The sequence below is a fragment of the Perna viridis genome, chromosome 10 (genome assembly GCF_037379345.1).
Source record: "Perna viridis isolate PV_CMFRI_1.1 ecotype Kerala chromosome 10, ASM3737934v1, whole genome shotgun sequence".
NCBI classification, from domain to species: Eukaryota; Metazoa; Mollusca; class Bivalvia; order Mytilida; family Mytilidae; genus Perna; species Perna viridis.
This window is the reverse complement of record NC_142454.1, coordinates 770931-892826: the sequence shown is the minus strand read 5'-3', so window position 1 is coordinate 892826 and position 121896 is coordinate 770931. Positions and strand designations below refer to the sequence as shown.

Below are 121896 nucleotides of genomic sequence, written 5' to 3'. Positions count from 1 at the left end.
AAAAACTTATCCAAAACGCAATCATGAATACATAACAAAATGTCTTGTTATGCGTTTGAAGATGATCTTTTCCGAGATACAGACCAGGGTCATGACCCACGACTAATGAAACTAAGGTTTCAGACTAGCTATGGATCTTCGGACCATTTAATAAGCATATGACTATTCTGACTATCGAGCGGTCTATATTTGAATCATTACGCAATCTTTAAAAAATCTAGTTAAATACTGGTCTTTGTAGGAACCATGCAGTAGTTGAAACAAGGGAAAAAATAACAATTTGACAAATATATAATTGCACAATCGGTGTTTGTTTGTTTGTTTGTTTTGTTTTGTTTGTCTCTTTTGTTCTTAAAATAAGATATAATGCCAAAGAACCAATAAAATGGATTCGGGAATAGATAAAACGCCAAAAATGCCAATTTCACTACATTATCTATGGGTTAGTATTAGTACAGAGGAGTGAGGAGACTGTGGTCATGTTTGTATCTGTACTTCATTGTCTGCAATTGTCAATGCCTTAACTGGTCGTTCACTTGTTAAAATATTATTTAAAACAGTGACATAAGGCTATGACATTTCTTATGATGTAGTCAGCTAGAAGTTCGACGACCAAACTTTAAAACGTGAATGTCAATAGATACAAAAGAAAACACCAAAAATAAATTTTCATTGAAAAATCAATAATTTTACTTGCGTTATTTTATCACAGATAACATATTTTTAATATGACATTCAGAAAATCTCTAAAACAGAAGTAGAGCAAAATTAGCAAGAAACATAGCAATAAATCCATAATACCTAGCAATAAATCCTTTTCACAGTTGATCAAGCTAACACCAAAGGCCCTGAATATAGTACCTTGTATGGAGAAAAATATGGTATCAAATAAAGAGAAACGATGGACAAAGCAATCAACAAGGTCATGTTTACATAAAAATCGTGTTTAAATGAGGGCAGGAAGAGTTGGGGGTATTGAGATATTTGAGTTCCTGGAGGATTGCATGAGGTATTGTATATTAGGAAACAAAGTTAAGTATACAGTTAAAAAATATGCTGAGACAATCTAAATAATAGCAATTGTATCAACATACTGAAAACCACCCTCTCAATTAAAATGTAATAAAACTAAACTTAAAAGGGATAAAAGCAATGACACACCTACACATGGAGTGGGAAATGACTAGAAATGGAACAGACAAGGAACATGAAATTGAAAAGAAATATCTAGGAAAATAAATAACATTTATAAAAAAAAATCCCTCCTAATGATACAATGTAGTTATACAACGATAGGTGTAAAGTAAAATGACATTGAAATAATAAAGTAAACATTAACTTCAATGACAGGGGACAATAGTTAATACATGTATAGACATAATGTACAGTAGGTACTGGGGACAATAGTTAATACATGTATAGTAACTTCTATAACATACATGTTAGATGCTATTATGCTATGTTAAATATATTAAGACCTTTTTAATTCACAAGTACATGAAGGATATAGGCTTTATTCTAATACTGGTGGTGGGTTTGGGCATACCTTATATTCTAATACTGGAGGTGGGTTTGGGCATACCTTGTATTCTAATACTGGAGGTGGGTTTGGGCATACCTTGTATTCTAATACTGGAGGTGGGTTTGGGCATATCTTGTATTTTGTAATATACTTGTTTTCCTTTTTCTTGAGGAAAAAAACCAGGGAACCTTTAAAATTAAAAACTAGTCTAAACAATAGAAAATCGATAAAAATATATAAATGATGGTGCTTGGATCTCATTGGACAATAATGTTTCACAGATGAGCAAAAAGCTAGTAGCACTTTTTATACCATACATAGACAATATAAGTAAGTTAATTTATACAACTTAAACTGTTTCTAGGTGAACACAAAAATAAACACAAACTACCATAGTACATAAAACATCAACATAAAAATATAATTAGAATATTCACTTGAATCATGTGAGTAAAACTGGGTCAAAGAGAATAACTTACAGTTAAAATGCATTATATCTATACTTCAACAAGAGCTTGTACTTAAATGTATTTAAAACATGAGGTAAATAGCCACATTAATAGAACTTGTGCTATATAAGCTTCTGTTTTTAGACAGTAGTATAATATATAGATGATTTTAAGTTAATTTTTAATTGTAGGCCTAATTTTCTGTAATATTGTAATTTTAGAAATATGACCAAGTGACAAAATTGTTAAAAGATTGGAAAAAAGAAATTGTACTTCATCTGACTCTGGCAGTGCATTATTTAGCAACAACCAGTTGTATAATCTTCTCTTTTTAACCTTAAATATGGGACCTACATGTAGGTAAACATTTAAAAAAACGAAATATTAAGGTTAAAAGTTCAAGATTTTATCATGGCAACAATAAGTGTTTTAACAAAGCTGTGTATTTTACATAGTATTGTATTGCTGTGCTATAATTACAGTTTGTTTTAAGTTGACTATTTATATGTAGAACAGGTGTGGAATATTTCCTTAACAATATAATATTTTAATCAATAACATAATTCAAATAAGTGGTTGCTATTGAAATCAAAGAATTTTTCAGCACTGTGTCAAGACAGACTATAAAAGTAACCATTCAGAAAAGCCTTTAATGGTGAAAAATTCTTAGAATACTTTCTTGCTATAATGTAAAGTTTATTTCCTTAGACTGCAGATGGTCATGGAAATAAAAATATAAAGCCAACAAAAAAATAACAAAATAAATAACATTTAAAAAATAATAAAAGGAAGTATGTGGCTATAGTGTCACACATTTATTACTCTTTATTACACATTTTATTAGTCAAATTACTTTAGCAACAGTGTCAAAACAAGTTTATGGGGCTTTTTAAAAAATCAGAACTGTTTTAACTCCAAGGTAAAAAAAAGTGCATATCTATTATATTATTTTGCTGGTTCATAATATTCAATCCTATAGCATTCAGTACACTTGTGGATTATTTTAGTCTCTAATATGTCAAATGGTAAGAAATAATTAACTGGAAAACAAGCAATATATATCCCTTTCCTGTAGATGACTAATCTGGAGAAATTGAAGCTAAACTAACACTGGGCCCTCATAATCAGATACTCTGTCTAATTTACTGACTGGATATATAGGTGGGAATTTGATGCCACCATTAGCTGGTGACCTCTGGGTCATTCTCAGCTTTGGTGCTGGTTCACTGTAATAGTTGCCATACTCATCATCTCCAACATTCTGAGAAACTATTTCTGAAAGAGGGCAACAAAAATACATTTTTTATTCTCCATTTATTTTGCACTTTTTGCTTTCATAAAATGTTGCTCTTTTTGTAACTTTGCTGTTTGGTTTGTTCCTTCTTTTTTTTGTACATATACAATTTTTTTTTCACAAAATACATGCATCATTCTTTATAATTCACTACAAAATATTTCCAAGTATTATAATTTTGCTTGCATTATTCTTTTAATTTAAAAATTCAGTAAAATAATCTGGTTTTACTTCATAAAATAATGTTAATTCATAATTAAATTATAAAACATTGTACCTGAAACACTATGTTTGTCTAACCCTGTCACCTTGTAAAAATTGATTTTTTACCACATTCAAAATAAATAAGCACATTGTAAAAAATAAACCAAACTGTAATTACTTTACCATATTGTTTATATTAGTCACATTAATGTAGTTCTGAAAATTAGCTAATTGTGCACAAAATGAATTAAAATAGACAACAAAACAATACAATAACATGCTTTAAGAGTGTTAGAACTCTGAGACATATACACATACCAATCATAATCAACTACTATTTTTAGCCACTATTAAGAATAAGCCTTCTTGTATAAAAGCAAAATGCAAGTAAAACAAATATAATCAATAACAAATTATGACTAGTCCTTTAATATCAAATCAAGATAGAAAATTTGGAGGGGTGAAAGGTGCCGATACAGGGGTCTGTGGAATTGGCACTTGCATTGGAAACCCAACTTGAACTGGAACTGTATATTCAGTTGTAACATGTTCAAAGTCTGTTATTGGAGTAGCGGCTATCCGAGAGCCTGGTTTTCTTGCAGGTGTTGGTGTCCTATATTTTACTGACCCTCTATCAGAAAGTTTAATAGAAACACTATTGTTTTTATCAGACATGGGAGTACTCGGAGGATTTGATCGGTGTGACATCTGTAAAGAAGGGCGAGCGGAAGGGGGAGCAGGTACATGAACTGGTTTTGTTGCAGCTGGTTCCCCACTTTGGTAAGCATCCAGCATTCGCCTTATTGTATCCTTGTCTGGAAGGAAAGAAAAACAAAGCAAAGATGTAAAAAATCCACACAAATATTACATGCAGAAACAAAATATATGGGAAAAAACATGCAAAGGATATAGTTAGTTTTAAATCTGTTATAACAATGGACAGACGAAAACATCCTCTGATATTCTAATTTTGATGAAAAAGAAGAAAAGATATTTTAAGTACTTGATAAAAATAACAAATGGGAAATATGAATGATCTCCCTTTGCATGGTTTAAGCCATATCCACATCTAGACTTGTTGAAAGTTGTAAAAAATTGTGACAGTAATAAAAAGCCTGTGATTTTTTTCCTACTACCTACTTTTATTTAAAATTTGTCAAAATATTTATTTCCTATGAATTTCAACAAGACTAGAAAACTATTAAACAGATGCACCAATTTAGATCTAAACAATATGTCATTAAATGCCAACAAAAATAAAACAATGTCAGACAATAGAACTGTAGGTTTTCTGTTTAATAGTCAATGGAATAAATTAGTAAGAAAACAATAGACATATATTACTTGTTAACACAGGTCCCTAGTTGTTAAATAAAAATGTGAATACTGTGTACTTGCTACTGAACTTTTATCAACATAATTTTTTGGCACTATTTAGTTAATGACTTTCTATCATAAAAGACATTTATTCAAGTTCGTTGAGAAAAATACACATTTGTGTCATTTTATTGTATTAATGATTGTATTCCTGAGTTGATGGGATCCCCAGGTTTGGATATTTAAAGATATTTAGAAATTCAAATAACTTTTATCATTAATTGTGATTTTTTTTAAAATTTAGTTTGTAACCATACAAAATTAAATACCTCTAAAAAAGGTATTTGTGGTCTTGTGGTCATTTGTCTATTGGAAATAAAAGATTATATAAATGTTGATGACAGATGATAACATTCGCTAGTATTTTACTGCAAGCAAAAACCAGTGCCATTTTTAAAAAGTGCTCAAAACAAGGCAATGTGTAATTATCAAACTTACCCCCTTTCACCTAAAACAAGCTAGCAATACAGACAGACAGACAGACATAAAGTGTAACTCTTACCTTCTACTGCAGCTTTATCATAATATTTTTTCAGAGCTTCAGCCTCCAATCTGCGACTAACATCTTTAATTTGTTGTACAACAGGAGCTGAGTTATCATTGTAATGTCTATCATAGGTTGTTCTCTGTTTTATATGGTTGTATCTAGAGGATGCTGTAGGTACTGAAAAACAACAACAAATTATTCATGAAATAATGATCAACTCACTGAAAATCTGCATGTCATGCATATCTTCATTTACCAATTAATTGTGAAATTAAAACAATTAAAGAGTACAACTTAAATCAAATTTTAGCTGTCAAAGTAAAAAAAGATTTGAGCAGACACTACTCTTGTCAAACTATTCATAAAACACAAACTAAGACCAATGACTTTATTGAGAAAAACATCAATGAGGGAATATAACCTCCACTTACTTGTGCCATCTACAGCTAAATGTTTCTTTTTATTACTGCCATATCTATCAACTGGTAATTTAAGTTCCTCTTGTTGTGTAGGATTCTGGTAGGAATATCTAGCTACACTGTCTAAAGTATATGGTATATCAGCTTTCCAGTCAGGGGGGAGAGTGTAGGCACTCTTTAATTGAAAACCTAAAAGTATCAAATAAATACACTCTCTATAGAATATTCCATGAGCTATTCATTCTTGTAGTACAGTTAAGTACTATAAGTTAATTATTAGAAACCTGAGGAAATGCCTGCATGATTGTTATTCCCATCCTTCTCAACTTTACTTGTTTCTACACTTGAAAATGTTTTTAGGGATAAAAAATCAGTTTAAAACTAGGATTTGCAAAGATGTTGAAAGGGGTTCATAATATCTTTTCCCAACCCAAAATCTATCCTTACTACCTTTTAATTTTCAAAATATACTTGAGGTTTAGTATGAAAGGCTACTTAAAATGTAGATCAAGTGAGAAGTTTATGGACTTGGTTCATCATGCTTATCATATACACCAAACCTAAACACCTACCTTATTCAACATTTCACATATTTATCTTGAGGCATTCTAAAATTAAATCTGTTTGATGAATGTATTGACAGAATGGCTTTTGGACATGGCAAATAATTTCTTTAGTATATACTAATCCGACCCCCCTTTTCTACCTATCACTTCCTTACCTTGAGGTATTCCTAAATAATCTGTTTGATATGTAGATTGACAGAGGCGTTTATGGACTTGGTTCATCATGTCATCAGTGGCTGCCTCTGACCAAGGACTGGGATGCTGCTCTGCTTTAGCTTTAGAGGGGAACCTCCACACCATGAAGGCCTAAAAATAGATAATAAAACAAAATTTAAATAGAACAGATTTTTAAATAAAGAAACCCAATGGATTGTTTTCATTCCAGTGTAGTGAGTTACTTCCCTTCCTTTCATATTTTATTTCTGTTGTAAGATTATTAGCAGAATCAATGCAATAGTTCTGTTTTATTTTGAGCTAATTCATAAATATACTATTTAATAATCTACATTATTACAGCAGAAACATGAAGAAGTGAGACTTGAAGGCTTCCTCTGTTAACCTCAATAATGAAAATATGGAACCCCTTCACCTCGTAAAAGAATTACTGTATTTACCTCTAAAGGATGTGGTTTATTGTTTCTGTTCCCTGAGGAAGACCCACTCCTGACGGGAGAAGCTGGTCTGTTTGGTTTCTCTCGGTATTCTTCCCCATAAGTTGTTTTGCCTATTTTCCCAGGTCTAAAGCCATGTGAGGTCATAGGCCTGTAACAGATATTTCATAATCAAGATCTGACTGTCAGTATTTTGTCCATTTTGGTGAAAGTAGAATATGTTAGCATTTATTTTCTGGCATTAATTGAATGTTGCAAACCTGGCAATGTAAGATTAAAAATTTTTATTTTTCAAGTACCAAATCCATTAAATCTAGATAAAAATGACAAAGTACAACTGGTTGTTTGATCTTTAAATGTTTCTGAATAAGAAACAACAAGTGAATTTGGTGGGTTTTTGACATGCATGAATCACCTCCTGTGTGATTTTATAAGACTGTTACTAAAGGATATGCAAGTCTCATCATGAACCCTAATCACATGGGTCCCATTTAAAAACTCGGGATGCGGTTGTTTAAAGAGTAACAATAATAATTCACTTATGCATTAATACAATGATACAAAATATAAAAATATGCCATCTAATGAGACATTAATTGATAATCCCTATGTTGTGTTGTATTTTAATATCCATGAACACATGCTTAATTACAAATCATCACATAGGAATAACAAAATCATACTCAAAATCAAATGCTTATCCATACTCCATAATCTCAGAACTTATTTCACATTTTTTTTTAGCATTCTAAGAAAGATAAGTAAATAATCGAGAAACAAATTTCATCTATTCATATTCTATAAAAGAAAAGCCAAACTCATCAAAAATAAAATTTGGCAAGGAAAAACAGAACTGAAAATGAAATATGAACTTTATCTAAACTTCATAATACCTCAAAAATCTGTATTTTATGATTCTCAATGTTATTATACAAAGTTTAAAGTCTAAAATTATCACCTGGAAACTATTGGAAGACTGAACGACAGAGGACACACAACTTTTCATAGGGTATTACACAATACCTAACTACTTCATGTGGGGGGAGTATAAAAAATATACAGCTGAAGTATTTTAACTATATTAATTTGGAATTAACTAAAATAGAAAGTACACAGAAGTGTCAAACTAAATACCAATCGATCTTAATCTTTCAATGCATTCAACATTAGAAATTTTGTATCAAAATGAGACTTACAAGCCTTATGAAAGATTGAAAATTTTGACATTTCATCAAATGACACAAACAGCCACATAGGGTAATGTTTCGCAAATAAATTTCTCTCTCCACCGGTAGAATTCTATACATGTACTAACCTTGTAGCCCCAGTGAATGGCTGTTCTTTGATGGGATAATCCCTCTGATATGAAGTGGTGTAAGGGTTGGAATGATAATGACCTGTAAAAGAGATAAATAGTAATGAGTAATCAGGCCAAGTAATTTCAATTTACATTACTTTTTGTATGTCTGTATTTTAAAGATATAAATTAAAGTACACATGTACATGTATGTACATAACAAGACCAACTGAAAGATATTAAATGACTAAGGAAGAAAGTTTTTTGTATAATACTGTCAGAAAATCTGTTGACAATAAACTGTAATAACTTTAATATTTTTTAATATTCTCCAATCTTGGTTATTTCAAGTCCCAACAGAAGAAGTTATACATTTGTACAACATAGAAGGGGTGGTTATGTTTTCCAATGGAATTAATATTGGAAAAAAAGTCTGAACATAGTAGCAAAAACTGATACTTTGTCACAAATATTAACATAATACCTTGTTAAAGATTAGTGAAATGTCAGCTGAAATTAATAACATATAATCCAGAAATTCTTTCATAAATTCTTCACTAGACAATTTTACCATCTACTTATGAAATGCTTTAATGCCCAGGTACACTTCAGTCTTCTAGTTCAACAGTGGATTGTCTCAATAAACAGAGACATCCAACAATAACATCTTATCAAAATGATAAAAGAGATCATTAAAATTTGAAAATTTCAATTTTAGATTTATGAGCTTTCACTATAGTGACATTGTTTAGAAGTTTGAGATACAGTGTAATCGTCAGTTTAAATTAAAATTTCTAAAAATGTTTTTTACAGTAAGATGCATTTACAAAAGGTATATATAGAGGTATAAGCACTCAACAGCACATGCAGTTCGGTTTTTCGGAAACTTTTAAGAATTCATATAAAATGAAGTCATCCAAGATTTATTGTCAATAGTGTCAATTCTTTTGTCCATGGTCAAAAGTGTCAGTTCTTTTGTCCATGGTCCATAGTGTCAATTCTTTTGTCCATGGTCAAAAGTGTCAGTTCTTTTGTGCATGGTCAATAGTGTCAATTCTTTTGTTCATGTAAGAATCAGGCACAGCTGAAACAGATCTAAAATTTTCTTAATGTTTCTTTCCCCAAGCTATAATTTGCTCATTTGAACCTAAATTTTGCTCAAAATTTCCAAAAATAGGCAGGGTTCCAATCTGCCACTAGATCCACTACTGAGGCAGATTTTCTTAATTATAATCGACCATTAGCTAGGAAACATTCCTAGTACAAAGAGTAGTGCTAAAATAGCATGGTGAAATTTTAGACAGGTTGTACTGGTATGACATTGAATATGGTGGTAAATTTGAAAAATGCATGGCAGTCAATAAAAAATGAATACCAGTAATATCATTCTTGTCCATCCTAACATATGCACAACAAAGTGAATGGATGTATCTGAGGGTTATAATGAAAATTACAGCAACTAAAAGTTCTCCAAAGTTTTATATAACAGGTACTACTTGGTTCTTACATGGGTCTGTACTATACAGATTTATCCTGGCAACAACAAAGTTATGACTATAAACCCATCAATTCTGATGTATAGGGTCTAAATTAGGTCCATATTGTGTTATACCTGTCCCTGAATAATTTCATACAGGTAGAAGGATGAGAGCCTTCAATAAGAACTAGAAATTAGTTTAATGTATCATTCACAGTTCATCAAATTTTTAAGCTTTAATTGCTTCTATTAAATTCACTAAATATAGAAGCAGGGAATGAACTCTTGACATCGGGATTTAAGTCTAATAATGGCACTTGAAAAAAAGTATCTGATGTCTCAATTAATATTGAGCAATCATGAAGTGACTAGTCATAGAATCAATGGAGGGTTAAGATATTGGGGGGGGGGACATTAAAAAGACTGTCATTAATTCTTTAAATGCTTACTAACATCCAACAAATTCCCTCATCCATGCCAAAAAAAAAAACAAATAAACAATCAAAACACACCAAAACATAATAAGTAAGTCATAAAAAGGATTCAGATGTTAATATCAATAATATCACTTATTTTATGAAGTTTTCTTTTCCCTCTAATATAGTGCATTTTTCAAAGTATATGTACATTTGTTGAACTGGAGCCCCAGTGATGTTCTGACAATCTGAATAACTTCATTTGACAAAGGCATCAACAATGTGGACTAAAAGCTTGTCAAAAATTTTCAATGTAAATCTCTATATTAGCTCCATATAATGAATGCAAAAATATGGAGATTTATAAATGTCTAAAATGGAGTTTATCATTTATATGTCAGTGAATTGAGATAGAACTTAATCTACCTTTTGTGATGTAAGTTTACCTTTATCCAATATTTACTTAGCAGTACAAAGAAAGCTATTTTATTTAAACATTAATCCATTCAGTGGAAACCAATAGTTCCTATACGTGTTGAGTATCTGAATACTTTGAACTGTACTGTCTGTAGGAATATACAATGGGTTGAAATGAATTTGGAGCCTTATTGTGTAGTTTCAGGATCTTCATTTCATTACAAAGAAATTTGCAAAAAATACTGAAGTTTCAATAATAGGACAATTCAGATACATTATAATTCAAGTACATGGCCTAATGTGAAAAACTTTGGTACTGTGCACAGTGGATGAAAAAACTTAATAACCAAGTTAGATTCATGTTTATCAGTCCACAATCAGAGACATAAAATTCATCAAAATATAATTGAGTAATCTTTTTCACCTCAGAATTTCTACCCTATCTAAATGACAAACTTAATGGATGAATGATTCGGTATCATATAATGACAAAGTAATTATATCTTGTAATTAAATGTGCCTAAAGTGTGAAGGTGATTTAATTCTCACTACATGATAGTATGTCAAAATCACCGCCCCATTAAACAGTTAAATGAAGGGTTTGTAATTGGAAATACACTTTTATAATTTAAATACCAAAACTGGTCACTTATCATTACCTTAAAGGTTCATTTCATTAAATCAGCATGAAGTATTTCACATTCAAACATCATCTATAGCTCATAATCAATTTATTTCACAATTCAATTCTCTACATAGCTACCACAGTGTGAAGAACTCGGGGTTGAAATAGAAATTAATGTAACATGAAAAGCTCGTCAAGGCAATCACCTTCTCTCTTGTAATAACATAAAATTATTTGGTTATTTTTCATTTCTGAATTTAAGTGTTGTGGATTCAATAAGATATATTGTGCTAATGATAATTACAGTCGTTTGAAAATGCAGTCTGAACAGTGCTATCATAAACAAATACCTAGACATGATAGAATCCATGAAAAAATTTCCTTGAAAATGAAGTGGAAAAACGTTTTGATAATAGAAACAAAACGAATTTTAATTGATTAAAAATTGTGAAAAGAGGCTGGGTTGCTATCTATTATATAAAGTTGACATAAAAAAAGAACAATATAATATTAAACTATGATAACACTATTGATAACACCAACATAAAGTTTTTTTCACCCAAATTAAAGCATTGTCATAAAATACAGACATTAAACATAGGTTTTAAAGAGGAATGGGACGAATTGACCTTACCGACAGAAGGCATCGCAGTTTGTGGACGTTGGATGGGATCGTTTCTTCCTTCGTTCCCGACCCGAAGAGACGTCAATAGTTCTAACGCCTTAGCTTTGTCCTCTGCTGAATCTGTTTTATTATAATATGCCTCTAAATCTCTAGATAGGCCCTGGGTTACAACTTCGTCCCCAATCTAAAATTGGAAATTTGACAAGTAAGTTCATCAACCTGTGGGATTATATTTTAAATAAATAAACAAGATTTAATCGATTTCTTACCCTAGTGTCTCTATTTAGGTACCCCATCAATGAATTGTTTGGGGCATACATCCCACCGTAATCCACAGCAGTAGCCATTTTTCACCCTATTATCGCCGAAATCGTTAACGAAGACGTTGATTGGTTATGAAGAACACGTGTCCCGTTTAATCTGCGTTGTTGTTACGGAGTTAGCGTTGCGTTGCTAAGACCAGGCCATGTGCACAACAGTCTTTTGATCGCTGATATTTTTAATTTCCTCTTAACTCTACGTACTATATCCGGCTTAATTGAATACACAAACTTTCATTATTAGCTTTAATAAAAAGAAAACGCTTATGTCTAAGTTGTAGGAACATTTCAAAATTAATCTTCCTTTGTAGATTATTTTGATAAACTAAGTAAGGCAGTGCATTCAACTTCTATAAACTAATTGAAAATGATTAAACAGGCTAAAAGTCTGGATTAAGTCCACTTTGGGGGTTGATTGTAAAAGTTACCATAAACTGAATCAGTATTCCAAAATCGAATCGCATATTATATTTCCGAAATGAAATTGCATGACGATTTCCCCCAAAAAATTTATAGACAAACAAGAAGAACCAGCAACAATTCCTATATATCTATTTTTGATAAGTATTAAATATGTGCTTTTAGTTCTAAATTTTAATGAAACAAGGACAGCGCGTTAAGCCACCACCTCGCCATTTCTTAAAAAATTTATTCATTTCAAACTTTGGGCTACGATCAAGGCCCACTGTTGCATTTTTTTTTATATAACAGTATTGTCACGTTACATGAATTACTTGTACCTTTATCTTAAAGCTAAACAGAACTTACGCGTATCACAGAATTTTTCAGTTTCCAAAATGCGTGCTGAGATTTTCGTACACTCACTCAAGATTATATTTTTCCACTAAGCAATACACTTAAATAATGCATGTGATTAACCAATAAATTTTGTCATTTAATTTGTTGTTCAAATACGTCGTACATTCCCAATAAAAATGGCACTTCACGAGCATTTAAGATGTTTAAAGTACAATTACATGTATTTTCACTACGATGAGTGCTTCTCATATATATAAAAGTAACACTTTTATGTAGAAAGAGCGTTTTAATCATGGGAGATGGATAGGGACTAAGTAATCACTTTGAAGAGATAAAAGAAGACGAGAATTCTGAGCTCAGAAAATCTGGCAAATGCATGGAAGTTAAAAGATTTTTTTAAGAATGAAAGATTAAAATATAGATAATAGATAACTATATTAACTTACCAAACTACGATAGAAACTTACTTTAATGTGCGACAATGTGAATCTTAAACTACTGAATATGTCTTACCTGGGACAATGTTACCTTGTCAATGTTTTGTTTAACATGAAAGTTTACAATGTATATTTATAAATTATTCAACTAAAGCCATCGGAATACTTTCTCTTCATTATTAATAGGTTGCTAAGAGAAGTCACTTCGGTATTAATAAAACCAATATCGCCAAACAAAGAAATTTTCTGCCACGAGATTACTATAATTGGCCCAGATAAGGAGTATACTTTACAAAAACTAATTTTGCATGGATTTTCGTTTAGTGTCATTTGTGCACAGTGTTATCAAACTCTTAATCTGCTCAAATTAAACCATCGTATATGAGGAGCGTGTTGTTCGTAGACTTGAGTAGGAGCGACTAATTTTAGACCAATCATTTTGTTTACCGAAAGGGTACACAAACTGTTAATATGAAATGTCATGAAATGATGCAGTTGAAGATGAAAATTAGAATAGCTATCAGATAATAATGTTTCTTAACAAGTGGGACTAGAATATGAAATAATGTAATATTTGCCATTTTTATGTTTTTAAAATTATAATGAAAGAATGAATGTAATAAGATGTCACAGTTGTAATATTAAAATTCACAAAACAAGGAAATACAGGGTCCAGGGCCAGATCCAGGATTTCGGGTTAGGGACAATAGGCAACACAAGCTTTAGAGGCGGAATTCGTGAAAAATCAATATTTTATGCATATAGTTTCTCCCAATTTTAGGAAGGGTGTGTACCGGGTGCGCCCGCCTGAATCCGTGCCTGGAGTCACAGAAATGCTAGTTCCGTTGAAAACCAACGCTAAAATACACAAACATGACAATGTGTAGATTTCAATCAGGCATGCATTGCATTATATAGTAAACAATGAAGATCTTGCTCTTATATATACTATCGGATTATGCATGTGTACAAATCAAAACTCACCTTATGGTACCCTAATCGCGCGGTTGAACCTAACAAAGTATTTCCTTGAAGGCTTGCCCTACATTGTTCTGAACAGAGCGACGTCGACGTCGTTAAGTGTATCGAATGGCGCTTTATGACGTTCGCCTTAAATACGCTAATTAAACGTTGTTTTGTTCAACTGACGACATGCAACGTTGTTGTCGAGTATAAATTGCATCTCATAATTATATGGTATAAATTTAAAATATACATATTAAATAATCAGTAAGCAGAAGGTAATGTTGATCAAGTTATAACATATCTGATCGTAGTTTCATAGCTCGAAATATAAATTTACCCAAATTACAAAGTTCTTTAACATGACAAGAATTCATTAATTGAACATATTTAAACATAGGTGGGTTCTTCTAGTAATAAGGTTTAATAAAACACGACCTGAAACCACGGTAGAGAGGACATTTTAACACAAAATGCATCTCATCCTCGATGTCATCTTTACAAAATAAACAAAGTCTTTTGTATCTAGAGATTGCGGAAAAACGACCGCACTCAATAGCTAAATTATGACTAAAAACGACCGCACTCAATAGCTAAATTATGACTAAAAACGACCGCACTCAACAGCTAAATTATAACTAAAAACGACCGCACTCAATAGCTAAATTATAACTAAAAACGACCGCACTCAATAGCTAAATTATGACTGCTAAATCTTAACTTAGTAATACATTTTTATATACATCTGGTATAGATTTACATAAATAATACTGAAGGCAAAAACTCTGAAGCATGTATTGATAACTAATACATATACTTGAACTTCTCAAGAGACTATCAAACTCTTGTTTCTGACAATCATATAAGCGTTGCTTGATCAAAAATAAAAAAAAAAGAATTGCAGACCTTTGTGTCTGTGAAAGACTCCCAGTTAAATCAAATATCACCAAGACCTATCCTGGAAAGCTCATTCGTGATAATAAGTACTATTTCTAGGACATTTCAACAACTGTTCATCTAAAACTATATAACATTTTTTTCAATTTGAAGTACATAATAATTAGAACCAATATTTGAAAATTCTGCACTTTCTAATATACAACAACGGAATTTTGCCTAGCTCATAGTAAACCATGACATTATTCGTAGAGCCTTTTACTTTCAAAATAGTTTCACAATATTTCAAATGTATTCTCTCTATAGCTGGAGCCTTTTAAGCGCTCCATATTTCACAACCAGAACTCAGTACACTATTAATATAAGTGTCAAAAAGTGACAATAAAGATACATGATTCATATCGTTGGTAGTTCTTATGTATATAGTTTAGCAATATACCTATTTCACTGTATACGAACTTAAACCAGTAGCACAGTACAGTGCATGTCTGGCATGCCACGTTGAACTTTGAATATCAATATACCTATTGGTTAAGTTTACCCTAAGCACTAGGTAGCAACTGTTCCGGAGCATCCATTTTATTGGGATTCATGCTGCTCGAAATCACGTGTAATTATGTTTTATGTTGTATATTACCTGTTTTGTATGTTGTCTGATTTCCCTGACTGTTTTGTTCAAGAGGGCCTCTTAAATATTCTTACTTTTTTCACTATGTAACCTTGTCAGAAACCAGAGCCCCAAACTCACCTTATTTCACGAAAAAGCAATTCAATTTCCATCTTAAGATAGAAACACGTGCGAGTTCTCCTTCTCAGATCAATAATTCAGTGAATGGTATTTCAATAGTTTTGGTTTTGAGTATTTCTTCTATACAATTACTTTTTGATTTAGATTTGTTTACATATTTGATTCTAATGCTATTGAGGAAACTTTACTCCTTTAACGCATGTACAGCATATAAAAATTAGTAGTATCAATGTGATCGGTATTTTTGTATTTGATTATGTATGCATTATATTTTATATACATTTTTGGAACCAAATCAATATCAAGAATAATCTTGTTTTTGCGTGATTAAGGATATGGTAGGATTTCAACACAACTCGTCTGCTTCAGGTATACTCAAAATATATCTGTCTTCTTGATTCTCTATGGAAAGCTTTGAATATTAGGATCTTTGTTTTTACTGCTGGAATGTGAGCTTTAACATGACATAAAGGAAAATGTTTCACTACACAGTTTGATATGACCCCCGAGGTCAAACCAAAAACAGTTGGGGCTAGTACAGAATCAATGGCCTCCTTTTAGTCCCTTATTCATAAAAGAACCCCAAAGTTCAATCCCAGCCCATTTGTGGTATGGCACCTTCCTGTATAATTCCATAAAGATTGTTTGTATGTCATGAAAATGCTTGTTATGGCCCTTCTTACCACAACAAATTCCAGCCTTTCTTTTGTAGTAGAGCACCGTGTTGTATCCATACATTTATGCATACTAAACACTTAAGGATGAGGATGAAAGCATGATACCATTGTATGACCACAAGTTTCTTGCAGTTGTATAAAAATGAAGTATTTAACATCTAAAATTTGTCTGTTTTTTTTCCATGTCATCCTTTGTTTCAGCACACAGTTTATTTATCTCAATCAATACATTCAAATAAACAGAGGAAGTACTTCAAAAACTTTATTTATTAAATGTTATAAATCTTCAAAAAAGAGACAAGACACAAGTTCATTGTTTAATATATATGTGCAATTTTGATGTTTAGAACACTTTTCAAACTAGGGCTAGATGACTGGCTTCCAGAGATACAAATAAACACATGGTCACTTCATTAAAAGTCTACTTAAAAATTACAATGTGTAAGATCAAATAACATGTTTATATTTGATTTAATTTTTAGGAAAACTTTAGCTCTGACTTCAAACAAGACAATACCACTGATGATCTGAAAAGAACATCTAGAAGTTCCAACACATTTCACATGCATTCATTCTATTCCTTAAATACATGTACATTTTGTATAATATTAAAATTCCATAATACAAACTAATTATCTATTTTGTCCTGTATTTTCTAAAGTTAAGTTTTTATTAAAGCAGAAACATATTTTTGTTCTTCAAAGTTAACATGTTTACTTCATTTCTAAATACAAAAAAGCAATATGATTAGTATAAGAACCTCTTCAGAAGAAACACCATTACAACCAAAACTAAACAAAAACTAAATCCTTTGTCTGCTTATATAAAAACAGTTGTCTCAGATCTGTACATTCAGAATTCAGTATAACATTGAAATTCCTAAATACCACTGATTTTAGCAAATTGTTTAAATTTTGAGAAAAAAAGCAATAGGTGCAATCATAACTGAAAAGTTAGAATTTCTATCATCTACATCAACAAATATGTACACATAATTTTGTCATCTAAAACAATGCCAATAACTGTTTAAAAAAATGATGATTATTTAACCAGGACCTTTCTTTTTAGTAAGATTTTGTTAGTTAAACGTCTATTAAAAAGATAACACTAAAAGAGTCGCTCAATAATTCAGAAAGTATTGCATGCATATATAATTGAAGTACAATCTATTGATATTTTGGAAACAAAAAAAACCAATATAAATCTAATATTGAAAACTCCCATTCAATGTAAAAATAAAAGATCTCAATCTTTTGTTTAAATCATTACAGCTATTCAAAATGATAAGAAAAGTGCCATTACAGAATTACAGAAGACATAACTATATTAAAGAAATAAAAACAACCAAACTAAGTGTAAGCTTATCAATCTTAAATAAACTCTAATATTGAGTACATGTACAAAAAAGCAGCAAAAAAGGTACAACCAGCCAAAGCAGAATAAAATGCTTCACTCAGATCATAAAGTAAATCAACCAGTGGTTACCATAGTATTATGTGGTGTAGATATGGACTAATACTTAAGGTAATACCCCAAACTTTTTTCTGTGGTTATCATGCAGATTTCAAATTTTTCTAAGGGCTTTCTCTGTGTAAACAAGAATGGACATGTTGAAACATAACAAATGCAGCAGCATATAACCTAAATACAAAACAGTGTATATATTCAGATATCACAAAAAGGTCTTAACAAGTGTAAACACACCTTAAAGTAAGTTCCGATGGAACCCGACAACAAAAATAATAAGATCCACAATAACAAAATGATGACAATTCTTGAAAATCAAATGAAAAAGTAATACAACAACACCAAGACAAATTAATAACCTCAACAATCTACGTACAATTTGTGTTAAGATTTATCAAAAATTTATATACAAATTTTTGCAATTATTCTTGATAAACTTGTAGAACAAAACCATTAAACTGTTCAGTTAACATTGTATTTCTGACACGTTCCACCTCTCATCAATGTAAGTCACAATATAATACTGTTCAGGTTGGAGTCATGACAAATAAAATGTAAGAATCATGTGGGTTTTGTGAATAAAAAATATGCCATTTCATTCTTGTTCAACATATCACTGTTGTATAAATACATACTTTGTAGAACAACCATAAACTTTATCACATATATCATGAACACCAACAGTCCTTTCCTTCAAAATTCTCAATGGCTAAGCAGAATAATAAAGGACTGTATAGGACTCAACTAGCCCAAAATAGAAATGTACACATCATTTCACTAGCCCGAAACAATTTTTACTAGCCCTGGGCTTCAGGCTAGTGGCTAAAGGCGAGCACTGCACCAACTCAGCTAAGCAATGTACAAACTTACTAAAGTTTTAAAACAATAACAAAATTTCTGTGGGAGATAATTGTAATTAAACAATCAATTAAAATATCTAAACAATTAATTAACAACATCAGTGAATAAGAAAGAGAACAGAGATTTATAAGGAGGGCAATTTTTTTCTCAAGAAAAAAATAGAAAAAAATATGTATTATATTCAATTGTGTATGTAATATAAAAACTAAGAAACATTTGTATTAATTGTTTATCAAACTGTATTGTTTTTGAAGTTTTTCATTATTTTAACATGAAAAAAATATTTTTGCATTTAAATTAATTTCAATTTCATGAGGAGGATCAAAGTCATTCAGCAACACCACCTGGATCTGCCTATGATGCTTTATCACATTTATGTGCAGTGATTTTTGAATGAACTAGACATTAAAAAAAAACATGCAGCACCCCTCCCAAACTTAATTGAACTTTTAACATGATAAATCTATGAGTTGGATTATCTCCGGGTAAGTCTCAGACAATAATCATTCTAAATATGATGCCTAATCTTCCTGTAAAGTTTCAGCAAAATGCATAGGGCAGTATAAAAAAAAACAGATGATCAGACAGGTTATTTCCTATTACCTCATTCTAAAACTATGTTGCTGGGGTAAAACTAACATAAAAAACTATCTATTCTCTGGAACATTAATACAGCCACTATTTTTAACTTTGATTTTCCAACAACTTGCCTCATCCCACATAATATTTCTGTTTATAAAGCAAGTCTGAATAGACATATTCTACTGTAAACAGTGCATGTGCATGTATTACAATGTTTCTACCATTTATCTCACTTTAACTAATGAGAGCAGGCATGAGGGGGAAAATATGACATGAACAAACACAAACTAAAACAAACAGGAAGATCTGATGAGAATCTCTCCTCCATACCTAGCAACAAGCAAGCAAAGTAGAGGTCACAAAGGTTGCAGACAGCAGAGTAGAGGTCAAAAGGCCAAGCCTATTTCATATCTTTGTAATCTCTCAAGGTATAAAGTATTTAGGTGTATCCATGTGAAATCGATGATTTTTAACATTTGCATGACCAGATCTGTATTTTCCAAATCTGAAAAAATATACAAACATTTAGTTAATCCTTTTTATCAATAAACTTTTGTAAGTGTTCAAACCCCCATGCCTACATATGCATTAGAATATTTGAACTTTGAAACATTATAATTGCAAGTTCTTGTTTTTTTTACGCTGTTTACACAGAAAAATAAAAAAAATAAATTCAAACAATTATATGTATTTTATTCATCTTATTGTTCTTTACCTTTTACTAAAATGAACACTTTCATCAATTGAAGAGGGATCTGTTCTCATCTTATTGTTATCTTTGTAATTCTTTGGATCCAGGGGAATTTCAAACTTTCCTAACTGGACTTCTGTATCACTTAGTCCTCCATGGGATATTCTTGCATAACCTAACCTTTAATGTACAGAGGGATAAATAATATTGAAAGATATAATAACAATGGCTATAGCATTCAATTGACCTCATGTCCTTGAACTCTTTACCTTGAAAATCTTGAATTAAAGTTAACAAGAAGTAAATTGAAAAATGTTTTAATTGTTCACAATGAGGTTATATAAGAATGGTCTTACTTTGTAGGTCAGTGAATAATAAAATACAAGAGCACACTCTCTACATTTTATTTTAGAGTCATAATAAACAACAATCCATACAACTGTCCTATATCCCACACACATACAACTGTCCTATATCCCACACACATACAACTGTCCTATATCCCACACACATACTATTTCTGTTCTCCAGTAGAATTACTGTACTTCCACAGAACTTAAAATAATGTGTCCTAATTCCTGTCCTATTCTTCTCCTCCCAGTCATACATCCATTTATATCCTCCTAATTTTTTCTTGACATTACAACATATCATTGTTTCTACCCCTCTGCCATCAAACATCCCTATTGAGGACCCCCTTGTATTTCCCTACCCATAACCATTTGCAGCCTACCTGATAAGGCCCCTGTACATCAGGTATTCACACCACCTATCATAGTCTGTATCATCAATATCTTTAACATTTCCATTCTTGGTGAGTTCCATGTAATCTCGACTCTTTGGAGAGGATGTCACATAACCCATAAATACAACAGGGTTCTCACTGTGTACAATGAAAACAGTTTATGTTTAGTAGTGCTTGAGTATAAAATTTAAATACACTGTATATGGATTTAAAAAGAGAACATATTATGATTTTTATTCAGAATAATTATGTAATATATACATAAAGTATCACTTATTACTGAGCTAGTACATTTGCCAGGAACTGAGCCATAAAGTAACCACTGAGCTCATTCTTTTGCCAGAAACTGAGCCTTTCTTAACCTACCACTGAGCTAGTTCTCTTGCCAGGAACTGAGCCTTTAACTTACCACTGAGCTAGTTGTTTTGCCAGGAACTGAGCCTTTAACTTTCCACTGAGCTAGTTGGTTTGACAGGTACTGAGCCTTCAACTTTCCACTGAGCTAGTTGTTTTGCCAGGTACTAAGCCTTTAACTTTCCACTGAGCTAGTTGTTTTGACAGGAACTGAGCCTTTAATCTACTGAGCTAGTTATTTTGCCAGAAACTGAGCCTTTCTTAACATACCACTGAGCTAGTTGTTTTGCCAGGTACTGAGCCTTTAACTTTCCACTGAGCTAGTTGTTTTGACAGGAACTGAGCCTTTAATCTACTGAGCTAGTTATTTTGCCAGAAACTGAGCCTTTCTTAACCTACCACTGAGCTAGTTGTTTTGCCAGGTACTGAGTCTTTAAATTTCCACTGAGCTAGTTGTTTTGCCAGGAACTGAGCCTTTAACTTACCACTGAGCTAGTTGTTTTGACAGGAACTGAGCCTTTAACCTACCGAGCTAGTTGTTTTGCCAGGTACTGAGCCTTTAACTTACCACTGAGCTAGTTGTTTTGCCAGGAACTGAGCCTTTAACTTTCCACTGAGCTCTTTCTTTTGCCAGGAACTGAGCCTTTAACCTACCGAGCTAGTTGTTTTGCCAGGAACTGAGCCTTTAACTTTCCACTGAGCTAGTTGTTTTGCCAGGAACTGAGCCTTTAACTTTCCACTGAGCTAGTTGTTTTGCCAGGAACTGAGTCTTCAACTTACCACTGAGCTAGTTGTTTTGCCAGGAACTGAGTCTTCAACTTACCACTGAGCTAGTTGTTTTGCCAGGAACTGAGCCTTTAACCTACCGAGCTAGTTGTTTTGCCAGGAACTGAGCCTTTAACTTACCACTGAGCTAGTTGTTTTGCCAGGAACTGAGCCTTCAACTTACCACTGAGCTAGTTCTTTTGCTAGGAACTGAGCCTGAAGTTTTCTGTCAAGTTTGTCTCTATCATTGCCCATATGTGTGACAACAAAATCTACCAAACCACCAGACATGTTTACTGTAGCTGTTATAGCAGGGGCAAGTTCTCCTACAAATACAAATTATACAATGGATATGAATGAAAATAAGCTGAAATTTCAAGGGAGTATTTTCTAATAAAAGAAAATATAAATTTTATCTAACAATTCAGTGCGATATTGATCATAAAAGAGAAATAAGTTGTGACTTACAGTTTTAATCCACTTACCATGAGGTGAAGGCAACAAATGATGTGTTGATTTGACTATAGGATACTTGGATAGAATCAGATTTCTACAATAAATACACATGTTACAATGAATTTAGACATTTACACATTCAAAACTTTAAATGTCTATTTTCATCAAAAATTGACAATATGATATTTTTTGAGATCTTAACAAAAACAGAAAGTGAGTTACTAGTTTATTAAATCTTTATAAATTAAATTTGAAGTTCAATAAATAGCTTGGTGGAGTGGAGCATGATACAACTGCATTGGTCAAACCCTATACAGTTGAGGGAAATGTGGACACAACGTTAGTTTTTGACACACTTAAACATTGGGACTTATAGTTCGCTATGGAAACAACAACTGGTTTGGACACAATATAGCACAAATTTGAAAATTAATTAAATATTTTCAAAATTTCCCCTCCAAAAATATTTTAAAAGTCTATTTTTTGGGGTGTGGCACCTTTGACCTCCTTTTTACTCGAAAACAGTAAGAGATATCTTATATCTGATTGGAAAATGCAGGCAGGAATTTTCCAAAGGAATACAATAGTAAAAATTGAAAATGAAAAAAGTTGATTTTTTTGGGATTGGCCCAATTTCAAAACATCTAATTTCAAAAGAAATATATAATCAAGGCAATCAAACCAACAACAAGCAATGATAACTCCTTTGTTCCTCCTTTTACCCACTTCTTTCCAAAAAGGCTTGGCATGTTCCTAGGGACAATGTTTTAAAATTTCAAAAAGATTGGATAAGTTTGACTCAAGTTTTCACCCCCATGTAGGTCTGGGTGTTAAAAGAATAGGCCTGCAGCAGCGCCAAGCTTGTCGTAAAAGGCGACTAAATAGTGCTGAGAAACCTAGCTGAAGGCTTGGCGCTCTGCCCACAGAGCAACTGGGATGTGTGCCCCAGGTGGCGGAATGGGGTACCCCTGGCATGTTACATGTTGGGGTTGTCAGGCTATAATATGGAAAACCTGACTGCAAACCATAGTGGTACACCGTGTTGGGAAAGATGCCATGTTCCTTGCACATTTAAGAACCATGCTGTGGTATTCGATAGGAGTAGGAACCTTTGCGCTCCGCCACAAGAGGCTAAATTGCCCAACTTTACCCATCCCTCCCTTTTCCTAGTGGCAATCTAAATTTGTCAACCCTATTGTCCTTGCTTCCCATCCCTTTTTTTCATTTCATCATCATTCATGTTCATTGTCTGAATATAGCTGAAATGTTGCTGCTCAGACATTAAACCCCAACAATCAATCAATAAATCAATCTCAAGTTTTCATAAATAAACTAAAGTAAAAGCCAACTACAACAACAACGCTGAAGGGTGAGACCAGTATACAATCAAACCACAACAATGCTGAAGGGTGAGACCAGTATTCAACCAAACTACTATAACAACGCTGAAGGGTGAGACTAGTATACAACCAAACTACAACAACAATTCTGAAGGGTGAGACCAGTATACAACCAAACTACTATAACAACACTGAAGGGTGAGACCAGTATACAACCAAACTACAACAACAACGCTGAAGGGTGAGACCAGTATACAACTTAACTACTATAACAACACTGAAGGGTGAGACCAGTATACAACCAAACTACAACAACAACGCTGAAGGGTGAGACCAGTATACAACCAAACCACAACAACAACAGTGAAGGATGAGACCAGTATACAACCAAACTACTATAACATTGAAGGGTGAGACCAGTATACAACCAAACTACTATAACAACGCTGAAGGGTGAGACCAGTATACAACCAAACTACAACAACAATGCTGAAGGGTAAGACCAGTATACAACCAAACTACAACAACAATACTGAAGGGTGAGACCAGTATACAACCAAACTACTATAACAACACTGAAGGGTGAGACCAGTATACAACCAAACTACTATAACAATACTGAAGGGTGAGACCAGTATACAACCAAACTACAACAACACTGAAGGGTGAGACCAGTATACAACCAAACTACTATAACAACACTGAAGGGTGAGACCAGTATACAACCAAACTACTATAACAACGCTAAAGGGTGAGACCAGTATATTACCAAACTTTAACAACAACGCTGAAGGGTGAGACCAGTATACAACCAAACTACAACAACACTGAAGGATGAGACCAGTATACAACCAAACTACTATAACAACCCTGAAGGGTGAGACCAGTATACAACCAAACTACTATAACAACACTGAAGGGTGAGACCAGTATACAACCAAACTACAACAACAACGCTGAAGGGTGAGACCAGTATACAACCAAACTACTATAACAACACTGAAGGGTGAGACCAGTATACAACCAAAACATTTTTTTGCAGTCATATAAATACAATGACATTAATGACACAAACAAAAGACATAAACCAAAATTTTACATTAGGTGTTCAAACACTACAACCAGCACACACTCCTCCCATAGTAATAAATAGGGGGAATAACATTATCATAATAGTACTTACCCCCATGTGTGATCCTTAGTAGCAGGACCAAAGTCTACATACATTCCTAACTTTTCACCAAACCACATACCCAGATCATTGTTACCAAGGAATGGTTTAGAAGCATCACTCTCTAACAGCGTTATCACATCAGCTCCTAAAATAGACAGATGATGTTTCAAGATTTTTTTGTCAATTTAGTGGATATAATTCTTAATGATAAATTAGTGGTACGCAGGGAAATAAAAAGCTCCACCAACCACAGCCAGTTGAACTCTGATAACTTGAGGCAAGTGTGGACATAATATTAGTTTTTTGACACACTAAACATAGGGATTTATGATTCATTATGGACACAATATTGCACAATATTTTGAAATTCAGTTTAAGTATAAAGGTCTGCTTCTGGGTGCATTCATGGATCAATTTGTACCTCATTACCTCAAAAACAGTAAATGATAGGGTTAATTTGGTACGTATACTTCTTAAAGCTCTTGTATTTAGACTGGGATTTTCATACAGAATCCAATAAAAAAAATCAAAATCAGCTATGGTCAAGAAATCAGAAAAAAACTTGTTTCTGGCCACTTTGTGGCCCCTTATTCTTGGCTCAAGTCACAACCCAAAAAGCAATCCAAGTCTTCCTTTTGTGGTGTGGCACCTTGTAATAGAATTTCAGAAAGATTCATTCACTAATAGTCAAGTTATTGTCTGGACATCAGGAAAATCATCCTTTTTTGCCCCTAATTTCTAGAAAGTTCAAGTCTTCCCCAAAAATCAATCCAAGTCTGACCATTGTGGTATAGAATGTTGTGGAACAACAAGATAGACATACCTATGTTTTTATCTGAGTTATATGGTTAAATTCAAAGAAATGCTTGTTTTAGGCCCCTTTTGGTCCCTAATTCTAAAACAGTTGAGGCCATAATCCCCAAAATCAATACCAACTTATAAAGATCAACAAACTAATACTCAAGTTATCACACGAAAACCAAGTGTCTACAGACTACGACAGTGCCATACCAATATACGATCTCAAAATTTTTTACGGTGGTATAAAAATGCACAATACATTTCATATGATTTAATTTGATTTGTAACAAGCTTTCTGATTGGTCGGTTCTCTTTGAGCAAACCAAGTTATTTTGTATAACTAGCTTTGTTACTGTGACATCATTAATGTTGATCAGTCTGCAATCAAATGATCCCAAACAATATAACATTTTGATAACGAACATATTCTTAACATTTTAATTGAATCCATTAAAATCTAAATTGTAAGGAAAGTTTCTAATTTTTGAACAGATTATATGAAAAAAAAAACAGGTTTATAAGTGTAAACTGCCATAAACCATGTTATTTCATGTGTTCATACAAAAACTATACTTTTTTGCTGTATGAAGACATGGATAACATTCTATTACCAAATTATTTTGTTTAAATGTTTCGTTTTTCATATCTTTGTCATAGTGGTCCAAAACTTTTGAATAACACAAGTTGCAATTTTCCAGCCTTAAAATTTATAAAGAAATATTATGTTGGGTTTATAGTATAAACACAGAGATTCTCTAGATTATTGTAGAAACTACTCGTACAACAGATTATAAATACTTTTACTTGTACTCATAATAACTCAACTGATTTTAAGCATACAAAACCTGTTTAATCTCAACTACTGATACATCTGTTATTTTCAACATATCTATCATTCACTTTTATCATTTTAACTAAAATACAAAGCCCTAACATTAAGACTTGATTACTCTAATAATTGAAGGGAAGAGAGTATTTCATGCATGTGTCATTAAACTGAAGCATCAAAGTGTAAACTACCTACTGGTAGGACAAACATGATTAATAATTCATACCACAAACTGATACATCAATAATAAACACTAATGCATTCAACTTCGATCACTAATTCATTCAAGTCAAATATTGACAAATATTAGGTATTTCCAAATGTACTGTATGTTAAGTTACAAGGTTTACATAGAATCATTCTACCTTAGGATCATTACTGCATCAAGTTAGATGTGTAAGAAATTAGGAAAACAAGGGACATTTTTACCCTAAACCCACCTCCCCCCAAAAAATATTTATAAAACAAAAGCAATTCATTGTCTGGTAGAATTAAAATAAACAGTATTTCAATGATACAATAAATTATACAGTAGAAAAACTGAGCAATGCTCACTAACTTGATACCCCCACTCCAACATTTGATAACATGCAGATTTTAACCTCCATATTGATTTGGACCAAAATCTTAAATAGGAGGTGCACCATGGGAATATGTAATAATGAACCTGTGAATATTTCATTCAATTCCATTCAGTGGTACATATGTATTGGCGGTATAATAGGAGATGAATCCCATATGTCCCCATATTCACAAATGACAAATTTCATGTTTTGGTATGTGAAACCCTTACAGTGATTCGGATCAAAATCTTAAATAAGAGATGCACAATGGAAACATATTATAAATGTTCCATGAAAGTTTCAATCAATTCCATTCAGTGGTATAGGACGAGTTAAGTGTAAGAGATGCCCCCTCCCCAATGTCAACATATTCACCAATGACCAAGTCCATGTTAGTGTGAAAGTACTATTATTTGTGGGGTACCAATTTTCGTGGCTTTCATGGGAAGGCCAAACAACAAAATTTAGTTCCTAACGAAAAGGAGATTTCCACTGAAGTGTATACTGAAAACTCCACAACCAAGAATTCAAAAATCCACGAACTTGTGTTTCTTCCCTAATCCATGAAAATTGGTATGATTATATGTGGAATTTGTTTCTGTCTTAATTTTTTTTTTATGAATGGCCATTTTATTTTTTCCCAATTTTAATCATATTTATAAGCATACAGAAATGAAGAGGCACATTAAAATCTTCATTAACATACAACAAAATTGAGAAAAATAGTCATAAAGTGTGATTCTAGCAGAATAAAATTAAAAGCAACAGTGGAAGACAGTTTCAGGCTGAGCAAAATTGTGAAGGTTCATAGACCATATATAATAATCAATGAAGTTCCAAGATGGTGAGGCTGAATCTCCAAAATAGATCTTCTCACTGCAGTAGTAAGACTGAAGATGACGAAAACATCTGGTCATGACAATAGCATACATGTACTTCAATGGTCAAAATTGTTTAAGGATTTTTAAGAACAAAATTCCAACAAGTTACAAAGCTTTATGTAAAAGCAAGTTAACTTTCCGTTAAATGATGTTTACTTATTTCATTTAATTATCAATTATTAACGCTACAAAATAAATAATGTGTCAATTTATTGATACTGAATTTGCAAATAAATAAAGAGCATGAAGATTACATGGTTGAAATAAGTACTTTGATTATAACTTCATTAGTGGAATCCAAGCCTATGTATATATGAACTAATAAAATTTATTAAAAAAATATCATATTTCATTTTTGAAGTCAGTTTTTGTTTTTTTCTTTATTAGTCCCTGAATTGTATGTGTACAGTCTAATACATGAAAAATAAAATTATGTACATGTATCTTAATAGTATCTTTTTAAAAAAGAATTTTTATCAAGAAAAGTCATAACTTGAAAAGTATTCAAATATTTTAAATTCATAGCTAAAAAAAGGAGAAATAAAACCTGATAAAACTTTATAATTATTTTGTATTAATCATTGTTACAACATCTAATTTGGTTTTTAAAACAGAAAAATATAAAAATTCCCATTTCGCAATATTACTTTATTACCTTTTTTCACCTGTAATTCACAGCTAAGGCAAAATGGGAACACAAACAGAAAGTAAGTTACTAGTTTATTAAATCTTTACAAATTAAACTTGAAGTTCAATGAAGAACTTTGAGGAGCGGAGCATGATACAACCGCATTGGTCACACCCTGAATAGGTGGGGCAAATGAAGACACATTAGTTTTTGACACACTTAAGCATAGGGACTTACAATTCATTATGGATTAAATATTTAACAGCACGAAATTCGAAATTCAATTAAATATGTCCCTGGATTACATTCTTGTGATTACCGCTATGTGGCCCCTTTGACCCCTTATAACCCCAAAACTACAAGAGATATCTGGAATCTGATAGAATGGTGTAGGTAAGCATTCTGATAAGGAATACAAGAAAAAAAATTGGACCAAAAATAAACAAGTTATTTTCTGGACATCAGGAAAATCCATGTTTCTGGCACCCCTTTTAGACCCCTAGTTCCTGAAATGTTCAAGTCTTTATTCCCAAAATTGATTCAAGTCCATTTAAGTATAGAATATTGTGAAACAATATCATAGACATTCCTGTTTTTACTGGAGTTTTATAGTTGGATTCCATTAAATACTTGTTTTAGGCCCCTAAAATTCTATAACAGTTGGGGTTATAACCCCAAAAATCTATACAAACCTTACTTTCTGGTATAAAACCTTCTTCTTAATTTTATAAAGATCACTAAACTAATACTCAAGTTAACGCAAGAAAACCAAGTGTCTACAGAAGATGACAACAATGACATGGAAGATGACGACAGCACCATACCAACATACAACACCAAATTTTTTTTCAGTTGTAAAAGTCAACTTTCACAGTTACAACATTTTGTCACCTTAACACAATTCTGGGCCACCTCAAATTCATAAAGAGAAAGAGAACTCATACAAAGGTGTATACAGTGCAATTAAAACAAATTACTTGTAACCACAAATTATAAAAAAATATCTAATGTCACGACTTTGATATTCAATATTGTAAACTTCATACTTGACCAGTACAAAAGTAATACACACTAAAGAATTCAAGCAAATGTGAGTGCAGTGCAATGCAACTGATGCAAATTATTTGTTCCTTAACATTGTTTTCAAATGTAATAGTCCATCAGCGACATATTATCTTAAATTATAAATTCTTCATGTATGTTAAAAGAGGACTATAATGTATTAATCTGTCCAATACAATTCGTCATGTATGTTTTAAAGAGGAATATAATGTATTATTCTGTCCAATACAATTCTTCATGTATGTTTTAAAGAAAACTATAATGTATTACTCTGTCCAATACAATTCTTCATGTATGTTTTGAAGAGGACTATAATGTATTACTCTGTCCAATACAATTCTTCATGTATGCTTTAAAGAGGACTATAATGTATTAATCTGTCCAATACAATATTGAAAGTAGTGAGAAGAAACAGCATCAAACAACATTATATTACAAATTATTTTTTTTTAAATTATTATATTAAATCTTTTCAGAAAATATGTGAAACAATATTGAAATAAAATTAAAAAAATTATATCCAACTGTTCATCAGTAATGATTGCATGAAGCTGACAAGTTACACTATAATAGGATAAGCTGTTTATTAATATTGATTGACTTTACAACACGATTACTTTTTGTAATACTGATGTAATGCATGCAGTGTACAAGCACTTAAGTGAAAAAAATCAATCATAAAATTTGATATGGATCTATTTCTTAAAACCTAAAGTAAAAGAAGAGTAGTACTAAGGGACACTACTCTGATACACACACACTCATCCTTTGGATGCAGATTTTTCTGTTTAGAATCAAGAATATTTTTGGGGTTAAAATTTCAAGAATTAAGATCTTTAAGTTACTAAGATTCTAAGAATAATACATACATAAGTCGACCAACATATTTCTAAATATGCAAATGTACTGTACAACTTTCCTACATTACACTACACATATACAGAATACATTGCAAATGTATTGTAAAAGTGGGTCCATCATTATGTAACACATATACTGGATACAGTGCAAATGTAATGTACAACTGTTCTACATTACACATATACATTACACTACACATATACTGGATACAGTGCAAATGTACTGTAGAACTGTTCTACATCACACATATACCACATACAGTGAAAATGTACCGTACACCTGTCCTATATTACACTACACATATACTGGATACAGTGCAGATGCACTATGTATTACACTACACATACATTCTAGAGTGTACATGTACTGTATGAATGTTTTGTACTACTGTACACATATCAGCTTGTATTATACTACTCATACAAGCTACAGTGTAAATGTGTGAATGTCTTTCTCATAGGCTACTAACCAGATTCAACTGAATTAAAAATATATAATAGAATTTCCCCTAAATCTTTACAAACAATCATTGCTTTGTAAAAATAAACATTTATTTTGTTATGGTATAAAAGAGGTTGCCACGCTCAGTGTTAAATGCTGAATAATTCCAGGTTTACTTATATAAAGTCCCCATTACAAGTGTACCTGTATTTTTGAATAGTTTAGCTGCTCTATCCATACTGGGCCATCCTTTGTTATCATAACCAAAATGGAATGTCCATATACCTGCTGTAAACTGTCTGTCATTCTTCTACAAAATCAATACAGTGTACTATCAATTCTTAATTGTGGCTCTTTACAGGCTGCCCAGCACCTTTTCAAAATTAGGAATTTTACAACATAATAGTAACATACAATGAGAAAATTTTTGATCATTCATAAATGTCTTTTATAATTCCTGACTGAAGAACACCTGATTCTGACAGAAGAACACCTAATTACCTGGGATGAAGGAAACATTTACAGGAAATTAGGATACAATCTCTTAATTACAATACAAGCAGGCATTGGAACAAAAACGGCAAAGATAAATTTACGAAACTCCTAAGCATTGAAGTAACATGAAAATTTAGAAATTGTTTAAAAACAATTGTTAAAAATGTTATGAAAATATTTTCCCTGTCAGGCCTGCATTCACCATTGCATAAATGCAGCCATGCCAAAAACCAAAGTCAAATCTGTTTATTACTGCTAAGTAGTAACAAAAAAGTGTCCAACAGATTTAATGAGCCACAGGTCTTGTTAAAATTACACAGTATGGTAAAATTTTAAGGACATTTTATCGATTAGAATATTTAATTTAACCAACCTTTTCTGGAGGTTTGAACTGGTTAGCATTATATCTCATTCCATATCCTAACAGTCCTATACATAGTATTAACACAGTGGCTGAAATATAACAATAAAATATGTTATACATACTAAATGATACATACCTGTATCTGTAAGTTGATATATGACTCAAAGTTAGAAGATATACTGTATTACACAACCGTGACAAGCCTAAGTACTTCTTGTTTTGTTTTCATCCTAAGCCAATCCATCCTAAATGTGGCATAATTGAAGTATTGACCAATTACCTCCTGGTTAACTTTAATCTCTGAAAAGTCTTATTCCAAAATACCTTTCACTTCAATAGGTTTTACATGAAGCTAAAATTTATTTAAACTATACAATGTTTAAAGACAGAATATTTTCTGGATCTACGAATGACCTTGCTTTACTTTCCTACTTGCCTTACTTTCCTATCTTGTCTCACTTTCCTACCTTGCTTTACTTTCTTACCTTGCTTTACTTTCCTACCTTGCTTTACTTTCCTATCTTGCTTTACTTTCCTACCTTGCCTTACTTTCTTACCTTGCTTTACTTTCCTATCTTGCTTTACTTTCCTACCTTGCCTTACTTTCTTACCTTGCCTTACTTTCCTACCTTGCCTTACTTTACTACCTTGCTTTACCTTCTTACCTTGCTTTACTTTCTTACCTTGCTTTACTTTCTTACCTTGCTTTACTTTCCTATCTTGCCTTACTTTCCTACCTTGCTTTACTTTTCTACCATGCCTTACTTTCCTACCTTGCTTTACTTTCCTATCTTGCCTTACTTACCTACCTTGCTTTACTTTCCTATCTTGCCATACTTTCCTACCTTGCTTTACTTTCCTATCTTGCCTTACTTTCCTACCTTGCCTTACTTTCCTATCTTGCCTTACTTTCCTACCTTGCCTTACTTTACTAAAAGGAACTTCTCCGTTTTTTAAACTAGGAAAAGATGTGTGACTCTGCAATTCCTTTCCTGCAAAAAAATAAGCATAAACAAAAATTAAATTCTTTAACTTTTTAAGCAAATATTACCATTTCGTGTTTTCATTTGATTTTATCTGAGGTAATGTTTAAGGATCTTAAAACTCTTCTTAATTCTTGCAATAAGTTTTTACCCTTCATCATAAGTTTGTTCAATTTCAATGACTCAAGAAAACTCTGTAATTGTCAACAAGCATTGACAGATTTTAACTTTAAAATGCAATTCACTGGATCTACTTAAGGTTTACTGATCTATCTATTTGGAGCAGCAAAATAAATATACAATGGGTATGTTAGACAGGGGACTGAAATAAACTATATAAACAAAAATATGTAAAGCATGTATAAAACACTGACCTAAGAACATTCCTATAAATATACCAATCATTACAACAGCCATTAATACATCAGTATGCTCTCTGGTATATACTCCACCGGGTACAAAGTTATAGGCCACAGTCCACACAAAGAAAAATATCTCCACCAGATAGGTTACCATGACAACAAACATTGACCTCGCCGGTGGACACAAGGTCAATCTGTCTACTAAAATTGGCCACACTGACATTGTAAACATTGCTAGCATTACTCCACCTGTATATTCAAATAAAATATGAACTTAATGATTTTCAAGAGTTATCCCCTCTTACTTTAGCAATTATGTTATTATAACTTGCAATTTAAATGAAAATTTTGAAATGAAGAAGTCATTTCTTAGTTAACCCAAAGGACGAAATTTTCTCACTAAAGAGAAAATTCCTATGTGGGATTTCCTTAAGTCACCCACGGGTTAAGAGAGAACATGCACATTTTCCCATAAAAAAATGGCACAATTGAATAAAGAGTACTGTAAATGAACTATTATATCCTACCATTATTGAATATGAAAATTCTTCTAAAATAATAACTTTATCCAGGATAACTGATGATAAATTATTTCTCACAGTTTGTTTTGAAGTGACCTGAATTTTACACCTGGTTGTAATGTATCATTGACATGATACATCAAGGTCAGCTGTTAAATGCAGGTCATTTCAATTCAAAAATTGTTTTGGAAAAAAATCAAATATATGCTTTTCTCATGCATCATGGAAAATCTCAGACATCCTTGGGTAAGATGTAATGGTTGAGCCTTGTTAGAGAACGATTACATCTTACCCCAGGGTGTCTGAGATAACTCATACAAGTGTTAAATTCTTAATGTCTCAACTAAAAGACAGGGAGTGAGTAACTACAAGGGGAAAAAGTAAAAAAAATTAGTAATTTGCCATACTGACCTACAAACCCTGTCCATGTTGGTAGGTAATATAAGGTCAATATTGAGATCACTCCCACAATCCACCAGATCTTGGTTTGTGTCAGCCATCTCCATGCTGATACCAAGACACCTAAACACAAAGTTATAAATACAAAAGCCCTGCAAAGAAAGTAAAAAAATTGTATTACTTATATAGTGCTTTTGGAACTAAATGCATTTGATAAATATAAATGTTAAAGAATTGTAGATTTTTCATTTCATATACATGAAATCCATATATTTACTGCTTCTGCATAAATATTTGAGAGTTTTAGATTCAAATTACAACAACCCATCCTTATGGATATATATTACAATGTATATAGGTCTAGATGTCACATGGGTGTATAATACAATGTATATAGGTCTAGATGTCCCATGGACATATAATATAATGTATACATGTCTAGGTATCCCATGGATGTATAATACAGTATGTATTGACCTAGGTATCCCATGGATGTATAATACAATGTATACAGGTCTAGGTATCCCATGGGTATGTAATACAATGTATACAGGTCTAGGTATCCCATGGATGTATTATACAATGTATATAGGTCTAGGTATCACATGGATGTATAATACAATGTATACAGGTCTAGGTATCCCATGGTTATGTAATACAATGTATATAGGTCTAGATATCCCATGGATATCTAATACAATGTATATAGGTCTAGATATCCCATGGATATCTAATACAATGTATATAGGTCTAGATATCCCATGGATATCTAATACATGTATAATGTATACAGGTCTAGATATCCCATGGATATCTAATATAATGTATACAGGTCTAGGTATCCCATGGATATCTAATATAATGTATATAGGTCTAGGTATCACATGGGTGTATAATACAGTGTATATAGGTCTAGATGTCCCATGGATATATAATACAATTCATATAGGTCTAGGTGGTAAGAGTCTAGATAAATTTATAAGATAATTCTGTGTAGAAATGTCTTGAATTTATTACATTAACTATGTAAAACGTTATAAAGACATATACATAGCTCTCTAAATGGTTGTCTTCAACTTAAAAATAATGTATAGTCGGAAATAATACCTGTAATGATTATGTGATGTTACAAAGAGTACAAAGCGCTTTGAAACATTACACAAATGAATAATAATTAACTTGAGTCACTGACATGCACTATAGTCAGTGTGGCAATAAATTTATCCTACCCCCATGGGTATGGCTGGGGTCCAGCATCTGGATAGCCTTTTGTAATCCAACGTAGCACCAGAGAAGATTCACCAAAGCACCAGTGTGTCAAGTATACCAAGCTACCAAACCCTATGGCAGTTGGCAGCCAGCTTGGACGGTCTGTTTTAGAAAGAGATTCTTTGATTTCTGCAATATCGGCACCTGAATCAACAAGAAGAAAATTAAACAAAAGAATATCACTTTTAATTACCTTTCAAATTGAAAAAAATGCAGTGACAATAAAAATTGATAAAACATCTACCAATTTTTTTAATTAAAAGTCCAGCACAAAATACCTGCCTCTTATGGGCTGTTATTAGCTGAAGTTAACATGAAGGTTCAAATATCATAATTATTGTAGTGACATGTTACCAAAGACCAGGGATAAAAAACAGCTTGCTTTATTAACATAAAATGTTCAAAGGTTTTCCATTGTTAAAGATTTGTTAATTAGATTTTCATTTTGTGCTTACTTCATGCAATGTATTAGTTTTTCTCACATTCAGTTCACAATTCAAGACTACTGTACACTTATCCCTTAATGATTTACAAACTTATACAATTTCAATGAAATATTAGAAGTCTTTTTAGTGGTGAGAAAGTTGTGAGAAACATCACAATCTTACCAGATTTTATTTGATCAAGACAGGAAACAGTTGCTATGGCAATAACAACTGAGTTAGTTTTGTAGTCCCACCAGGTCGGTACGAAGGAAACAAACCATACCCTGCTGCTAATAAAGGACAGGAGACCTAATATCATACCCCAACAGGTATGACATCTGAAATGTACCATAATATAGAATAATTAAATACAATTCTAGGAATTTTTCTGTCCAAAGGGTAAAGCATCAATTGTAACATTGGCAAACCAAAAAAATTGCATAGATTTGCTATGTAAGGTTATGATTCTATGACCTTAGCCTTTCACCTTCAGATTGGTAGGGCTCTAATACCCATATTAACCACTAGGTAAGTTTTGTCAAAAGCCATTGGAGGATATTAAATCTTAAGTATTCTTAAGGATATTGAAAAATAACATTGTCCACAACATTTAACCTTGAATATTCATACAGCATTGTACTTGTATGTATAAATCAAAATCAATTCAAAGATTCTAGTGTTTTATAGTCAGACAACAAGATAGACAATAATGTTGGCAAGAATATGATAAACATTATTAGTAAAGGAACTTTGAACTACTTTATGGTCCAAAACAAAATATATGCATTTTTCCTTCCACTAAATATTAAATAGATATGGTAGATCAGCAAAATATTTTATGCCATTAACTAATTTTGTCAAAGCACTTTACGAATTAAATAGTAAATCTCATTAAAAACCATGGAAAATCCAGTTTAAATAAATTGGTACTGATGAAACATTAAGGGGTAACCAAAGAAAAAGTTAGAACTGGGAAACACACAAATATTTAATTGGACCTCAAGTATATTTTGTGTGTAAAGAATGTCATCTATCTCTAATGTACATGAAGCATCAGCTTCAACAAATACCATGTAAATATTTTGTTATCAATTGATTCTTATTTAATTATATTAAGGTTAGTACATTTTAAAATTGTAGTTAAATTCACTTCTCTTAATCCTATGGTCTACATATTTACTTTTGGACTTAAAAATTAAAAACATAAAAATAATACCAAACAAAATAACAAGACCATTTATCTCATTGCTCAAGTAATGTACCATTACACTAGCCAGTACACCAGTAAAAAGTAATAGTATTCAGTTCAACAGAAAATTACCTGTTTTCTACATTTGATTTTTAAACATTTGCATTAAAATTAAACTAATATGTAGTTTTACACCTTACAGAATAATATAAGAAATAAAATACTTCATAAATACACCATTTGCAAGTCTTACCCAGTATGGGGTTTCATAACATTTTAATTCAGAAATTTTTGCAATACATGTATAGCAAAAATACCATAGGGATGTAGTCAAAGTAAAACTCAAACAAAGTAAATTTAAGCAATCACAAAAATCAAAATAAAATGAATGACTGACTGATTGCTGCTTTTTAATGTTGATTCAGGAATCAGGTCCATATCATGGCACAATCAGAATGAAAAACCATGACATTAAAACACAAAAATAAAGACAAACAACAATTTCTGAATCTACAGCATTTTAACAGTTAAACAACAGCTCAGTTTGTTAAGTTTCAGTTAAAGAGGTTGTAATTTTCATGTAATTGTAAATTGATTTTAGTTTCATTCTACACATATTTCCTTTTGAATAAAATTGTTAAGTTCATTAAATACATTTTTGCAGTCTAGATTTACTTCAATCTATTTCAATGCAGGGTATGAAAACAAGGTACTGTGAATGTACTTAAATTTGTGGATACAAATTTTTCATGGGTCAGGGAAGAAACACAAGTTCATGGATTCTTGAATTCGTGGTTTTGAGGTTTTCATTATACACCTCAATGGAAATCTCCTTTTTCATTGGGAACCAAATTTTGTGGTTTGCCCTATACCCACGAAAATAACGAAATTGGTACAATAGTACTTTCACAGTATACAATCTTAGGTTGTGAAATACAGAAACAATGTACATGTACCATAGAGTTTGGACCCCAGAGACAATGTACCTTGTATTAGGTTCTGGACTGCAAAAACAACATACCTTACCATAGGGTTTGAGTTCCAGAAACAACTCACCTTATCTCAGGGTCTCACCCTCTGAACCAAGGGACAATTTACTTTATCTCAAGGTTGGGACTCCAGAGACAACTTACCTTATCTTAGGGTCTGGACTCCAAAGAGACACAGTAACCACTAACATAGCAGCACCAGTTCCTAGTGCCAGTATAATCAGCCTCAGTAAGGTAGTACTGGCCTGGAATGAAGCAAGACTGGCGACGGAAGCCAGTCTCAGGCTCCCTATCATCCATCTTCTCTGTAGAAAGCTGAGAGATCCTGGAATTCCTACTAGAACTGGTGAGAAAAATGTCAAAGCAAACACTTCATATCCTGATAGTTCTAGTTCATTCAAGGGATAGAACCATATCATCGGTCCAAGTCCTTGGAACAGGGACCAAAATACAAAGCCTGAAACAGAGTAAATACCATATCATTCTTGAAATAGGGACCAAAATTCATAGACTGAAAATAAGAAAATGTCATAACATTGGACCATGCGAGTCCTAGGAACAGTGACCAAAATATATAGCCTGAAAGAGAGAGAAAAGTCTATATCCAGATCACTGGCCCAAGAAAGCCAAGACCTTGCACAGTGACCAAAATGCACTCTGAAACAGAAAATATCATCATTTGTCCAAGTATGTGGAACAGGTACAAAAATACATAGCTAGCTTCCTGAACTACAACTTTAAACCAAGTCACCAGGTAACTTATATCTAGGAAAATTTTCAATTTTTCCACTGTCCCTATGACCCATGCCTTAAAAAATAAAACCGTTCACAGGGCACTGCTCCATATAACCCCTGAGATAAACTCTGAATAGTGTGGGCAAGTGTGGCCATACCATTCAAGCATGATACAGCTCTACAATTTGTTTGCAATTAAATATTTGACACAACATAAGAATTTCAGAGTGGCCCCTTTTTCCCCTAGTCCTTAAATGGTACCAATCACAACCTCCCATTTCAACACAAGCCTTCCTTTGAAGGTAATTATTATCCGAACAAACGAAAAATGGTCATTCATGATCCCTTTGGCTCTCATTCTCAATCAATTAAAGTCATAACCCACAAATTCAATTCCAGTACCTCTTGTGTATGGTATCTTTTGATACAATATAATATCTATACACTAATCTATACGAGGACAGTGAAAACAGACTAACTGTGTGAACTCAAAATCTTTATCCTGAGTATGATGTTGAGATTAATGGACAAATAACTGTGAAAGTATATGCATACATAGATAAATATTTACATTTCCTGGTTCTAATCTTTAAAATTAAAGTGTCCTCTAGCATGTCTAGGAAGATAATCTTACACAAAAATAAATTCTCAGCAAACACATTAGATTATTTAAAAATAAAAACTGCTCACCTACTTAGCAAATGATAAGTAAAACAATCTCTGATGATAAAAAAAAGCATCTGAGTACTGAAATTCACCAAAGGTTTCAATAATCTGTCTTCTGGAGGCAGAAAAATATTAAATGAAAAAACAACATCATCATTCACTCTTTTCAAAGGATACAAGGTATCAGAATATTCAATAAGAGCTACAGTGCATGTCAGGGTAAAACAATTTAATATGAATAAATTTTGCTTGGGCTTGACAGCAAAGAAAGTCTTCATTTCTAGTCATCCAAATTAACCCACTATAATACTAAGTATAAAGCATTCTTATTGAAAGCTTTAAATAAAAACAAACATTTACATAATATTGTCATATTTAAAACACTCCATCATATTTATTTCCCTTAAATACAGTTAAAATTAGATTATGAATATAGATGTAGGGAATTTTGGGAAGAGTATTTCCTTCCAGTCTCAATATGAAGTTACTGTCTACTAGTTAAACAATGAGCAAGAAATTGTCATCAAATAAAGAAATGCATTTGCACTTCATAAACATACTTTTGAAAATTTTGATAATCAAAGTACTTATGTACTGAATCAATTTATATCAATCGTTTGAATTCTTAGGCCTCAAATCCTTGTCAAATTGTTAAAATAGGGTATAAAAAGAAAGTTCAGGAATGAAATTCAATAGTATCATAACACAAGATTATTTTTGTAAATGGTTAATATTATAATTATATTGAACTCTTCGATAAATTTTTGAATTACCCATTCTCACTACAAAGGACATTAAAAAAAAAGAACAGTCCGAAATTCATGATGCATCATAGCAGTGCACTACTTTGCATAATATTCAGGTTCAATGTCGGTTAACATGGAACACCTTGCTGGATAAACATAAAACCCCCCAACATACCGCATAATAGAACAAAAATAGCACCCATTTATGTCCCCATTACTTACTATGTTAAATCCAGCTATTTATAAGGGTCATAGCAAATTTTACATGAGGACAGATGATGCTGGAGGGGTTTCTTTATGATGTACACTATTTACCTAAACTCTCATAAAAATATCATTACACCTTATGAGACATCTAAGAAAGAACTGTAAAATGAAAGTAGCCAGGTGCAAAAATCACTGCTTGCATTTTGACATTCAGGCATATCAAGGGCCCATATTTTTGTTCTGAATTATTTTACCCTACACTTAACTGAAGTTTTTGCGACTACTGCTGATTTATTCATCTTTCAGATGATACTTAGTTTGTATATATACCTCTACTTAACTATGAAAATGATATGGTGCAATACTGGGACTTCTTCGTGTCATTCTGAACTACTTCCTTCAATGTGCAGGCGACTGGTTCCCAATATAGTGTTATTACACCAATAACTACTAGTTGGCCTTTCCCAATTTGTAAATTTTCAGGTCAAAATTCAACTTGTTGACCTCCAGGTCAAAACTGTCTGCCAAATCATTCATCATGGAAATAAACATGTCTTAAGATACATATACCTCCCAACTATCTATATGTACATTTCTCAGTTGCTACGCTTTATAGCTCAAGCATACAGTTTTTGCATAGACACCTATGTGTCATGTAAAAGTGCTTAGTTTCTGGCGGTAATCGTAATAAATATTTACAATACAGTGAGTGATACATCAGGATTGTTCCAGGGTTATACCACTCTTTTGTTGAAAGTTTGGCAATTTGAGCGGCAATAAGAGCCTGAAACAGGCATGAATCCCTGTCTGGAACCTCTTTCTTTTTACAAGTTTCTTGATTGGAACCACTGCCCCATTTTTGTAAATATATGGATCCTTCAGGGTCTAGCTGCATGAAATATCTGAAGGCACTTCAAGACAGCTCTCCCAATTGGTACTCATCATTCCTATTTATATTTTATTTCCATGATCAATGATTATTAACGATCTCGCAGGGTTTTCATTTCTAGCCAAACATCAAATGGTTTAGTTATGCGTCTATAGCTCAGAATAATACAGAATTTGTAGGCAACCTGAATATATTGACAGTAAATGATTGGTTTATTCGGGTAAATGCAAATAAATAAATGTACTGATAAGAGTTTAGATGTCAATTATTTTTAATTGGATTGTTGTGAATACAAACCAAGTTAATCAGCATATTTAGTTCGCAGTAAATGTTGTTTATTGGGTTTGTTTATTGGCGAAAATAACATCAAATTAAATATGATATATTAGAAATACCTATAGAGTAGACCTAACTATCTGCATTTAAACCTTAATGGGTTATGCCAGTGGGACTATTTTCCTGTGGTAGTGTAAGATAATTGCAGATGCTAACAAGCTTTACAAATCTAAAGGCTCTAGCAACTGCTATATCAATTCTGATCTTCGATATAAATTGATAATTAATATTCTCCTGAAGGGAGTGTTGTGCATAGTAACATCCAATTTTGAAGTCTTATGTTATAAGCGAACAAAACTCACTCCTAAATGAATAGAAATTTGTAAAAAAAAAATTTCCATATTAACCACTTGAGGAACTTTTGTTAAAGCAAAACGGCTACAATGTACATCTTTACCAATTGATGTTTTGAAATGTAGTCAATACACCTGCTAAACAAAACATTTCAAAGACACATATGTTATTTGATCAGAACTCTTCAGACATAATTAAAAAACTACTTCAGATTGTGCTAAAACATGGTCGTTCATTGAAGACCAATTGGTGGTCTTGGGCTGAAATTTTCATCCCAGTGGGGTTATTGTCTCTTTGACATATACACCATACCTATTCTCATTATATTTTTGGCGAACCCAGAACTGTTTTACTGATAAAATTACAAATATTTGGAATATCTTTTCCTGAATCTCTCATATGATATTTTCCTAAATCAAATTTTGCACAAATGGTAAATGATATGAAATCCATTTTAAAAAGGAAACCAACTCAATGCTTCGCTTGCTCTTAAGGTTCATCATAAACTTTTGACAAATATGACCTCAATTTTCCACAAAAATCATGCTGACTATAAACAAACCTGACAAAACCTCTAAGCATCCATGGAATTTCACTTTTTGTGTCTCTGAAGGCATTAATACGCCAGTGTGTTTCAAGAACATTTTATGGCAAAGCATGCCCTAGATACGAAATAGTTACACCAATTTCATGTAAAACTATATCAAAAACTGATCCGATTTCCACTGTTCATTTTTTATCATTTCTGTAGAGAATGAAAAATAAACTAAGTTGAGATATTGTTTTGAGATGTTCCACATTGACATACAATAGAAGGACTATAACCACCTTTACATGGTGGGTGATTTAAACTGTGCAAATAAGTAGACCATATCAAGTTAATCTCAGATGTTAGTTTATTTTGGCATTCTACAAAATTGAAAAAATAAATAAACAGCAAAAGTAAGGGTAGTTTTCAATACTATGCTACATAAAATTGATGTAACTCTCTCATGTCTAAGGCTTAAGAATTTTCTAGATACACGGGTCCAGATTAACTTTAAGGCAAATACCTTTCTCATATAAGGAATTAAGTATATCCATCACAAATAGTGAAACTTTTTATACCTTTTGGGATTTCAGTGTCTGGAGCTGTTTTCTGAGTAGGCATAAAAATCAGAAAACAGATCCTGACACTGAATCCAAAAAGAGATAAGTGAAACCTCTACATATAAATTCATATATGGGTAAGAAAGAAATGATGTGCTTGCTTTTAGGCTATACCTTCTCCATATTAATATTCTATCACTACTATTTCTTTTTAAAAAGTTAATAAGATGTCACTGTGAGTCTGTCATTTATTGTGTCTACAGAAGTCAGTAAGTTGTGAAAGGTGACAACATAACATGCAATCAGAGTAAAAGATTCTAACACACAAGAAACAGGATTTTTATACAAATTACCATTTACTGTCTCTCTTAACAATGATCTTTCACTTAGCATGATAAAACCCCTGGATTCTTCATTTCCCGGAATGTCGGTACTTGTTCCATATTTAGATTTTTAGTTTTCTAGGTTTGTCAAGTGTTTAGAAGATACTGATATTTCCTTACATTTTAATCCAAGCGCCGGAGACGACTTTTCACAACAACTTCCGGTTATAATGGACCTCACCACAATTTTCTCTGTCATATGTTTAGCCGTTTTATTTCTCGCATTAGTGGTAAATATTGTAATAGTAAAATTTTGCATAATTTAGAGAATTATTTTTGTTTTTTTTCTAGGCGTGTTTTGTGTTTTTACTCCAAAGCCCATACCGGCATCGCCGTAGTTGTTCGCCATAACCACTGCTAGTGCTAGACAGCTGCTCACTTATCAATGTGCATGCCAGTTAAGGTGTTAGAAGATTATTTAAATTGTCTGATGATGCCATACTTTTGTGTAGTAACTCACTGATGTGTTAAGTTGCCTTGAATATAAGTGAAAAAAATAATGCACTTTTTTGTAGCCCATATCATGAAAATGATGATTGTTGCATCATCTTTGTCAAAACTTAACCATTTTGGAGGTATTTTTAGGCAAAAAGTCTCTGAGTGCGCAAACTACTCTGGCAATAGTGTAGCTACATGTAAAACCATAAATGATATTCTGTACATTGTACATGTACATCCTTATAAAATACCCAAGTTCTGGCTAAGTAGACCAAGAAAAACTAACTAATATGAGGAAGGCAATGGCCTTAAGTGCAAGCGAAGTCCAAAGCAAAAGTATCAGGTTCCCTTTTCAACATATCAGACTTCATGCCATTTATCATTTTACTTGAAGAACTGTTTTCAGGCTTGGTCTAGATTGCAGGGTTTTATCAAGATCCTTCAAACCGGAAGTTGCTTTTTCGAAAAATAACAGATGTCTTTTAAACATTATGTATAGCCTGCATTTTTAATACATGTATTTCTAAAGCTTCAGTGTACCCTGATGTGCTGTTTTGCCTGGTCAAAACTTTCACAAGTGTCAACGTGATGAATTTTTTAGACAAATTTCTATACATTTAAGAGCATGCTGTGCTCACTTATAAATTGAATAATGTTATGCTTCCAATCTTTATATTTTCATGATATACACTGTATGTATGTACATGTATTGATCAATTCCATGTCTTTATGATTTTGAGATTAATTAAGAAGGAAAATGTACATTGTAATTATTTGAGATTTGCCAAAAAAAAAAAACATAGAAAAGAGGAAAAGTTTGATCTTAATTAGGCTATCTTCAGGTGTTTCATACAAATTTGTTAAACTATAGACCTGTAAATCCTTGAAGACATTCAGGTTTATGTCAAGTGACATATTTTGGTCATGACGGGTTTGTTGGTGGGGCAATTTATCTTGATACATGTGTAGACATAACAAAGGGGGATGAGTTTTAATTTTTTAATTTCCAAATTATTTTTTATTTATTTTACTAATGGAAACAGTGATTCCAAATACTATGTATACTTTATGACTTGTTAAAACTTTGTTGATGGAATAAAAAAAGAGCTTTAATTTTTAGGCTCTATTGGTGCTGTTCTTCATTAGTGAAGCGTATCCGAACCTGAATCGCTATGACAGTGAAAAGACCTTTCTAGATCAAACAACATCAAAGAAAGAAGAATTTCCCAGTATACATGATCCTCCGAGTGTTGATTTGTCTATCGTTGTGCCAGCTTACAATGAAGAAGAAAGATGCAAGTGACAATTAACAAATAAATTTAATTAAAGCAACGATTGGTTTACATGTATTAAATCTAATAATAGGATAAATAATTATTTATACTGTCATTTATGGCAGCTTAGTTGTGACATGAATATCCTTCCAATCTATAAAACCACCTCCTTATGTTGACTAAAGATGATATGTATGAAGAAAGATCCTTACTGTTTTCAAAATCATAAGTGAAAAGTCACTGGTCTGACACAGGGTAAAATTTTTAGATGAGAAGGAGATGCCATGTGTGTGTTGCCCTCATAAGCTTTTTGTTAATTAATGCTGGTAAAACTGTTAAAGTGTTTTATCATTTCTGCTTTCAGTGCCTAAGATGATGGAGGAAGCTTTAGACTATTTAGAAAATAGACAGGTACATGTAAGAGATGTAATTCAGGTTCCACATGTCAATTAGTTATACAGTGGCTTACATTATAAGTGATGTTAAACTAGTTACATTGAGAGGATAAGTGATGTTAATTATTTTTATATTGGTATGCATTGAGATAATTAGATTTACATGCATTTCTGCACCTTGTAAAATATTAGCTACTGGGTATACTTAACTGATGAAATGATATCTAAATTTGAATGAAGGTTTTAAAAGTTACTCTGATTGATATTTAAGAGTGAGGTACCTGTATTTAAGAGACAAAAAAAAAAACATTTGAGAATAGCAAGATTTTGAAGGTTGATTGTCCAGAATAATTGCCTTCAATCAATTAGAAATGATTTCATTCCAAGTCTTGTATATTATGATTATTATACTTTCAGACGGAGTCCCCTTCCTTTACCTATGAAATAATTATAGTTGATGATGGAAGTGCTGATAAAACAACACAGGTATAAAATAACTTACATGTATAAAAAAGACCTGATTTCAAAATATGCATGTTAAAGAATTAAATTTTTTTTTTTTAGAAGGGAAAGTGGAGGCTAGTTCTAGTCCTCCTAACAGGCATTTTGTTTCTTTACATTGGATCATGGTTTGATTCTGTTTGTATTACATTAAAAACTTGTATCTCATATAACAATTTAAAATTTCTCTGTGTGAAAACCTTGCAGTTTGCTTAAGATTGTAGGTAGCAATAAAGAGGCTTTAAATTATATTTTATTCTATTTATCAATTATTAGGAAGTTGGGAGAATTTTATTCAGTTTCAGATCATTCAAGTCATGAATCTTTCAATTTGATTTTTGAGGTTTGTAAGGGACATTTCTTGGCTTTATTAATAATTTTAAGAATTGTATTTAAAGACAGGACAGAAATATTCTAAGAAGTATGGTACAGACAAAATTAGAGTTCTGACTTTGGAGAAAAATAGAGGAAAAGGTGGAGCTGTTAGATTGGTATGTGGCTCTTTCACTCTTTGAGACTGGAGAGATTAGTTGTTCATTGTGGCTGCCTTCCAAAGCATAGTGTGATTTATAATGAGTTGAAAAGTCTCAAAATGGTACTAGCTTAAAAATGATCATCATCAACAGAGCTTAATCTAGACATCAGTGACAAATTTTGATCAATTTTGTTTGAAAAATAATATTGATATTTTGGTCTATGTAATCTATTACAAAAACTTCTCCCTGTCAAAGACAAATGGTAGAAATGAGCTCAAACAAGGAGAAGTTTTAGCTCATTTTTCTTTCTTGCATCAATGATATTAAAAAAAAATCATTCTGAGTGGATCATCAAATATGACTGCTTATGTCATTAATGAGCAAATTTTGAGATATGTTATTCCAGAAAATCTTACATTACATGCTGGTTTATGTTTATAACAGGGAATGTTTGTAGCCAGAGGGAAGTTGTTGCTATTTGCTGATGCTGATGGAGCTAGTCAGTTCAGTGATTACAGAAAGTTAGAAATTGAAATGAGACGAGTCAATAAACAGTCAGATAATAGGGCAATAGTATGTGGATCTAGAGCTCACTTAGAAAAAGATTCAATAGCACAGGTAAGCTAATGGAGGCTTTAGAACTCACTGTGAGTAAGAATCTAAGGCACAGGTAACTGAATCAAGGCTCAGTAACACAAGGTACCAGTATGTTAAATGATACCTCACCACTTTTATTTTCCTTGATACCAAAAACTGCACTTCAGTTTTATTGTCAAGACATTTTTAACTGGAAAAACCGTAGACAGTAAAACCTGTGTAAATGGAACCTTTAATAATTAAGAAAATTGTCTAAATCAAACCCTGAATAATCTGAAAACCAAATTCTTTATAAAGTCTCTTTATATCAATTTACGTGTATTTTTATTTCAGTAAAGCAAACATCTGTCTAAATCAAACCAAAGTCCAAAAAGGATTCTGTTAAGGCAAGTTTTGCTGTTATTATTACTCCGACAAGAAGTGATGTTTTCATTGGTCTTTAATGCATGCATGCATATCTGCCTTGGTGGTCTTGGAGTAGTGGGCTTGCTTGGAGTGTTGTAGGTTATGAGTATGATTCCCACCAAAGACTTTAATATTGGCATTCACTGCTTTTCTGCCAGACCCTTGCTATTTAGGAGATAAAGTGATGACTGGTTGGCTCAGATCAATGTGTCCAAGTGGAGTGACCTTTGAGCTGTTGCTCCTGTGGAGTAGCACAATGAAAATTTGTCTCAGTGTACTGGGTATATATCTAGTACATGTGTGGTCTGTTCAGTTGATCATTCATTCTCATCCAGATATTATGAAATATCTGTTATAGAACAAAAACTTTAATCAATCAATCCAATGCTTACTAAGAATTTGGTCTCTGGAAATTTCATGCAAGAAAAAAAAGTATTTAAAATTGAAAAGGAGATAGTAATATATCAACCAAATATCACCCAAAAAAATGATGGATATTTCACATGTATGCATCTTATGTTTTCTGTACAATTTTACTTTTTATCAGCTGTAGTTTTTAGATGAAACAAAGTTTACTCATTATTTTATCATTTTGTTATTTCAGAGGTCATTTTTTAGGACCATACTAATGAAGGGATTCCACTTTTTAGTTTGGTTTCTTTGTGTGCGAGGAATCAATGATACTCAGTGTGGGTTTAAACTGTTAACACGTGAAGCAGCTGTGATATTGTTTTCTAATCTACATGTAGAAAGATGGTAAGTTTTTAAGGTCATTATTTAGTGCAATACTGTTCAGGTTTTTGTTTTATTTGTTCAATCAAAGTCATTTTTGATAGCCTCAATATTAGACTATACTAGTCTTCACAATTTGTTTTATGTATTGTTTGTATTACCTCGCTTCTTAATTCTTTTAAAATATTTATTATTCAATTTCATTGTACGTGTATTTTGTTTAAAGAACTGAAAGACATAGCAAAATAGTTATTTATTTGACAATGATTATTTTTTTTCCTTTATAATTATATTGATTTGATACTGTAAACATACTAATTATTGTGGTGTTCTAATTTTCACTATTTTCATGATGGACAAAAAACAGCGAAAAAATAATACCTGCGAAATTCATTTTATGACTATTTAATGGTCAACATTTTTTTTAAACTGCTGAAATTGATACCTGCGAATAAGTTCATGTGGCAGAATCTGCGAAAATTAATACGTTTACAGTATATATTTTTAAATTTATTTTCAGGGCATTTGATGTAGATATGTTGTATTTAGCTCAATATTTCAATATTCCAATAGCTGAAGTAGCTATAAACTGGCAGGAAATAGAAGGTATGACTTATTATGATAAAAATATGGAAAACATTGACAATTTGACCTTGAAGTCAGTTTACATCTCAAAATTAGTCTGTTTCCTTATACTGAAAAAAAAACCACTTATTTGCATGGTTACTTGGAGTATCTTTCATGCTCGTGAAGTTTAAAAAAATTCTCTTCTAATGTAAACTATCAATTGTACAAAGAAACGGAATGACAAATTCTTGTACAATTACCCTTTCAGAGAAATACCCGAAGTATGACTAAACTTTTCAATGGTAGATTAACTGTTGGGTTGTACTTCCATCTAGTGAGGTAGATTACATGTAACTGTTGGGTTGTACTTCCATCTGGGGAGGTAGATTGTTGGGTTGTACTTCTGTCTGGGGAGGTAGATTAACTGTTGGGTTGTACTTCCATCTAGGGATGTATTCGGTTTATGACATGTTGTATATAAGAAGATTTTGCGATAGATTTGTTTAACTTCAATTCTTTCTACACAATTATTTAAAGAAAAGATCAACAGATTGATAACATTTCACTGTTTGGTTATAGTATCTATAATTAGAAACATGGGGGTAGCCAATGAAGGAATGTCCATGGGATTAGAAACATGGGTAGCCAATGAAGGAATGTCCATGGGATTAGAAACATGGGGGTAGCCAATGAAGGAATGTCCATGGGATTAGAAACAAGGGTAGCCAATGAAGGAATGTCCATGGGATTAGAAACATGGGTAGCCAATGAAGGAATGTCCATGGGATTAGAAACATGGGTAGCCAATGAAGGAATGTCCATGGGATTAGAAACATGGGGGTAACCAATGAAGGAATGTCCATGGGATTAGAAACATGGGGGTAGCCAATGAAGGAATGTCCATGGGATTAGAAACATGGGGGTAGCCAATGAAGGAATGTCCATGGGATTTCCTTGTCAGTTGTAGACTTTAAGCCAGATATAATCTTACTACAAATGTCTTTGATATTTGCCAGTGGAAGTTAAATTAAAAGTACCAGTAAATTTAATAATGTTGACTAATGCAACTACAAAACTTAAAACAAGTTGTATGGGGAATTTCATGAGTTAATGTGCCTGTCTTTTTAAGACGAAATGTATCATGGTATACCAGACTCTGTTTATCAGCCATTTACACTTCCCACAATAACTCAAAAATGCTGCACACCAATTTTTTGTGAAACTTTGATGAATTGTTTCTTTCGATTGATGTGAGCTCCCTTTCAGTTTTTATGAATTTCTAAGTTTTCGTTTATGAGCTATGGGACTTTAATTGTACAAATACGTAAAGATTTTCGGTTTTTGGACTACAACTCAAAAACCCATGAGCAATTACAATGAAAATTTGGTGAATTGTTTATTTATATTGATGAAAAGTCCCTTACAATTTTTGAAAATTTGTGATTTAACGATTTAGATTTATGGGACTTTATTTATAAACAAGAGGCTCCCAGAAGCTTGAATTGCTCACCTGGTTATATTTTTCCCTTTCAAATGCAATAACTCTAAGAGAAGTCTGACAATTTTGACTGAAGAAGACTTTGGTAGGACTCATCATAAGAATCATTTCATCAATTGAAAGTTTCTTTCTATCTAGTTTTCAAGATATTGGCTAAAATTCCTAAAAATATTTTTCGCCTTTCAAGGATAATAACAAGTAGTCACCTGACAACTTTGATTGCCATGCACCACTCCTGTTGGCCTTACCACAAGGATCATTTCAGCAATTGAAATTTTCTTTCTATTTATCATAGTTTTCATAATATTGGCTGGAAACTGTAAAAAAAAAATAATTTTTTCACCTTTCAAGGGCAGTGACTGTAATAAGAAGTCACCTGATAACTTTGATTGATGCAGACTTTTGTAGGCCTTATAATAAGAATAATTTTGGCCATTGATAGAAATTTGCAAAACTGATTGGTTTTGGAGTTATATGCGAAAAAATTCTGTTTGACCGCCATGTTCTATTTGGCCATGTGTTTTTTTTGACGAATCAAAAGTCCCCACTTTAGTTCTATGCAGAACACCCTAAGGGACATTCATACCAAGTTTGGTGGCCATGTTTTTTAACAGATCAAAAATCTCTGCATCATTTCTATGCAGAACACCCTAAGGAACATTCATACCAAGTTTGGTTTTGATTGGTCAAGTAGTTTCAGAGGAGGAGATTTTGTAAGGAAGTAACGTTAAAAATAGGGAAAAACCTCGAAAAGGGACAATATCTCCAACATGGCTTCACAGATTATAACTAAAATGAAACTTGTGATAGATCTTATCATGTTGAACACTTTTATCCTCGGTCAGAATTTGGCTAGACCTAACGGTTTTGGAGATACATGGTATATGCAAAAAACTTCTGTCTGACCTATGTGTTCTATTTTTAGTTACAGTGGCCATGAAACTTTTTTTTTCATTGAATATTGAAAGCTCCCTTTCAATTTTGAAAAAAAATTATATTTTTCATTATTGAATTCATAAAAGGGGGATTTCCCACATTTTTACATTAAGCTGAAAATGCTTCATGTGATTTCATGTAACTTTATTGAATAGTTTATTTGTATTAGTGTAAGCACCCTTTTGGTACCAGTATCATATTGCATATCCCTTAGCAGGTGTACGTCAAAACATGGATGCTATAAAAATATAGTTCATTTTCTTTTTGACTCTCTACAAACTAATGTTTTGTCAAAAGTTATAAGCATTGACTTATAAAATAGGGCAAACATCACACTGTAAGATGAAGAACGTTTTTAAAAGAAAATCTAACATAATAACATAAAAATGCTCCACTGAAAAGATTGGTTTGATGAGTGCAAAACAAAAGTGAAAGTAGAGAAAATGGCTATTTATAGTTCAAGACTACTTTTCTGTCCGATCTTCGTGGACTCACCCTATTTTCTTTGTGGGAAATTATTTTTTCACGTGTCCTTAGAAATGCTACAAAGTTTCATTGAATCAATTTACATATTTTTTTAAAAAATGCTAAAAATATGCACTTCACTATAGAAGTCTATGGGAAAATTAATACAATACTGAGACCTTTTAATTTTTATATATTTTGGATTTTACAGTTTTGAGTTATGGGGCTTAATTCATTCAAATATGGGCCAATTTCCTGTTTGAGACTTCAACTCAAAACTGCTTCCATTAAATGTCTTGTCTTTGTTAGTTGTCTAATTCTCTTGATTAAAGCTTTGATTTTTTAAAAATTATATCCTACAGATACAGAAACAAAATTCTTGGATAGCATTTTCATACAAAATTCTGGGGTATATAGAAAGGACTTTGTCTGTCCTACAGATACAGAAACAAAATTCATGTTTACATGGGCTTGGTTTTGTGATCAGAATGTTCCTGTGATTAGAATAATTTTTTTTAGAAATGTTTGTACTATTGTGTTGCAGGATCTAAGATGATTCCAGTATGGAGCTGGTTACAAATGGGACGAGATCTTATATTAATCAGACTCCGATATTTTATAGGAGCATGGAAAATTAGATCTGATATCAAATCATCATGATGTGTAATGTCCAGATAGATTATATATATACTGTCCAAACAAAGGAAATAAAACAATCTTCTAGTGTAGGTCCTGACAGGCCTTATATATACTATCCAAATGAATAAATAATACAGTGATCTAGTGTAGGTTACACACATCAGAGTCAGAGTATGAATAGTTGTCAGCAGTTCATGTTTTTTGTTTTAGTTTTTTGGCAAGATGTACTTGACATTGACATGATGCTTATAAATATTTGATGATAAAATCTTAGAGAAAAACACGATGACTTAATAAATCTGTAGAATTCCCATGTAGCCAATTATCAGGAAATAAAAAAAGGTTTTTTAGGTATTTCCTGTAATCTGAGCCCAGTTTCATCAATATTTTTGAAGTTCCGCTTTTCCACGAAGCCATCCTTAACTAAAATGTCATTCAATCAGATTGCTTGAAATTGAAGATTTGAAGAAGAGGGGGAAAATGCACTAGAACACTGCTATGAATTCTGTTTTGTTATTCAACTATGTGTACTATCCAATACTTACGATAATAGCTGTAGGTGGTTATCTTATTTAGGTGCCATTCTTTGGTGATGTTTTTGAAATGTAATCAATGGAAAATGGTTGCTTAGGAATATGAATCAGGTTTAATGTTGGTATCAATTTTATAATTTTGTAATTATGCAATAAATTTTGTGAACTTGTTAATACATGTAGTTACAGTCAGCAATTTTGTTACTTATTTGGTATAGCTTCTATTTTTTATTTGTTTGATGTGCGTTTTATATTTCAGGAAATATTTGGTATACATGTAGGCAAAAATAATCATGTTCTCTGTTCTAAATTATCTTTTGCTAACCATAAACATCAAACATCAATATTTCTAAATAGTATTTCATTTTTTTTTCACATTTTCATAGAAAACTAGGACATATTAGAATCATGTTAATTTACAGCATATTAATATAGTGTGATTATAGAGGAAATCAGGGGTCCTTATGCTTGAAAAGTTTAGTTGTTTTTATAGAAAAAAAAAATTACTTGAGCTCTCCTTTTCAGAATTTCTGCCCTTGTTGATATTTAGAACAGAATAAAACTAACTAAAAAGTTTTTGGCCAAATGTTACATTTGAAAATTTGGTTATAGTATACTATGGTGAACATTGGTTGGGCAGTCAGGGAAATTATTTTTGTAAAACTTTTCTCAGCCACTACTATTAATCACAGCTTTGGTATCCAGCATCAGGTAGGGGTCCTGTATTATGATTTTAATTCTGTCAGACATCTACTTCCTGTTTAACAGAATTATGCCATTTCTGTCTTTGACCCATTTTTAAGTTTTAAAGACAGAGGACATTGGGTTGTATACTTCTATTTTTTATTAATTTAATACTTAATTTCTGTGATTTCTTTATTGTATAGTTCATCTATCTCTCTACTGTTGATGTTTAATATGAGGAGTTGTGTAAGTTTTGATAAACTTTTTAAATAAAAATATAAAGTCAAGGTCATGTGATAATGCATACACTAACAAAACATAGACATACATAGGTTTTTTTGTTGTTTATTTAAAAAAAAAGGTTAACTGATAAAATAAATTAAAAAAAAAACTGTTACAAGCAGCAATGATTTTGAATAGACTACAAATCCTTGCTAGAGGTTTGAAGGCCTCTACAGGTACTAAATAAAAAACATAATTATGTGTAGGTACATGTGTAATAATTAATTCATTTTGTATTATCTTCTAAAAATAGTATGAATAACACAGCATTGTCATAAAATAAATATGATGTATAACTTTGATCTGAGATGTCAGTCAATCAGACTTTGTTTCTATAATCTAATGGTTGTTTTTTTACGTTCCATTTCAACCAGGATAAAACTTTTTTGTTATATTTTGTTATACTTTATCATGTCTGTATTCTTGGGATAAATTTGTTATAAAGCAAATTGTTATCTTTTTATTTCTTCAGATTTGCTATCTTTACACGCCTGCAAAAATGGTATAGTGCTGTCATCATCCATGTTGTCAATTGTATACACTTATTTTTTGTGTTACCCATAAAAATTAGTTGGTTGACCTTTTTTCAAATTTTAAAACTAAGTTCCAAACCACAAAAGAAAGGTTGGTATCAGTTTTGGGTTATGGCCCCATTTGTTAGGGTTCAAATAGAGGCCAAAAAAATTATATAAAATTTAACTGAATTGAAACCTATATAAAATAAATCCTGAAAATAATCCTATCTACACAATATATTTTTAAATCAAAACTGTGCGAATGATGGCATATTTGCCCTAACTGTCAACTCCTGTCATTGTATCAAGCTGCACACCATGAAGCAGTTTATCTGAATTTGATAATATGACACTTGACTATATTTAGCACTACATGTTATGCAAATGTCAAAGAGTTTAGGATTTTGGTTATATGACTGCTTGCATAATGGCTAAATCATTTTTTTATCTTAGTTTTGGGTTGTCCTAGGCAGATATAAGCAAGGTCCTGGATGACCAATTCCCCTTATGCTCGAAGATTTTGGCTGATTAAATAGAAAAATTACTTTTCTATTTTCTGGATTCACCACTAGTTGTGTATACATATGGTTTACTCTAGTGAGACAACTTTACTATTGCTACATGAATCTGTAGGAAGTTTAACACAATTTTGGGATATTTTGTTTTAGTTGTTATGGCATTTTTTTAAATTTCAAAATGTACATCAACACAGGGAATGATCTTACTGATTTTTTTTTCACACTTGTCCAAAGTCAAAAAATTTTTTTGTTGCTATTTTGACCCTTTTATGTATCTCCTTATCAATGGATTGTGAGTGTTGGTTTTGTACCTTTAGATGATAGGTTATCTATTTAGTATCATATTTATTCTATGAACCTTAGACCCAGTCCATTTGTATATTTTGTTTTATTGACTGGTTTACCTTTAATATCAACAGTTTTCTGTAGGTCAATTAGATCATGTAACAAAAGGTGCAATAAGATACTAACTATCTTAGAAACCTTCCAACATTTATGTTTTGGTTTATACAATTAATTCTTATTCAATGTAATACTCCGTTGAATTGGATACTGTGGCTTTTAAAATAGAACATCTAACAGGCATTTTCTCTATTGTACTAAAAAACGCAGGTGATGGTAACATTATGATGGGGTGAGAATTTACTGTCCTGTACATGTTCTGAAAAATATGATTTATAGACGTTACCATTGAATGGTGTGTATTGTTCATCTTGATTTTGACTTATTTCTTCAGTTGTTACAGTTACTGCAAGTACCCGTGAATAAAATTGGGAAAAAAAGGCTATTTGTCCAAGTTTTAACACATCTAAACCTATTGTTATTTACTTCTGGGTTATTGCCATTAATAATTATTTCAAGAAGCAATTTCAGCCAATTGCTATTCATAAGAGATGAAACTTGAAAAAGACAAAAAAAATACTGCGTCGGCAATTTTTTTTTAAAAGATAGTACTGGTTTTCGTTTCCGATAACTTTATTTTTAGCGAACCAAATTTCATGACATTTTTATATGTAATAATTGTTACTTGCTGTTAATGGCCCATACCAAACTACAAAAAGGGACCAACAGTTTATTTTAAATTGATGAAGTAGGTTTACTTCTCGTTCATTTTTTTTTTTTGTGAATTTGTTTCTTATTTAATTACATGTTAAAGAACAATTGATAGATTTTGAGTAGATTTAAGCATTGTCAGTCTATGGGGGCCAAAGTTAGACCACACCAAGAAAACTTTTTTTCATTTTTGGTCCGACTTTTATTTATAATATTCCTCATGAAAATCCCTGCCTGCATTTTTCAAACAGATTTCTGATATCTTACAGATTTCGAGTTAGAAGGGACAACACCCCCCAATGGACTAATTTTTTTTTCAATTTTTGGCGGGATTTTGATTTTTTTGTTTTTTTGTTTTTTTGTTTATTCCTTATGAAAAGCCTTCCCGTAATACAAGAGCAATAAGAAGTATGATTACGTTTATACAATCATTGACTTTTTTGTTTTGTTTTTATTTTTCTGTTCTTGTTTTATTTTTTTTAATGATGTACAAAATGATCCAAGATGGCATCTAGCTGCTCCTTGAGAGGCAATTTATATTCTTTAAATTGCTATAAATACAAAGTAATTTCTTCATGTTGTTTTAGCTCCATGGTTAAGGAATGGTATTACGTTGTTTTCCATGAAACAAATGACCGATATCTAGATACACTTTTTAAGCTTTTTCAAGCATGTCTTGACCTACACTTAGAGATCGATGGTAAAGGAAAAATATTGACCAAACTATACGACAAACGTATTATACAATAATGGAGTTTCATATAAAAACTGATACGTTATGTCAGAGCTTGCCGCAACTACGCAGACTTTTTACATCGCGCTAGACTTCTTACAATTAGGTTTCTGGAACAGGGTTACGTTGCTACAAGATTGAAGTCATCACTACAGAAGTTTTATGGTCGTTACCATGAGCCTGTGGATCGTCACGGTGTATATCCATCTGCACCATGAGAACAGATTTGTTCAACGTGTCATAGTTTTCCGTTTCTCTTTCGTCTACCTCGGACTTTTTTTAGCTCTCCTGGTCGAAGGCCCTGTGAGCTATAGCCATCACTTGGCGTCCGTCGTCGTCGTTAATAATTCTTCAAAACTCTTCTCCTCTGAAACTACTTGGAACCAAACTTGGTATGAATATTCCTTGGGGTATCCTGCATAGAACTAATGTGGGGATTTTCGATCTGTCGAAAAACATGGCCGCCGTTACTAAAAATAGACTATATGGGTCAGACAGTAGTTTTTCGCATATATCTCCAAAACGGTTAGGTTTAGCCAAATTCTGACTGGGGTAAAAGTGTTCAGCATGGTGAGATCTATCTACGGTCAAATTTTCATTTTAATCTATTAAGCCTTGTTGGCGTTATTGCCCCTTTGCAACGTTTTTTTTTCTCTATTTTTTGTTATTTCTTTCAAAATCTTCTCCTCTGACACTACTTGACCAATTGGAACCAAATTTGGTACGAATATTCCTTGGGGTATCCTGCATAGAATAGATGTTGGGATTTTTGATCCGTCGAAAAACGTGGCCACCGTTACTAAAAATAGAACATAGGGGTCAGACAGTAGTTTTTTCGCATATATCTCCAAAACGGTTATGTTAAGCCTAATCCTGACCGGGTAAACGTGTTCAGCATGATGAGATCTATCTGCGGTCAAATTTTCATTTTAATCTGATCAGCCACGTTGGAGTTATTGCCCTTTTCGACGTTTTTTTTTGCTATTTTTAATGTTTCTTTCAAAAATCTTCTCCTCTTACCAATTGAAACAAAACTCGGCATAAGTGTTCCCTGCATAGAATTGAAGTGGGTTTTTTTGATCCGTCAAAAAACATGGCCACTGTTACTAAAAATAGAACATAGGGGTCAGACAGTAGTTTTTCGCATATATCTCCAAAACTGCTGGGTTTAGCCAAATTCTTTCAACCTGAATTGATCTTTATTTTTAGCACTACAAATGTCTTTTTTTTTTACAGTTTTCAGCCAATGTCTTGAAAACTATGATAGATTTAGACTTTCATTTACTGAAATAATCATTATAAGTCCTATCAAAGTTTCCTTGAGTCAAAATTTTTGGACAACTTCTTGTTTAAATTATTGCCCTTGAAAGGCAAAATTCAACCAGGTGAGCAATTGTTATGAGCACCTCGGCAGGTGTTTCTAAAAAAGCAGAGGACGCTTACCCTACTGGTACACTTGGTCCATGCTCCCACTTTTTAGTGGAGTCCGAGTTGCTCATTTACTTTTGTTACTTTGTATGTATTATTTTGGTTGTTCTTTGTTGTGTGTGTCTGTTTTCCATGTCTGGTCTTTGTCCCTGGATAACATTCTTTTGATTTCCGCTATAACCCTGGTTTCCTTATTACTTTTTCTACACCAGTAGTACTGGCAGTACTGTTGATTGATACAGTGTCATAGTTAATATCTAATCACTTTTGCGCAAAAAAGTAAAAGGAACGAACACCAACATTTTGAGACGGAAAACTACATACACATGGGAACTCGAAAAGAGCACAATGAAATGACAGTGGCGGATCCACCCCCTCAACCCCCCTTAGAAAAAAAATGTTGAAAAATTGTGTGTGTTGTTAAGTCATGAAAAACGCTCACTTCGTGATCCTCACCGATGATCCTGTCAAGAAATTTTTTTGGGGCCCCCTTACCTAAAACTCTGGATCCGCCACTGAATGGGAAATACTAACCTGCAAATATACAATGTAAATGTGGATGGAACATACATAGTGTCTGCTTCTCGCAAGATACCGAAGTAAGGTGTTGCTTCTAGAAAGTCTCATTCCAGAGAAAGAATATACATTTTAAAAGGAGGCAGTTTATGTTTGATTGACACAAATAGTCAAACAGATTTTATGGGCTACATAGAAGTGCCAAACTATGGTAGATTCTACGTTTGACAGACTTTACATGAAGGTTAGGCAACTTTTTTAAGAATGAATGATATTTCTATGTAATTATGGGGAATTGATGTAAATAATTTATTGTTTTTTTTCAGCTTAAGTTTTGTAAATTCTATATTTGTTAATCTGCTTTAAATATAAGTGTTTCTGAGACTCCGAAAAATGCCCTTTATCGTGAGAATGGAAGTATTATTTCATTGTTTACTACTAAACTAGTTAAGTGATAACCTTGACTTGACCCATAACTGGTATTTAATTTATCCAGGTTTCCAATACATTTTTTAAATAGAAACCTGGCGTTGATATTTTTATTGTAAACAAAACCTCTCATACGTCGACATATCACAGAATATAGAGACTGCAAATATGATTGCAAGAATTCCGTTGCTTTATGTAAGTGTTTTATATTTTTGTTGGTTTTTAGCGCACTTTGAAACGTATGTCACATAAATTTTTCTGATAATTCACCATAAGCACATTATATGAATTTTTTCATTCATTGATTATTCTGATTGATATCAAATGGGTGGGGGGGAGAGGGGTTAAATGTATAATGTTAATTTGTACAGTTATAACTGATCACTAGATTTTGTTCATACAATAAGGACCAAAATGTTAACTCCTTTGTTTTATTTTAAGACTTAAAAAAGCCTCATCTTGAACAATGTCATCACGGCAGTGGTACCACAGCCCTACCGCTATTCTCTCAGACACAGACACTGAGGATGAGGAAGAGGAAACTATACCTAGATGGACTAAACTCTGGGTCGAGCAAGATAGAAAGTTTATACCGACAGCAGCTTCTAGGCTAATTGAGAAAACCCTCGAAAGACACAACAGAGTTGTTTTATTTGGAGGGACCGGATGTGGAAAATCTGCGATTGCCAGACACGTAGCTCTTAAGTATGCTAGAAGAAAGATAAAAATTGTCGTGGTACAGGGGTTCAGTGATATAAAACGTGCTCAATTGAGTTCTCGATCTGTTTTGTTTGTCATTGACGATCCTATTGGTAAGACAGCTGTTGACGAGAAGGCTTGCAGATCATGGTATTTTCAGAGAAAATATTTGGATGGAATTTTTAAAGGTCAAACTGATAGAAATAAGACAAAATTGCCGAAGGTCATTGTCACATGCCAATCAAATCTGGTAGGATCTGAACAATATGATCATTTCAAACATTATAAAAGTATAAACATAGACTGTAAAGAATTAAAGTTAACAAAGGAAGAAAAATCAAAGATTTTTAAAAGACACATTGAAAGTTTAAACCTCAGAGATGAACATTTTGAAGAGACCATGAAATGGGAAAAGGCTTTCCCTTTACTTGCTAATTTGGGATCTGCTATCAAAACAGCTGACATGTTGGCGTTTTTCGAAGATCCTCTGAATGAAGTCAAAAAAGAACTCCAGACACTGAAAACAATGGCAAAAATGAAATACCTGTGTTTGTTCCTGCTGGTTTTACACGGTAATCGTTTGTCAGTCGTCAGTTTTGTTGAGGATGACGACAAAAATGAGTTAGATGAACCTATTGAAGATAACGAAGATGAAGATGAAAAAGTTCGTGATGAAATTGACGAGGAGGACGGAAACGAAAATAATTTTAACTATGACTGTCCGATGAATGAATTGATGCTTGCGGATTTGTTTAACACTCTCAGTATTTCTCCGAACACTTCAAAAGTAGCATTATTCGACGCCATTAAATCATTAAGAGGGCGTTACTTCGTGAAAGTTATGGAGGGGAACTTAAATCTTGTAAGAAGACAAGACAAAATCTTAAAAATCACCAATGATTCTTTTCTTCGGATGGTGATTGTTTTATTCTACCAGGAATTTCCAGATAAGTTCATCAAATATTGCCAAAGCGATTTCTTTCGCACCATGACAACCTGTGAAAAAGTCAAGCCAAAAGACTGGGTAAGTGTTTCTTTGGACGACTCTTCTGTAAAATCTTTTCTTGATCGAATAGAGAGCGATATCAACCAAGGCACATTCCTAGATGTCTTTCTGTCGCCATGGATACGAGACGATCGAGTTCAAGATGAACTGATTTCACGACTAGAGTCGATGACTGATCAGAAAATGCTACAATTTGTTTTAAAATCTACATTGAACCAAGACGTTGAGCTTGAGAACTATGTCGGCGACCTCAAAAATTATACTCGATTAGATTTGATATCTACATGCAAGGATATATCCGTTATTGTGTTGTCGCTCCTTCTGAACATGGATAAACTCTTTATTGCTATGTTCAACTTAGTGCAGAAATGTCCAAAAGGACAAAAAGATAATGCCCCTCTGGTTAGTGCGTGTTGCATAAACGGACGGAAGGATCTACTCAAGATGATAACTAACACGAAAGCTTTAGAAAATGATTGCTGGAGTCAAAAAGAATGTATTAGTGCACTACATATCGCAGCTAACTTTCTTCAAACCGATATTTTGTCTGAACTTTTGGAAACAGGGTGTGACGTAAACATGATGACACAATATAAGCAATCAGCTCTGTTCTTAGCGGCATCTACTGATGAGCGTTCTCTCCAATATATCCGTTTCAACGGCAGCGAAAAATTGGTAACAAATTCATCTAAACTGGAAAATGCACGTTCAAAAGTCATTTCGATGCTCACGAGGAAAAGTTCAAATATTAATGGTCACCCAGAAATGTTTCCGTGTGCTCTTGCTTTCCTGTGTAAGAGAGGAAATATTGAAGCAGTAAAAACCCTGTTAGCTGAAGGTGCAAATGTCAATGAAACAAGTAATGAAAAAAAAAGTTCTCTTCATTTTGCTTCAAAATCTGGAAACATTAAAATCGTCAAGACCCTTATAGACAAACAATCAGATGTTGATTTAAAAACAAGAAATGGTCTTTCGGCTTTATATTTTGCAACTTTGAAAGGTCATGATGAGATAATCGATCTGTTGCTTTCAAAAGGAACTCGAGCTGAACTTAAAGAGAAATATGGCAACAATCCATTTTTCGTTGCATGTCAACAAGGGCGAACAAAACTTGTCAAAAAATTCTTACAACACAATCCGTTCATAAATTGTGCATTGGCCAATGGAATCTCAGCATTAATGGTTGCTGTTGACACTGAAAACTACGCACTTACAGAAATTCTTCTAGAAAACGGGGCAGATGCAAAAATTATTCGAACTGATGATGGATTTCACCCAATTCATGTAGCAGCTGAACTCGGCAATGAAACCATTGTAAAGATACTTTTGAAACATGGTTCAGATGTTGAATGTCTAACTTCAAATAACTCCAGCCCGTTGATAGTTGCAGCCGAAAATGGACGCGAAGCCGTAGTTAAATTGTTACTAGAACGTGGAACGATTGCAAGTTGTCTGAACAATAGCAGTAAAACTCCTCTAATTTATGCCGCTGGGAACGGACATCTTGACGTAGCCCGACTTTTATTACAAAACAAAGCAGACGTGAATTTGATCACTAAAGATGGAAACAGTGCATTAACCCTTGCATCCTGTCATGGTCACGAGTCTGTGGTTCTTGAACTGATCAAACAATTCGCTAATATAAATCAACAAACCAAAGGCGGCGCCACGTCTCTTTTCTTAGCTTCAGAGAACGGCCATACGGAAACTGTAAACACTTTGTTGACCAACAAAGCCGATGTTAATCTCTGCAAGAAAGGCGGAATTACTCCTCTTTACATTGCGTCTTGTCAAGGTAATTACGAGATAGTCAAGGAATTGTTACAATACGAAAAAGAGGTTAACGATTCTAACCCAAAGCACCTTCTCTCAATAGCCACGAAAAATGGCCATGAGAAAATCGTACAAATTCTAATTGAAAAAGGCGTAAATGTCAACGTGTGTGATGAAGATGGCTTAACGCCACTGCTGATCGCTGCCAAAAAGGGTTATAGTAATATCGTGAAGATATTATTAGACAATGGTGCGGAAACAGCGATAGTCCGAAATCCTGACGATGAAGATGATGATGACGACGACGAAGAGAACGATGACGATGAGAAAAATGCACTACATTACGCATGCGAAAAGGGAAATGCAGATGTAGTTAGAGTTTTGCTTGACTATGGCATGGATATCAACGCGTATGTTGGAGATTCTCCAACTCCACTATACTTAGCATTAGACACAGGACGTTCGGAAGTTGCCTTGCTTTTGATAAGAAAAGGGGCCGATATCAACATTATTGTAGATAGCGAAACCTCTCTCTACACAGCTTGTCGCACTGGGTTACGGGAGGCGATTGATGTTATTCTAGAACGAGGAGGCGAAGTTAACCCAAAGGTTGGTCCTCCACCTTTAGCTGCTGCGGTCTTCAATGACCACTATAAGATAGTTGAAAGACTTATAACTTGCGGTGCTGATGTCAATGCTAAACTTAGTGATCCAAACTGTCCAAGTGTCCTAATGAGAGCCGTATCAAAAGACTTTACTAAAATAATAAAACTCCTTCTTGAACATGGTGCGCAGATCAACACCAGGAATTCATCAGGCTTGACTGCTTTGCATGTTAACGCTTACCATAGCTTTAGTGTTGCTGCATTGTCTGTTTTACTCGAATATAAAGCAGAAACAAATTCTAGGACAAACAATGGAGAAACACCGCTGATATTGGCAGTTCAAGAGAAAACAGCAACAAAGCGACGTGTTGATCTCCTTATGGCTCATGGAGCTGATGTAAATGCACATGACAAAGATGGCGACACTGCTTTGCACTTAGCTTGTGAATACGGCTTCGTTGGAATTGTCAAAATCCTTCTTCACCATGGGGGAGATAAGACCATAAAAAACAACAAAGGATTATCTCCATTGAATATTGCAGATGCTAAAGAACATGGAAAGGTAAAGAAGATTCTCTCTGAGTGGAAAACAAATATAACACCATCATGCAAAAGTACGAATGTTACGATTGGAAATGAGAGAGATATTGTGGTAGCAAGGAGGCATCCATTGGATCCAGCATTACCACGACGGAGTTCACAGTCTAAAATAAAGAAAACTTGGCGCTCAAATTGATTTTAAAACCACTGCTCTAAAACATGACAGTCTTGGTATTGTATTAAACTTATTAAGTGCACAATTAATTAGTGTAATTGATAGCACATTAAGTTTATGTTACCTTCTTCGTCTCTTGAACTATAGTCTGAGATCTGATTTTGTCACAATTATCTTTGACCAGTAAATTCCACATTCACCATCAGAACTATTCCAATGGCCATCGTAGTTCTTTTAACGAGAGAGTAAAACAGTTTAAACATAGATTATAGATAAGAGTGGTTTAATTATTGCTCCACTCGATGCGGTAAAATTTAAATCTTTAGCGTGCATTTTGAAATCTAAAATTAAGTGCAAAGGGTAGGGAAATAGTTGAAATTAAGAATAAGCTGAAATTAGTAGGAAACTGAGAAAATGTAAAGTGGAAGGAAACCTCTCGCAGAAAATTAATCGTCATTCTGTGATTTAAAAATGTGTGCATTTTCAATCAACAGCTTAGAACACTGGAGAAAGACGTGTCGCCATTTTTTAATGTATTTGTATTAATAAACATAGGCATACTAACTTATATACAGGGTGTTGTACAGTAGTACACTAAAACACAGTTCATCTGTCTTGTAATCGGTTGAAGGAAGAAGGGCAAAATACAAATACAATTAAAACTGTATATCAACGAAGTTTTTTTTATCAGAATAAACAAGCTTTTAATCTTAATGTGTTGTAAACCCCTCATTGACTATTTCACAGAATTCAAATAGAATCTACCAGTTTTTTTTATTATATTAGTCGTCAAAAATTTTGATTACCCGTGGATCACTTCTTTATATCTCAAAATGCTCCAATACTTCCACGGAATTTTTATACTCCTTGTTTAAACTTCAAATACTTCAATACCATTCTTCAGCTGTAGACACCTGTCTTCCTGACACTCTGATCGACTTCCAAAGTAGGTAGTTACAAGTCCGCACTCGCCATCTGACTCCCGGTATAGTACTAAGCGACATGGCTGGTCATCATTCTCTTTGTTATAATTGCGACATTCTAGTATACATGCCGTACGTGAAACGACAATAAGGTCTTTGACCGGCTGACCCGTGGGAAAGAGGACCCGAGAGGACTGTACAAGACTGTTGTGACTGACGAGGAATAACCCATCTGCAACAATTAAAAAAAAGTATGACCAAATTATATTCTTTGTATTCGTAATGATTGCAACTCCGAATAAACTCGAAATATTATGCTCAGGTTCGATCCCCTGATAGTTTAAGCAAACTAATCGAAATAACAAAATATAATAGCATATTAATATTCATAGAAGGTCTACAAGTAAAAGTTGTTTAGAAATGAAGTGGTACTTGATAAACACAATCCCAATCGTTAAGACAAAACCCAAATCATATATATGAATGAAGTTGTGTGAGTTTAAGAACTTTTGACCTTCATTTAGAAAACATGTGTGAACAAAAAAATTTATTAAGAAACTGTTATCAATTTACTGGAATGCCCACATATTGGATTACAGAAAGAATATAATTAACATCTTACCTGTTTTATGTATCCAAGTACATGAAAAAAGTAACCAGCAAAGAGCAGAATACAAAACCATTTTGTATGTTCTGTAGTGATAGGCAAAAAAGAAAGCCTTGTTCATAATTGTAACCAAAATTTACAGTTGCAATAAATTTCCCAACTAAATCTCAAACATACGCGACTGATTTTATATTTTATTGGATTAGTGATGTAAATAAGGGATTTCACTTGTTCTTCAGTACGCTAGGATGGATAAGAATAAAATGGAACATTGGTCTGATATCATGTACTGTTGTTCTAGGCACCATGCTGGTTCCACTCTCCGCGTAAACCTGTCCTGGGATGGAGATGTGACGACAGTTCTTGGTCAATTAATCATATTGACCTTTCAGGTACATTCACATTCAATCATAATATATCTTACAATCGCTCACAAACAAAATGACAATACTGGAAAATGTTAATGAAAAACTCAAGCCGATTCAATCGATCGAATGTTTGGAAATAAAATCAAAATTAAAAGAAAATACACGGGATAAAAATAAAAACCAGAATTTCATTAAAAACAACCAGCCATTCAAAACAACAAAAAACAAAACACATAAGCAGATTTTAAAAAAATGCACAAAAAACAGAGAATTAAATGGAAACCAACGATTACTTTAGAAAAATCAATCGGAATGTATATATAGTGAAACACAAACAACGCTATAAACGGGGGTATCGGTGAGAAAAAGTGGGGCTTGCTTTGTTCCTATCAGTGTATTAACTAAGGCTTAAATAAATGATATACAACAGTTTTTTTACTATTATTTGAATAAGTGGTAAAGACAAAAGATTCGGTAAGCTCATATTTAATGTTTTATACAATTGTTCTCAAGAACAATTGTCACAACAGTTCACATTTACTTTATCTTGGCGGATTGAAAAAGTGCACCATAATCCAGTTACTAGTTGCAAAAAAGTGCAAAGCATAATATTGTTTGATTGTGCAAGAGGCTGCTATCATCCTATTACAGGTTTGGTGGTAACTTTTCCGTCAGAGTTCGTGAAAATCCGGACTCGGTCTTCCCTATAATCCATTGTCACCATTGAATTCTTGGGTAAAACTTGTATCTGTCAAAACAATAACAACCAACACTCAATGTATGCTTGATAAATACAAAAACATCCTCGAAGGTTACGTTTGTTTGTTTGTTGGGGTTTAACGTCCGAGCAGCAATATTTCAGCTATATTCAGACGATGAACATGAAATTGATCATAAAATGAACATGAAATGATGATGAAATGAAAAAGGGATGGGACACATGGACAATGGGGTCAACTAATTTTGATTGCCACTGGAAATAGGGAGAGGTGGGTAGGGTCGGGCAATTTATCCTCCTGTGGCGGAGCCCTATGGTTCCTACTCCGGGAGAATACCACAGTAGGGTTCTTTAACGTGCGAGGAACGTAGCATCTTTCCCAACACGGTGCACCACTATGGTTTGCGGTCAGGTTTTCCGTATTATAGCCTGACAACCCCAGCATGTAACATGCCAGGGGTACCCCATTCCACCACCTGGGGCACACATCCCAGTTGCTCTGTGGACAGAGCGCCCTAGCCCCCGGCTAGGGTTCTCAGCACTATTTAGTCGCCTTTTACGACAAGCTTAGCGCTGCTGTAGGCCTATTCTTTTAACACCCGGACCTGCACGGGGATCGAAGGCTACGAATTAATTACTTATGTCTACATATATATGCATGCGCATTCATTTATTAGTAGTCATTTACCAGTTGCCAGTACCGGTGTTGCAGTAATGAACAAAATGAAGTCACCAATCAAAAGCAATCTACATAAAAAAAACTAATGAAAAATAGCAGATGAATAATGGATGTTCTAAGGCGCGTCCGTCTTTCCGTCCCTACTTCCTGTGAGGGCATCCTTCTCCCATTTTTTACCTCAACTACACCACTGTACTTATACTGCATAAAAAACGTGTTTTGCTCTTTACTTTAAATGTACTGAACTCTCTAATTGGGTATCCTTCTTAACTTCTATTACCCTAATGAAAGGAATTTAATGAAAATTTCATTGAACATTTATTTCTTATTAAAGCTATCACCTCTTCTTTCAGAGTTTGTTTCGAGTGTTTAATTGGGGGTTCCACAGAAATCATGGACTTGCCTTTTATAAAAATAGGATATCCATCTCTTATTCACACTCCTACGTCACTAATTGGAATTTCGTGAAACTTTCACAGAATCTTCACATAGCCCAATCGTGCACCTCCTATTTTAGGTTTTGGAGGTTTCACATAATAAAACAGAGAATTAGATTGTCTTTCATGAATGTGGGGACACGGGGGTACCCGTTTCTTATCCTTTACTCCTACAACACTGAATGGATTTGAAGGAAATACATATTATATTCCTCCATATAACGAAAGGAAGTAGGGGTAGACGGACGCCTATTAATATATTCCATGTGGTTATAATAAAAGGGGAAAATAATCGTTGGCATCTAGTGATAGAGTTTCTGTGGTCTATATCTGTTTAAAATTATAATTCAATCGAGTGTGTTCATATCTTCATCCCTTACAGTTGTGAAATTTGGTGCTCTTCAAAGCTTCACCATACTTAATTACAACCTTAAGCAGATTTCGAAACTATAACCAGTCAATTTAACTGTGCATTAGGGTAAATTATTGGTTGTATTGAGATATTCTAAACCTGAAATCAATGGCAACAAATTTAACATCTAACTTACCGTTATGTTGTATTGAGATATCCCAAACCTGAAATTAATGGCAATCAGTTTTACTTCTAACTTACCGTCATGTTGTATGGAGATATCCCAAACCTGAAATCAATGGCAACCACTTTTACACCTAACTTACCGTTATGTTGGGGTATTCATTTCGTATTCTTTCTTGTGCCTCCTTCCATGTCTGAAAAAAAACAACAAAATATTAACAGAATATTGCTCATAGATATTTCTTCGTACAATATACTACTTGATACAAATTACGTAGTTTTAATGCCTGAAAGTCATTTAGGATTACAAAATTATTAGAATGGTATTCTTATTGTTGATAAGGTATCATACCGTGAACACAAATACAATTACAAACAATCCTTGGATACTTTAGGACATCCATGTTAAAACATGCAACTCCAAATCTGAAATATGGGTAAATTATGGAAATCGTCATACTTATAAGTTTTATATAGGTATTGAGTCAGATCCGTCTTTAAATAGTTGTTTAAATCACTCAGGCCACAGATAAGCATAACCCCAGAGGGAGTTTTGTAGACTTGTAAATGTTATTCATTATTGATGTATTTGAAACACATTTCTGTCTGTTTGCCAAAATATAAGTGCTGCGCTAGCTCAGAATCAAAGATATAGCGAAGGCCGTGGTGTAAAATTGTGCAAAAACGGGTTTCCAATAAAGAAAATACAAGAGGCTCACGGGAGCCTGAATCGCTCACCTGGTTATTTTTTATTGTCTTTCAAGGGCAATAACTCTTACAAGAAGCTGTCCGACAATTTTGACTCAAGGAACACTTTGGTAGGACTTATCATAAGGATCGTTTCATAGAAAAGTTCATCCTATCTATTGTAGTTTTCAAGATATTGGCTGAAAACTGTAAAAAAAAAAAAAAAAAAAAGAAAAACATCATTTTTCTCCTTTGTAGGACAATAACTGTTATAAGGAGTCGTCAGACAACTTTGATCCCTAAAGACTTTTATAGGCCTTACAATAAGGATCATATTAGCAATAAAATGAATTTAGCTAAACCTAACGGATTTGGAGATATATACGAAAAACTAATGTCTGATCCCTATGTTCTATTTTTAGTAACGGAGGCCATGTTTTTCCATGAATCAAAAAACCCAACATTAAATCTATGCAGGATATCCCAAGAAACATTCATACTAAGTTTGGTTCTAGTTGGTCCAGTAGTGTCAGAGGAGAAGAGTTCTGAAAACTTGTTAAAGATGAAGGACGACGACTACGAACGCCACGTGATTGCAATAGCTCACATGGCATACGGCCAGGTGAGCTAAAAATTACTAGATACGAAAAAAGTTCACTTTTCAAGCTTCTGAATGAGTATATAGTTCATAGTTTTTATTATAAAATTATAGTCAAAAATTTGAAAAATAATCCCTTCCCTCATTTTTTTTTCATTGAAAATACCTCATTTTGAGAGCATCACCGGATAGTATACAACGGCAACCCCTTAAACGATTTTTAGTGCATGGTTTCAGTGAAACAAAATACTTGTTTGTTCAGCGTTAAACTAAATTGAGGTTGAAATACTGACCCCATCCCCATTTCAGGCAATATGAGTGTTTCGTATATATGAAAGTAATTGACTATTATTTTATGTTTACCATGATAAGACTATAAATGTTAGTCTCCTTAGCCAATGTTTTTGTGAGGGAAAAGTTATATGCTAAACTCCCCTAATAACAGTTAAGGCATAACAAATTTCCATGAATATACTGTTATCGCGAAAACATAAATGATAAAAAATGAACTTGTCATGAAATTACAATTACAAAGTGGCCCCGTGCAGGACCGGGTGTTAAAAGAATAGACCTGCAGCAGCGCTAAGCTTGTAAAAGGCGACTAAATAGTGCTCAGAACCCTAGCCGTGGGCTAGGGCGCTCTGCCCACAGAGCAACTGGGATGTGTGCCCCAGGTGGTGGAATGGGGTACCCCTGGCATGTTACATGCTGGGGTTGTCAGGCTATAATACGGAAACCCTGGCCGCAAACCATAGTGGTGCACCGTGTTGGGAAAGATGCCACGTTCCTCGCACGTTAAAGGACCCTACTGTGGTATTCTCCCGGAGTAGGAACCATAGGGCTCCGCCACAGGAGGCTAAATTGCCCGACCCTACCCACCTCTCCCTACTTCCAGTGGCAATCAAAATTTGTCGACCCCATTATCCTTGTGTCCCATCCCTTTTTCATTTCATCATCATTTCATGTTCATTTTATCATCAATTTCATGTTCATCGTCTGAATATAGTTGAAATATTGCTGCTCGGACGTTAAACCCCAACAAACAAACAAACAATTACAAAGTGAACAAAAGCTAATATTTCTTTTCAAATGAAAGCCTGGTTTAAAAAATAATAATCAAGGGAACCAAGGTTATAGCGGTAATCAAAAGAATGCAATCCAGGGACAAAGACCAGACACGGAAAACAGACACACACAACAAAGAACATAAAGCAAACTAAAATCATACATACAAAGTAATAAAAACTAAATGACAAACTCGGACTCCACTAAAAACTTGGAGCATGGACCAGGTGCATCGGTAGGGTAAGCGTTCTCCGCTTTTCTAGAAACACCCGCCGAGTTGCTCATAAAAAGTCAAGTCCGGGGTAGACAAACGAGGAAAGGAAGACCATGACCCGTTGAATAAATCAGCCTCCATGTCGCAGACGGACGCACCACAACGATCAACGAGTCCACCGTAAAAAAAAAGGAAATTTCAGATTTGTACTTTTCAATCTTTTTCATCTGAATTCTGTATCTGTAGGCAACGTTAACCCGTCAATACAATTCTTTTCTTGAAATGTACGTAGTGTTGGTTGTAATGAGACACTTTCTGACCATGAGTATAGACGACAACAGGACTAGTTAAGTTACTTTACTACTTGTCCTTTACTACTTAATTTGAATGGTTGGATATTCCAGTAGACTCCAATTAAAGAAAGATTAATTAGAAGATGTTGTTATTTTTTGGTACAATTTAATCTCATCTAATCAAAATCATTTGAAAGTGAACTAATATGAAATAGACTAGCAAATATTTACAACTTTAATATTTCTTTTAAATTTTACAGTTCAATAAACAGAATTGGTCTATATGTTGGTTTTCATCTTATTATGGTTAAATATTATGTAATGCCTACATATTTTAAGATTGTACTGAATGATGCCATGACAAACTGCTATACCAAGTTAACCAATAAGTATCACTCAACATTGTGGTATTGATAAACATGCTGCAGCTTTTGTTGTTATTTTTGTTTGTTTCAAATACTCTCAGTTCATTCACAATCGCAGGGAAATGTTGTTTGAAATAAATGATATATTCTTACGACTATTAGGCTTTCACTTTAGTGGTGGTGTTATCAGAGAGGTTAATTACATAGATTTTCTACGTCATATATATGATAAAGAGGGACTTGTAGCAAGTCTATGTATACGGTAATTGTTATCATTTAAGATGGAAACTTGTCGATTTTAAGATGCTTCATTATCATTTATAGAGATAAATGCATATTATAGTTGCAACGGATAGATACAAAACAAAATTTTCCCTAATTATAGGATTTTAACATAAGTTCTCCCTTCTTATATGTGTTCTAGGATTTTCATGAGTATTCGCAATCAATTGCAGATGCTTCTGGTAGAAACCTGATGTTAATAGGCATGTTTTTTTTTCAATTACTTGCTTTGAAATTTGTCAGCCAACGAAGAAATTCCAGTTTGACGAATTTTTTTTTTTAATTTATAAAATCCGAAATTGCCCATTCGATGTGGAATTCCTTAAATTCCGAAAAATATCAAGTACCTTAAGGTAAATTCTAAAGTTTCAAATTAACAACTATAAAGAAATATGCATAAAATTTTAATAAAGGAGTTGGATTACATTTATATTTGTGAGAATCAATCATATATTGTCGAAAACATGATGTTATCATTAAATACTCAAAAATGAGTGATGTAATATGGAATATTATATCATAATATATATGTTTGTAGTGCATTTTGTGTCTTTAAATCTTTGTTAGAAAAAGTGAGCACAATCGTTGACGTAACAAAGAAAATGAACGAATTCATTGCAAACTTAAAAATCTGAAAATTGCTTTTTTTCAGGTTTTTAAAGACACAAATATTTATTAACGGAAATAATTAAGGCATTTTCTGCTCTTCAGACATTTTTATTAGACCAATTATTTATTATGTATCATAATCATTCAGTTTTGTTCACTTTTAGCTTATGGTAGCCAAATAAATCAAACTAAAGGGTCTCTACTTGTTAATTTTAAGGGGTGGGGTAAATTTTTGCTATATCCTAAAAGTAAACAGGAATGTCTGGACTTTCTTTTGATGCCTTTTGTTTTGAGAAAAAAATGCTTCACTTGTATGGAAGCAAAATGTTTCAAAGACGAATACTATGATATGACCTTACAGCCTACTTTTAGACCCAGATTTCCATGACAACACTACACTTATTTTTGGCACACAGGCAGATTTACGTTTCTAATGTACATATCTATCAACCTATATGGTTCTGTAAAGATCCCCTGGATCATTACCTGACTCATGGAATTGAAGATAACTGCCAATTTCAAACAATTTAATAAATGAACAATACCTAAAAAAATCATTTAATTCTGAATAACAATAACACTGAAAAGATGTCTGAGTACTGAGTACAAGTATATGTGTTCTAATTAGATTATATTGTGCATGAGCTTAAACAAATTAATGTAATTGTGTTGGAGCTAATAAAAGTATTTATATTTGTATTAAAATATTCAGACCCATAGCAACAGTCTATGCACGACTTAAACCATTTGCTATACAAGAAAATTATTGAAAATTAGATAATAGTTTAGAAAATAAAACTACAGATCTATGCTAAACTCACCATTCCCACTAATTCAGGCCACTCAGATTTAGACATTAGTAATGTGTGTAGGCGTGGCATGTAAACCGAAAGTAGAGTATTTCCTGTTTCTTTCTCGGAGAGTTTATTTATTTTCGATTTCTAAATTGTATTAAATAGGAGAGCAAAAATATAAATTATAAAAGTAAACACTTCTAAGTGTAAAGGAAAATACAGTTGAAAGAGAAATTTATTCTTACAGAGGAATTTAGTTATTTTAAAATAGAAAGGATCCCATTTACGAACCGGATGTTTAAAACCGGAAGTTGCCAACAAATGGTTGACAGATTGTCAACGTGACAACTAACATATAGTTTGCGAAATTGTGGCCTTCATATTCATCATTTTGAGCTCCCATATCAATTTTTTGAAAACTACTAACCCATTTACTACAATTACTCTCGATATTGGGACTTAAATTCCTCTCAACATTTAAAAACCAATGATGAGACGCCTTCAAAGTTTTCTGTTCATATTTTGTCTGACTCTGTTATCTGTCTGTATAGTCGAAGTCTTATCCGAAGACCATAAAGATATTGCTAAAGATGTCGACAAAAGCAACAGAAAAAATAAAGAAAAGGAGGTAATTTTCCCATCTTTTATTATTCAAGTTAATAGCCTGGATTTCTACTGTGATGACTTGTCAATTTGTTCAGCTTCTCCACAGAATTGTCTTCCAATGAACTTTTGATATAAGAGTAACAGTGTAATTTTAAATTGTATCAGAAGTCATTGATCATTTGAAAACAACAAGAAGAAGACTATAATCAGCTATGGTGTACATCCAAAAGTTTGAATACATCTGTAATCCCCTTTTTTAATTCTGTCTAACCATAAAAATATTTTCTGATTGTGCCACCCACTGAATCCCCAAAGTGCATGTACATGTAAGGTCATTATTTTTAGGTTTATTGATTTAATAGGATTTTTTTCTATTTTAGGAGAGTTCAGATGAGGCTTCAATGTTTCATACATTACGAAAGAAGAGTGGAAACCTTGGGTTTCTTCATGCCTTCATGGCATCCCTGTCTGTGATAATTGTGTCAGAACTTGGAGATAAAACATTCTTTATTGCAGCTATTATGGCAATGAGGCATTCTAGACTTGTTGTCTTTGCTGGAGCTATAGCATCACTGTGGTTAATGACTGTTTTATCAGGTAAATTTATGCTACACTTGACTTATTTGACACTTGTGAGCTATTGTATGTGTTAATGATAATTGTCTGTCTAATCTAGGGAGTTTGTGACAATTATTAAATACGTACATTTTATTAAGGTTCACAAGCAGTTGAATATGTAAATAGGTTATTGCATAGGCAGTTATTTTAAAAGTAAAACCCCTCTAATGAATTTTGTTGAATAGACAACTTCCTTGCTGTTGACATGAATTTATCTGTAGAAAAATGATTATTATAGATGTATAATGTACATGTATATATTTACATGTACTACAAATATAGCTAACAAAGTACATACTAAACTCATTTTATTAAGCATGAAACAAAAATTTTGGGAGACTTGCAATACTTAGGTGTTAAGGGAGTTCTCTGTAATGCCTATCATTCCTTCTATTTCAGCTATTATGGGTTATGCTACTACTATCATTCCAAGATGGTTCACTTACTATGCTTCTTCAGCTTTGTTTGCTGTCTTTGGTATTAAAATGATCAAAGAAGGTAAGTTTCTAGAGCGGTAATAACCTCATTTAGTTGTAGGTTTCTAGAGAAGGTAATGAGCTCATTAAGCTGTAGGTTTCTAGAGAAGGTAATGACCTCATTGAGCTATTAGAGTACTCCACTACTGGCAAGGCTAGAGTACTCAAAAAACACAGCTGTTGTTTTGGTTTCTGTGATAATTCTACTTTCACAAAGTCTTACATTCATGATTGTTTCTCAAATTAAATTATAATGATATTGGAGGAAAATATTCACAACAGTTTGATTTTCATATGACAGGTCTTACGGCAAAATAAAAACTAATAAAACTGCTGCAAAAATTTCACAGCTTACAGTAAATCTGACGCCATAAAAACAAGATAATGTAATTTTACCCTATTGAGTGTACTTGGAAGATGGCTGTTATAACATGCTTAGAATTTTAAAGCTGATTGACAGATTAATAAATTAAAGGTCATTAATGAGATTTTTTTATTTATAAGTATAAACATACATTGTATATAAATGTTGACTTCAAATTAAGCTGAAACTTATATAATGTCAGCAAACCTCCATTTATCTGATGAGTTTGACTTATTGTTCTTTTTTGTTTTGTTGTTTTTTAGCACACCTGGCCGAAGGCCTTTTGAGCTATTGCCATCACTTGGCGTCCATAGTCGTCATCTGTTAACAATTTTTCAACAATCTCCTCCTCTGAAACTGCTGCGCAGAATTATATGAATCTTTGCACATATGTTCCTCAGGATACCTTGCACAAAAGTTGTGTTTAGATTTTTGATCTGTCAAAAAACATGGCTGTCATTACTAAAAATAGAACATGGGGTCAGACAATTTCTTGTTAAATTTATTGCCATTGAAAGACAAAATTAACGAGGTGAGCGATTCAGGCTCCTGGGAGCCTCTCATTTTTTTTTCAATTGTTGAAAATTATTGGCAATTGAGCTTGTACTTCCTATCCAAACATTTTTGATAAGTACATTGTATTTAATATGTTGGTTAGCTATGTTCTTTTAGAAATTAATACATTTGTCATATTTTTGTTTTTGTACAGTATATATATTTAATTCATTGAATAGGTAATATACTCTACTGTAAAGTATATGTACTTGATATTACTTGTACACTTTTTATAGGTTATGAAATGTCACCTGATGAAGGACAGGAGGAACTAGAGGAGGTACAAGCTGATATTAAAAAGAGGGAGGAAGAGGTTAGTTTAGAGTCTGTTTTAGTCCCTTGACATACATGGTTTGTAGATTTCTGGTAATAGTACAAACATTAGAGGATCATATTGGTTCATTTTGTTTTCAATCTGTTAGTTTGATGAAAAGTACAAATTATGCCATTGATTTTCAGTCTTATAATCATATTTATGATGAATGTGTTCAAACATATATTTTCAGTATGAAAAAGAACGACAAGGAACACAAGATATAGAAACCGGGATTATTCGGACCCCTGGTCGCAAATGGTTTCATGCCTTAGTAGGAACAGTATTTTTACAGTCTTTCACATTAAATTTTTTAGCAGAATGGGGTGATCGATCTCAAATTGCAACAATAGTATTAGCAGCTAGAGAGGTAATTAAATTGTTAAGTACTTGTCAGTTTCTCTCTGCATTAAACTTTCTGTTTACAAATTCAGTTTGAAAAGAAAGTAATGTTTTGTATATGTTCTTTTGGGGGAAACTGATAAAACTTGAACAAAAATGATAAAACAACTCAGTGAGCTGAAAACTGATCAAACTTGAATTAAAATGATAAAACAACTCAGTGAGCTGAAAACTGATAAAACTTGAAGAAAAATAATAAAACAACTTAGTGAGCTGAAAACTGATCAAACTTGAACTAAAATGATAGAACAATGTAGTGAGGCAGTTTATTTTCTGACTAAGATTAAGGAGTATGTAGTTTATTTTTCTAAGATTAAGGAATACATAGTTTATTTTTCTGACTAAGATTAAAGAGTATGTAGTTTATTTTTCTGACTAAGATTAAGGAGTATGTAGCAGGACAGCTTTGTTGTAGTAGGTTTACTCTTAGTAACCAGCTGAAAGACTTTCTTCAGCTGAATCGATTTATAACTGTAGGGTTTGATCCTCAATGACGACAGTTAAATCATGCTCTTCTGTTACAAATGTTAGTTTTTTTTTTCAGGATGTTGTTGGAGTGATTATAGGAGGTTTCATAGGACATTTTATATGTACAGGAATAGCAGTTTTAGGTGGAAGAATGATAGCACAGAAAATCTCTGTTAGAACAGGTTAGTATTGGAATGATAGCACAGAAAATCTCAGTTAGAACAGGTAAGTAGTGGAATGATAGCACAGAAAATCTCAGTTAGAACAGGTAAGTAGTGGAATGATAGCACAGAAAATCTCTGTTAGAACAGGTAAGTATTGGAATGATGGCACAGAAAATCTCAGTTAGAACAGGTAAGTAGTGGAATGATAGGACAGAAAATCTTAGTTAGAACAGATAAGTACTGGAATGATAGGACAGAAAATCTCAGTTAGAACAGATAAGTACTGGAATGATAGGACAGAAAATCTCAGTTAGAACAGATAAGTACTGGAATGATAGCACAGAAAATCTCAGTTAGAACAGATAAGTACTGGAATGATAGCACAGAAAATCTCAGTTAGAACAAGTAAGTACTGGAATGATAGCACAGAAAATCTCTGTTAGAACAGGTTAGTTAGTACTGAGTACCTAGTAAGGATTGCCTTAGTTCTTAGAGGACTTTTTTTTTTTAGATGAGAAATATTCTTTGGTGTGTAACCATGTCTTGTTTATGAATTAATTGAAGTCTGAACTACTTAAAAATGACAGAATGGTTTGTAACTATGACCATTTATGTACCACTAGGCTTTTCTCATTATATACCATTGATTTATTCATTTTCAAGCTGCATAGAGTTTTAAAAAAATGCATGTAACTGTTCAAATTTAATGAATAGTGAAGTAATGGTCAACCAGATATATTTTATTTTGCATTGTTAAAAAGTGTAAATACTTACATGCAATATTATTTACAATTGTTTGTACATTTATTTGCTACACTTTTTTTTATTTCAGTAACATTAATTGGTGGAGTAGTGTTTTTGATATTTGCCATGTCGGCATTTTTTGTGAGATTAGACTGAGGATATTAATGGTTTATTTATACGGATTATTTATTGGGAGTTCGTTGGGTGTTATTTAACCATGGAGTATTTAAGATGTTGACTTTTACTACCAAGTAGTCTAAGGACTCATTCCTGTATAATGATTAACGGAAAACTTTGTTATGTTTATTCTGATTTGTTATTGACAGTAGTGTTCTAGGATTTTTCAGATATTTAGGTTTCCTCAGGAAAAATCCTTATAAAATCAAGTTTCCCACAGTCAATGACTGCTTTCTTAACAAAAGAAATCCTTGCAGCATATGAAGTTTTCAACTTGCCACGGGAAAGTGTAACTAAGTACCTAACTTTGCCTGACCCAAATTTCACTTGCCCCGGGTAATGGGAAGTAGGAATCCTAGAACATTGGACAGGTGACCATGACACCTTTTTATTGCTCACTTTATGGTTTTTCATAGTTCTTACTGCCTGATCTGTCTCTGGCTGCTGTCATGATACAAGGAAATATCAGCAATTACTGGTAACATTGCTACCATAGTGATAGTTCTGTAAAACAATGTTAGTTAAACTGTCAATCTTAAGTAAGCTGTTTTCAGTAGCTGTTTATTTTAAGATATTTCCACTTGATCTATTTACATGTAATATGAAGTGTTTAGAAATTATGCAAAAATCCCTATCTGGCTACATATAATGTTGTATACAGATGCAAATATAAAGAAATTGATTGATTTTTCATTTGTAGCTTTTGCAAATATGACAATCTACATTAGTTCCAAGTTATATTATATTAAAGTACATTAAATATAGGTTTGTAGCTTTAAATGCTTTTTATACGCCATTTGTTGTCAATAGTACATGGTTTCATTAGGATTTAGCACAAAAGATCCATTTATGGATATTGTGGAAAATTATTTTATGGCAGCATTTTTGTAAAATTATATAAGTAAACAAAGCTTACAACAGAAAAAAAAATCTGTTTGAAGTTTGAGAATCCCTAAGGGCAGTGAAAGAAATTAACAGTAGACCTACGGACCAAGTCTATGTAAACTCAAGCAGGTCTATGATGAAATTGGCTCAAGTTGCTTTAAAATGTACAGTGCTGTCTATGTAAAATTTAAAGGGTCTATGTTGACAAAAAAAATCAGTAACTCTGTAAGGGTTTTTTGCATCAGAAATGTTTTAGGATTTTTGGTTTGTGCAAAATGTGGAATTGATTGTTGTAATTCAATTTATACACCTATAATATTTTTAAATTTCAAAGTAGAAATTTATACATTTTCTTTTGAAACCTTGTTACAGCAAGCATTTTGTTATAATAGGAATATTATCAGCAAAAGTCATAGAAAAATGTAGCCAAATTAATTCAACAAACAAGTCAGTAATGTCATCATAACCATTGTATAGCAATTTTTGAAGAAAAAGAAACAGTTATGTAGCGTTGTGAAAAACATAAGTGCCTACAAGTTTGTTTTCATTTAGGTATTTTACTAATAGAGTTTGAAAGTAATTAAATAGTTACTCATTTGAAATGAAATGTTCATGTGTGTTCAGTTAAATATTGTCTCCTGATTACAATCACATGTTTTAATATGTACCTGAGATTAGGAATAATGTATGTAACCCTTTTACTGGTCAAAATAATTGTATGTTATTAATGTATGTAAATTTATTATGAATGAAAGTTGATAGTGATAAATGGAGTGACCCACCTTTGTTTCTGTATTTTTTCTACTGTATTGTTTCATTAACACCTGGTGTTATAGATTTGATATTATAGACCATTCCAGATTTATAACTTACTCTTCAGACATTTGAAAATGAATTACATCTATATATTTTAATGATTATTAAGTGCTATTCTCAGTCCAGCAGTGGGGAAATCATGATGGAAACAATACATACAAGTATTTCAATTAAATCTTATTCATAATGCTATCTATAAGGCAGACATAGCATTCTTTTCTTTTTTAAATGTCAGTAATTTGAGGTGTAAATTGTATGAAGTGCATTTCAATTTCATCATCAAAGGGAGATGATTCACTTCTCCCCTATCAATCAATTGTATAACTTTGAAATTTCTTTTCTCTATCCTCTGACACCTCTAATATGAATTAACTATTGATTCATCTTCAACAGACCACGAACTTAGTACCCACATTGTCATATTCATGTTTTTTTTTCAAGTATGATTCCTTATTTCTCAATGTTGTCCAATTCTTACAGATTCCTGCACTTAAGCATTTCATTTCATTCTTTTTAATTTGTTTTTGTGATATCAACCAATTAACATAGATTATATATGTATTACATTGAAGCCTGTCTAAACAGTACTTTGCTTGAATAATAACCTGGAAACCTGTCTAAATCTATAAAGAATAAATCATTGGGTTGAGAGGAGTAATTTTAACAGGTTCACTATATTTTGGATAAAGCCAGTCTTAAAAGCAGATAAACAGTTGTGTGTGGTGTTATATATTGCAATTCACTGACTTGTTTCCATAATTCAAATAGGATAAAATGCTTAGTAGTGTTGTTTGTAGTAATATATCATTTTGAGTGCTACATTATATACCATATTGCCATTTCCTAGAGAATATTTATATAAGTGTGTTCATAGTTATTAGATTCAGTACTTAAACCTTATACCCATGTAATGTAAGTTTGAATTTCTGTGTCTAAAGGTCAAATCTATATGTACATGTAAGTTCATTTGATTGACTTGTATAACATCACATTGACCTCAATCATGAACGATTCCTTTATGCTTGAATTTGATTGGTCTGGACTATGAGAAGACTTAGGTCAGCTCAGATTGTTTTGTGGAAGAAGAAAAATATAATCTACATCTGGTGAATTTGTATGAAGTCTTTTTTTTTGTAACATCACACATTTAGATTTCTGTGATATTGTGATACATGTATCAATAAGAATCTCTATAGATTTGATATTATTGTTTATGTTTCACTTAGATATGTCATTAAATGATGTATTTCAGGCACTATATGGTTGATGTATATCAAAGTAGCACAGTTACCTGCAATATATAAATGTACATCATGTAGTTTTCAAAAATGACTTTTCATAGGTATTTGCATATAGGAAGAATTAAAAAAAAATTAATACTTTTTGGTATGGAATGTGATCTCTGCTAGCTAAGGGTATCAACTTCAGAAAGATACAACTATCATATCTAGAAGTTTACTGGAAATCATGCTGTCTTCACGATGGCAGATACGAAATAAAAATGATTTTAAGGATATTGCAATTAGAACTTTTCCTCAGAAAATGTCGAACAAAATACTATTGATACTGTATCGCTGACTAATACCATAGTTTCCTATCAAGACATTCCATTCTTATGAAGATGTTGTTACATAATTCATAAACAGTTCTTTATCAAATTCATTGAATTTTTTGTGGTCTAACTTGATGGGGTTTATCTTGTAAGCAAGGTTGATTATTATGGATTTGTATATTAGGTAATGCTCAATAGTCTTCCCTCATAGATTTTATATTTTGTAAATACATGTAACTTATATTTTTGTTTTTATCATGCTTCCTTAGTATATCTTCAGCTCAAATAGTCTTTAAAAAGAAATTCATTTCAGCAACTTTTTTACTTCATTGTTTTTGTCTTTATAAAAATGATTATTAATTTTCTTTTTTTTAAGTCATTAATAATTAAAAATAAATGTGACAAAAAAGGAATCCACTTTGAATACAGTTTTTAGCATGCTGTAACCAAAATAACATTCTACTCTGTATAATACTAATAAGAAAACATTGAAAATATTCAGTGCAAACCATTCAAAAGCTTATAAAACTATTGTGATACATTTTGATGATTTTATTAATGCTTACCTATAACTTCTATATACTGTGAAAGTAGCTTCTATATACTGTGGAAGTATAACTTCTATATACTGTGGAAGTATAACTTCTATATACTGTGAAAGTAGCTTCTATATACTGTGGAAGTATAACTTCTATATACTATGGAAGTATAACTTCTATATACTGTGGTAGTATAACTTCTATATACTGTGGAAGTATAACTTCTATATACTGTGGAAGTATAACTTCTACATACTGTGGAAGTATAACTTCTATATACTTTGGGAGTAACTTCTGTATACTGTGGAAGTAGCTTCTATATACTGTGGAAGTACAACTTCTATATACTGTGGAAGTATAACTTCTATATACTTTGGGAGTAACTTCTATATACTGTGGAAGTAGCTTCTGTATACTGTGGAAGTACAACTTCTATATACTGTGGAAGTATAACTTCTATATACTGTGGAAGTATAACTTCTACATACTGTGGAAGTATAACTTCTATATACTTTGGGAGTAACTTCTATAATACTGTGGAAGTAGCTTCTATATACTGTGGAAGTACAACTTCTATATACTGTGGAAGTATAACTTCTATATACTGTGGAAGTAGCTTCCATATACTGTGGAAGTATAACTTCTATATACTGTGGAAGTAGCTTCTATATACTGTGGAAGTATAACTTCTATATACTGTGGAAGTAGCTTCTTTATACTGTGGAAGTATAACTTCTATTTACTGTGGAAGTATAACTTCTATATACTGTGGAAGTAGCTTCTATATACTGTGGAAGTATAACTTCTATATACTTTGGAAGTAACTTCTATATACTGTGGAAGTAGCTTCTATATACTGTGGAAGTATAACTTCTATATACTGTGGTAGTATAACTTCTATATACTGTGGAAGTATAACTTCTGTATACTGTGGAAGTAGCTTCTATATACTGTGGAAGTATAACTTCTATATACTTTGGGAGTAACTTCTATATACTGTGGAAGTATAACTTCTATATACTGTGGAAGTATAACTCCTATATACTGTGGAAGTATAACTTCTATATACTGTGGAAGTAAAACTTCTATATAGTGTGGAAGTAGCTTCTATATACTGTGGAAGTATATAACTTCTATACACTGTAGAAGTATTGTTGTTACTAGGATATATTTTTTGTGCTTTTTGTGGGATTGGCGAACAACAAAATTTGGTTCCCAACTAAAAGGAAATTTCTCATTCATTGCCATTCCACCAATTCAAGAATATAGATTGACTGCAGTTTTTTCATTTAAACAAGAAAATTGAGTCACAAAAAAATACTTTCACTATTTTGTTTATCTGTTGGTAACTATTAGTAATAAATGGTTTCAGTATAACAAGTTTCTAAACTTACGCTGTTATTTCCTGACTAGTCCTCAACTTCATGTGCTAGTCAATTAATACTTGGTGTCTGTGTGTCTGTTCCTCTTTAATTAATTGTTATATCATAAAGATATAAAGTGTCATGTTTACTTGTTTTGTTTCACAGAAAATACAGCATTATAACAATTCATGTGATGTCATTTTCCTCTTTTTTATGTGGGTTTTCACTTTACTGCTGAAATTTTTAAGTGTTTTTTTTTTTAAATTCTTCTGTACAGTTATTGTATGTTACACACCTTTATGTAAAGTAGACCATAACAACAGAGTACTTGATTAATTTACATATTTTATATATAAAACTTAAGGTTTACATGATCAAGTCTGATGTCTCTTAAAATAGCATCAAATTGACTCTTGAACCTAATACATGTTGAATATAAGTTGTGTATTGTGTAAAGACTGTATTCTTATGTATTGATGTTTTGTTGATAGTTGTGAATGTTGAACATTAATAGGATGTGTTAATGAGAGAAAATATTCAAATTTTGTGTAATAAACATGTTTTGTAAAAGTCAAATCTTTTTTTATGGAGGTAAAATGAAGATGTAATAAGGTACTGACATTCTATCACACCTCAGAACACAGATTGAATACCATACTAGCTTATGCATTGATAGAGAAAATGGATGGAAAACATGTACTAAATTCAAAGGTCATTAGTTACAGTCAAATTCCACAATAATGATCCACTCGCCAAACATGTTGTTTAATGTATTTTTGTGTTGTACCACAACCAAAACAGCAACATGTAAAATTATGATACCTCCATTAAATGAGTGGGTGGTATATTGGAATCAAATTGTCCATCAGTCATTCAGTTTGTCAGAATTTCATCACTGATATCTGTGCTCTCAATGATTAGATTGATTTCAAATTTGGTGTCTGGCTTAATATAGATGTGGCACGTATTTTAAACAATTTTAGTGGGAGTATATCTAGCACAACAATGCATGCAACTTCCTGTATCATAAATGTAAACATAATTTCAATTTCATTATGTCATCAATGAAAAAAAGGCAAAAAAAATTATTTTTATACAGTAAAAAAGTCATTGCATGAATATAAAAGAACAGCAACTCGCATGGTATTTACATTGCACTGTCAAGATTGTGCAAAAAAGAAATTACTCTGGTCAAAATCCTTCAGTATATGAAGGCGTAAGAACTCTTACAAGGTCTTTGGAAAGACTACATGTTGATGTAAATGCAAATCAAAGATGTAGTCACCACAACAATATGTCCAAAGAAAAAAGTATATATACATGTATAATTAATCGTCTAAATAAAAGTCAATAATCACTCTTACAGGGTGATGGATCGTTAAAAACGATGCGAAACATAACCATAAATTAAATAAACGTCTAAATACATGTATGTTTAACATCACCAGAAGATGGTAAAATTTACAATGAATATTTCTGATATTTGATATCCTTTTTCAGCATAAAACTCATAAAATCTTATGAAATGATATATATAGATGACATAGGAATATTTAAAAGGAGCAATGAAAGAACTTTTGACTTGCATATTCTCTGTTATGCACCACAGAGGTTAGCTCATTAACAGTTACCACAGTCCCTAAGTCACTAGGCAATTACTGAGTAAAAACTGTCATCAAGAGGACATAGTCACTAGGTAATTACTTCAGTAAAAACTGTCATCAAGAGGACATAGTCACTAGGTAATTACTTTAGTAAAAATTGTCATCAATGGGACATAGTCACTAGGTAATTACTTAGTAAAAACTATCATCAACAGGACATAGTCACTAGGTAATTACTTTAGTAAAAACTGTCATCAACAGGGCATAGTCGCTAGGTAATTACTTAGTAAAAACTGTGATCAACTGGACATAGTTGCTAGGTAATTACTTAGTAAAAACTCATCAACAGGACATAGTTGCTAGGTAATTACTTAGTAAAAACTGTCATCAACAGGACGTAGTCGCTGGGTAATTACTTAATAAAAACTATCATCAACAATTAGGTATCTCCTTGTAACTAGTAATATTACTTAATAAAAATTGTCATCTACTGTTAGGTACCTCCTTGTAACTAGTAATATTACTTCGTAAAAACTGTCATCAACAGTTAGGTACCTCCTTGTAACTAGTAATATTGCTTAGTAAAAAATGTCATCAACAGTTAGGTACCTCCTTGTAACTAGTAATAAGAGCTGTGCTTTAAGGTTACAGACCACCAATTCAACCAATGAGCATTTGGAACGTACGCAAAAATAGTCCTACGCAGAAATTACCCCTGTTCCTCATAGTGCTGTGAAAAAAGTTCTCATCTTATTTAAAAAATTTAAACAGTTTCTGAAAGGAAAAACATTTCTGTACATTTTATAGGTGCATTTTGCTTCTTGTGATGTGAAGCCTAATCTCCATAATGATTTTTAAATATACCCCTATCTTGTGAAAACACTGGGATTTCCCATGCTATTTATAGACCCTTCATTTCCGGTGACCAGTACTGCACTGCAAGTCTGCTAACCCCACATGCCATTCTGAGGATTGTGAGCTGACATATGTAGAATCATGCTGATATATAGTCATCTGCAGGTTAAAGTTAAGGTAAAGTCCAGAGAAGCCATTGAATATTGTGAAATTAGCATAGAAGCCTATGGGAAGTGGAATTAGTGGTTTTTAGCCTTAAACACATGATACATCCGTTGATATTTTTACTTGTCCTTATGCTATTAATGAAGTAATATGATCAACTAGAAATACTGTGAGTCCTGTCAAATACACTTCCCCCTCATCCCCCCCCCCAAAAAAAAAGGCAAATAAAAAATGCACAAAAAATTTGGCACTATCATAACAAATGGTTCATTTTTTGCGTTTTGGCTGTTTTTTAAGGAGTAAAACTTCATAAGACAGAAACATGAAATTTGACAATTATACAAATCAGAAAGAAGCTTACTTCAATAGAAATGAACAATTCACAAAAGTTTCATAAAAATTAGTGGAAGTGTTTTTGTGTTATTTTGCGAAAACTTGAAAATCCCCATTTTTTACTGTAAGGTCAGCCTCATACCTCGACCAACACTTAGAAATTGAAGGTAAAGGAAAACTATTGACCAAACTTTATGACAAACGTGATGACTTTTCATTCCGAATTGTCAACTTTTCTTTCATCTGTGGCAACATCCTTTCAGCACCTGTATATGGAGTGTTCATATCACAACTCATACGTTATGCCAGAGCTTGCCGAAACTACATAGACTTTGTATCGCACTAGAACTCTAACAAATAGGCTTCTGGAACAGGGTTATGTTGCTACAAGACTGAAGTCATCACTACAGAAGTTTTATGGTCATCATCAACTCATGGATTGTTATGGTGTATCCATCTGCACCATGAAAACTGATTTATTCAACAGTTCATAGTTTTCCTTTCCTCGTTTGTCTACCCCAGACTTGACTTTTATGAGCAACTTGGCAGGTGTTTCTAGAAAAGCAGAGGACGCTTACCATACCGGTGCACCTGGTCAATGCTCCCAGTTTTTAGTGGAGTCCGAGTTGCTCATTTGCTTTTGTTACTTTGTAAGCATGATTTTAGTTACTTTTTGTTCTTTGTTGAGTATGTCTGTTTTCCATGTCCCTGGATTGCATTCTTTTGATTACTGCTATAACCTTGGTTCCCTTGATTACTCTTTAACTATAAAAATTCATAACACGGAAACAATATATCTGAACTTTATAAAAATAGACAGGGAACTTACATCAAAAGATATGAACAATTCACCAAAATTTCATAGAAGTAGTTGAAAGTGTATTTGAGTTATTGTCCGAAAACGTGAAAATCCCCCTTTTTTTTCAAGTATAAAAATTCATTAAACAGAAACGAAAAATCGAAAGGGAGCTTACGTCAATAGATATGAACAATTCCCCAAAGTTTCATAAAAGTTGATGAAAGTGTTTTTGAGTTATTGTCCGAAGTGTTGACGACGGACAGACAACATTATACCATAATATGTACCATCTTAAAAATGTCATCAACAGTTAGGTATATAGCCACCAAGTCATTATTGATTAACAACAGTTATTCATAAAAATTATTTATTTATAAAACAACATTGAAAAACATAGTTATAACATGTAAGAAAAAGATATGTTAATCACAGTAAAAAGTTACCACATATCAAATGAGATTTCTGGAAAATATCAATTGTATTATGTAACATTGTTGTCATAAAAACATAATCCATCAAATCGTAATAGTTTTCTTGTGGAGTTACAAAGACTACAATACAACTATATGGAATGATTAAATACAAAAAATGTTTACAGTACAATACATTGAAGAAAAAAATCTTGTATATTTGTATATGCTAATACACTTTATTTTAAGATTTCAGTGAAGAATGATAAAACAAACAGAATAGCAGAACACATAGATATAATAATACTGGTTGGGAGTTCATCATAAAAACTAGGACTACCTGTAAGTGGTAGAAAAAATATCATGATTAGTTTGTTATATCTAGATATGTAGAATAACAAGTTATGAGTAACATGAATCCTACAGATCCATTTACATAAATACCCACGAAACATGAATCCTACAGATCCATTTACATAAATACCCACAAAACATGAATCCTACAGATCCATTTATATAAATACCCATGAAACATGAATCCTACAGATCCATTTACATAAATACCCATGAAACATGAAGCCTTAAGATCCAGTCTATATAAATATATGCTGAAAGATTCACAATCCATAAAGTGTAAATTGCAGTCAAAATTTGTAGACGCTACATAGAATCTGCAAACTGAAAACACAACAAAAAAAAAAAAAAACAAACAAAAAAAGCATTCTTGTTTGATGGGTTTGTCAGCCCATGTCTGAGTTTTGTATGGACTAAAACTTAAGTAATTTCAACAATGTCTCTAATCCCAAAAAGGAATTTTACCAGAAATAAGAAAAGAATTTCACTTCAAGTAAGCTTGTATATTTACAACTATAATATGTACTGGTATTTAAATGTTAAAATATATTGGCACATACTATTTATGTATAATATCAACTGAAAATATTCTTGAGAAATAAAGGTGTTGTCTCTAGGTGATAAGTCCTAGAATGCAAACCTTAGAAAGCACTTTTACCTTGAAAATTATTCACCAATAAAAAAATATGGCTACAGGGAGATAAATTATACATGTAACAATGAATGAGTAGCAGAGAACTGCATTCTAACCTAACTCAAAAAACCCAACTATTAAAAGTTTGTCAGCATAAATAAGGCCTGTTTTTTTAAATGAAATTCATGTACCAGGTAATGCATCTCAACTTTTGAAATGTGATTCCAAGATGTACTACTGAACCTCCAATTTTACCATAAATCTGCCAATATGGCAATGACTAGGTGTCTATAGCTGCTTCAGTAGGTGCAATATATATTCTGTTCAGAAATTTAAACTTTACTGTCATGTTCCCTTAAATAACAAAGTTTAACCATACCATGACAGTACAACTCCATGTAGAGAATTAGAGCCAGGAGACATACTGATGGTGAGCCATACCATGACAGTGCAACTCCACATAGAGAAGTAGAGCCAGGAGACATACTGATGGCTAACAATACTATAACAATACAACTCCATATAGAGAAGTAGAGCAAGGAGACATACTGATGGCTAACCATACCATGACAGTACAACTCCAAGTAGAGAAGTAGAGCAAGGAGACATACAGATGGTTACCCACACCATGACAGTACAACTCCATGTAGAGAAGTAGAGCAAGGAGACATACTGATGGCTAACCATACCATGACAGTGCAACTCCATGTAGAGAAGTAGATCAATGAGACAAACTGATGGTGAGCCATACCATAACAGTACAACTCCACATACGGAAGTAGAACGAGGAAACATACTGATGGCTAACCATACCATGACAGTACAACTCCATGTAGAGAAGTAGAGCCTGGAGACATACAGATGGTAACTATACCATCACAGTACAACTCCATGTAGAGAAGTAGAGTGAAGAGTGATTTACAGCAGGAGTAATGGTTGGGCTTGTTTAAAAAAAACAGAGCCATAACAACTGTGAAATGGTAATTTATAGAACTTTGTCAAATAGAATAACCTTTTAAATCCTAAAATCTTTCTATAAATTTTTCTACTTTGAAAAAAAACAAATCCAAAAAGGAATGAAAGTTCATTAAAATGAAATATGAAATTTTGACTTATAGTAATGTATGTGAGGACTGTAAATTTTGAAACTACTGCAATGTTTTCATTACAGCAAAAATGTGACTGGGTTATGATGGTAATAAAAACTAGAATTATGGAATATTTTCAATTTTCATTACAATTTAAAATCAAATTTGAGCCTAAAAAGATAAAAAAAAACTGCAATTATAAAAACATGGAATATTTCCTAAAATACATGTACACAGAATATAAGTACCAAAACAGCTATGTTACATACATGTAATATAAAATTTATAAAAGGCAAGGTGGTATTCATAAGGGAAAATCACTTATTAAGTAGTTAGTTATACAGTTTTTGACAAAAGCTTAAAAAAAGAATTCAGTGTTATAATATAAAACTAAATACCATACAAAAAAAAATCACCTAACAAAAAAAATTCATGAGAACACAATCAAAAAGAGATTAAAGACAGAAGCAAATGTACAACATGTACATTATAAAATGTCCTGAGTAAGGACATCCAAAATAACATATAAGCTTTGCTATTCCTTGAAAGGATTAGATAAAAATATTATCTAGCTACAAAATGTATGGAGCAAAATAAAAATGGAAAATGCCAACTGAAACAAAAAAATATTAAAAATATGAAGGTGCCATCATGTTTTAACACAGACCACCTTAAACCATTATAAAGCAATACTGTCAAGAAGAGGAAATGGAGAATCTGCATTAAAAATAATGTTGAAAACGCCCAGCCTGTCATAATCAACAATAAAGGAGCGCTTACAGTAATTAATTACATGTACATGTATAAGGCATTTTATACTGTGAGCATTAATACAAACAATCCTTAAAACTTTTTAAAACCAGGAAACCCAAAATCTGAAATATGGGTAAAATAAGGAAATTAGCATTTTTTAGAAGTTTCCTATATTAATTGAGTCAAATGTGTCTTTAAATTGCTAAAAAACACAGAAAAATATTCTCAGTTCAAATCAAGGAAATCATATTAATGGTACATCAATATACAGCCTTTAAAATGTACTTGTAGCAACTGGGTTTATTCAACTACATATTCTTACATGTAAAAGTACCAAAAATATGTAGAACATGTTGATAAAAAAAATCAATAATCAGTCAGAGAAGTATTTTCCTTGGTTGGAAATGAAATACCCTGTGAAAAAAAATATATTACTCTATCAAACAAAGAAATCTGGCAGACCAATTCGGATTAATAAATAACAAAAATAAATATTGAGAGAAATAAAAATTGCACTTGTTATGTATACTAACGGAAAATAAATTATGGCATATAGGGGAAAAAACTAGGTACATATGTACTATATTGTATATCACTTGTGTAATTCATAAAATGTGTGTAAATGTAAAAAAAATGCCCAACTGAAGCATGTTTTGAAAAAAAAAATCACATAAACATTAAAACTAAAAGAAAAAAAATTATGAAAAACAAAAACACAACATGTAAAGAGAATAATTTAAACAAAATCAAGTTTTAAAGGATACCAAGCACCAATTACCATGATCATATGTACAGCTAACTACAGATAAATTATCAATGTGATTTACAACCAAGTTAGACAACTCTCCTTGTTTAAAAACATGATAAAATCTACAAAGTCTAGTTGAGGACATTTGGAATGCCTCTTGAGTTACTGATGAAGGTATAGAAGGCACAGAGTCAGCACCTGATTTTATTGACCTTGGATTACAAGAAGAAAGGTCATTATGACTAGAAGATAATCTCTCTGAGCAACCATTCCTCATGATATGATTTTGATTTAGTTTTTCACATATTTGTGAACTACAATTCCCATGGTCAATATGTTGATGAGCAACAAATGGCTGTGTTCCCTGATGACCTTTAATGCTGACATTTTTATTATCAGTCTCCTCAACAATGAGCTTTGTTCTACAGCCATTTTCTGAGTTCAATTGTTGAAGTTCATTTCTACAAAAACTTGAGACTTGTGGTTTAAAACATGAATTATCTCCCTCACTTTTGTTTACATCACCTTGATGACCCCTAACAAATTTTCCTGAGAATTCAAGATTGAAATTTGTATCTCCATTTGATTGATGACCACTAGAATTTTTTCCCACATATTTAAATCCATTGCCATTAATCTTTAAACTGACAAGAGAACCCTTTTTGACACTTTTCATCTCACCAATAGTGAACTTATTGCACTCTATGGAATCTGCATAATCATTTAAAATTGTATTCCTATTGCACTTTTGTGTATCACAACTATTATGAGCACCATTCACAAAACTCTCTGTACTACAATGATCACAACCATTGATAATAACATCATCATCACATATTTTTTTACTCCGACTTAATTTCTTCATCAGTTTGTGTTTACAAATAGATTGGTGCTTTGTCTTGTCACTTTCATGGTGATCACATGTTTTACTATGTGTCTCAGGAGTGACAGGTATATTTCCAGAATGCTGTTGGTTTTTAGACATGTTTTCAGTATCAACAGACTCTTGACCTGGCTGAAGAATTTGTTTTCCCAATGAGTAACTAGATAGCAGATATTCACTGTTTTTATTTTCTGTCTTCAGGTAGTCTGGATAACTACTCATAGGGAACTCTCTCACTGCAAATGATTGGAATGGGCCGTCTAAATTAGATAGTAAATTGTTTTCATCATTTTCATTGTGACTTAGTGATTTAAAAGGATTACACATTTGGTTGGGAACTTTACATTTGGCAGACATTTCGTTGTCAAATTTAGAATCTATGAACTTCAGGAAACGTTTTTTTAATGTATCAAAAAGAGATGTTTTTTTGTCACCTTTGTGATGCTTTCCATCTTTCATCTCATCCTCAAAGACTTTTGGGTTACAGTTCATGTCACATGTTGCGCCCACTGGAGGCACTTCAACTGTTGAAACTTGAACTGCAGTTATGTCATCTTCAAACAAAGGAACTCCAAAAGTTGTCTCAGAAATAATTGGTTTGTTTTTCACATCAATATCTTCATTCATAGTTTCTTTTGGTTGTGTTTCAAACAAAATTCCATCTTGACCATTATCAAGCTTATCATTGCTACCAAAAACTGAATCATTAGAACCACTCAGTTGATCATGATTTGCAGCCATTTCCCTGAGTGTGACTTGGAGTTTTCTACATTCCTCTTCAATCTGTCCATTGTCATTTTCATACCCGGTCAGTGCTTCAAAGGATGAAGGCAGTGTGTTTGATCGTTGTCGAGATGTAAGGGGCTTCATTGTACTTGTCAATAATTTATTGAGCATGCTAGTTTGTGGTTGGTGATAACATGGACATTCAGGGTCTGATACAGTTCGCTGGATCAAATTATCACAAGATGGTAGATCAATGGAATCATCTTCACTCAAAGAACTGGTACTAGACATATCATGATCAGATGAATAAATGCCTACAATAAATAGAAACAGACATAAAAACCTGTTTTTTTCAATTAAAAAAATGCCTTGCATAGTGCAGCTAGATATGCCCACAGAGGTCAAACTTTTAAGAGAGTGTCCATGCAAAAACCCAGGCATTGGTTGGCACATGATATATTTTATTTAAAAAAAAATTCCATCCTTTCATAACACAATTGCATCCTTTCTAAAAGGTGAATGTTGGTTTTGGATGCACAGCAAGGATAAAAGAGAAATAAATTACATTGAAAGCATCAAAATTCATTGAAAAAATGGAGATAACTCTTTAATCTGAGGTCTCACTTACCACTTCTAATGTTTCCATTACTTTACATGTTAAACAAGTAATTTTCAATATTTCACTGTGAAGTCCCAGGACAAATGACACCTTAAAGTTGCATACCACTGCCAAGCTTGGAAGATAAGGCTTTCAAAATCACTATTCTAATGGTATGATGACCTTAGAAATTCTTCACAAAATTTACTTAAATAAAAAATACTGAAAATCAACATTTTTACCTTTTCTGCTAACTGATAGCATGGAGGCAAGTTACTCACACAAGTAAACAATATTCATACACTTTTGTAGAAAATTACAAAAATGATTTTAAAGTACACATTCTCAGCTTTATTTTGACTACCTTTGATCAGAATACACACAAATAATGCACTTACAATGCATATTTCTAGGTTCAGTATGTTTTTGGTACTACATAGGGAGGGTGGCCATTTGACCTGGCAGTGGTTAGTGAGACCTGAGCAAAATTAGGTTGCTTCATTAGGAAACTTCAAAATCATATTTTGAGCTATCCATTGTCATTCAAAACAAACTTTGAACTTTTTGACACACATATGGTATATACATTACATTGGGGGAAAAATCAGTGGAATAAAATTTACCCTGTGCCACACATATAGGATCTGCCTGATTTCTACATAGACAGCCTCTTAACAAATGGGGCAAATATGGATTAAATATTCAATCTTAAAACAGCTCTGAATATTTATTGTAATTAAATATTTGACACAAATTTTGTAAAAATCAAAAAGGAGCTTTCATCAATAAAGAGAGACTGATTTTTTCTTCAGTTTATTCTTGATTATTTTAAAATTACTTCACCACTCTCTTTGAAGCTTACATGTGGAAAATCTAAACTTCACCTCCTCAAGTGAAAAAATAATTTAAATAACTCATTACTGAAAGAGAATCTATATGTACATGTATCTTCTTTGTAAGTAAGTTATAGAAGATCTAGATGTCATTTCTTCCAAATGTATCATGTATCCATCATATAAAACCTATTTCCCCAATTAAATGTTAATAGTCCTTTGGAATACAATAATAACAAATAGCCTGCATGTACACAGTATCATAAATATCAATGTCATTTTCAATGTTAATAATGTTTGACAGAATTACCCATCGTTTGCCAATTGAATGCTATATTTTGTTAGTTCAAACAGGTTAAAAAAGCCACAAACACCTTTGAAAGGAAAGATTGATAAATTGATTTAGAATCTCTCAAACAATAAGTAAGATTTAAAATTACAATTTTTTTCCTTGAAATTTACTAAATAATTGATTTTTGACATTAAAATTTGCTTTCGTGTAAATATCTCCCACATGAGGCAGAGTTAATGGGGAGAATCTCCCACATGAAGTGTTCCAAAACTTAATAGGTAAGAAAAATCATTTGAGCCTCAGGATGGACATTTTGTCCTGGGATCTGAGATTTTATCTGTCTTGCATTTCCTTCGACGTTATAAACTACTCTTATCTGAAAAGAGCGAGAACAACAATGCCATAAGAGAAATGAATTTACCTTTTGGTCTGGTTCTCTTCCCAGCATGCCATGGAACCAGAACATCCTGTCCATCAAACTGAAACCAAAGACAAACTTTACAAGAAAGCATCAAACAACACACAATGTTACTTAAGTACAAACAATGCTTTGAATACCATCATATTCTGTATATATATATAAAATATTTAATAATAGCACAACCTTCCAGGACAAACTACTTCACATACCTGGTAACCTTTGGAACAGAAAATGTGGGAGATTCTACCCCTTGTCAGTCTTATTCAAGTAAAAGTATTTAGTATTTTATCAGAAAATGTAGTAAGTTAAACCAAATATCTCTCATAAATCTTACAAGGGTAAGAGATTTATGTACCACTATACATCATAGTAACTTTTATCACAGAAACCAATATTATAATATGAAAGAGTAATCAAGGGAACCAACTCACTAAGTGTATTATCAAAATTACTATCATAAATATGTTCTTATTAGGATTCAGTCCACTCACAATAATCGTTAATTGGGTGAGAAATGTATATACATGTACATACAACCAATGCTTTTGGTTTCTTTATGTCTTTTTGGCAAACAGGAAGTGCATGTCATATGAGTAAAAAAAAACACACCTCATAGAAAGCTGAGTAAAAGATATCAGCAACCTGTGTTCAATAGAACAGCCAAGAAAAATGTGTTGAAAATTTTGAATATTACCAATGTATAGGAAAATTAAAGTTTTTTCGGCATACAGGAAGTACATGTCATATGAGTAAAAAAAAACACACCTCATAGAAAGCTGAGTAAAAGATATCAGCAACCTGTGTTCAATAGAACAGCCAAGAAAAATGTGTTGAAAATTTTGAATATTACCAATGTATGGGAAAATTTAAGTTTTTTCGGCATACAGGAAGTACATGTCATATGAGTAAAAAAAAACACACCTCATAGAAAGCTGAGTAAAAGATATCAGCAACCTGTGTTCAATAGAACAGCCAAGAAAAATGTGTTGAAAATTTTGAATATTACCAATGTATAGGAAAATTAAAGTTTTTTCGGCAAACAGGAAGTACATGTCATACTATTCAGAAAACGAATCCCACAATGCAGTATTCCAAGGATTTGTAGCTTACAATGATTTACAATAGCTTCATTTTTTGTTACAAAAAAATGTGTTAAGGAATGACAGAATGATGGATACAGTTAAAACAGTATATCCCTTCTCCTGTGGAGTGGAAGTACAATAACCTCTTTTCTTTATTCATTTTTACCTTCCTGTGTTTTTGTTCATAAGCCCAGACATAAAGCAAAAGTTTGCCACCTGGTCTCAAAATCCTACATAGCTCTCGGAGGGCCTTTATTCTTCGCTCTTTAGTAGAAAAATGATGAAGGACTCCAATCGACAAGACAGCATCGAAAGCTGAGTCCCTGAATGGTAAGGACAAGTTGTCTGCAGCAAGGACCTCATATCCCTTCTCTCTGGAGAGCTCTATCAAGGGCAGACAAGCATCAACCCCAATTTTATACAGGGTTTTGTTGATATGCAGGTATCTTCCATTTCCACAACCTATTTTGAGAAAGTTGTTTCATGATATAAGATAAAAATTCAAACAAAACCATCTAAACATCAGAAATTATCCTATTTTACTGGATAATTGGAAAAAATCAACTTCAAATATTCAATTGCCTGAATATAACTGAAATATTGCTGTTAAACACCAATAATCAATCATAATCAATCAAATATTGTACTTTAATTGTGATAGTTTCAAATGACACACATTGTGATAGTATCTATTGTTTCTCATGACACACATTGTGGTAGTATATATTGTTTCTCATGACACACTTTGTGATAGTATACATTGTTTCTCATGACACACTTTGTGATAGTATCTATTGTTTCTCATGACACGCATTATGGTAGTATATATTGTTTCTCATGACACACTTTGTGATAGTATACATTGTTTCTCATGACACACTTTGTGATAGTATACATTGTTTCTCATGACACGCTTTGTGATAGTATACAATGTTTCTCATGACACACTTTGTGACAGTATACATTGTTTCTCATGACACGCATTGTGGTAGTATACATTGTTTCTCATGACACGCATTGTGATAGTATATATTGTTTCTCATGACACACATTTATTTTAGTTTATATTTAACACTATTCTAATATGACCTGCTTCAAAGCTCTTTAGACTACACCATGGTAAAAAAAAGATAAACACATGACCAACATTATGTGCAACACATGGGCTGCATCTATTCAAAAATATGAAGAAACTAGTCCTATTAGAATTGAAATAAATCACAGAAACTCCATTTAATCACTGTTTTACCACAGACTGGCCATTTATGTACTTATTTAACCCCTCACTATCGCTCAGGATAAAACAATGACAAAATAGAGTTTCCAAGATTTATTGGATGGTCTTGATGAAAGGCAATGAAAATATTCTTTTAGTTTATATAGAATTTTTCCTTACGGAAAAGACAAGACATTTTGAAAGTTACACATAGAGAAATAGTTTTATTAGCTCCAACTCAGTAACAGAAAGTGGTTTAGGCTCATATAAAATACAAGTCAACCTCTAAGATACTGGCCTAGGGAAAGTGATTAGGGAAAACTGGCATAACATTTTTTTCCAAAGGGAGAATGATGCAACAAAAGAAGAAATAACAAAGAACACAACAGGTACCAATGATTGAAATTCTGTGGACAAAATGAGCAAAGCTTTCCATAATGTATCGATATTAAAACTATTTACCTATATCTGCAACAATGGCCCCAGGATCTAACCCTTTGATGAACTTCTTCACATTAGGCCAGACTTTCTGTGGTATATCATTAAAAGTTGGAGCTATGGTATCATAGACCTTTCTGACATGTCTGTCCTCTAAGTACCTTCCACCTTTCATCACTCTCCGTTGCTATGGTGATGACATCCATTAGTGTTTACATGTACTGTGTTGCTGAAATGTAAATAGCATTGATATCTTAAGTGATAATCAAAACAAGCTGTTCCATCAATCTCAGATCTGATTTAGAAAACTTTCCACATTTATAAATCCTTCACTTTGTTTAGATAAAAGTACATTGTCACTGGATACTAGAAAAGGCATTAGGATACTTGAAACCAAATATGTAGTAAAGTAATGTATCAATGGATAAATACAGTATTTTATGAAGAAATCAAGGTGAGGTTCCTTTTGACAAATGAACACCCCAAACATTTCTAGTCTAGCATTATACCACATGCAATTAGTCAATATCTGAATTAAGCAGTATTATGATCTGAGGAATTTTTCATTTTTGACATTCTTTCCCAAATAACATACCATAGAAAAAAGAATAAATATGGTGAAATGCAACAGATGCACCTGCCTATAATCTAAATACAAAATAGGTCTTCAACAAATGTAAATTAACACACCTTCAAGAAAGGCCTGTTTTTCCATATCAGTTATCCATAAATATTATCTAGTAATGCATCAATGTTCCTAACATAAACAGCCAACAGATTTAATTATCAAAAATAAAGGAAAAACGAATACATTATCATTCTTAATAAATATCTATATTATTCATCATTTTAAAAGAACTCTTGTTGGCAGCTATCACAAAATAAAGATGAAAATGACTACTTACATAGGTAAGATATTACTCCAGACATACAGATTTGTAAGGTCACCTATCTTTTAAATTGTGTATAGCATATTCAATAAATAACATTGATTGAAGCTTTCCATTGACCAGATTTTATCACATCATCAATAATGTAAACATTACAATTTCAAGGTGAAATATGATCAACAAATCAGTAACTTATATAATGAGAATCTGGTACAGAAAACTAATATTGATGATATACCAGTGTCCTTCATTTTTTCTTCAGTTTCTGTAATTTAATCAATTATCCTGTAGTGTGATATCAGTTATAAGATTACTAGTAATAAATACTACTTTTGTATTGTTGGACTGCCTTTGAAAACCTTTATAATTGGGCCTGTCAATGGAATAAAAACTTACACACTAAAGTTAATTTCATTCCTAACCATATAAATCACATTTTTCATGTCTAGGGACTTTCCTGGAAATATTTGTTCTACAGACTTTCATTTTATCAACTGCCTAGATTTCATCAGTTTGGTAATTCATGTATCAATATTGGCTTAAGTGATAATTATAGAGAAGATGCAAATATAAATAAATTAGACATTATATAAAAAAAACATACTAAAGACTAGCCTTTAGACTGACCACTTTCGCTGTTATTCAAGACAAAAAATTGCATGACAAAACAGACAGACATCCAAATCTATGTATCATGAGGACGACCAGGACTACACATGCCAACAGTTAAAAGACAAAGAGTCTATATACATATTCATATCAGTAATATACAGACAGACAGACATCTAAATGATAGCCTGTATGAGAGACAATAGGTATCATAAGGGCCACCAGGACTACACATGCCATCATTAAAAACAAAGTTTCTATATACAAAGACAGTCATACACTTCATATCAGTAATCTACAGACAGACAGACATTTAAATGATAGTAGACAATATGAACCATGACTAACCATGCCATCAGATGTAGTATCTATAAAAAGTCACACACCTACTATCAGCAGTCAACAGAACATCTTAATTCGCTATTCACACAACTTTTCCTTTGTTGTTATACCCTTTTACTAGAGTAAATTTTTCAGCCTCATTTAACTAAGCGATGAAATGTAACCACAGTGTCAGGAAAAGGTATATTCAGTAGAGTATTCATGGATACTCAGTATAGTAATGTAACTATCAATTCATGGATACTCAGTATAATATCAATTCATTAATGAGTTAAGAAGAAATTTGTTACCAGTGTACATGACCTTAATTCTTTGAATTAAGATCTCAAAGTGTAACTAAATGTTAATAAAACCATAAATTCTGGAAATAATTCATTGAGTCCATATCTTCCCTTTTTGTAAAATTCAAAATATGACTTCAAAGCAAAATATATCATTTAATCACTTCAAATCAGTTTTAATATATTTCATATTCTTAATTAAGTATAAACCAATAATAGTTTAACCATAAACTCAGAAAAATTCAAATATATAACAGTAATATTCTTTCGATAAATAGCAGTTTTAAAATAAATCCCCCAGACAAATACAAATATAAAGTTATAATGAGACCAATTACATGTACATGTATGAACACAGCTCAAGTCTATTGATTATTTATAAATGGTATTTTGTAAGAAATAGATTTTATTCTCAAATTTTCATTAGCCTCAGACTGACACTTTATTGATTTTAAATGACAGAAAAAGATATTACTGAATTTCATAACCTTGAGATATGAATGAAGAGTTAAAACTTACCACTATTTCTACACGTCCAATCTATAACATTAAAACAGTCAAATCACATCAACACATCACACCTTAAATAGAAATAAAAATAATGTTACCATGGTTACATTGAAGTCAGAGATAACTATTGTCACAGATTAAACAACAATACAGTTAATCTATAAATAACCTTCGACTAATTAATGTTGGGGGATAAAGGTGTCAGATTTCACGTCACTGCTGACAATTACGTGGACTGCCTCTAGGTACCAGTAATTAGCTAGGGAGATGATTGTGATGATTTTACTCTGTTTTTGATCTTTTGATTTGATCTTTCCAATAGTACTTAAGACATCAATTTACATCATAGATCTTAACCTTTACCGTAATCTTATCATGGTACCAACTTTTCACAGGACTTCATAGTCTACACTGTTATTACATGCTATGTGTTTTTTAACCCAACCTCTTTTACAAAATTGAAATGTAGTTACGAACTGCTAGTTCAACTTACCATTAACATGAATAGAAAATTAGATTACATAAAGATTTAGCCAACAATTATATCATACTACTACTCTATGATATTTGTTTATCATGTTTGCTCAATCAGTAAACAGACAGTCTGACATTTTTATTGGCAATATTTTTCCTAGTTTCTTCACTTTCTTGAAGGATGAACCTTCATATTCCTCACATGCAGGTTAAAATCATAAAATCATAAAAGTATATATAAAAAGCCAAATGCATTTATTTTGCAAATAGGAATTATATTACTCAGTTTGATAAGTTCAAGGGCAATAAATCTAAAACAAACATGATTCAACGCCCAAAAACCTGATTTAATATTGATTAATCTGATTTAAATAAAATGTTTGAAAAAAATTGTGAAATAGTCCTTTTTTATATTTACTGAATGCAAGCAATTTTAGCTAGTTTTTCAAAGGGACATAACCCACCAACACCCGACAACCTGGTTGGTGGTCTCATTGGGGAAAGGGAAAAGAGTCAACATTTTTCTTGGAAACTTGAACTATTTAAACTTTAGTAAGTACCTGAATGGTTTAAAATAAGTTATTTAAAAGTATCCAAGTACTTATGGCTCTAATAAATTGAATATTTGAATCTGAAGTCTACTGCTGTCCATTCCTTCAATTTGACAGTAAATCAGTCTGTCAGATGACAAATTTGTAGAAAGTTACTCTTTTGCTTAAAATCTTAAAAAAAAACAAAGCCAAACTCAGGAATATGAAAAAGGACTATTCTTCTGAATTTCAAACCAATTTTTAGTTTTTCTGCTTATATATCTAGTTTCAAGTGTTGGTTTATACATGATATTGTACCACATGTTCCTCCTTTTTCTTTAACATTTATTTAGGAATCAAGTATTTTGAAGAAGAGTTAGGAGAAAGGGGCCAGTGATTTAAGACAGGTAATACTAGAATACACTGATGAAAAACAAGTTAATTGGGTTCATCAGATGAAGTTCAGTAAAACAAATATTTTACAATTATTAAGTAGAAGGCATGTCAACAAAAGCTGGACAGTCACATTGTATAGTAAAACCAACATTTTACTCAAGCAATATGTTATAGTGGTAATTTAAGTAGGACAAAATGTTGCAGAGCCTTAAACTGAAGAAAACAGCACGCCATGAATAGTCTTGCAATATATATATATAAGATAAAAAATGTATTATATTTGAAGGTCAATATATACAACACTGAATTGACACCACAAAATACAAAGTTACTGTAAAAAATAAATAAAAAAACATTATTAGAACGATTTTAAGCTTTACTATAGTATATTCATTATGACCAGAACCAAATCAAGAACTTTCTAATAAAATTTAAATTTTGTAGATGCCATTAAGTACAAAAAAAACACGGCCTGTGCAGGAACATCATGCCAAAATATCTTTAATGGTAAGGAAATTTGTTTTTTTAACTTCATATGATATAATGATTAATACCCAAGTTATTGGGCAAAAACCAAGAGTAAACCACAAAACAAAGTGTCAACCAGGAAACCAACTGTCAACCAGGAAACAAAAGGTCAACCAGGAAACCAAGTGTCAACTAGGAAACCAAACGCAAACAGGAAACCAAGTGTCTGTCATAAGAGTCAACCAGGAAACATGATGTCAAACATAAAACTAAGAGCCAATCACAAAAACCAAAGTGTTATCCCCCAAAACATTGTGTCAACCAGGAAACCAAGTGTAAACCACAAAAAACAAAAGTCAACCTGAAGACCAAGAGTCAGTACCAAGTTCAATTGAAAACAAAAACCAATTGTCAACCACAAAAACTAAGGTTCAACCACAAAACCAAGTGCCAACCATAAAAACCAAGTAAAAACCCCAAAAACATAAGAGTAAACTAAAAAACGAAAGTGTAAACCACAAACTAATGCATCAACCCCAATAGACAAGTGTCAACCACAAAACACAAAAACCTTGGTTCAGCCACAAACAACAAAGTGAAAACCATAAAAACCAAGTGTCAAACCCAAAACCAAGTGCCAGCCACAAAAACCAAAGTGTTAACCCAAAAAACCAAGTGTCAACTACAAAAACCAAAGTGTCAACCACAAAACCAAGGGCCAGTCACAAAAACCAAAGTATCAACCCCAAAAACAAGTGTCAACCACAAAAACCAAGTGTCAACCACAAAAACCCAAGAGTCAACCCCAAAACCAAGTGCCAACACAAAAACCAGTGTCAACCCAAAAAACCAAGTGCCAACTACAAAAACCAAAGTGTCAACCCCAAAACCGAGGGTAAGTCACAAAAATCCAAGTGTCAACCCCAAAACCAAGTGCCAACCACAAAAACCAAAGTGTCAATCCCAAAAAACCAAGTGTCAACCACAAAAACCCAAGTGTCCACCCCAAAACCAAGTGCCAGCCACAAAAACCAGTGTCAACCCAAAAAACCAAGTGTCAACTACAAAAATCAAAGTGTCAACCCCAAAACCAAGGGCAAGTCACAAAAATCCAAGTGTCAACCCCAAAACCAAGTGCCAACCACAAAAACCAAAGTGTCAATCCCAAAAAACCAAGTGTCAACAACAAAAAGAAGTGTCAACCACAAAAACCAATTGTCAACTACAAAAACCCACGTGTCAACTACAAAAACTAAAGTGTCAACCCCTAAAAACAACTCTCAACCACAAAAACAAAAAACCAAATGCCAGCCACAAAAATATTGGTTCAACCACAAACAACAAAGTGTAAACCATAAAAACCAAACGTCAAATGCAAAACCAAGTGCCAGCCACAAAAACCAAAGTGTCAACCATAAAAAATAAATGTTTAATGTAAAAAAAAAAGAAGAGTAAACCACAAAAACCAAGTGCTAGCAACAAATAATGAAGACTAACTTGCATATTGGGTGGAAAAAATGGAACAGATTTAATTTTAATCTGTAATTTAGATGTATGCAGTTCTGAAATTGTGAGAGTTTAAATCAAGCTCCTATCTAAACCATGTCATAGAAAAGATGTTTTGCATGATGCAGCTTGATATGACCACAGAGATTGAACCCTGAACAATTCAGGCAAGTATGATTGCACCATGCAGAATTGATACCGCTCTGAATTTTGATCGAGAGGTAATATTGACACAGGATAAGAATTATACCAGAATCAAAGTGGTACTTTTTGTTCATGAATGGTTCCAGTCACAACCCCAATATCCATCCAAGTCTTCCTTTGCTTGTAAAACGATATCAAATTAAAGAAATCAGATGAATCATAGCAGAGTAATTTATCTGGACGTAATGAAAATACCTGTTTCTCACCCAGATGAATCATAGCAGAGTTGTCTGGACGTAATGAAAATACCTGTTTCTTGTCCAGATGATTCATAGCAGAGTAGTTGTCAGGACGTAATGAAAATACCTGTTTCTCGCCCAGATGAATCATAGCAGAGTAGTTGTCTGGACGTAATAAAAATACCCGTTACTCACCCAGATGAATCATAGCAGAATAGCTGTCTGGACGTAATGAAAATATCTGTTTCTCGCCCCTTTTTGAGTTGTAATTTCCAAACATTTAATTCACAACCATTCACCACCAATCACCCCTCCCCCACCATCAAGAAGAAATCTATCCCAGCCTTCCTTTTCTGAGATGGCACAATTAAAATGAACCATACACTGACTTCCAATCAAGCAACTGCCAGGATCATACCATTATACAACAACGTGTTTTGCTGTTGTATAAAATTGTTTGTCAAATGACATTAATAGCAAAAACATAAATTAAAATTAAATGTAAGACATGATTTTCCCCTATGAGTGTATTATCACGGTATATGAAACTATCAGAACTAAAGTATTTATTTAAAAATCAGACTTTCTAGCCAACAGCACATGGAATACATTAATATCTAAACATAATTTGGTTTTGAAATAATTTGTAATAATGTGCAATTAGTAGTACTAGATAATATTGTTTCTTGTATCTGATCTATACTACATGGATTTAGGCACATAAACAGGACTGTACAAATGTACATTTACATGTGTACAAGGTAACAGCTAGGTCAAAACATGAAGTTGCACCCTCTGTTGTACAGGAAGTTGATATTGGACTGGATCCAAAATAATATATGCCCTATCTATATTAAGGAACACAAAAAAATTTAAAACCAATCCATCCAATGGGAGCCAAAATTTTTGTGACAAAAATTTTCTTTTATTCTTTCATATAGTGAAAAATGTCCCACGAAACAGAAAGTCGATTTCATTGCTAACAAGGTACATGTAAGCCAATGTATATAAAGCCATACACCAAATTTGAAATCAATTGATTCATTGGGATACGAGATAGTTGCAACTAAGCAACTAAATTAATGGAATGACAGATGGACGGACGGACAGATGATTCTGATCTATAACTAGAAATATTGTGAGCAAATTATGGTTTCAGAGAGTTACATTCACAAGATACCTTAAACATTAACTGTTCCTACATGTACATTTTTTTAAACAATACATCACCAGGTAAATAAGATTGTAAGTCTCGTTCTAGTTTCAGTTTTCCTTCAGGAATTTCCAATGTAGAGCGTATTGAATTCAAAAGACTGATCTGCATTTTATTGTTTATTTCCAGGAAATCGAAACGCTGCATCACAATGCAAAATCTTCTATTTTATGCTTTTCCTAACATTTTTATCCTAGAGAACTAAATCTTTGTAAATTTTTATCCGTATTTTTACACAAAAAGCTTTTTTTGCTTTTAATATTGAACCCAATGATATACTTATAATGAATCTCCTGCATTTGATTGGTAGATATGGACCCATTCTCATGAAACCACTGAGTCATGTGACGAGACATACACTATAAAGATCCTTTGTCAACTCAACACATTACATGAAATGTCAATGTAAAACCCAAATAGCTGTAGAGTATGCACTTCTATACTTCATAACAACAAATCTACCAAACAGGAAAAACATCAACGAAGTAGTTTTAGAGAGTAATCAAGGGAACCAAGGTTATAGTGGTGATCAAACGAATGTAATCCAGGGACAAAGACCAGACATAGAAAACAGACATACACAACAAAGAACACAAAGTAACTAAAATCATACATCCAAAGTAACAAAAGCAAATGAACAACTCAGACTCCACTAAAAACTGGGAGCATGGACCAGGTGCACCAGTAGGGTAAGCGTCCTCTGCTTTTCTAGAAACACCCGCCAAGTTGCTCATAAAAAGTCAAGTCCGGGGTAGACAAACGAGGAAATGAAAACTATGACCCGTAGAATTAATCAGTTTTCATGGTGCAGAAGGATACACCATAATGATCCACAAATTCATGATGACGACCATAAAACTTCTGTAGTGATGACTTCAATCTTGTAGCAACATAACACTGTTCCAGAAGCCTATTTGTTAGAGTTCTAGTGATACAAAAAGTCTGCGTAGTTTCGGCTAGCTCTGGCATAACGTATGAGTTGTTATATGAACACTCCATACACAGGTGCTGAAGGGATGTTGCCAGAGATGAAAGGAAAGTTGACAATTCTGAATGAAAAATCATCACATTTGTTGTAAAGTTTGGTCAATAGTTTTCCATCGATTTCTAAGTGTAGGTCAAGGTATGAGGCTGACTTCACAGCATCTGTAGTATCCTTCATCTCATGTTCTTTGGGGTAGATGCGATGTATCAAATGCCCGGTATTAGGATTGTTTAAAGATAATACGTCATCAGCCTCATAAGAGTGAAGAAATCGGTCAGCAAGTAAAGGAGCACAATTTGTTCCCATTTGGAATGCCGACCATTCGTTGAAAACACATCCACCACACTGGACAAATATGTTGTTGATTAAAATTTCCAGCATTTTGTAAACATCTTTGTAAACAGAGAAGTTGCAATCACAAGGTCTTTTATGATTAAGAATTATGAAAAATAATTTTACATGCAAGTCCAATAACTCACAGAGATATGTCTTACCTGTAGATCATGATCACTGTTTTGCAAAATTTCAAAATCAATACACGACAAATGGAGAGCCATGTGCACAAAACAGTTATGGAAGCGTCATGTAGTGAAGCTAATGTAAAATTACATTAAATATCATTGACCAAGCAGGAGCTCATCATGTCAAACTGACCTAATGAGAAAATTCAATATTAAAATCTTAAAAAGAAATTATGAAGTCAATAGACCGTTACTGGTGGCATCAAACATGAAAGCATGAAAAAAAAACATGTTGCTGTGATGCAGTGAAGCTAATGCAACTGTACACCAAATATGATTGACCTAACACAAGGGGTTTATTTAAAACTGATGTAATTAGAAAACATAACATAAAAATCATAATGTGGACACTGATGACGGAAACTATACTCAAGTCTTGTCTTCTAGGTACTGTCAAATGAAAATTTCAATACAGAATGCATTCATCTACACTTGGTAACAATAAAAAAAAACACAGCATGATATGATTGCAGTGGACAGTATATTCCACAAAATTTCAAATTGAATTAAAGAACATTGTAAAATCAGACCCGAAAAAGAGTTGATTATTTGGGTGTGGCCCCTTTGACCCATAATAATTCAAAAATAGTAAGAGATATCTGAAATCATATAAAAAAAAATTCTGGCAGGGATTTTTGTGAGGAATCCAATTTTAAAATAATTTTCAAAATCAAACCAAAAATAAAAGTTGATTGTTTTTCAGGAGTGGCCCCTTTGACCCCTAATTTAAAAACCACATAAAATTAGCTGATACATTTCTTTACTAGAATAAAATAAGGAACACAATAAAAAATAATTAAAATCAAAAAAAAAAAACAACACTCTACATGGGTTTTAATAAAACACCTATTTTTACACTTTTTTGTATTAATTTGAAAATTTGTACAAATACCTCAAACCAGTTGGGTTTAGCTAAATCTGGCAGGGATTAAAATTATTTACAAATGTAGCAAGATATATTGGACCTATGCTGAAATTTTCAGAAAAACTCATTGACAAATGAATGAGTTATGGGTCCTGAAATAGATTTTTTTTGCAGAATTGTACAAATCTCCTCTGAAACTACTAGTAGGATGGATTGTAACCAAACATGGCATGAATGTTTGTTAAGATATCCTAGATTTTTGATCTGTCGAAAAACATGGCCACTAAAAATTGAGGATTTGTGGAAATAACTGGAAAACTAATGAGTTTAGCCAAAAAATGACTATTTATGAGAGATTTATATCATAACATGAAAACTGGTTGGATAACCAGTTTGCTCTCTATCGATTAAATGATAGTACAATAGGGTCATGAGTTCAGCTGAGAAAGCCAAAAAGACTATAAATGACTTGATGAGCAACTCAGGATCTATAGAGCCTCTAGTTTTTTTTTTTAATTTGTGGCATCAAATCGTTAATTTGGCATGAATGTTCATTGAATTAATCACTGAAAGATACATGTAATAAATAATTATGACAAAATCACCAATTTGATATAGCAAATTAATAAAAAAAAATAAGTATGTCGCTAACACACTAACGTAGGTATTGATATTTGCCTTTATTTCATTTCCTTGATGATCTATGGCTAATAATTGCAATCATTGTATTTAAAAATAATCCCAGCCAGATTTTAGCTAAACCCAACTGTTCTGGAGTTATTTGTATAAATTTGCAATTTGACCCCTATGGTCTATTTTTAGTAATGGGAGCCATGTTTTTCACAAGATAAGAGATCTCCACACAAAGATTATTAAAGATACCTTAAGGAACATTGAAGGAAAGTTTGGTTACAATTTGTCAAGTAGTTTCAGAGGAGAAGATGTTTGAAAAAGTTTACGGACAACGATAATGATGGAGGAGAATGACTATAGACACAAAGTGATGACAATTGCTCACATGTACTTTAGGACAAGTGAGCTAAAAAGGAAAGTACAATGTATGTACCAAATACATGCCCATAAATACATTTATCAGAGTATACTATATGTTGGTATTTAAATTGTATTAATGTATGCTTGGATCACACACCTGTAGTGCACTTGAAATGAATTTTTGAAAGATATTCAAGATTTTGCCAAAAGTATTGTTTGGGTACAAGCTCCATGATCAAACAGTGTCTGACTCTGCATGCTGCAGTCAGCTCTTTTGAGACATTATCGAAATGTTTTCTTTTTGTCTTTTATTTTTACAATGTAAGCTATATACACACAGCTGAAAATTCCCCCAAAGGTTTACAAGTACATATATATTGAGCAAGGATTTTTGTAGTTAACTATAGTCTACTAAAAAAATCCTTGCCTTGAGTCATGGATCATTTTACAATTACCATCAAGGAAAAACTCATGATTATCTTGTATATTTAACACCAGGGTAGTGCATGTTTATGGCACTTACGGTGCATAAGTACTTTGAAAGTGTTTTGTCTACAGCAGGTTGTGAGTTGAGAACAGTGGAGCTTGCATCAAAAGTCATCATTACACATTTTGAAATGTACAATGAAATCCACAGACACAATTTTTAAAATTAAATAAGTAAACAATGGTTTCCCCATTCGTCTATTACTATTACACTTACAGTAACAAAGGACTATAGTTCAAAACGCCAGTTACACTTCAACCAAATACAAAATACATGGATATTACGATTATATTTCTCGTTTGGAGTACAAATACAACGTTATGTGTCCTCCCAAAAAAGATAAATATAATATTTCACATACACTTAAAGAACCGGTGCAGTCAAAGGAATCAGCTGGGATACGGTTAATTCGTCCCAAAATGAACTGAACATTACGTCCCAAAAAAATCTAATCTTTTTTTATTAAAAGTGAACCTATATTGTCATAGTTCAGATGATCACGACGTTTGCTGAAGCATTTTTTTTATCTGACGTTTATGCTTCACTGGATTCAATTCAATTCGTGTCCGTCCGTCTGCACCGGACCGTTTCAAGATGAAACTTTGCAAAGGTAAGTACCATTAAATACATTAGAGCCAAATGGATATTTATCATAGATGTTGTAGAAAGGTGTGAAAATATAACCAAAATAGTAATGGTGAATATTTCAAAGAGATAGCAACCCCATCGAGATAAAAATGTCAGTCGAAGGCCACCCTTTGGTCTTAAATAAACGACGTTGAAACCCTCCCACCACAGGAGAGCCTGCCATTATTATGCACGGGTACAGCGCAAGAGTTGTCCCTATATACTCAAGTAGTATAAAAATAAACTAAAGGTGAAAACGAAACAAGACATCAAGAGCCCAAAAATTCCTGACTTAAATTGGGACAGGCGCAAAAATGCGGCGGGTTAAAGTACTTTGGCGTGGTCAAATGATTACACCTCCCTTTAAAATCTGCCCACTGTCGAAACTATTGCACAATCAAACACACCTAAAAATCATGCATTTCAAAAGGGTCTGAGTCCCTTGTTACAACGGAAATAAAGAAACTGAATATAAATTACACTAATGTACAAACTAAGGGCTAATAGCTGTTAACTGACATGCCAGCTCCAGACCAGTTTAAGTACTGTCATGGCAATATTGTTAATTGTTCATCAAAAGGACATCGGTGATGTTTATACATGTAATGTTTAATTGTTACTCGGTGGAGCCTCCATGATGCCGAATACTGGTGGCTATTCATCATGGAAGGAACAGGGGAACTATTCGCCATATCGCAATTAACTATATACATGTTGAAACATCTAACAACCCCTCTCAAGAGAACAAATTAATTCCTTTTCTCCTGAGGGAGATTAAGGCTGTAAACGAGTGTTCACCATCCTTCACGATTTTGAGCTGATCTTGCTGCCTCCGTCTACGTTCCTAATTCCATATTGTGCATTTCTCTCTCTAAGGTTCTCCGCCAGGTTTCTTTTGGCCTTCCTCTTTTCCGTCGTCCTTCCGGTGTTCATGTCAGCGCAGTTCTTGAGTGCGAGTTGTTGTTCATCCGTAATACATGGCCTAACCATTTCCATCTTCTGGTCTTTATGTGTTGGCTGATTGTTTCCACTTTTGCTTGTTCTCTCAGATTTTCATTACTTATCTTTTGAAGCTGGTAGATCTTGTATATGTATCTGAGACATTTGTGTTGGAATGTGTCCTGTTGTTTTTTTTGTTTTTTTGTTTTTTTTTTTTTTATCTCCTTTGGTCATTTTCCATGTTTCACAGCCGTATAAAAGGATGGAGATCACAATTGATTGAAACAGTTTGATCCTGGTCTTTCTGCTTATTTGGCCACTGTTCCATATTTTTCTGAGCTTATAAAATGTTGTTCGTGCATGCCCAAATCTCCTACGTATGTCCTCATTTGTACCTCCCGTGCTGCTGACTGTTGCACCAAGGTAGACAAAGTTGTTCACGTCCTCTATTTCCTTTCCAGCAATCATGAAGGATTGATAGTTCTTGACGTTTAGTCGCATAGATTTGGTTTTTGCTGCATTAATTTTTAGCCCAGTTGATATTGCATGTCTGTTCAGGTTGTCTATTTTTCGTTGCTTTTGATCTTTCGTGTTACAGAGAAAGGCAATGTCGTCTGCAAAGCCTAAATCATCTAGCTTTGTTGTCATTTTCCATCGAATGCCAGTGCTGTTATCTTTGGTTGTTTGTCTCATGATACAGTCAATTATTAGAAGGAACAAAAAGCCTGACATGTTGCACCCCTGCTTGACTCCTGACTTGATGTCGATCCATTCATTTATCCCTGTGCCATCAACAACTGAACATTTGTTGTCTTCAAACATGATCTTAACCATTTCGATCTGGTTTTTTTTCTGGCATACCACACACCTTCATAATCGTCCATAAGGTTTCACGATGGACACTGTCAAATGCTTTTTCAAAGTCGACGAAGCATAAATAGAAGTTTGAGTTCCATTCGATAGCCTGCTCTAAAATGTTACGAAGAACAAAAATCTGCTCGGTGGTACCTCTTCCAGCTCTAAAGCCTGTTCGTTCTTCCCGTAACTTTTGGTCCAAGGGTGGAGCTAATCTTTTGATAATAATTTTGCCCATTATTTTTGCTGTTGTTGCCATAAGTGTTTTTCCTCGCCAATTACCATAGTTTGTAAGGTCTCCGTTCTTGGCTAATTTAATGATTAAGCCTTTCTTCCAATCTTCTGGTGCTTTACCGGTGGTCCATATTACTCTGGATAGGTGGTGTAGCTCTTTTACAGTTGTTTTAATGTCAGCTGTTAGTAATTCTACTGTAATGTTATCTACCCCAGATGCCTTTCCTTTCTTCATTTCTTTGAGGCTCTTCTCTATTTTTATTTCGGTAGGTGACTCGGTGTTTATGTTCAACAACTCAATATGATCTTCAGAAATATCTGGAGGGATGCGGTGGAATGGGTCTATTTAGAACCTCACTGAAATGTTCTTTCCATCTTGATCTTATTTCTCCTTCTTGGGATAGTAGTTTTCCTTGTTTGTCTTTCTACTTGCTTTGGTCTTTCGCTACAGAGTAGCTTGGTGATGTCATATACTCCTTTCATATTTCCGTTGTTTGCAGATTTTTGTGCTTCATTGGTCATCTCATCAACCCATTTCCTTTTGTCATCCCTCATACATTTTTTGGCCTCCTTGTCTTTCTTGCTGTACTGTTCTCTAAATTTTTATTGAAGTCGTTCTGACTTTGTGTCATTGATTTTTTGTTTCAATGATCTTCTCTCTTCAACACATTTCCAACTTTCTTGAATTATCCATTCAGAATTTCTAGAATGTTCTTGGTAGTTTCACTGTAAACAGTCTTGATGTTGTTCCATCTTTCTTCAACTTCTCCCTGTTCATTTAGTTGTTCATACTGGATAGCATTAAACCTGTTCTTCAATTCTAGGTGAAACTGGTGTTTGACTTCTGGTACCTTTATTTTGCATGTTTCATATCTTGATGTAGTTGTAGCAGCTTTTCCAATTTTGTGCAGTTTCATCTTTGATTTTGTTACGATAAGGTTGCGGTCAGAATCAACGTCAGCTCCTCTATGAACTCTGACATCTAAGATAGATATTCTGAATGTTCCATTCACAGCCACATGGTCAATTTGGTTATGATGGTTTCCATTAGGTGATGTCCAGGTGTGCATGTGAAGATCTTTATGTTTGAACATAGTTGATGTGATTGCCAGGTTGTTGATTGAACAGAAAGATGTAAAACGTTCACCATTATCATTCTTATCGGATTTCAATCCATGGATACCTACAATTCCATCTTCGCCATCTAACTTGTTGCCAATTTTTGCATTCAGATCTCCTATGATGAAGATGGTGTCGTGTTGTGGCGTATTGTTGAAAACTCGTTGTAGTGTTTCATAGAAAATGTCCTTTGTTGCATCCTCTGCGTCATTAGTTGGTGCATATAGTTGGATAACTGTGGTCTTGATGTATTTTGACCAGAAACGCGCAGTTATGATTCTATTGCTAATTGGTGACCATTCATATAATGATTTTGAAGTTTCCTTCGACATGGCTATTGCAACTCCATTGCTATGATGATCACCTTGTCTTCCTGAGTAAATGATGGTGTCTTGATCTTTCCTGATCCTGTCCATCTGCATTCTATAAAATCGTCCTCTGGAGAATGCTGGATATTTTCGCTAATCCCTTGGTTTCTAATTGACTCATTTACAGTTGTTGTAATCAGTTTGCTTTTTGTGATGTTGGATGATTAGTCCTACGATCAACCTCAATGTGGATAGGTTTTTCTGTTGGGGATTTCCTTTCCTTAGATGATTCCATTTTCCTGGTAACGGGGTCATCTGCCCGGATTTTCTGTTTGGATTTTCTTCCATAGCCTTTGACCCTCCCGATTCGTCTACAAAGCAGTAGAACTAGTTAACCCATTAGCTGGGGCAAGGTTGATGAGTGCAAGGGCATATCCACAAACCGGTGGGCCTACACACTGCATCTCTGGGGTCCTTGCTACTCCGAGATTCTCTTAAAATTTTGCCTGAGATACTGTATCCCAGTTGACGTGCACTACCATAGGGAGGCATTTGAAGAAGTCTTGGTAGTGTAGAGGCTTTGTACTAGCGCGGGCAAGATTTACGCACTTGACTCTCCCTTTCGCCTACAAATAGACTAACCAGCGACAACGTAGATCTATAATTTTGATCCCAGTCGCTCTAGACGCATTTCACTACCCTTTGATGTAACACCACCAACACACGAAAAATAGCTTAAATTGGCCCTTTTTCAATGTTAAAACCCATTGAACATTTATGCTTCAGTAAAAAATGGCTTTTTGGTATTTTCTGTTTAGTATTTCTTCTGAGCTTCTATTGATGTTTTGTGACGATTTTAATAGGCAGACTTTGTTTTAAAAATGGGATTTTCTATTTTCCCGTAAAAAGTCGACTCCACAAATTATCAACTAAAACGTTTCAAATTTGGTATCAGTCGATAGATAATTGAATTTTCTACATAAAAGACCACGAAAGACTAGTTTTCAAGGAAGAATTTTCAAAAAATGTTTACAGTATTAGCCGTACCCATAAAAACTGGACTCAGTATCAAATATAATTCTCATTACAAAATGTGACTCTGTAAAACTCATATCTTCGGCATTTATAATTAAAATAATGATGTACCAAGTATATTTGATAAATTCAGGCGCTAAGATTTTCTTTTTGGGGTTATAATTACTATAAAATCGTAAAAAAGGGAATTTTCAGAATGTCTTCTATATCACCCGATATCTTTTTTTTTTCAAAATACCATAGTTTAAACAAGCTTTTGTGTGATATAGTACCTTTATAAAGTGTTTGCGCTTTCAAATGAGCCCAGGTAATAAATATAATGAAGTTTTCCAAGTCAAGTTAGGTGAAAAATTGTCATTCCTACCCACGAACAAAGAAAAATACCTTAACATGAACCCGAATGTTTATTTTTAGCACATAAACGATATGAAATAACATATAAAATAGACATGTCGGGTAATTTTGCTGTAATTATCGATATATCCAGCAGATCTGCTCATTTCAGCTGCGTATTTTTCAGTTTCAATTTGACAATAATGAGTTTTTGGCAAATAGAAGAATTTTCTGAATTTCATATTTTCTTCCATTTAACCGGTAATAGGCAAATTGAAATAAAAGAAAATACATATAATTTCAGATATCAGAACACAGCAAAACCACCCAGCGTAGTTTAAACATATTTTATTTGCGTAATTATGCAAAAGGGATTAGACACAAGTTAGACAAACTTATTAAGTCTTCTCCCATATATAGTGTGTAACAATACATATTGCATAAAGCATGCAAAAACAATACAATAAATATATAAACATAATATTGACATGATATAACTAGCAAATATTGTGATGATGTAATGATATATGTGGTTGTTATAATTATACTTACAGTATCAATGATACTGATTATACAATAAGGAACCTCTTAGATCCTTTTATATAATTATATACATGACTAAAAATTATTGTATTTTACATGACTAAAAATTATTGTATTTTGCTCATCGGTAAGAGCCGGGTGACCACATGTTAAGGTACTTACATTTACTCGACAATTTTCCGGTAACCAATTTAGATTAATAAGGAGTCTATTTCTAATATCAGAATAGTGAGGACATTCAAAGAAAAAATGATTTGAATCTTCAATGCTAGCACCCCATCGGCAGGATGGATCAGTTTTAATGTTAACTCTCGAGAGATCATAATTAAAAAAGGAGGCCGAACATCGTATTTGTGTTAAAATAATGTTTAATTTACGATTTCCAAACTCGAAATATTTAGGAACTCTGTTTGCTGGAATTGATTTACTCCTCTTTAATTCATTTTTAAATTTACCTATGGATTCAATGTTACGAGTAGACAAATTGAGTTTATTCCATAACTGTATAGTTGATGGTAAAAACGAGTCTTGTGTCAGTCGACAAAAAGGATGTATCAAGTCATTTCCATTACGTAAGGGGTAAACTGTTGTACTCTGAATTGTTGGTGGGATCAAATTGTATAAATATTCTGGAGCATTATTATGTTGAATACTATAGAACAATTGTAGTTTTCTTCTTTCAAGTCTTTCTGCTAGAGTTTCCCATCCGATTTCACAATAAATGATTCGTGCACTAGTAAAGATTGGAAGTCCAGTTACTATTCGAGCAGCCTCTAGCTGCAATTGTTCAAGTTTATTGCAATAACCCATGCCCAAACTTCACATGCATATTCAAATAACGGTCGAATAAAAGTAAGATATAGTGATTCAAGATTCTTTCTTCCTAAACTATACTTAAGTTTCCGTAATACATTTAAATGTTTCGGTACATTTTTTATTATACATTCAACATGATTATGCCATTTTGCATCGCTACTAAATGTTACACCTAAATGTTTATGCATATCTGTAACTGTTATATTTTTATCATTAAATTCAAAGTTTATTTCGGGACTTTCAATATTAGAAAACAACATAATTTCCGTTTTATCAGGATTAAAAGAAATGGGCCATTTTTTAGACCAATCACTTAGCTCTCTGAGGCCATGACCAATCACTGTCTCTATGTGTGATAAGTCACGATCAGAGTAGCTCAGAGACGTGTCGTCTGCAAATAGTCTACATAAGGACAAAAGATTTTCAGCAATATCATTGATATATATCATAAATAACAGAGGACCTAAAACTGAGCCTTGAGGCACACCAGCTGTAACGTTGCAAGGTTGCGAAGACGATTGTTTGATTACTACCCTTGTTTTCTATTGTCTAAATAACTTTGAAACCAATTCAATAAATTTCCACATATACCATATGACTTCATTTTGTGTAATAACCCACGATGCCATACTTTATCAAAAGCTTTTGAAAAATCGCAAAACACAAAACAACTTACCTCCATATTTTCTAAAGAATTTAAAATACAATTATAAATTTCTATTAGTTGATGAACTGTTGAACATTTTGGAAGAAAACGAGACGGATATTCATAAATTAGCTTATTTCTTTGTAAATGGTTAAACACATGTTTATAAGCAATGCGTTCCATCAGTTTTCCCAACACAACTTATCAGAGATATTGGCCTATAATTAGATGGAAGAGAATTGTCTCCTTTTCTAAGATCGCTATTACATTTGCAATTTTCCAATGGTGGGAAACTTACATCATTCTAGGGATTTCTTAAATATAATTCTTAAAGGAATTGCTACTTTTTCGGGGCATATTTTCAACATTCTATGACTTATCATGTCAGGACCAGATGCTTTATGGGGATCTAATGTTTTTATTATGTCTACGATTTCAGATTCATTTATTTCAAGTTCAGTTAAGAAAATATTTGTCTTTTCTTCAAAATCAGGAAGAGGAACATTCTCGTCCTCCAGAGATGAAATTAGACTGAAGTATTTATTAAGCAAATTACATTTCTCGTCGTCTCCGTATGCGGTATCACCAATATTTTCGTCATTAATAATATTTTTAAGTGGAGGTATTTCACCAGAGCCCTTATGAGATTTTATAAGCATCTTCATTATTTTCCAATAAGTTTTTGAGTTAGCAACATTATTGAGTATAATATTATCCAAACTTTTTTCGAATTTTTCTTTTAAATGTTGTTTAAGATTATTTACTTTGATCCTTTGCTTTTTGTATTTATTAATGTCAGTTTCGCTTTTAGTTTTTAGGGTCTTTTTTACGAAATCGGTCCCTTTTTCGAATTTCCTTTCTAAGCTGACTATCAAACCACGGTTTATCATTATTGCGTATCTGAACTAACTTTGTTGGGATACTCTCCCTTGCAATACCAATAAACCTTTGGGAAAAGGTTTTACACATATCATCGACATCCTCGGTGTTAGACAGCAGTTCGTCCCAATCAACATTATCAAGTTGTGACGAAAAATATTCTATATTAATGTTATCATATTGGCAAATTTCTCTTTTGAATGATTTTTGTTCATATCTTGGACATTTTAGAAATATAATTGGGGCATCATGATCACTTATTTCTGATGGTACTTTAAGTACATCTGTTAATGTGAATTGAATTGGGTCTAGCAGTGTGCTACTGTGATCAGTCATCCTTGTCGGTTTATCAATTACACTTTTTAAATTGAAGAGATTCATTGTGTCATATAATCTATTATTGTGGAGCCTAAATAAATTCGAATTCAGATCACCAGTTATCACAATATTTTCGTAAATTGGTAACTGAGCTCTATTGAGTTGTTTAGCCTTGTCCAAAAGTCAGCGTCCGTCCATTCTGGTCGATAAATACAACAAAGTAGAAAACATTGACCTTTACCTTTTGTCTCTACCCATAATGTTTCGTCAATGGGGTTTTCGAGTTCACCTTTTCGTATCATTGATATACCATCCTTTACAAAGATCAGTATACCGCCACCGGTATTGTTACGATCCTTACGGATAATATTATTAGAAAAAGAATGGAGCTGCAAGTCATCATTATTGACACTTGGATCTAAGTGAGTTTCAGTAACGGTTACTATATCAAATTCATCTGTGAAATGTTCTAGAAAGTTGACCCTATTTCTCAGACTACGGATATTGATATTGCATATGGAGAATATGGATTCGTTAACACTAGAGTTAGACCCACTTTCCGAATTTGGACTCGGGATTGTTTCAATATTGCCAATGATAAGGACGTGTTCTAAAACAAAAAATAGGAAAATAATATTAATGTTGGGACTTAAGCTTTGGAGAATGCTAAGAGAGACGACGAAAAATGAACACCAAAAATTTGTAAGTAATATTTCTGTCATAGAATTATCATTACTTTTAGAGGTATAACAAACTGTCTTAAATGAATAATCACGAAGATTGAATAAACCAATAGCCGCCCTATATTGTTCAATACAATTACCCATTTGGTCTCAGTTTAAGAAAAATACACACAAAAAGTGGCTAAACGGCAAAAATACAAACAATACTACGCAACCACACACATCATCAGATTTCACGGAAGTAAAATTCAAAAAAGAAAAACAAATCATAACTAAACAAAAATGAAAAAAAAACACGGTTTGCATTGTAAATAAGTGTCGTGAAGCGTTCTTGGGAATTTGGATAATATTCTAATGTCGTCGAAAAATAAATATACTTAACTTTTACTTTTACTACGGTTTTTGTGAAGGTACATACTATGATACTTTTCAGTACTAGGTCTGACTTTAAATTATTTTAAGTTGTTCGAATATAAATGAAAGACGCAGTTAATGTACAATGATTAATAAATTCAAAAGAACGAAAACAAACTTTTTTGAAATCAAAGCCACTTTGATAAATATAATATATTATTCTAGTAGTTCTTTTATTTTGATATAAATATCATATATACTTTACACATCACAATTGGTTATTCAACTGACCACTATTTTTCAAATACCCGTTACGTTGTGAGACGCCCCCTAATTTGACTAAAAGAGGCCATCTAAAGGATTGAAATAAACAATATTAAACCATAAATGATAAGTTTTGTTATTCGTAAGATTGAAAGCAAATTGTTTAGTTAAAAAATTCATAAGTAGTTGTTAAGCCTAGCGATAATATATGAGATTGAAGAGATTAAATAAAAGCGAGGGAGAAATACCAACTGCCATCTCTCAATGTCGATTAATTGTGCACAGTACATTTTTGATAGGTAAGAACATCAAGGTATAGTTTGTATTTCTTTAAATGTTTTGCTGTAAAAACCTGGAATGACTTGTCAGACCATTTTCGCAAGGAATCCTCTTTACAATTTAAGAATCTTCTAAACTCATGCAATGGCAAGTCATGTCATTGTCCTGCTTAGCTTTGCTAATTAATATGCTTTTACATTGTTGATTATATTTAGTACTGCTTTTCCATTTTAATTACATTTGCATTTGCTTCCATGTTACTTTATACGTTGACTAATAATTTGTGTATGTCTGCATGAGAAGGACTTTGACTAGACAGATGTCATGTATTGTGCTTGTGATGTAAATTTTATTCATGTAAAAACGTATGACGATTTGAAAAGTTCCCAGGACCTTTTTGTATTCTTTATACTCGACGTTTAATAAAGCATTTTGTATTGTATTCTTTATACTCGACGTTTAATAAAGCATTTTGTATTGTATTCCGCATTTACATGGTGGTATGTCATGTATGTGTAACCGTACCCATTCACAGGACCTTTGCAGGCATATCGAATTAGTTTACAATAATTTTATTTGTTAACTCTACAAAAGGGATAGGACACAAGTATTACCAACTTGTGAAGTCTTCTCCCATCAATAATATATAATGCATATATAAGAACATTGGAACATTGAGGGCACCCATAAAATCATTATGAATATTAAAGAAGACAATTCTGAATTAGATTTTACAAGACAAGGAAGAAAAAAGAAAAGAAAAAAGAAAAATAACAGTACAATGAAAAATAAATAAAATAAACAAAACAACAATACAATAAATAACATAATAATATTAGGTCAGAAATCTTTTTGACCTTTTAATAAATATGAAGACACTATCAAAAATAAGTATATTTTCTTCGTTCGTTAGATCAGTACTGCCCCTGGTAAGCAGTGAAACATCCATTCTTATGGCAAGCCAAAGTGGACAAAAATGAGTATTTTCTGACTAATATTTAAAAAATGATTTTTTAATATTACAAATTCATTTTCTAATATTACAAATTAGATTTCTTATATCACAAAATACTATAATTTAATTGAATTTCTAATATAAAAAAAAACTATTTTTAATATTAGAAATTGATTTTCTAATATTAGAAAATGGATTTGTTGTATTCAGTTTCGAATTTTTAATATTAGAAAATCATTTTGTAATTTTAAAAAATGTGACTGATTTTGCAATATTGCAAAGTGATTTTCTAATATTACAAATTCATTTTCCAATATTACGAATCAATTTTCTAATATTACAAATTCAATTTGTAATATTACAAAATGTGTGATGTTTTATAATATTACTAAATCAGGAATTTGTAATATTAGAAAATGAATTTTTGATATTAAAAAATATTTTCTAATATTAAAAAAGATTTTGTAATATTAAAAAGTATGTTTTCTAATATTAAAAATGATTTTTCAATATTACAAATTCATTTTCTAATATTACAAATTAGATTTCCAATATCACAAAACCCTTTATAATATTAAAAATTCAATAGAACTTCTAATATTAAAAATACGACTTCTTAATATTAGAAATTGATTTTCTAACATTAGAAAATGGATTTGTCGTATTTTTTAATATTAGAAAATCATTTTGTAAAATTAAAAAATGTGACTGATTTCGCAATATAGCAAAGTGATTTTTTAATATTATAAATTCATTTTCTAATATTACATATTCAATTTGTGATATTTCAAAATGTGTGATGTTTTATAATATTACTAAATCAGGACTTTGTAATATTAGAAAATGAATTTTTAATATTACAAAATGAATTTCTAATATTAAAAAATCTTTTCTAATATTAAAAAAAATCTTTTCTAATTCTCTTAAATCGTGATTAATTACATTTTTATAAATAAATATATATATATATATAAGGTATAGCAAAGGTCCCAGAAAAATAATTTTCAAACCAGTTTAATTACTTTCCTTTAATATCATACGATTTTAATTTACACAAAAGACCACGATGCCAGACCCTGTCGAAAGCTTTAGAAAAGTCGCAGAAGACGAAACAGCTGTATCCTTTGTTCTCCATTGAGTTCAGAACTGTGTTGTACAATTCTAATTGCTGATGCACAGCTGAGTGTTGCGGTAGAAACCCTAATTGGTATGCATAGATTAAACTATTACTGACGAGATGGTTGTAAACATGTCTGTAAACTATTCTTTCCACAATTTTACCCACACAACTTATAAACGATATTGGGTGATAGTTTGAGGGAATAGATTTGTATCCCTTTTTAAAAATGGCAGTAACAAAGGCAACTTTCCAATCAGAAGGATATATACTTTGTCTTAAAGAAGATGTTGAAGATAATTTGAAGAGGAACAGCTAATTTTTGCGGTGAGATCTTTAACATTTTATGAATAATTTTGTCAGGTCCAGATGCTTTATTAGCATCTAAAATTTGTATGACATCAATAATCTCCTGTTCGCATATTACGATACCATTGATCGAAATTTTGGTTTTCAACCGTAAGTCTGGAAGGTGAACATCCTGTTCATATAAGTTTGAAATTGAACTGAAATAATTATTCAATATTTCGCACTTATCATTATCGTCATATGATATTTTCAATACCAGAATCGTTTATTATGTTACAAAGAGGTGGAATACAGCTGTTTGCTTCACTGGACCTTAATAGACTTTTCAGGATTTTCCAGTAGAATTTAGAGTTAGGAGAGTTTTCTAAAAGCATATGATCTAAATTACTTTCAAATTTGTCCTTTGCAATCTTCTTCATATTATTAACCTTTTTACGTTGATGTTTATATTTTTGGATGTCTTGATCCCGTTTCTGCTTCAAGACTTTTTACCTCAATCGATCACGAATTCTAATTTCTTTTTTTTTTTTTTTTGATAGT

The 121896-nt window shown here is 32.6% G+C and overlaps 8 protein-coding genes across 15 annotated transcripts; 3 read left to right on the top strand and 5 right to left on the bottom strand.

Moving 5' to 3' along the window:
* Positions 1–662: 662 nt before the first annotated feature.
* LOC148604066 (uncharacterized) lies at positions 663–12216 on the bottom strand. 2 transcript variants are annotated; one of them, XM_088549170.1, is made up of 8 exons: positions 12056–12216; positions 11796–11970; positions 8245–8326; positions 6933–7080; positions 6474–6624; positions 5765–5941; positions 5349–5510; positions 663–3246 (listed from the first exon to the last, which is right to left on the bottom strand). In XM_088549170.1, the coding sequence occupies exons 1-8, from the start codon at positions 12131–12133 to the stop codon at positions 3071–3073; spliced, it is 1149 nt and encodes a 382-aa protein (XP_088405296.1). In that variant the 5' UTR covers positions 12134–12216; the 3' UTR covers positions 663–3070. The 2 variants fall into 2 exon arrangements, with proteins under 2 accessions (XP_088405296.1, XP_088405294.1); XM_088549168.1 differs by having other exon boundaries at positions 663–4284; positions 12056–12177.
* Positions 12217–16836: 4620 nt separating this feature from the next.
* Positions 16837–43489, bottom strand: LOC148604065 (PGAP2-interacting protein-like). Its single transcript, XM_088549199.1, has 15 exons — positions 43400–43489; positions 38229–38541; positions 36090–36244; positions 35442–35625; positions 34225–34364; positions 33305–33541; positions 32865–32939; positions 31957–32036; positions 31293–31398; positions 25032–25167; positions 22538–22602; positions 22237–22378; positions 20922–21071; positions 20213–20368; positions 16837–20002 (listed from the first exon to the last, which is right to left on the bottom strand). The coding sequence occupies exons 1-15, from the start codon at positions 43437–43439 to the stop codon at positions 19921–19923; spliced, it is 2061 nt and encodes a 686-aa protein (XP_088405325.1). The 5' UTR covers positions 43440–43489; the 3' UTR covers positions 16837–19920.
* A 91-nt stretch (positions 43490–43580) lies between these two features.
* On the top strand, positions 43581–54300 carry LOC148604064 (dolichyl-phosphate beta-glucosyltransferase-like). The gene is made up of 9 exons (XM_088550600.1): positions 43581–43659; positions 44988–45162; positions 45506–45552; positions 45954–46022; positions 46436–46528; positions 46958–47131; positions 48120–48271; positions 48768–48853; positions 52258–54300. Exons 1-9 carry the CDS (start codon positions 43600–43602, stop codon positions 52371–52373), a joined length of 972 nt encoding a protein of 323 aa, XP_088406726.1. The 5' UTR covers positions 43581–43599; the 3' UTR covers positions 52374–54300.
* Positions 54301–58998: 4698 nt separating this feature from the next.
* On the top strand, positions 58999–73644 carry LOC148604062 (uncharacterized). 2 transcript variants are annotated; one of them, XM_088550598.1, is made up of 5 exons: positions 58999–59238; positions 59485–65015; positions 65673–65763; positions 69218–69417; positions 73567–73644. In XM_088550598.1, the coding sequence occupies exon 2, from the start codon at positions 59510–59512 to the stop codon at positions 63860–63862; it is 4353 nt and encodes a 1450-aa protein (XP_088406724.1). In that variant the 5' UTR covers positions 58999–59238; positions 59485–59509; the 3' UTR covers positions 63863–65015; positions 65673–65763; positions 69218–69417; positions 73567–73644. The 2 variants fall into 2 exon arrangements, with proteins under 2 accessions (XP_088406724.1, XP_088406725.1); XM_088550599.1 differs by having other exon boundaries at positions 65611–65763; positions 73567–73643.
* Positions 66210–73191, bottom strand: LOC148604063 (uncharacterized). Its single transcript, XM_088550602.1, has 3 exons — positions 73043–73191; positions 68252–68302; positions 66210–66487 (listed from the first exon to the last, which is right to left on the bottom strand). The coding sequence occupies exons 1-3, from the start codon at positions 73100–73102 to the stop codon at positions 66377–66379; spliced, it is 222 nt and encodes a 73-aa protein (XP_088406728.1). The 5' UTR covers positions 73103–73191; the 3' UTR covers positions 66210–66376.
* On the top strand, positions 73280–83628 carry LOC148604061 (putative divalent cation/proton antiporter TMEM165). Its single transcript, XM_088550601.1, has 7 exons — positions 73280–73643; positions 74002–74218; positions 74639–74737; positions 75871–75947; positions 76141–76317; positions 76894–76999; positions 77814–83628. Exons 1-7 carry the CDS (start codon positions 73503–73505, stop codon positions 77879–77881), a joined length of 885 nt encoding a protein of 294 aa, XP_088406727.1. The 5' UTR covers positions 73280–73502; the 3' UTR covers positions 77882–83628.
* Positions 83629–87167: 3539 nt separating this feature from the next.
* LOC148604060 (uncharacterized) lies at positions 87168–109148 on the bottom strand. Of its 6 annotated transcripts, XM_088548508.1 has the most exons (8): positions 108960–109148; positions 106372–106531; positions 103875–104119; positions 99932–99993; positions 97315–97519; positions 95803–96098; positions 94555–94612; positions 87168–92724 (listed from the first exon to the last, which is right to left on the bottom strand). In XM_088548508.1, exons 5-8 carry the CDS (start codon positions 97463–97465, stop codon positions 90800–90802), a joined length of 2430 nt encoding a protein of 809 aa, XP_088404634.1. In that variant the 5' UTR covers positions 97466–97519; positions 99932–99993; positions 103875–104119; positions 106372–106531; positions 108960–109148; the 3' UTR covers positions 87168–90799. The 6 variants fall into 6 exon arrangements, with proteins under 6 accessions (XP_088404634.1, XP_088404637.1, XP_088404636.1 ...); XM_088548511.1 differs by lacking the exons at positions 103875–104119; positions 106372–106531; XM_088548510.1 differs by lacking the exons at positions 103875–104119; positions 106372–106531 and having other exon boundaries at positions 109105–109139.
* A 2936-nt stretch (positions 109149–112084) lies between these two features.
* Positions 112085–112939, bottom strand: LOC148604059 (protein CFDP2-like). The gene has a single exon (XM_088550041.1). It carries the CDS (start codon positions 112937–112939, stop codon positions 112085–112087), a length of 855 nt encoding a protein of 284 aa, XP_088406167.1.
* Between the last annotated feature and the right edge of the window lie 8957 nt (positions 112940–121896).

Bases quoted from the DNA above. Each gene is read 5' to 3' on its own strand.
- LOC148604066 (XM_088549168.1), bottom strand. From the start codon at position 12,133: ATGGCTACTGCTGTGGATTACGGTGGGATGTATGCCCCAAACAATTCA. The intron at 11,971-12,055 runs GTAAGAAATCGA...TTCCAATTTTAG, and splicing joins ACCTAAATAGAGACACTAGG to ATTGGGGACGAAGTTGTAAC. The intron at 8,327-11,795 runs GTAAGGTCAATT...TCTCTTTTACAG, and splicing joins AACTGCGATGCCTTCTGTCG to GTCATTATCATTCCAACCCT.
- LOC148604065 (XM_088549199.1), bottom strand. From the start codon at position 43,439: ATGCTAAGTGAAAGATCATTGTTAAGAGAGACAGTAAATG. The intron at 25,168-31,292 runs GTACACTTGTAA...TGTCTATTTTAG, and splicing joins TAAACTATTCAAAAATACAG to GAGCTGATGTGATAACGCTG. The intron at 22,379-22,537 runs GTAAGTGGATTA...TTGTATTTGTAG, and splicing joins TTTGTTGCCTTCACCTCATG to GAGAACTTGCCCCTGCTATA.
- LOC148604064 (XM_088550600.1), top strand. From the start codon at position 43,600: ATGGACCTCACCACAATTTTCTCTGTCATATGTTTAGCCGTTTTATTT. The intron at 45,553-45,953 runs GTACATGTAAGA...TTATACTTTCAG, and splicing joins ACTATTTAGAAAATAGACAG to ACGGAGTCCCCTTCCTTTAC. The intron at 46,529-46,957 runs GTATGTGGCTCT...TGTTTATAACAG, and splicing joins AAGGTGGAGCTGTTAGATTG to GGAATGTTTGTAGCCAGAGG.
- LOC148604062 (XM_088550598.1), top strand. From the start codon at position 59,510: ATGTCATCACGGCAGTGGTACCACAGCCCTACCGCTATTCTCTCAGAC.
- LOC148604063 (XM_088550602.1), bottom strand. From the start codon at position 73,102: ATGCCACGCCTACACACATTACTAATGTCTAAATCTGAGTGGCCTGAA. The intron at 68,303-73,042 runs GTGAGTTTAGCA...GTTTTTTTTCAG, and splicing joins GGCCTGAATTAGTGGGAATG to ACATGGAAGGAGGCACAAGA. The intron at 66,488-68,251 runs GTAAGTTAGGTG...TTGTTTTGACAG, and splicing joins ATGAATACCCCAACATAACG to ATACAAGTTTTACCCAAGAA.
- LOC148604061 (XM_088550601.1), top strand. From the start codon at position 73,503: ATGATGAGACGCCTTCAAAGTTTTCTGTTCATATTTTGTCTGACTCTG. The intron at 74,219-74,638 runs GTAAATTTATGC...CTTCTATTTCAG, and splicing joins GTTAATGACTGTTTTATCAG to CTATTATGGGTTATGCTACT. The intron at 75,948-76,140 runs GTTAGTTTAGAG...ATATATTTTCAG, and splicing joins TTAAAAAGAGGGAGGAAGAG to TATGAAAAAGAACGACAAGG.
- LOC148604060 (XM_088548508.1), bottom strand. From the start codon at position 97,465: ATGAAAGGTGGAAGGTACTTAGAGGACAGACATGTCAGAAAGGTCTAT. The intron at 94,613-95,802 runs GTAAAAATGAAT...CTTTGGTTTCAG, and splicing joins ATGAACAAAAACACAGGAAG to TTTGATGGACAGGATGTTCT. The intron at 92,725-94,554 runs GTAAATTCATTT...TATTTATTGTAG, and splicing joins GAAGAGAACCAGACCAAAAG to GCATTTATTCATCTGATCAT.
- LOC148604059 (XM_088550041.1), bottom strand. From the start codon at position 112,939: ATGCAGATGGACAGGATCAGGAAAGATCAAGACACCATCATTTACTCA.